This window comes from Mesocricetus auratus, unplaced genomic scaffold (genome assembly GCF_017639785.1).
Source record: "Mesocricetus auratus isolate SY011 unplaced genomic scaffold, BCM_Maur_2.0 Super-Scaffold_100676, whole genome shotgun sequence".
Lineage (NCBI taxonomy): Eukaryota > Metazoa > Chordata > Mammalia > Rodentia > Cricetidae > Mesocricetus > Mesocricetus auratus.
The window spans coordinates 114,926,070-115,052,428 of NW_024429266.1; the positions used below are offsets into that span (position 1 = coordinate 114,926,070).

At 45.3% G+C, this 126,359-nt stretch overlaps 4 protein-coding genes across 20 annotated transcripts; 3 read left to right on the forward strand and 1 right to left on the reverse strand.

Moving 5' to 3' along the window:
- Nucleotides 1-4,629: 4,629 nt before the first annotated feature.
- Nfe2l3 (nuclear factor, erythroid 2 like 3) lies at nucleotides 4,630-23,081 on the forward strand. 2 transcript variants are annotated; one of them, XM_040737816.1, is made up of 4 exons: nucleotides 4,630-5,289; nucleotides 19,628-19,804; nucleotides 21,033-21,116; nucleotides 21,559-23,081. In XM_040737816.1, the coding sequence occupies exons 1-4, from the start codon at nucleotides 4,816-4,818 to the stop codon at nucleotides 22,771-22,773; spliced, it is 1,950 nt and encodes a 649-aa protein (XP_040593750.1). In that variant the 5' UTR covers nucleotides 4,630-4,815; the 3' UTR covers nucleotides 22,774-23,081. The 2 variants fall into 2 exon arrangements, with proteins under 2 accessions (XP_040593750.1, XP_040593749.1); XM_040737815.1 differs by having other exon boundaries at nucleotides 4,631-5,319.
- Nucleotides 23,082-25,412: 2,331 nt separating this feature from the next.
- On the reverse strand, nucleotides 25,413-34,277 carry Hnrnpa2b1 (heterogeneous nuclear ribonucleoprotein A2/B1). 8 transcript variants are annotated; one of them, XR_001197468.3, is made up of 13 exons: nucleotides 34,059-34,277; nucleotides 31,613-31,648; nucleotides 31,405-31,515; nucleotides 30,839-30,985; nucleotides 30,450-30,660; nucleotides 30,239-30,340; nucleotides 30,054-30,134; nucleotides 29,447-29,509; nucleotides 28,678-28,797; nucleotides 28,336-28,458; nucleotides 27,691-27,773; nucleotides 26,266-26,338; nucleotides 25,413-25,739 (listed from the first exon to the last, which is right to left on the reverse strand). XR_001197468.3 is itself a non-coding variant. In XM_013125085.3 (12 exons), the coding sequence occupies exons 1-11, from the start codon at nucleotides 34,062-34,064 to the stop codon at nucleotides 27,712-27,714; spliced, it is 1,062 nt and encodes a 353-aa protein (XP_012980539.1). In that variant the 5' UTR covers nucleotides 34,065-34,277; the 3' UTR covers nucleotides 25,413-25,739; nucleotides 27,691-27,711. The 8 variants fall into 8 exon arrangements, 5 of the variants coding, with proteins under 5 accessions (XP_012980539.1, XP_040593751.1, XP_021078534.1 ...); XR_001197467.3 differs by having other exon boundaries at nucleotides 26,203-26,338; XR_005873865.1 differs by having other exon boundaries at nucleotides 26,203-26,852.
- Nucleotides 34,278-34,534: 257 nt separating this feature from the next.
- On the forward strand, nucleotides 34,535-48,145 carry Cbx3 (chromobox 3). 3 transcript variants are annotated; one of them, XM_040737819.1, is made up of 6 exons: nucleotides 34,536-34,913; nucleotides 36,189-36,238; nucleotides 40,009-40,151; nucleotides 42,396-42,558; nucleotides 45,982-46,076; nucleotides 46,889-48,145. In XM_040737819.1, exons 2-6 carry the CDS (start codon nucleotides 36,215-36,217, stop codon nucleotides 47,013-47,015), a joined length of 552 nt encoding a protein of 183 aa, XP_040593753.1. In that variant the 5' UTR covers nucleotides 34,536-34,913; nucleotides 36,189-36,214; the 3' UTR covers nucleotides 47,016-48,145. The 3 variants fall into 3 exon arrangements, with proteins under 3 accessions (XP_040593754.1, XP_040593753.1, XP_040593752.1); XM_040737818.1 differs by lacking the exon at nucleotides 34,536-34,913 and adding an exon at nucleotides 34,967-35,102; XM_040737820.1 differs by lacking the exon at nucleotides 36,189-36,238 and having other exon boundaries at nucleotides 34,535-34,913.
- Nucleotides 48,146-66,000: 17,855 nt separating this feature from the next.
- Snx10 (sorting nexin 10) lies at nucleotides 66,001-121,311 on the forward strand. 7 transcript variants are annotated; one of them, XM_013125089.3, is made up of 8 exons: nucleotides 66,020-66,132; nucleotides 68,010-68,151; nucleotides 92,657-92,703; nucleotides 105,796-105,882; nucleotides 110,131-110,231; nucleotides 110,581-110,679; nucleotides 118,860-119,069; nucleotides 119,523-121,311. In XM_013125089.3, the coding sequence occupies exons 3-8, from the start codon at nucleotides 92,680-92,682 to the stop codon at nucleotides 119,608-119,610; spliced, it is 609 nt and encodes a 202-aa protein (XP_012980543.1). In that variant the 5' UTR covers nucleotides 66,020-66,132; nucleotides 68,010-68,151; nucleotides 92,657-92,679; the 3' UTR covers nucleotides 119,611-121,311. The 7 variants fall into 7 exon arrangements, with proteins under 7 accessions (XP_005085941.1, XP_012980543.1, XP_012980545.1 ...); XM_013125091.3 differs by having other exon boundaries at nucleotides 68,010-68,139; XM_040737841.1 differs by having other exon boundaries at nucleotides 68,010-68,102.
- Nucleotides 121,312-126,359: the final 5,048 nt, after the last annotated feature.

Below are 126,359 nucleotides of genomic sequence, written 5' to 3' on the forward strand. Positions count from 1 at the left end.
ATCCTTCCTTCCCCTGCTCTTGGATTGGAGACTCCATATTGTGAAAATGACCATCTTACCAGGACCAATCTGAAGATTCAACCCAATCGCCACCAGACTATCAGCATCATTGCTCACAAATATATGGAAAGCCATAAAACCTCTTTAATAGCCAAAGCAACCTTGAGCAAAAGGAGCAAATGCTGGTGGTGTCCCGCATTGGCTTTCCAGTTATACCACTGACTCCCAGAAACCACAGACAGCATGGCACTGGCACATATGCAGGCTGGCAGATCATCAGGACAGAGTAGAAAACTCACACAGACACACAGTGCTGCAGCCACCTGTTTTTCTTTTTAACAAAGATGTCCAAAATACCCGTTGGAGAAAGAAAAACAAAAATCAGCACAAGTAGAAGAATAAAACTCCATCCTTAGCGCTCACAAAATCTGCTCCAAATGGAGCAAATACCTAAATGAAGTAACCGAAACTTAGAAAACGCTAGAGGAATAAGTGGGGAAAATCACTTCACAACACAGACACAGGTGAGGAGTTTTGGAAAGGGATGACAGTTTACTCAGGAAATAAGGCCAAATATTGACAAATGGGTCCTTAAAAGGTGTTTGTACAGCTAATTGAGTGAAGAGGAAGCATCTAGAATAGGAGTAAAATCTGTGCCAGCTTAATGCCTGATAAAATTAATATCTAGAACATATAAATAAAAAGTAATTTAAAACTTGGTGACAGTGAGATGGCTCAGCAGGTAAGGATACTTGCTACCAAGTCTAATGACCCAAGTCGAATTCCTGCACCCCACATGGAAGAAGGAAAGACCCAACTCCCACAAGTTGTCCCCTAATCTCCTCAGAAGCACTGTGGAACGAGAGAGAGAGAGAGAGAGAGAGAGAGAGAGAGAGAGAGAGAGAGAGAGAGAGAGAGAGAGAGAGCATTGCGGTGTGCACGTGTGCACACACAGCAAGTTAATAAACGAACAAATGCTGAGGAGCTGAACAGACCCCTCAGAAGAGGGAGCACTCTCAGGTCCGTTACCCCTCAGAAGAGGGAGCACTCTCAGGTCCGTTACCCCTCAGAAGAGGGAGCACTCTCAGGTCCGTTACCCCTCAGAAGAGGGAGCACTCTCAGGTCCGTTACCCCTCAGAAGAGGGAGCACTCTCAGGTCCGTTACCCCTCAGAAGAGGGAGCACTCTCAGGTCCGTTACCCCTCAGAAGAGGGAGCACTCTCAGCTCTGTTGCCACCTCCTTCCTTCCACAGTCAACCAGCCAAGGAGCAAACACACTTGAAATATTGTCAGCACTGAACTTGTACAGACACCCCCCTCCTTAGTCTATGACAATACAGCTGTTCACATGGATTTGCAATGCACTAGGAATTATAATGCATAGATATCTTTGGTACCCCAGAGAGGGTCTTGGAACTGATCTCTTACAGAAAGCAAAGGAGACAGTTTACTTTCTCTGGGTCAGAATGTTCTCAGAATGATACAAGTTTCAGTGAGTAGCACTGCTTTAAGGATATAAAATACGAGCAACTTTTTGAAATGCCCTTTTGCCAGGTGTAGTGGTGCACACTTTAATACCAGCTCTCAGGAGGCAGAGGCAGATGGATCTGGATCTCTCTGAGTTCAAAGCTAGCCTGGTCTACACAGTGAGTTCCAAGCCAGTTACCCTGCCTCCCCCACCCTCACCCCTGCAAGACAACATTTCCTGTCCTTACTCTTCAGATCCTCTCAACATATATCTTAAGTGTAACATCTTGAGTTCAAATGAGGAAAAACCATTTACTTTTTTTAACGTTGTTTTTTGTTTTGTTTTGTTTTCCTTTCTTAGACAAGGCATCGTGTAGCCTAGTCTAGTTTTGAACTCTCTATGAATCTGAGGATGATCTTGAATGTCTGATCCTCCTGCGTTTTCACCCTTGGTGGTAGGATTGTAGGTGAGTATCACCACACACACCTGGTTATGTGTTGCTGGGAACGAAATTCAGGGCTTGGGCTGTGGCCATGGTTCATCAGGTAGACACTTGTCACCGAATCTCTGGGACTTACATGGTAGAAGGAGAAAACTAATTCCAGCAAGTTGTCTCTGAACTCCACGTGTATGCAGTGTCATGTCTTCAACCAGGGAAGACACACACACACACACACACACACACACTCACGCTCATACTTACGATAAATTTTTTAAAATGTAGCAAACCGCCGGGCGGTGGTGGCGCACGCTTTTAATCCCAGCACTCGGGAGGCAGAGGCAGGCGGATCTCTGTGAGTTCGAGCCCAGGCTAGACCGATAGCCTCCAAAACAATACAGAGAAACCCTGTCTCGTAAAAAACCAAAAAAAAAAAAATGTAGCAAACCAGGGTTTATGCATGCTAGGCAGGTACTCCTACCAACTGAGCTACATCCCAACCCAAGGAGGAAAAGAACTGTTTTGGGTGGCACCAATTGTGTGCATGATTCTGGAAGGTGCCACCACGACTAGGGGATCATCTGTGCTCCCATTTGGTTCACAGCGTGTCCTAGAGAAGTGCTTAAGTATCCTACATCAAAATAGAATTCAAGTGCCGTCTTTGTTTCTAAGAATTTCACAAGTTTGTATAAGTCTTCCTAACAAGCTACTGAACTGAAGTATCCCATTTCGTAGCCTTCACAGTCTCCAGCAGCACACCAGGAAGTGAGTCAGTCTATAAAAAGCTGAAAGTGGCAGACATTTACTGGGCCAAGATCATCCCAAATCTGGCTGAAGGCTGTGATGGAGTTCTGTCCCAAGTCATGCTAAGTGATAAACATTCTCTTCATCTTCATCATGCTTCCTCACCCTGAATCCCTCAAGGCTTAAAGCAGAAACGCCTTCTGCCAGGGATGGCAGTACACATCATGTAATCCCAGTACTAGGGAGGCAGAGGCAGGGGATTGGAGCATTTGAGGCCAGCCAGGAATACATACTAAGATGCTGTCTCAGAAAACCAAGGACTGCATATGTAGCTCAAAACATTCCCTTCCTAGCAACCCCTAAAAAAACAACTCTGGCTTCTGCTCCTCTGACTTTTGCTGGACAAGATCTGTCACTCGATAGCTCCCAAGGAGGGGAGGGGAGAGAGATAGAGAGAGTGAGGGAGAGAGATACAGAGCCTTGCAAAATTTCTCAAGTAACTGACAAACCCTCAGTGGGGCTTCTCTGTACCAGAGTTCCCTGAAGGAAAGGAGTAAGGGTTGGTAAAACCTCCATTTGCAAAGCCCATGTTGGGTACAGTGCAGGCACAAAGGTGAACCTAACAGGTTCCTGGCCTTCAAGATTTACAACAGTCAAATCAGACTACCCCTCATCCTTGGTAAAACACAAAGCAGAATGGGCCAAGTGTTGCAGTGTTGGCAGCTGGAGACAGCACTGTGGGAGAACAGATGGGGAGATTAGTCCCATATGCTGACTATTCAGGGGTTGTAGCTTCTAAGGGAGGCCATCCCTTAGAAAATGGGGGAAAACATAACCCAGAGTACTTCCTGCCTTACAGGGGTGCCTCATGGTTTGCCTGAATCACCTGAGAGACACACAGAGAGTGATCCCAGGATCAGCCTAGGAAGCAGCGCTGGGCCAGGTGGATTTGAACACACGGACCCTGTAGAGCTCGTATTCTCAGATCTCAGGTAAGGAGCAAAGGATGCCATGGGGGAAAACTAGCAATTTGCAGAGTACGTCTGGGAATAGTGAAGGCTCTGAAGGCGTGGAATCTGTATCAATTCCTGATTTTTGTATATTTCACCTGACCTCCCCAAATCTGTATTTGAGTTGCTATTGTCCTCATTTTACCGACAAGAGAATACAGATGCAGATTATTAAGAAAGTTGTAAAACTGGCTGGTAATAAGGGTGCAATCTGAATTCGGGGCTACTCCCCCTTTTTTTTTTTGTTGTTGTTGTTTGTTTTTTGAGACAGTGTTTCTTTGTGTAACAACCCTGTCTTAAGAACTAACTTTGGTTTTTTTGTTTTGTTTTGGTTTTGTGTTTTTGGTTTTTTGTTGTTTTGGGGGGGTTGTTTTTGTTTTTGTTTTTTGTTTGTTTGGTTTTTGAGACAGGGCTTCTCTGTATTGTTTTGGAAGCTGTCCTGGAACTCACTGTGTAGACCAGGCTGGCCTCGAACTCACAGAGATTTGCCTGACTCTGCCTCCCGAACGCTGGGATTAGAAGTGTGAGCCACCACACCCGGAAAGGTTTGCTCATCTTACCCTCTATGCTGGTCAGTGGTCCCACAAGTGCTGGGTGCCTCGAAGCTGTCCAGCTACTTTCCCCCTAATTTACACATCCTGTGTCCTTCCACCCAAACTTTCCTCCACTTCTACTCCTAGTTTTTCAGCTAGAGTGGTCCAGCTCACTACCACAGGGCTGCCCGGGACATCCGGGATCCCCAAATCGCTTCCATTCCAAAATGCTTTGAAGCCACTCATTTGAAGAGGCTTGGACAAGCCCAGGACAGACGTGGGCGTGTCCTAAGGGAGATGCCAGCGGTTCGGGGCGGGGCGAAGCCTCCTGGGAGTGCGGGATTTAATTGTGGGCGTGGCCAGACAGTGGGGCGGGCCCAGAGGGCTGGGTGTTGCAGGTGCCTCCTCCTCCGCCTCTCGGGATCCCCGGCCGCGCCAGGCACTGTGCGGGCAACCGAGGGAGCGCCTTTGTGCCTGGCTAGGGTGAGGCTGCCACGGTCCCTTGTACGCCCTGGTCCATTGTCTTCCCGGCTGGTGCTGGCGGCAGGGTCCCGCACGTGCCACCGCGGCGGCTGCAGTGCCGGGCCGGGTGGGCGCCCGTGTCCCAGGCGCGCCGTGGGAGATGAAGCTCCCGAAGCCGTGGTGGGCGGGCGGCGGCCTCCTGAACCTCACGCTGCTGCTGAGCTTGGCCGGGCTCCGTGTGGACCTGGACCTCTGCCTGCCGCCACCGGGCACCTCATTTCGCGAAGAGCTGCTCCCTCTCTGTCCCACCCGCCCCGCCTCGGCTTCTAGCCCCTTCTCGGCCTCGGAAGGCTGGGGACGCTCCCCCCAGCTGCTTGCCAAGGGTCGGCTGCTGCGCGAAGTGCGCGCGCTCGGCGTCCCCTTCATTCCCCGCACCCGCGTGGACGCGTGGTTAGTGCACAGCGTGGCGACCGGGGACGCAGACGGGACCCACGGGCTGCTCGGCACCGCCGCCTCGTCTGCCGTGGAAGACGGCGGCCAGGCGGCACCCGAGGGCGGCGGGGACCCCCGAGAGGCTCACCACAGCCCTCTGGCTGTCGAGGAGGAGGACCCGGCGGCGGAACCGACGGCGCAGGTGCGAGACACAGACGGACGAGGGAGCCAGGTAACCCAAAGGGATTCGAGCGAGCGGGTGGCACGTCCAGCCAGGGCGGAAGAAATGGCTCCGAGCACCTATGGTCGCGATGGCTAGGCAGGGCCACACCCGCGTTCTCCTTCTTACTCCAGGTAGTTGTAGGTTGCGGGACAAATCTGCCTCGCCTCGCTTTGAAGGAAGAAGCTGAGTGCTGAGATTTGATTTTGGGGAAAGTGGGTGAAATCCATTTGCGTGCGGAGAACACCCTTCTTGTGTTCGATGACTGTGGTTGGTAGTTTGGTAATGGGGAAGTGAGAGGGGATGGCGCTGTCTGCTCAGTACCGGGCGAGCATTAAGATGCCTTGATGGGAGAACCTGTGCGGGACTAGAGGATCTGGAGGAGGCCCACGCACCAAACCAAGGCAGGGCTCTCGCCCCGAATTTAACCATACTGTAGCCCATTTGTGGTTGCGTGTTGTACTCCTAGAATAAGGAGCCACGGTGTTCGGTGAAGTTGACCCTCTGTGATCTAATCATCCACCCCCTTGCTAAAGAATCCTCCCTAATGGAATGAGTGAAATCCCTTTTTAACATACACAAAACACGTGGTCTTTCCCGAGACATGCAAGTTCCCTTTGGTTGCCGGCGCTCCCCTCTCCAAGATCCAAGAACTGAAACTGGAAAGACCTCTGCATCTGGAGACCTCCTGCCTCACCGGGAACTTCCTTTTAGGACCAGAGCTTGTCGTTACGAATGTGGATCCACAAGTGTTCGTAGGACTTCGTTTCTGTGAAGAGCAGTCTTATGCAAAATGGGGATTGGGGCTAAACTGGTTTGTTTGCGACTCTTCAGAATCACCCTGTTTGCGTAGGCAGTTGCCTGACGGGCTCCTCCACCCTTTCTCGGAGGGGTCATTGCGTGAGGTGCTGGTGATTCACTGTTATGCTGATCTGATCCCTTCCTCCTCCTGGGGATGGGGACTAGTGGGGTGGTGGTTGGCGCTAGTCTTGGTTGGCTTCTGTTGGTTTAGAACAAATAGGAAGCCACTCCCTATTCCACTCTACAGCTCTGAACTCCAAGAGGGAAGGGTGTCACCCGAGGACGGGCACCTGCTGCCCCCTTAACCTTTTCTGGTCCTGTAAAGTGTGGGTTTGAAATCCCAGGTAGATTCTATCCAGCTTGGTACCACACCTCTCTCGCGGCCAAAAGTCCTCCAGCTTGCTAAGTGTACAAGCCTTTTCTCTCAGAAATTACCAGTACCTGACTAATGCCTATCCAGACGCGGTGGGCTGGTCTTGGAGGAAGCTCTGATGGCCTGGGAACTGAAACAGCCGTTAAGAAACTCATGCAAGGTAACAAAACTGGCTAGCGATGGAGGGTGGCATCTGAGTCAAAGTGTCAGGCTCCTCTTACCTTTCTCTTACCCTCTGTGTCAGCCAGTGGTCCTCACAGGGAGAACCTGGGGTCCCTCCTTTTAGAGAGATGATAGAGCCCCTCCTCCTCCTGTCTCCCATCAACCCCTCAATACTAGTCTTGGCAGCGCCTTTCCTGGCCGGCCGGCATGTGCACCTGCTAGACGGTGGTAGCAGTGGTGGTTTGATTCTGCTCAATCAGGCAGTGATTGGCTGTTGAGGACTTCAGCTGTAGGAGCCAGAGCACTGATGTGGTGATGCCTCTTACATGTCCAATTTATACATAAGGAAAGGAAACCCAGGTCCGGGGACTTGGCTAAATCCACACATTAGCTAATGCAAGAAGCGGACTGTGAATCCCAGTCGTCTGTCTCCCAGTCTGTTTATAAATTAAGTTCTGTGGACTTTTCACAGATTCCCTCCATAAGAATGCATCTGGGATGGGATGAGTCAGACCCTGACTCAGCCTGTCTCAGGGCGCCAAGACAATGGCTTTCAGGTGTTGGATTTGTTTGCTTGTTATCTGTTTGATTGGGTTTTTGTGGTGGTGGTGATGGTTTTGTGATAGTGTCGTGTAGCCCAGGTTGGTATTGAACTTGCTATATAACCATGGGTAACCTTGAACTCTTGAGGCTTCCCCTTCCCTCTCTAGTGCTGAGATGACAGGTATGAGCCAACACCAGCTTTATTGAGTATTGTTAACCAGTCTGGCCTTGTTCTCTTAGTCCCGTTGTCCCAGCCTCTAGTGCTGGATTACAGGTGTGTCTCACCATACCTGACTTGGATTGTTTTGTTTTGTTTTAAAGCAGGTTCTGGGCTGGGATAGAGCTCAATGGTTAAGAGCACTGGTTGTGCTTGTAAAGAACCCAGGTTTAGGTCCTAGCACTCACATGGTGGTTTATCAACCATCTGTAACTCCAGTTTCAGAGGATCTGACGCCCTCTTCTGACCTCTGCAGGCACTGCACGTACAGAGTGCACAGAGACACAGGCAAAACACCCAAACACATTAGGTAAAAAGCGTAAATAATTATTTAAAAATAAATAAATTAGCCGGGCGGTGGTGGCACATGCCTTTAATCCCAGCACTCGGGAGGCAGAGGCAGGCGGATCTCTGTGAGTTCGAGGCCAGGCTGGACCGACAGCTTCCAAAACAATACAGAGAAACCCTGTCTCGTAAAAACCAAAAAAATTAATTAATTAATTGATTGATTGATTGATAAAAAGCAGGTTGTGCATTCATGACCACAACTCTGGGGAATATGGGCTAGAGAAATAATGCCAGTCTTTGCAATTACCTAGACCTCAGCACTTCCTCCCATGGGTTATGTGAATCGCTCCACATCCCGGTGTCTGAACGAAAGTGAGAGAGTGAAGTGTTCCTGGAGGGGTGTTGAGCCAACTAAGGGGAGAAGCTAGTATGAAGTGCCAACACAGTGCCTGGATTGCATCTGTTCTTCTCCCCTTCGTTCGAAATCTGCACTTGTCCCCATTTACCGTTTCCCTTTGAACGCGTTTGTCTCTGTACCCAGCTTGCTTCTCAGGAAGTGAATGTGTAGGACCGGTAGGAATGTAGGTGGAGAATTAGATAATTGATAGAAAATTCCAGTGACGCATGTGTGAACTGTAGAAGATTCTGGTTTTAGAGGTATATTTTTTTTCACAACTTCTATGCATATGCAAGGACATTTTAGAACAGGGGATTTTCCAAGTATCAAAACCAAGTACTGCTTTGATTTCACGTCTTAGAGGGGTTAATAATTCTGAAAACAGACTCTGGAGTTCCCCAGAGCTGACAGCTTCCTTTTATAACCATGGCCATTCACTTACAACTGATGAAGCCCATGCTTGGCAGGGGCAGTGTGGGCTTCTCAAGAAATAAAGCCCTGTGGGCTGGAGAGATGGCTCAGGGGTTAAGAGCACCGGCTGCAGCCGGGCGGTGGTGGCGCACGCCTTTAATCCCAGCGCTCGGGAGGCAGAGGCAGGCGGATCTCTGTGAGTTCGAGGCCAGGCTGGACCGACAGCCTCCAAAACAATACAGAGAAACCCTGTCTCGTAAAACCAAAAAAAAAGAGAGAGCACCGGCTGCTCTTCCAGAGGACCCGGGTTCTATTCCTAGCACCCACATGGTGGCTCACAACTATCGGCTACTCAGGGGATCTGACATCCTCTTGTGACCTCTGGCATGGACAGGGTGTGCAGACATACAGGAAGGCAAAAACGCCCATACATATAAAAGAAAATAATAAAAAAATTAAGTTTTGTGGAGTTGAATATATGCCAGCGTTTCAAAGAGCTGTTGGAAACTGAGTTGGCTTATGGTCATCTTGTGTCACCTGTCACAGCAACCCCTCAGCGGTGGGAGCAATCCTGCCAAACACCCTGACTTACATTGGGGTGGTTCCCTTAGGTCATAGAATCACATATAGTCCATGTTTAATATGAAGGATGAAGGGGAGAGAAAGGCCATTTCTGATTGCCGAAGTAAATTTTATTTCCATTTCGAAGTCAATAGCATCTCCTCATGCCCAGGCAGTCTGTCAGAGGTGGGAAACAAAGTCCAGGAAGCCTCGGTGCAGGCATAGTCTTCATTCGTGGCGGTGTGACTTCACAGTAGGGGTTTTGTTTTGCTGTTAGTGGATCTAATAGCAAAGGTCTGCTTTGGCTCCTTGAGTGAGAAAGAACGACACAGGCTATTGTGTCAGAGCACTAGGACACAGTACTCAGGCTGGGTGCTCAAACAGAAATTTACTGGAGACAAGAAGTCCCAGGCAAGGTATCAGCAGATCAATTCCTGCACATCCCCCTTTGCATAGGAAGGGCCCATCTGACTCTCTTTTTACCTAATTATGTTTACAATGACCTAATATGGCTGCATTCTTAGGTCTTAGGGGTTAGGACTTAGTGAAAATTTTAGAGGACACGGTTTAATCTGAACAAATCCCGTCACCCTTCTGTCAACTGTACAGCTTGTTTGTATTCCAGCTGTTAAACACTGAGTCAGTGCCCAGAGGTGATGGCGCACGCCTTTAATCCCAGCACTCGGGAGGCAGAGGCAGGAGGATCTCTGTGAGTGTGAAGCCAGCCTGGTCTACAGAGTGAGTTCCAGGACAGCCAGGAGTACACAGAGAAACCTGTCTCAAAAAGCCAAAAGGAAAAAGAAAGGAACTGAGCCAGTCCATTTGTGAGTTGCTGATTGTGGTGGGAGTGAGACTTCGCATACCCTGCTGAGGAAGCCGACTTTGCTGTCTTGATGTGCAGTCCTGAGAACCTTAATTCAAACCATTGTCAGGGTTAGGGTTTTGTTGTTATTTTTGTGTTTGTGTTTTGGGGGTGGGTTACAGAAAAAAAAAGTCTCCTTATCTGTTCAGTTATTCCCTGCTCTAATCTTCCTGCTTCTGAGCTCACACTGTAGGAATCCGGTATTCAGGGCCCAGGATTTGGGGCAGGCCAGCCTAGGGGTCCAGGTGCTGGCACTGCGCCAGGCCCTCGAGGTTGTCTCCCCTGCGTGTGAGATCTGCTGCACACACCTAGCGCTCTCTGAACCCAGCACCCTCTCCTCTGTGGTTGGGAAGAGTAAATGAGATGGCGCTGGTCAAGCTGAGTGGAGATGGCACGCTGCCATCCTGGTCCCTGTCTTGGAAGATTAGCTACTGTTACTCATCCTGGCAGGGTTCCAGAGAGCCCCCCCCCCCATCCTGCTTCCAGTGTAGGGCCTCCGCCCGCCTCTCATTGCCTTCCAGTTCCATGCTTTGCCATTCAGGGCTCCACAGGTGTGATCACTGTGACACCGATCTTGCTGAACTATTAGCCTGCTGATAAATTGCCTGTGACCTACTTTCCAGCCCAAACTTCCTTCCCTTGCTCTCCCCAGACAACCCCAGGATCACTTTGCCTCGCTTATCTTTGCCCAGAATACTAGCCTTTCATTCCTCGACACTGTTATATTCTCAGCCTGGCTCAACTGTCACCCATCCACAAAACGTCCCCTCTTCCCTTGAGCCAACCCTGCAACCTGGAGCCTTTTTTCTGTGACACAGCACGGACTCTCTCTGCCTTGAACTGCAGTGTCTGGGGTGTGGTGACTGAGTTCAACTTCAGTCTGCCCAGGAGCAGAGGCTGGTGTAGCATGTGGCATGTAACACCTGTGCATTACTCTGTGGGGGCTTGCAGAGATGTCGTGACTGCGACGAGTTTTGGGTCCTTCAAGGCCAGATCACCAAAGTAGGTCAGCTCTGAAATCTTGACCACTTCATGCCAGCCACTCAAGCAGACTTTCAAGGTGTCATTATAATTGACTCTGGTGGCAAGATTTGGGACTGCCTAAACCGATAGAGCAAGTTAGTGGTGAGTGTGTCTGGAATAGAACTGGTTACTGTTCCTAAGCACTGAGTAAACCACACCTCCCACTCAGAGACTTGAAAGAGAAAAACAATCCTCTCCCACTCACGGCGGCCTTGTGAGGGAATGGCTCCTCAGACAGGACTGTGAAGAATTTGTGACAATCCGTACATCTCTGAGCAGCTGGAGGTGGCAGAGGCCTGTGCCCCCGTTGTTTTAGTTGAGTAGCAGGTGGTGGCTGGCAGAAGGTGGCCATACCTTGGGAGGTCTCCAAGGGCTCGAACTGGGTTCCCATCTTATCAGCAAAGCCAGGCTTTGCCGGGAAAATGGAATGAAGAGAGTATGAATGAATAAACACACACTCAGCAAACCAAAGAGTTGGCCAACGCAGTTGTAGGAACTAGCAAATCCAGATAGTAGGACAGTGGGATGTCCTGGCAGCTCACCAGAGGCTGGGACGCTGCAGGCTCATGCTGGATTTCTGCTCCTGGAAGCCTCAGTGTTGCTCCTGAAGTCCTTCAACTGACTGGATATGGCTACTCAGTTACTGAAGTTACTTAAAGTCATAGATTCCTACAGCGCAAATATTTTGCTCTGTTGAGTCCGTGGACTCTGGATAGCTAGGCCTTGACCCTCAAGCCCCATCTCCTCCTGGGAGCTCTGCAAACCTGGCATGAGGAGAGAATAATAGTCTCTCTTCTTTTTTTTTTTTTTTTGGAACATTCTTGTGAGGAGTTAAGTGGCATGTTAAAGTCTCTGCCTGGTTCCCCTGTATTCACAGATTCCACAAGCTCCATGTCAAAGCCCCAGCAAACCTTGTCCTCTCCAGGAGATTGCTGAAGACTGCCTGACCGACCATACAGTCCACTTCAGCGTGAAAGGACTCCTTCCCTCCCTACTGAGAACTCTCACTTTGTGAACTGATCCTGACTGCCTACTCCAGCTTAGCTAGGATGAGCTTCAGGGACACACACATGACCTAGAGGGTCATTAAGAATCAGTACCACCAGGCAATGGTGACAAAGTCCTCTAATCCCAGCACTCAGGAGGCAGAGGCAGGTGGTTCTCTGTGAGACCAGCCTGGTCTACAGAGTGAGGTCCAGGACAACTACACAGAAAAACCCTGCCTCAAAGAAGAGAGAGAGAGAGTGAATGAATGAATGAATGAATACCAGGCTTCTAACTGGTTATGAAAGGAAAATGCCCATAGCCAAATGCAAATCCTGTCACTCACTACTGTGTGACAGAAGGTTACTTGTCTTAACTTCTGCACCTCAGATTCCTCCCCTGTGAAAGGAGTGTTAGCAGTACACTCCTTGCCAGGACGCTGAGCAGCTTAAATGAGGAAATAGCGGTGTAGCCCACAGTGAGACCTCAGGAGACATGAGCTGTAATTATTGTAAACTGCTATTAAAAATCACCCAGGCCAAGCAGGACACAGGCAGTCTTTATCTGGCTCCTTGGTTCTCTTAGGCCAGGTGACTCCGGGTTGCCTGCAGCCTAGAGACAGGGCTCAGGATTCTCAGCTCCCTTTGATGTCATCCCACTCACAGACAGTGCTCTGTTCTTTGTCTTTGAAAGTTCACCGAACCCTGAAAGTCAAAGCAGGTCTCCTCACTCCTCCCCCAGGTGAGACAAAGAAAGGGCCAGTTAGGCCAGCTGCAACTGCTCACTGAGGGAATGGCAGGAGTAAGGGCTCCACCCATGCCTCAGGACCCAGGACCGTGGAAGTAGTTCAAGCTGCCAGCGGACGGGGTCTTCCAAGAGTTTACAAGAGAAAAGAAAAAAGAGGGGGACAAACAAAAGCCCCCCAAAGACGAGTCCAGCTTTGCTCCTTCCCCTCACACCGCCTCCCCAAACTGGATTTCTCTGGGTGGCTTTGGAGGCTGTCCTGGAACTCCCTCTGTAGACCAGGCTGACCTCGAACTCACAGAGATCCGCCTGCCTCTGCCTCCCGAGTGCTGGGATTAAAGGCGTGCGCCACCAACATCCAGCACAGTTCTCTTTACTGATAAAGAAAACCTTCACTCCCAGGCTGCTCCTTTCCTGGGAGACAGATGAACAGGTCACAAGAGCTTGTAGCCTACTAGGGGAGAGAAGGCCCAAATAAAATGGGCAAGGTGCTATTATAAGAGAAAAATCATGACATTTTGGGGACAGTCTGGTCTGAAGGTCCAAACTGAGGTTTCCGGTCATTCCTTGTACAGAATGGGAGTAGAATATGGTGGGGCAGGCCCTCAAGCACCAACACTGAAAATCACATAAAGGGACACACACACACACACACACACACACTCATCCAGCTTCCTGGGACACGTAGAACCTTTTTTATTTTTTTGGTTGTAGCCCACCAGGGTAAAACTTACCTACGCACAAATAAAAGTAACTTACTGACAAATTTAACTTGCCTGTGTTTTAAAAGCATGGGCCACAGGCTCAGGGGTTAAGAGCATTGACTACCCTTCCAGAGGTCCTGAGTTCAATTCCCAGCAACCACATGGTGGCTCACAACTATCTATAATGAGATCTAATCCCCTCTTCTGGTATGCAGACAGAACACTGTATGAGAGAGACAGAGAGAGACAGACAGAGAGAGAGAGAGAGAGAGAGAGAGAGAGAGAGAGAGAGAGAGAGAGAGAGAGAGAGAGAACACACATGTACCATAGATCCCAGACATGTAAAAGACAACCCTGTATCTCGGCTGCAAGCCAGAAAGTTGAGAGAAGCTGGGAAGGAGGGAACAGAGGTCCTAACGCCACCCATGACAGGCTGGGTTTTGTGTACACACTTGGGACCTAAAGGCAAAAGGATCATGAGTTTAAGTCTTGCTTAGGCTGCATAGTGAGATCAGTGAGTTTTATTTATTTATTCGGGTGTTTTGGAAGTTTTTTTCAAGCTCCTTTTAAAGGATTTGCTTTATTTTTAATTTATTTATTATGTATACAGAGTTCTACATGTATGTCTGCTGGCCAGAAGAGAGCACCAGGTCTCATTACAGATGGTTGTGAGCCACCATGTGGTTGCTGGGAATTGAACTTGGGACCTCTGGAAGTCAGTGCTCTTAACCTCTGAGCCATCTCTCCAGCCCCAAGATTTGCTTTATTTTTTAATTTACATGTATGAGTGTTTTGCCTGTATGTATGTGTGTGCACCATGTGTGTGCCTGGTGCCCTTTGGAGGCTAGAAAAGGGGTATCAGATCCCTGAGAGCCGGAGTTACAGATGGTTGTGAGCCACTCTGTAGGTGCTAAGGATCAAATCAGAGTCTTCTGTAAGAACTGCCAGAGCTGAGGCATCTCTTCAGCCCCTTTTGTTTTCCTGTAGAGTTTCTTTGTTTCTGCTTTTTACTGGTAATGGTTTTGACAACAGGTCTCAGGATGAACTTCAGGCTGGCCAGGAATTTGTGTCAATCCTCCTGCCTCTGCCCTATCATCTCTTATCTTCAGAACAAAAAGCACTGTCTTGACCCATGTCTCCATTCCTTCCCAAAACCGAATCTTGACAGGACGGTCTATCCACTGGTGTAGTTATTAGTTGTCACCTCTCATTTACTCTTCACAAATGCCATTTGGCTTCTACCCTAAAGAAATATTGAAGGCCACCAACCTATTGTTCGACTCAATTCACCTTGAAGGATCATTGTGACAGATCTGTCACCTCCTCCCAAAACACTCTCTTGGATTCCAGGACACTGTTATGAAAGCAGGGTTCTGCTGGGCCAACCCTTTGCCAAAGTCATTTGCTCTATAGAGATTTTTAGGGTGATTCTTTTTGGAAGTTTTTTTCAAGACAGGATTTCCCTGTGTAGCCCTGGCTGTCCTGGAAATTGTTTTATAGACCAGGCTGGCCTCAAACTCAGAGATTTGCCTGCCTCTGCCTTCTGAGTGCTGGAATTAAAGGCATGCACCACTAACACTCAGCTAAACTTAGGGTAATTCTTTACCCCAAAATATAATACAGATGTAAATAAATAAATAAACAAATATGATTTCAAATTTTAAAAAAATGCAAGAGTGGGTGTGATGTTATGTTCCTTTAAACCCCAGCCTCAGGAGGCAGAGTCAGGCGGATCTCTGTGAGTTCCAGGCCAGCCAGACATGCACATAGTGAGACCCTGTCCCAAAAAATGGGTGGTGCTGATCGTGGTGAGAGATGGCTCAGTGGTTAAGAGCACAGGCTGCTCTTGCACAGGGTCAATCTCCAGCTCCCACATGGCAGCTCACAACCAGTCCCAGGTTACCCTCTTCTGGCCCCTGTGAGCATTGAGCACATGTGGCGCACAGACATACATGTAGATAACATACAAAAACACATGAAATAAAAACCTCAAAAAAATTTAAGCAAGAATATTGAATAATGTCCTGTCCCCAGATTTTCCATTCTCCCATTTGATTTATATTAATAGCCATCCATAGTATAAATACATAATTCTTTTTTGTTATGACATATTTAAAACCATTGCTTCGATTAATATTGGATACGTTTGTGTGTTTCCTAGAATGGTGGGTTTTTGTTTGTTCATTTGTAGCCAATTACCAAAGTAAGGAAATTTATTATGAGTCTATAATCCTTGTTTTATCTGTCTGTATTCAGAGTTCCCATTAGCATCTAACCAGCCACACACTGTCAGTCACCTTATTCTGGAAGGATTTTTGACAGAAAATCCATATTGTAAGTATTATTCCTTCATAACAGGGTACATACTTATCCTCTCCAGACTATGACGGTAGACTTGGCCATTGAGACTTCTCCTGTAGTGTTGTTTTTTGTAATTAACAAGCAAACTATAGAATGACTGTCTAAGTGTCTTTTCTCTTTCTTTTTTCTTTTGTTTTTTGTTTTGTTTTGTTTTGAGACAGGGTTTCTCTGTATTGTTTTGGAGGCTGTCCTGGAACAAGCTCTTGTAGACCAGGCTGGTCTCGAACTCACAGAGATCTGCCTGCCTTTGCCTCTGCCTCCCGAGTGCTGGGATTAAAGGTGTGCGCCACCACTGCCCGGCAAGAAAGGTCTTAACTTTAACATAGTCAAATTATATATAACAGAACAGTTATCAAGTAAGAACACAGTTACAATATTTTGTCTATCAACATTTAGCAAGATTTTAAGAAAATATCATCCTTCCCATCCTTGCAAGTCCAAAGTTCTGTATATAGCTTATCTTTTATCGTAACTAAGGAAAATTATAATTATCTGTCTTCAACTCCATCAGAGACCACAGAAGGATAATATGTAAATACTAGAACTGACAGAGACACTCGCTTCCTGGACAGTCACCCGAAGTTCCTCTGTAATGTTGGGGCATCCATCTTTAGCCCATAGGCCACAGTGTGTCTGGAACACTTCTCAGCACAGCAGTCCATGCATTGGCAGTCTGTCAGTCATTTTTCTGTGTCCTGCAGAAAGTCTCGTAGACTCTTCCATGAAGCAGGAACCCTGAAGGACTATTTGAGTTCAGCAGTCACTTTCCTGTGGGTCCTACATGTCCAGTTTATACAGCAACAGTCAAGGAGTCCAGACAAGAGTAGTTTCTTGCCCAAATGGCTAATCTTGCCATGTCAGAAAGCAAACTCCATAACAAGTCTCTTCGATGCCCATCTTCCTCTCAGACATAATTGGTGTGCCAGAAGCAGACATTTCTCATTATCAAGAAAAACCCTAAACCATTTTAAATGCCGTTTTCTGAAGGTCTTTGAAAGCTTTGAAGACTATCTCAAATATATTTCTGTATATCTAGATAACCTAACTTACCTAACTATAAGTTCTGACTATTATAAGTAACTATCTATAATCTGTATTTAATTATGTATTATGTTTTAAAAGATTAGTGTAAGCACAATACTTAATCAAGAGGAGAAATATACACATCACAAAATTCACCTTGAATTTGTCTCAATAAATGAAAATGCCATACCAATACAAAGTACTCATTTCCATACCATAATCCCTTTTTTCCTTTAAAAAGAGATTGGTTGTGATCATTAACCAATTATAAGCAACCCCATTTAAATGAAAACAAAGATTTATAAACAAGATTTATAAACAATTAGGACATCGCTCATTCCAAACTGCTTCGTGCTGGAAGGGGGTGTTGTTTATACCATGGGGATCATGACAAAACTCAGAAACCTGTATAAGTCCTTATTTTCAGGGTCTGTAAAGCTCCATCGTCTTAGCTGTTTCAGTTGTTGGAACACTTGGTCCACTGCTTCCGGGGGGGGGGGGGTCTTGGTTCATGAAACCACAGAAGCCTGGAAGGAATCCTCAGCTTTTCATTTTCTGTGGAAACATAAACTAAAACTCTTTTCCAAAGTAACATCCTTATACTTAAATTTTGAAGTCAAGGCATTTTTAAAAGATATAAGTTGAATGAATTCAGCAGCGTTTATAATTAAGTGTACTTTAGCAGTTGTTCCTTTCTTAGCAATCAAAAAACTGAAAAACATAATAGCATGTAATATCCAGACTTTCTGTGTATTTTTCATGTTTATGTGGCTTATTTATCTATTATTATATTTCTTGCTACAGTAAGAGAAATACTTAGATTAACAATTATGGGATAATTACTTAAGTCACAGCTAGCCAGTAAGAAACAAGCAAGGCCAACAGCTTCATAATTAATATAGCCTCCTGTGTGTTTATTTGGGACTGATGCGTCTCTGGAACCAGGCTGGCGGGAAGGCTTCTCTTTTCAATATTCCATGTTCATGTAGAGCCCTGGGAGGTCAGAATCGGCAGTTGGTTCCTTTGGGATGGTTGTGGGTCTCCATGTGGATGTTAAGAATGGAACTCCTGTCCCCTGAAAGTATACACTGCTCCTCACTGTGGAGCCATCTCTGTAGCCCCAACTTTTAACCAACCATGGCTTTTTCAGTGCTATTTGGTCATATAGAATGCATGTAGCTTAAGTTCTTCCCCAAGTTTTCCAGAATGTCTTACATACATTTGTCACCAGCCTGTCACCCCCCTCTCTCTCTCTCTCTCTCTCTCTCACACACACACACACACACACACACACACACACACACCTCTCCCAGACTTCTGTTCACCTGATCAGTTTCCTTGTGGGCTTGATCTAGCCTGTAGGTGTTGTGTGTGACGTCACAGGTGTGGCCTTGCGTTTGCATATTTGTGTGGGTGTTTTTGTATATTGAGTTGCCTCACACATTACAGATTTTAGAAGTTCTGTCCAACCACAGCGGTTTTATAAACAAAATTAGCTTTGTTGAGAATCCAGTATTTGGGGTTAACAAAAGAAACCTTGCCTGGACAAAAGATGGGCAGTAACAAAATGATGATCAGTAACTTTTTCCTCCCATCCCCCCTTCCCAATTTAGAGAAGTCAGCACTGTGATTACAGGAAGGAACAGTCTAGAAGGATTCCTGACAAAGTTCTAAGAATGTTGTGCCTAAAATTTGACTTCAATAGATATTTGCTAAAGAGCAATAAATGACAGGCTCTGGAGTAAATAGAAGGCATACAGAGTCCCTGCCTTCAAGAAAATACTGCTTTGTGCTAGGCTTAGGAATGCACACTTTGCATACCAGCACTGGGGAGGCAGAGGCAGGTGGATCTCTATGAGTTCAAGGCCAGCCTATGCTACATAGTGAGTTCCAGGACAGCCAGAGCTATGTACAGAAGAGACCCTTGTCTCTAATGAATGAAGGAGTGAGTGAGTGAGTGAGTGAGTGAGTGAGTGAGTGAGTGAGTGAGTGAGTGAACATAAAATAATTTAAAAAAGAAACTACCATTTTGGGAGATGAGAAAGACAGCTCAGTGAGTAAGAAGAGTGCTTGTCCTGCAAACAGGAATACCTAAATTCAAATTCCCATATAAAAATCTGGGCCCAGCCACTGATCACCTGTAACTCTAGTGCTGTGGGGAGCAGAGACAGTGGAATTCTGGGAATTAATGGATGCCAGCCTGGTTCCAGGTTCAGGTTCAGGTTCAGGTTCAGGAGGGAATAAAGAAGAAAGTGATATGGAGCAAGAGCAAGACACCCAATGCCTTCCTCTGGCTTCCTGGCTTCTGTGTACATGGGCTTGTGTACACATGTGCAGGCAGGCAGGCAGGGAGAGAGGGAGGGAGGGAGGGGGGGAGGAAGGGAGGGAGGGAGAGAGAGGGGGGGGAGAGAGATTTGATGTCCAAACTTAAGACAATTTGTTAATGGTTTCAATTCAGGGCTTTATAAATATATGCAATTTAGGTTATGCAGATTGGACTGTCTTTAGGGACACATACAAAGGGCAGGGCATAAGACTGGCCTTTGTGTAAGGATTAAAAATGGTGAAATGAGGCCGGGCGTTGGTGGCGCACGCCTTTAATCCCAGCACTCGGGAGGCAGAGGCAGGCGGATCTCTGTGAGTTCGAGACCATCCTGGACTACCAAGTGAGTTTTAGGATAGCCTCCAAAGTCACAGAGAAACCCTGTCTCGAAAAAACAAAAACAAAAAACAAAAAATGGTGAAATGATAAAGCACCAGCCTCAGATGATGACAGTGTAGCTTTTAAAGAGTTGTCCTGTTTGTCGACAATGGTTTTCTGCTTAGCAGAATTTTGGGTTTTTTTGTTTGTTTGTTTTTTTAACAGGAGAATGACATACTAAAAGAAAAGAGTGAAGCCGTGGATCACACTTCCCAGCATGAGGAAGATGAGGAAGGGGTACCAGCCCACCTGAAATCACTACAACCAAGTCAGAAAGATGAAAACAAAATGATAGATGCCCTTGACTGGGAAGCAGAGGTGATCACAGAGTCCAGAAATGAGGTAAGTGTGGTAAAAACTTCCAGGCTTTCCATTTGTCTGTCATGAAGAGTTTGTGTTGGTAAGGAGTTCTGTGTGTAAGTATGCACTGTCTTTAGCAAATCTGGCATACGAAAGTAACATTTAAAAGTGTATGTGTATATTAGCTGTACTCAAAAAGCAAATAACCCATTTTTTCTGGTTAACAAATTTAAGCAGTTTTGTTATTTGTGTTTGTCCAGACAAGGGATAAAAGACAGCTGGCAGCCGGGCGGTGGTGGCACACGCCTTTAATCCCAGCACTTCGGAGGCAGATGCAGTCAAATCACTGAGTTCTGGGACAGCCTGGGCTACAGAGAAATCCCACCTCAACCCCCCCCCAAGTCCATCTTCACATTTCCCAGCAACGTAAAATGAACTGAAAGTATACTTTCAGTGTTTTCAGAAATAGCTCGTTGACTCATTCATCCTAGACACTAAACCACCATAGAGCTAAGTTTATGACTTTTTCTCCCCTCTAGACAGGGTCTCAGGTAGCCCAAGCTGGCCTCAAATTTGCTTGTATATGTAGCCAAGGATAATCTTGAACGTTTAATTTTGTTTAAGACAGGGTTTCTCCGTGTAGCCCTGGTTGTCCTAGAACTCACAAGCGCTGGGATTAAAGGCATGGGACACCATTGCCCAGCAACCATGAACATCTAGATTCTAATTATACTCCCCACATGGTGGGATTTAATCCAGGCTTTCTGTATACTAGGCAAGCACTTTTACTGAGCTGTATTGCCAGTCAACAGTTCCTTTTTCTGTAGTTTAAGACAGGGCCTTGCTATTTGTACCCTGGGAATGGCCTTAAATTTACAATCTTTCTGCCTCTACCTCCCAAGTGGTGAGATTGCAGGAAAGCACTACTATGTCTGGCTTTATGTAACAGGAACAGATAGCCAAGTTCTATGGAACCAAATGTCTCAAAACTATAGATTTGAGTGTCTTTTTTGTTTTTTGAGACAGGGTTTCTCTGTGGCTTTAGAAGCTGTCCTGGAACTAGCTCTTGTAGACCAGGCTGGTCTCTCGAACTTGGAGATCCATCTGCCCCAGCCTCCCAAGTGCTGGGGTTAAAGGCATGTGTCAGTTTGAGTTTGAGGCCAGCCTTGCTTACATACAGAAACTAACTCCAGCACTTAGGAGGCAGGGGGGAAAAGCCTAGAACTAGGATTTGTCTTTCTCTGATGGCATCCATTTTGTTTATATACAGAGCCACCTACATTGGTCTGATACATCTTTCTCTCTGGAAGATTTATTTCAACTGCTCTCATCACAGCCTGAACATTCCCTGGAGGTAAAAGGAATCTTGACTTGTATTTAAAAAAAAAAAACTTGAATGACAGATCTGTGAATTAATGTACTCTCCTATTGGAATGGCATAACAATTGTGTTAAGTATGATCACTTTGGAGAATTTAAACATACACTATTATCAGACTTAAGATCATTCATATTGGCTTTGTTTTCCTAGTAGCATCTATGAGTCTCTCCTAGCCAGACAGCTCATGAGATTATCCTTGACCCAAAAGCATAAGCTACAATTTAATGGTAATCAGTTTAATTCCCTGATTATTCAGTAGACCCCCTGCCCCCAGATTAATCAGCATATTCCGATTTGAGATATATTATATTCCAAGTAAGTTGTTCATAACCAGTAGTATGTCCACATCAGGAAACAGAAATTAGATAAAAGGAATGATATATTAATGGAACTCCTTTTGAAATATTGTTCTTCAGGGCATCTCACTGGAAGACATTCCACCTTTTCTGAGCAGTGTCGATGAAAGTGTGAATTCCTCAGCACATAACATAAATTTAAGCCATGCTATTAGCCATGATGTCAATCTGCATGAAGCCATGCTGTTGTGTCCCAACAACACATTTAGAAGAGAGCTGGCAAGGACTTCACAGGCACAAGAACCATTTCTGCAGTTAAATTCTCATGTCAATCCTGAGCAAGCCATTCCTTCAATGTCCTTCCCACCAGCTGACAATCAAATGAGGAATCTAACAAGCCAAGATCTCCTGTATGACCTTGACGCAAATATATTTGATGGAATAAACCTAATGTCATTGGCCACAGGTTTCAGTCCACTGGAAGTTTCTCAGCTTTTTGAAGAGCCAGACTCTGATTCTGGGCTCTCATTAAATTCAAGTTACACCACCACCACCAAGTCTAATTCTCACTGCACGTGTGATGATGCTGTAGGTTACAATAGTGGCCTTCAGTCTCTTTGTCATGATTTAGGTGCTGTAGGAGGCTGCTACCCAGAACCCCGTAAACATTGTTATATGGACCATAGGACTCTGTCTGCCTTCCACCAGGATCTCAAATGTCAAATATTTCATGACCACACTTACCACGTACAGCCAGGTGTACTAGAGCCCAAGTCTGAATCTTTTACATGGTCTGAGAAGTCAAAGAAAATCAGTGGGTGCCATGATGACCTAGAGAGAAACTTGAGCCGTGATGAACAGCGTGCTAAAGAGCTGCATATTCCTTTTTCTGTAGATGAAATTGTCCAAATGCCTGTTGACTCTTTCAACAGCATGCTAAGCAGACACTACCTGACAGATTTACAAGTTTCTCTTATCCGGGACATCAGACGAAGAGGAAAAAATAAAGTTGCTGCTCAGAACTGTCGTAAACGTAAACTAAACATCATTCTAAGTCTAGAAGATGATATCTGTAACTTGCAAACAAAGAAGGAAGCCCTTAAGAGAGAGCAAGCTCAATGTAACAAAGCTATTGGCATAATGAAACAGAAACTGCATGACCTCTACCAAGATGTTTTTAGTAGGTTAAGAGATGACCAAGGTAGGCCAGTCAATCCAAGCCACTATGCACTTCAGTACAGCCATAATGGAACTGTTTTGATTGTACCCAAAGAATTGGTCCTATCAGGCAACAAAAAGGTAGCAGCAAAGGGAAAGAGAGAAAGAACTAAATAGGCTCCGGTGGTTTTAAAAGTACTGCTACTTGAATCATTCAGTTAAAAGTACATGCTGAAGTATATTGACTAATGTATAAGACACTTGGTTATGCTTCTATGAAGTTGGGAGAACCACACCATTTTCGTGGACCACTCCTGCACTAAAATTCTAAATACCTGTTTAAGAATCAAGAACTTCCCACCTTATAGTAAGGTGGCCACTTGAAAAAGCTTACAAAAAGATACAAAATGGAAATGGCCTGTAGTATCTTCTGAAGGTATCTTTTAATATCTAACTTTGAAAATAAAATTTTGTATTTCAATTTATAATTTTATCAGAAGTTAAGTTTGCCTTATTCATCCTTATAAAAAACCACTCCAACCCTTACAAAGTTTAATATGCCACTTTAACAAGAGATGCCTCCAAGTTTAGACATCAAGCTTCAGAGCAAAGTACCCCAACTTTGAGAATGCAGTCACAGGCTATATCAAGATACAATGCAAATGCTGGTCCTGAGGAAAAAATACACGGGAGCAGTACTAGTCTGTGATGACTTCACAACCTAAAACATTCCGAACTTTCAGGGTTCACATGTTTAACAGTTAAAATGTACATGAGCCAAAGTTAAGATTGTAACAGAAAAACAGCCTGTCATCAAATTTAGGTAAGTTTTTTTTGGGGGGGGGGGGGGGTAGACAGGGTTTCTCTGTGGCTTTGGAGGCTGTCCTGGAACTAGCTCTGTAGACCAGGCTGGCCTCGAACTCACAGAGATCTGCCTGCCTCTGCCTCCCGAGTGCTGGGATTAAAGGCGTGCGCCACCAAGGCCCGGCAAGATTTTTAATAGTGTACTAACATCCTAGTTCCAAAGAAACAATATTGCCCAGTGGTCCACCATTACAGTGAGTCAATTTTTCCTGTTGTCACAAAAAGTGTAGTGTTAAAACTCAATGTGGAATATATGAACCAAGACTTCCTACATTCACATTAGGCATAGCTTCTTAGTATATGAAAGCTAAGTAAAAAAAAAAACCAAAGGTGGGGGGGAGAGTAAACAAGGACTCAGATGGATTCCCAACATACACCACTGCTCTCAATGACATTGCACACAGTAGCCATACACGCAATAAACCCAATACACATCTTGTACTTAGTGCAGTTGAGGTTTGCACTATCTTATCCTTCAGGTGACCAGCCAGTCAATCAGCTAGTATGATCACAGCTGAGATTAGACACACATTTACAAAACCATTTATTTGGGGACCTGCTCTTTGATAGGTTCAGCCTTCATCTCCAGATTTGACTGTGCCCAGTAAAAAGTGAGGATGGCATGGGGCTTTCATTGCCCCCACCATACTACTTTGAAATCTTATGAATGCAAATCAAAGTTCCTGCCTAGGCGCTAATGAATCCTAACCATACCAAACTTGATGAGGTGATGAGTGTCTTACATTGTCCCTCTGTAATACACATATAACTCTTGGGCCAATCCTACAGCCACATGTGGATAGAAAACACACCCAAGATTGCCTCCCACTTGTGTAGCCTTTCATAAATGCTGTTACCAGTAAAGGGTTGTGGGTGAATAAATGCCTTTTTCTAGAGCAAAAGGACCTTTGGTGGCCAGAATGCTGAACTGACTGGTTTAGGTTGCCCTCAAACAGTCCACAGGATTTAAAATCTTAGCTATCAAGGTGTTCCAAGTCCCAAGTTCAGCTCCTGGAGGAACAGCTACAACAGGCAACTCCAGCTCCACAGTATCCAAAAGTCATATGCACAACACTCATGATTGCAAAGAGTAGACACTTTTTAATCATGTCAACACTCCCAATACTTTCACACTAGTCATTTTTTTAAGAAACCTCACACACGGTAAATACATTGTTAGTCCCATACCTTCCACAAGCCACCACCATGCATTACTTTTGTTTTATGGCATTGCCTTTTACTGCTTTAGCAATGTTTTCCTTATATTTGCATAGTATAAATTTTGAGGTCCCAACTTTTTAATAAAGCAATCTCTTAAGTCAAAGTTTTTAGGGTATGGAGGGAGATGAACCCTTAGATTTATCAACTTCAACTTCCCCAAGGGGTGGGATCAAGAGCACATACATCACATCCTAGCTACTTCTGGTTGTTAGCTCGAAGCCATGTGTTTGGATATTGCTCATGAATGTGCTAGTCCACAAGACATACTAGCTCACATACTGGCCACTGACTTACCTGTATCATTGCTTCATTAACAAAACCAGTTTAAATAAACTGCTTACGTTGGACATTATCCCCGTAGTTTAAACCACAACACTGAGTTTAACCACTTTCTATTAAAGTGTAAACAAATATGCATTCTTGGCAAGATTTCTGATGCACATACAAATTAGTATCAAACCCTACCTGGTTCAAGTCCATGGTTTCAACCATTAATGCCACTATTAATGTTCAACATAAGTTGTAGTGATGTAGATTTCATAAGGAGTTTTTTAATAGGGACAGCAGATAATGCGTATTAGTGCTTTTCTTATTTGTCTAGTAATTTTGAAAAACTGTAAATGTGTGTTTTGTGCACAACTAATTTTAAATTTAAAGGGTTGGCGATCTTGTAGACAACTGGTGTCGATAGAACAAGATTCACACTTGTGTGTAAGCATTACACCACGTTATTTGGATACAAAAGTATTTATTTTATAAAACTTGTACTCAAAATAACTCATCTGTCTACTCACAAATCCTATTTTAAAACATAATACATTATCCTTAGCTAATTTGATGTTAACTCTTTACAAACAGTACTCATTTCACTTTGTAATTTTATCAAGAACCTGTACTAAATCAAGATTTTAATCAGAAAACATTCCCTTTTATCTTTAAAGTGCTTCTTAAATGAAGGCACCAACAAGAACTACTTTCAGATGGTACAGAATTTCTTATTTCTTGCAGACTCTGTGGTTGACCACTTCTTCATTAGTTACCTGCAGCAAGACACCTTCCTGCCAAAGGAAAAAAAAAGTATCTGAAGAAGTTTATCATGTTTGTCCAAAGAACCTAAATAACTTCAGTGGTGGTTTTAGGATTAAAGCAGACTCACTGATGTGTATAAGCCCTGAATATCACATTTCTGGAAAGGCAATAAAGCCTAGATGGCAGAGGGCAGTTTTATGAAATGAATTTCAGTAGCCAACCTACAGCAGTTTTGGGTAGTACAATGGGCAAAATTACCACATTTTAACCCAACTATGTAGAGTACAGGGTATACAAAAGGGTTTTGTTTTTGTTGTTGCACAATATCCTGTCAGTCTCACCCTGATAAGCATGTAAAAGTAGAGCCATAAAGTAATAAACACAATGCCTAGTTGAATCAAACTGCTTGATCCAGGACAGGTGAATAAATACACAAGGGTGGAATGATAGGTAAATCTCATTTATTGAACTTGCAGCCTAACTTTTACCTACCATTTTACTACCAACACCACTGAAGGAAGCAAGAAAAGCTTTATTAATGATCACTTGGCTTGCCTCAGCTGTTGAAATGAAGCACTTTACAGTCTTTGTGGCAGCAGAATATACTTGTCCATGGTTCATATCAATGCTAAAATTCCAGCAGGGAAAAAAATGATATGTTAAGCACCTGAATCTTCATGGAAAGGGAGGGGGTGAGAAAGAAGGAAAAAAAGGGAAAACAACCAAAATGATATAAGTAAATGACAGATTGGAAAACAGGGTTTATAAAATTATCTTGAGTTTATTATGTTAAACTCAATTTATATAGCTATGTTAAACTACATAAGAACCACTATACTGAAAAGACCATTGAAGAGTTTATTAGTTTATCTTTTAGGGAGGAAAATTAAGAAAGAAAAAGTAAATAAGATCTTACCTAAAGAAGTTTAACTGAAGCTTAGAACTACTTTGCTCTACACCCTCAGCTTTCGTTGGCATCCTTATCAACTACTGTAGTTTAAGCTTTGTAGATACAGCACAGTTTCTTAAGACTGGCTGAGCTTAGTCGTCAAGAGTTCTCTTGTACTAGACCTGTGTCCCTGAAGAGTACCTCGCTGGGGTTATTTCCTTTCCTTGCATTGAAGAAGCAGCATCTAAAAGATCTAAAAAGGTGTTTCTCCTTGCAGAGATATCCCTTAAGTTAACTAGGTAATTTAATCCTGATGAATTGCAGACAACACACTTAAAACTGACCAGCATTTATCTTACACAAATACAACAACAGCTTTGCAATGGACCTTAATTATACTACCCACTCCTTAACTTATTTAAAATAAAAAGTCTATAATTACACAATTTCCTTTAGAATTATTTTATTAAATCATAAATGTACAACAGCTTCTTAACTCTACACACGCACTTAAATTTTTAAAGGAAAAACGTTGTCTTATTACACCATGATCCTGGCTAATAGCTTTTCAAAACTTTTGAGAAAAATCTTAAAAAAGGTTTCACATGTCACCTGAAACTTACAAATTTAACATTATCAAAGAAGGAATGCTTCTACACTCTTACAAAGACCACTAGAAAGAAACAACAATTAAAAAGCTAAGAAACTGTCTCAAAGGCATTTTTTTACAATCCTTCCTCCACAGTAAGGTAATGTTATTAAATAATCCAATCCATTCACAAAATGGCTCTCTGCATCTGCTCTGGTGTCTTCTGCCATATCACTGCATATTTATGCATGACTGAGATAAGAGTTTCCTTAACATTGTTATTTCGATAACCTGAAGCTGTTCTGTTACCTCTGGGCTCTCATCCTCTCCTATTTATACAGTGAAGCCTGTTTCAACAGAAGTAAAGAGTAAAAAAAAATAGGTTATGAAATTATCCATCTAACCAGACTTTAAGGAAAGATAACATGATCCTAAAATGCTTTAACTCCTGCAGCTAGTTCTCCCAAGATACTAACAACTGTAAAACTCAAAAACTACTTACCCATGGTAAGTAGGAAGAAGCTCAGTATCGGCTCCTTCCACCATAGCCACCACTTCCACCACTTCCTCCAGGACCATAGTTTCCTACAATGAAATAAGAAAGCAAGCTTAGTTGTATAAATTTCAAGGTTTTATGACAGAGGGTCTTCTACATAAAGCTTGCCTCAATTCAAGAGATCCTACTCCTTGTCAGGGCTGGGATTAAAGCCATCTGAAAGGTGTGACAGAACATCTACCATCTTCTAAGATTATTTGTAAGCACAAGCAGCTTTTAAAATTTGGACCTTATCACAAAGCAAAGCAAAACAAAACAAACAAACCCCTGTTCCTCAACAAGCTAAATGGCAAGGTATTGTACTTGAGACATAGTTTGGTGTTTAGGACAATAAAGACCCTGAGAAACTTATCCTCCTGCCTCCATTTCCCCCCTTGCCACATAGAGGCAGGTGGATCTATGTAGCATCAGGTCAGCCTGGACTACATAGATCCTGTCTCAACATCATCATCCCTGCCATCCCAATCACCTAACTTTACACTTGAGATGTACTTTAACAATTTTATGGGCAGCAAAATCAACTCCTGTACCTCTCAAAAATTGTTCAACTTCTATACCTCAACTACCTAGAGGTATTTCAAGTCTTATTACCTCCACCATATGGTCCTCCCATGTTCCTGCTACCACCAAAGTTTCCACTCTTCATTGGGCCATAGTTAGAAGGTTGCTGATTATAATTTCCAAAATCATTGTAATTTCCACTTCCATAATTTCCTATGAAAGAATTAAGAGTATCAGCTAACAGACCTCTGAACTATTACAGAAGCACAACTATAATTGAGGTTTAACTTTTACAATAAACTTTCTACAAAAATCAAATGATATAGTACCTATCTATAATCCTACAATTTAAAGCATCTAGGTGACAATGAAAATAAGTTTCATCAATTCTAATCCAAATTCCAACATAAAAGTTGTATATGAATTTATTACCTCCTCCATAGTTGTCATAACCACCTCCGTAGCCCCCACCCTGGTTGCCATATCCAGGTCCTCCACCACCATATCCTCCTCTTCCTCCTCCATAACCAGGGCTACCTCCAAAATTGCCACCTATTGTAAAATAAGCCTTTAAGTAATTGCTTAAATTTTTCAATTCCATTTGAATTGTCTTCATTACACTCAATTCTGGTTTTTGAAAACACAACTTTTTATATGGTTATTTTAGTCTATTCTAGCCTATTTACTCAAAGGTTAAATAAATACCTATTCTTTAGCAAACATTTCAGGGTCACAAACCACCATTTAAAAAACCTAAAATAAACTATAATACCAATACTATACTTTGAACCAGGAAATATTTGCAATTCTTATGCTCTGTAGTTTGTGGAAGAAACATGGAGACAGCATACTGGCATGATTTAAACTCTGGCAGGCTGATCTGAATTTGGTATCAACCTGGTCTACATAGAGATCATCTCAAGGAAAAAAAATTTGTAGGCTATCTAAGGGGATCCACCAGTACTCTTTATATTCCCCTGTAACATACAGACCTCAGATTCCAACATTCTAGCTTTTATACAACGTGCAATACCCATCTAGCTAGCTACAGGCATGCTTTGCTTGGTTACAAAACTCTGCATTTTAAAAAGCCAAATAACAATTATACCCAAGTACTGACAAGACAAAATAAAGTGATACACTTAATAAAGCACCAAATGCACTATTATTAAGTATATTAAGATAAATAAAGGAAACTAACCTCCAGGTCCTCCTCCATACCCATTATAGCCATCCCCAAATCCACGTCCACTTCCATATCCATCTGTTTAGAAAAAGTAAAGTTACACTTATTTTATTTTTCTGTTTTCTATTAGTGTCTCAGAATGAGGATGGTTGGAAATCTTACCAGTTTATTCATTGCGGGGGGAAGTATGTTAATTACAACTTATTACTAATGCAACCCACTTTTTAAAATCCCCACAAATGTAGAAAAATTATCCCCTTAATATTAAGGAGTTAAGTGTATAGTATCAAAACTTCTAAGTCACAACATTCATATAACTGAAACCTAAAAAGAAATCTACAGTTTTTGGGGTGAACAGAGACTTATGAAACAGCCTAGGGCTTATATTGAATTCAATATATGTGCGTGAATGGCTGAGGAAGACTTGTAACTTCTAGACCCCTGCCTCCTGTTCCCATACTGAAACTAAGGTGCTAGGGATTCAACTTTAGGCTAGCAGCATGCTAGGCACCATACATGCTCAACATGTTTTATCATCACACGGCTGAGGATATCCTAAATCCCATTAAACCATCCTCTTCAAAGTCATGCTCTTTAAAAAAAAAAAAAAAAAATCACTTACCAGAACCTCCCCTGAAGTTGCTTCCGGGTCCTGGTCCAAAATTGCCACCACCACCACGAGAATCCCCAAAACCAAAGTTTCCTAGGACATATGTTTTGATTAGTAGCAAGCATTCAAGACAACCCATCAAATATATGTAGCTATATATAAAGCACACAAATTTAAAAATACATATAACTTCTTACCTCCTCGTCCACTCCTAGAACTTTGGACTTCCTGCATTTCTTGTCTAGACAATGCCTTTCTAACTTCTGCATTGTGGCCATTGATGGTGTGGTATTTTTGCACTGAAACAATGAATTATTAATTATTTTAATAAGCAATCCTAAAAGTTTTAACAGCTGTTAATAACCCAACATTTTATATACAAACCACTTTTTATGCCTAGACACTTACATACAATTTTATCCACAGGATCATGGTCATCAAAAGTAACAAAGCCAAAGCCTCTTTTCTTCCCAGACTGCCTATCAGTAATTATTTCAATAGTATCAATTTTCCCATATTCTTCAAAATAATCTCTAAGGTGGTGTTCCTCAGTATCCTCTTTAATTCCACCAACAAACAGTTTCTTCACAGTCACATGGGCTCCTGGTTTTCCAGACTCCTACAACAGACAGCAAGAAAGTTATCCTGACATAAAAAACAAATATACAAATTAAACTACCTTGAGACCATGACAAATTCCTTCAGATAAAGCAATAGAGTATAAGAGGTTAGTTTTGGAAAGTCATGTACAAAAAGCTAGTACAATTCAAGAAAAACATTGAACATATTTTGCTCACCTCTCTTGCTACAGCACGTTTTGGCTCAACCACCCTGCCATCAATGGAATGAGGCCTTGCAGCCATGGCAGCATCAACCTCAGCCATGGATGAGAATGTTACAAATCCAAATCCCCTTGATCTTTTGCTTGCAGGATCTCTCATAACCTTTAAAACCAAAAGATACCATTAATTTCAACATATTCATCAACTAACACCAATTAGTTTTTTGCAGGGTGTCATAACACACGCGATCACTGAGTTCAGGGCCAGTCGGGTCTCCAGCACAGCCAGGTCACAGAGAAATGTTTCAATTACCCCTAAAGTCCTTTTTATATACTAGTTTTCTATAAGACTCAACCCTCCCCCCCAAAATTTTGTTTTGTTTTGTTTTTTCAGACAGGATTTCTCTGTGGCTTGAGGCTGTCCTGGAATTAGCTCTTGTAGATCATGTGGGTTTCAAACTCAAGAGATCCGCCTGCCTCTACCTCCCAAGTGCTGGGATTAAAGGCGTGTACCACCACCCAAAATTAATGCAGGCTCAACAATATTAGAACCTATAGCCAGGACTTTCACAATTAACGTACCACACAGTCTGTGAGCTTTCCCCATTGCTCATAGTAGTTTCTCAAACTTTCTTCTGTAGTTTCAAAGCTTAAGCCACCAATAAAGAGTTTACGAAACTGTTCCTTTTCTCTCTGTAAAGAAAAATACCATTTCAATTTTTATTTACATTTTCTCTTTGTATGCAGGAAATAAAATTCTTAAATATGAGGTGACCTGCTGGCAGAGTACCTTTTTCCTCTCCAAAGGAACAGTTTCTAAAGTTTTCTGGGGGGGAAAAAAAAAACTTACATCAAATTTAAACCATATGTTAAACTGCATATTAGTTGTGTTACACCAAAAATTGTCTCAGCTGAACTATGCAAGTTTTAAAGTCACTAATATTTTATCTAACTTCGATTCACATAAATTACCTGAACTTATAGACTTGCTTAAAAATCTGAGATAAACCATACCCAACTCTGTGATTTAAGGGGTGTTAAAGAATTCTTGAGAAAGTCTATATTAAATCCTACAATTCAAGCACAGAACTTCACTCAAAATTTTTATTGGAAAAACTAGTAAAATTTCCATATCCATTGCTTACTTCAGGATTCATTTTTAGAGTAGTAGATCGGCCTCTCCTTAAACTGCCCCCCCCCCCGTGTTAGACTTAGCATGGGGGGGGGAGATCCTGCAACTCTTAAGCTCCATGAAGTTGAAAGCACAGGATACACACAATACCTTAAACTTGGAAAAGTTTATTCCTAAAGCCATCACCATCTAATTTAAATATTGGGGTTTTGGGAGGCACTCCTTGTCTGGTAGCCAAGCTGTAGAAGTTAAAAAGCACATTTATCGAGTTACCATTGCCCTAAATTTATTCAATTATTTTCAGTAATTGGTGGCCTTCTGACAAATCACTCAAAAATTTCCAGTAGAAAAAGCCTGAAGTAAATATTAACTGATGTGTTATTACTGAATTATAAAAAAAGGAAGCTTAAAAACCAAGACGCTTATATACTAGGTCATACTATCCAGAACCTGTCTTGATTGCGTAACTGGAAAGGCAAAATTCATTATAAAAAATTCCACAATTTATTACAACTCAGATCTATTAAGGTTCTCTTCAAAAAATAAGTCTCTAAAAATTGTTTGCTGCCCTATTTCAGGTTCTGAAATTTGGAGAAATCGAAACGACAAAATAGGTTAAAGATTAAAATACGACATTTTAAATATTTTAATTACTTAACATGACTGGAAATAAGTTTCTACGGTTGTTCTACATACATGCCCATACGCTTCTTTAAATTCAAATTGTTAAGTACACAATATACCATTTTTAATATCACTAACAAGAAGCAAAAGCTTATTACTTACCTCATAGGTTTTTCCAAACTTACCCGACGTCCACTATCGATTATAAACAAGGTTATTTTATACACGGACTTAGGGTCAAAGAAAATAACCCAGTAGACCCCCTTCAAATTGAAACCTTACCCCTATCAATGTTAACCATGATTTGTAAACATAAATCAGAAAAGCAAACGACAAAGTTCAAATACATTGTGTCCCTACTAAAAGTTTTTCTATAGCGTAGGTTCCTGGGTTCATGTTTACCGATCCACGCTGTCAGCAAAGGGAACTACGAAAAAGTTATTTCACTTCCCTAACGTGGCCATCACGTGTAAAGATCTGTTGTTCAAGCAACAAGCTTCCCTTTAAAATGCTCACAATCTCCATTATTCCAAACAACAGGCTCCTTCGGGAAACTAAACATACGCTGTAATAAAAAAATTAATATCCCTCCGCCCAAGATAACCTTGCAACTACAACTGAGCGCTCTGAACTTCCTTTACAAGTGGCAGACTCATAAATCCCCCAATTAATGGAGTCAGAAGCCAGCTAGGAAGAATAAAATGGTTTCGGCCGCAGGCTGAGGCCCTGACCGCACCGCACTCTCTCGGCCCGCGCCAGCCAGCCTCGAGGAGCGCCTCCACCCCCACCCGCGCCTCTGTGTGGCTCCTGCGCGCAATGGCGCCATTTCGTCGAGGGGAAGGCAGGGCGCCTGCAACGAGGCGCGCAGGACGCCAAAGCCCAGGCTCAAAATGCTCGAAACCCACCTCGGGACGGCTTGGAAACACGCCGCACACGGGGGGAACTTACTAATCACCCCCTACGCGGTGGCCAGGGGGCCAAACCAGGCGGCCTGGGAAGCGGTGAACGCAAAAACCGCTGCGAGGCAGGAGACGGGAAAATGGCGGACGCCAAATCCGGTTCCCGGGAGGGGGGGAAGGGAGGCCCCGCAGACTAGGCTCCGGGGACCCGGAGGGGCGCCGAAACGCTCCGCCGCCAGCACACCGGGGCCCCCAGGCCCCAGCACCTCGAGAGGGGACGACGACGGCCCGCTCCCGCGCCCCCTGAGCGGCCAGACCCCCTCGCCGCGGCCGGGCCCCATCCCCCACCCCGGCGAAGGAAATGGCGCCGGGCGGCTGAGGGCGGGGAAGGCGTTCGGACAATCGGGCCTCGGCCAACGACCCCTCAAGAAGTCCCCCGGGGCCAACCGCCACTCGAGCGGCCGCTCCCCCTCCTCCCGCCCGCCCGGCCGCACCGGCGGCGGCGGCTGGCCGGCTTCCGCCGCGGCACCTTCGGCCTCGCCGTGCCCTTTCCAATAACTCATTGATTTCAAACCCGTTACCTCCATCGCGGACTCAGTCGCTTCAGCCCGATTTCCCGCAGCCGAGCGAGAAGAGAAAGACCTCCGCGGACGCACACGCACGGGACTCGTCCTGACGCTGTGGGGGGGGAGAGCAGCCGCTGCTCGAGAAACCGCGCCGCTGGGAACACCTGCACACAGGACCCGGCGCCGCTGCTACTGCCGCTGGAGCCGGGACCGCCGCTTTTCTAGAACCTTCCCCCCACTAACGCGTCCTCGCTTACGTCAGGCCGTTACGTAAACGTCCTAACCGCCGCCAATGGCGGGAAGGGCCTAGCCCCGCCTTTGCGCCGAGTGCGCGCGCCCTCCCCCTTCGCGGATAGCGAGGCCGCGTTACGTCACTTGCGCAGCCGGGTTTAGTGAATTGCGGAAGGCTCGCGCGCCCAACGTGTTACTACGTCCGGAATTAGGTCCGGCCCCCACCTCCGCGCAAGGAGCCGAGAAACGGTCGCGCAGTTTGAAATCAACGCTGCCGGGCGGGGCTTCAGCCGCCGCTCAGGCGTGAGGAGGCCCTCGCCGCCCGGGCGTGCTCCCTGCGGCGACGCCTTCGCCGCCGATCCCCGCTGCGGGTGCTCGAGCCGCACTAGTCTTCGTACCTGTCCCCCCCACAAGGGGCGCCGGTCCCTCCCCAGAGGACGTGTAGTCCGGTCGCAGCAACCCGGGAGAAGTGGTGCTTAAGGAACCCCGCCACTGAGCTCCCCAGCCCTCGGGCCCGGGGCGAGGAGGTGGGCGGAGCCCGGCTTTGGCGCGCTGGACGACGCAGAGAGGCCTCGGCGCGTCCCGCCTGCCTCCCCCCAACCCCCCTCAGGAGACCCCCAAGGCGCCACGCCGCGGACGGTGAGTGGCGCGCACGCCGCCCCCCGCAGGACGCGTTCCCGGCGGGCCCCGCGCGGCCTGGGCGTGGGCGGCGCCTCCCCTCCCCCCCGGCCGAGCTGCCCGCGCCCCCTCCCCTCGGATGTGGCTGAGCTGAGGCGCGCAGCCGGGAGACTCTGCAGGATCCGAGCCCCGGAGCATCTGAGCGGTGAAGTCGGTGGCTTGCTTTCTGTGTCGCGCGTGGCGGCGGGGGAGGGTGTTAGGATGCTCTGTGCTCCCGGACTTGCGGGAAGGCTGCGGGCCCCGCGCTCCCCCGTGGGCCCCGGGCTGCGGGGCGGCCGGCGGGGCCTGGCTGAGGCGCCGCCGCCGCTGCGCGGGGGAGATGGCCCAGGGGTGGGAGAGCGATGACAGCTGCGGAGACGCCAGACAAAGCGCGGGCTTCCCCTCCCCCAGCCGCGCCGCCGGCCCGCGGCCCGAGCGTTAGCGGCTTTGCCGCCGCGAGGCCCGGGGCCCCGCGCTTGGGCGCGCTCGCCGCTACGTGGCCGCCGCCGCCGCAGGGGGAGGCGTGGGCTGGTGGCGCAGTGCCCTTGAGCCCCTGCCGTCGCCTTTGTTTCTCCCCGCGGAGGCGCTGACCACGAGGCCCGCGCTCCCGAGTGGGGGGGGCGGGCTCCCAGCCTTGGCCTGTGGAGCAGGGAAGGGTGGCGGGCACGGAGGAGGGCAATCCCTTCCAGCTTTATCAGTACTTGGCAGGATGGAGGCAGGAGTATTGCCTGGGTGAAAGCCCACACTGGACTATGGAGAGCGGTACTCTTCCCTCTTTTAAAAAAAAGGAAAAAAAAAGGCCAGGAAATAGGACCGAGACATCCTAGTGTTTTCCTTTTCGTGATTGATGAGGGCCCAGGGCTTCTGAAAAAGGCAGGTTGGAATTATATAGGAGCACCTGCGACTATGCACAAATCTAGAGAAAAAAATTTTAACGATAATTTACAGATAAAAAGTAATGATGCCCGATTTTGAAACAGAATATTGCCTTTATACAAAATAAACACTGACTTTGTTACAAACAAGATTATCGCCAAGTAAAGTTGTCTGAGGTACCAGCGTCCTTCCTAAGGTTATCTCTACTAACTCTGTTAAAGCACTAACATGCTCAAGTATGTAACACTAATATCACAGAAACTCAGAATTGTTTACCTGCGTTTTTATCTAAAATGTGCAGGTTGAAATCCACACAAAACTTGTAGTTGTTTTTTGTGTGTCATGAAATTTTAACTGTCATGCATTTTTTTCTTGTAATAGCTCTTCAAGTCTTCGATTTAAAAAAAATGGCCTCCAATAAAACTACATTGGTAAGTTTGTGAAACCCCAAACATGTAAGGATCTTAGAGAATTTTTGTTCTTTGAAAATTAAAACTAAGAAGCCTATAAGTGCTTCTTATAGGCTAAGAAGCACCTTTAATCTCAGCACCCTAAAGGCAAGAGGCAGGTGGATCTCTTGAGCTGGAGACCAACCTGGTATGTAGAGAGAGTTCCAGGACAGCCAGGGCTACACAGAGAAACCCTGTCTCGGAGCAAAAAGAATTACTAGTCAATCAGGACATCGCTATGCATGACTTTAGTCTCAGCAGGGCCAGGTGAATTGTTTTGAGTTTGAAACCCAACTACCTACATCCAGCCATGTACTTCCCAGCAGTCCGAAGAGAAACTGAGTTGGTAATTTTGAAATATTCTTACTGGCTTTCCTTGAGGGCCACAATGCATCTTTTAAAAGCTAATCTTAGGACTACACAGTACGTCTTAGCTGAGTGTTCTTATTTTGAGATAAGGATGCATGTCTGGGGCTGGTGAGATGGCTCAGTCCTCCACCCAAGGAAAGGAAGAAGGGGAGAGAACAGAATCTACAAGATTGTTCCCTGATCTCCATGCAGGTGCTTCCCACTATTCCATCTTAACATTTTTAATGTGAAAAGAATGCTACGGGGAAATCTCTAAATTCGTAGTTGATTGGTATGATTGTCATTAAATCTGTGCTGAAGTTTTAGAGGCACTAAGTCTTCATTAAATGCAGAATTTTAGAATTTTAGAAAAGTCACTGCACAGTGCATTGAATTGCCATGAGCAAGAATTACAAACTGTGTCTAGGAATGAAAGAACAATAGACCGATTCTGTATCTTTTGAAGAATTTCCTGACTGTTGCCAAACTCCATGTTTGTACTCTTGGGTTTTCTAGCAAGTTAAACAAAAATTATAGACATTTGTTTTTGTCAAGTTACAGCAAAAAAAAAAAAAAAGTAAGGTTAAAACTGGATCTGCTGGACAGTGGTAGCACAATCCTGTAATTCCAGAGCTCCAGAGATAGAGGCAGGTGGATCTGAGTTGGAGGTGAGCCTGGTCTACAGAGTTGAGTTCCAAGATAGCCAGGGCAGTTACACAGAGAACCCTTTGGGGTTGTACTGGGTTTGATGGTGTATATTCGGAATCCCAGTGTGTTGGGAATCTAAAGCTAGCAGGTTGCTGTGAGTTTAAGGCTATTAGCCTGGACCCTAAAATACTAAGTTAGGACTGTATGGCCAAACTCTGTCTGGAATCAGAGATACATATAAAAATTGAAATTTGCCGGGCGTTGGTAGCGCACGCCTTTAATCCCATCACTTGGGAGGCAGAGGCAGGCGGATCTCTGTGAGTTCGAGACCAGCCTGGACTACCAAGAGAGTTCCAGGACAGCCTCCAAAGCCACAGAGAAACCCTGTCTCGAAAAACCAAAAAAAAAAACCAAAAATTGAAATTTACTATTCTTATATTCTAATGCATTGGTCACAAGCATATGAAGGCAGGTATTAACACCTAAGTAAAACAAAACTTGCTTTTGGGGCGGGGGAGGAGGAGAGGGAGCTGGAATTGATATGTGAAATAAGCTCGTATCTAATTTAAGTTATAAAAAAACACTTGCTTTTGATCTGCATAGTTTCATCCTTGAGTTTCTCACCAAAAGGGGCAAGATGGTGATTTTTAATTTGTGCTGTCGTCATACTGTACTGACCTGTATACTCTGCAGAACCAACTAGATCTGTTTGGTCACTCTTGATAAATGACCAAATATAGGTTAAAACCTTAGTTATAAAAAGACTGAGTCATTGGGCTCAGTATGGTGGTAGATGCCTTTAATCAGAAAGCAGAGGCAGGTAGATCTCCATGAGTTGAGGCCAGCCTGGTCTACAAACTGAGTTCCTGGACAGCCAATACTGTTTCACAGAGAAATCCTATCTGGAAAGAAGCATGGCTCATTTGGTGAATTCCATAGGATGTTTGTATAGGTATGCCCCTATATGCTAATAGATTTAAATATCTTGGTGGTTTTGGGGTGCTGCTCCCCTCTCGGATCCTTCATTTGGTAGATGGTTTTAGTGACTAGGCATTTGGGGGGTTCGTTTTGATTTGGTTTGATTGGTTTAATTTTTTAAGTAGCACCTGTGCATACCTATAATGCTAGCACTGGGAGAGGCTAAGTCAGGAGGATCACAGCAAGTTAAAGGCTAAACTGGGCTACTGTCTCAAAATTTTAAAGGGTAAATAGCACCATTGTCGAGAACTGTATTGGGTTACTGTGGTACTCCATAAGGGCTTGTAATGAACTATCTCAAGGTTTTAAACACCTGGTTACACTCCTTTAGCAAAGATGCTTATGTGCTGAGAAAACACTCACTAATGTTAGACACATCCATCCTCTAGATAGAAAAAAAAGTTGTTTTTGAGACATGGTTTTCCTCTAACCCAGGTTGACCGTGAACTCATCAGCCTATTTCAACTGCCTAGGTGCTTGTTAGTAAGCTCATCGTGTCTACCTCATTCCACATCAGCTATCAGTTAAGATTCTAGGTTGAAATCCAGGAAGTAATTTTCTTCCCATTTAAGGAAGAAATCCACTATTTTGGACTATTACAGTGATAGTATTAGATGTGAGTGGTTAGGGAAATTATGGACGTGCAATTATGGAAAAGGATCTTGTCCTTTTTAGTTTATTTATGGTCTCCATGGTTGAGCCTAAATTAAGATTAAAACTTTTCAGTTTGCAGTTTTATCTTTGGGACAATTTTAAATTGATACTGTCATTGGGAAAGGGATGTCTTAGAGCTGCAGTTTTAACAGGTCTACTCTGCTGCACTTAGAATGACCTACATTTAGTGGGGTGTGTGGTGCACACCTATAAACCCAGTACTTGGGATGTAGGAGCTGAAGGATTGGGAATTTAGGGTCTTCCTTGGCTACATAGTGAACTGGAGGCCACCCTAGTCTATATGTGTGACCTTGCCTTGAGTATTTGTTTTTTTGTTTCTTTTCTTTTTTACTATCACACTTCATTCTTAGTTGCTCTTTATTGCTGTGATAAGACACTGTCACCAAGGCCACTTATAGAAGAGTTTATTGAGGTTTACGGCTTAAGAGGATCAGTCCATGACCACCCTGGTAGGAGGATGGCACTGAAGCAGTAGCTGAGAGATTGAGTTTGATGTAGAAACACGGGGCAAAGAGAGTGAGCTAAATGGGAGTAGCATTGGCTGTTGAAACCTCCAAGCCTGCATGACATACCCTCCCACACCCCACATACCTCTTCCAACAAGGCCACACAATCCTCCAACAGTTCTATCACCTGGGGACCAAGCATCCAAATACATGAGCCTGTAGAACCATTCTCATTCAGACCACAACTACTAATGTTTGCTTCATTCTCTGTCGATGGCTAATGCTTTTTTGGTTATTTGTTGAGATTAAAATGGGTGTCAATTCTGGTAAAAATGGTCTTGTAGAATGTTGGAAATAAAACTGGGAAAGGATAAGGTTATTTCGCAGATGGTTTTTGTTTTTTAATTCTGTCATTCTGGTGAAGGGTATCGGGTTATAAGTATAAATCTGTGGAGCAAAGCTTTTGCTTTATTGTCTGTTGACTTTCTAGGAGGTACCTGCCCTGGGTCACAGAAGTTTTAAAAGGGGTATTCTTTTTGTTGTTGGTTTTTGTTTTTCCCAAAAAGTAAAAAATTGTGTCAGATGAATAAACAATTTGGCCTTAAAATGTACTCAAGTTTTTTTTTTTTAATTTTCTTAATTTCTCTTTTGTTTTAGCAAAAAATGGGAAAGAAACAGAATGGAAAGAGTAAAAAAGTTGAAGAGGCAGAGCCTGAAGAATTTGTGGTAGAAAAAGTACTGGACCGGCGTGTAGTGAATGGGAAGGTGGAGTATTTCCTCAAGTGGAAGGGGTTCACAGAGTAAGAAACTTCTTATGGTTTTGTTTTAAGCCAGGGTATCTCCTGTAGCACAGACTAGCCTTGCACTCCATTCCTTCTACCAAGTGCTGAAGTATAGGTGTTCATCATACCTCATCTATTTACTTGTTTTTTTGTTCTGTTGAGACAGGGTCTCATGAATCCCGAGCTGCTCTTGAACTTGCTATATGGCCAAGAATAATCTTAAACTCTGATCTTCCTGGGGTTCCACCTCCCCAGTGCACAAGCATGAGCCACCACTTCTAGTTTGTGTGAACCTAAAGATTAAACCCAGGTTTTCATGCATGCTGGACCAGCACTCTTTATCAAGTACACCCTTTGTACCTGTAATTGTACTTAGAAAAGACTTAAGTTTTATTTTTAGTTTAAATATTTTACCAGTTTGCCCAAAGATCTGTTTGAAGTCAGTTTTAATTCCAGAATTATCTTGTTTGAGTTTTAATTAAGGCTTAGGGGGTCTGAAGAGGTTAACTTTGTTCAATGCCTAGCACCCATGGTAGCTCCTATATCATCCATAACTCAAGTTCCAGGGTATCCAGTACCACTTTCTGATGTCTCCACACACCAAGCACACATATAATGCACATGCATGCATACATGCTGGGGGCAGGGGACACAAAAAATAAATTTAGCAACAGTTGAAACCTACTATATTAGAGTTTAATTTATTGCTGTCAAGCCAAACATAAAAAATTAAAGCTCACTAAAGCATAATTTTTAAACTGTCATGCAAAGGACATGCAGAGCATATTGTAATGGATTCTCGTTCCCTCTCATCTCTTCCACCTCCAACCCCAGTCTCTTTGCATCTTTGTCCCAATGTGTTTTTTCACTTTAATGTTGTGTTAAAGTTTGCACTAATTTGAATATTTATGACCAAGAGCCTAACATTTACAGTATATTGTATTTATAATATGGAAGACAATACTGAAGGTAATGATAAATTTGAAACATCAGCCCTCCCAAAATTAAGCTTTGCACATGTTACAGGCTTAAGATCATCAGCTGACCAAGTTATTGAGTATCAGATGTTAATAGCACAAAATATTACTGAAATCACTCATTTCATTTAGTACTATAAAGACATTTGTGGCCAGAGTCTATCCATTGGTACATGTCACAACTCTTGTGAAACACACATGGAACTGGTTACTTCAGCCTTGTGCTGAGGCAGGAATTGGCGCTCTCTTCTACCAAAGCATCTATATGTGGTTGTTGTAGGTTTTGTGGGCCATAAGCAGCATAAAAGCAGCAGTAATTAGTACATTAAATGGGCATGACTCTTCCAGTGATAGTTTAAGAACCCTGTCTGAAATTAATTTCATTTCTTCCCATCCTTAAAAAGAAAAAATTTTAAGGGAAAAATTGAGCTGCACATGGTGGTACAGAAGTGAACTCCCAGCACTATGGAAGCTGGGACAAGATTAGAAGTTGGAAGCCATCTTTTTTTAAAGGGAGGAAGATTTGTTTTGAACCTTCATGAACCATATAGCAGTCTAGATTTGCTTTTTTTTTCCTCTCCAGCCCTTGTTTTATATCATTTTCCAAAATTGAGAACCCACCAAAAGTTGAAAACATTTCACATGAGAATATGTCAGAATCTTTATTTCCAAACATCATTGGAGATTTCCAAACTTAAGTAAGGAATTAGGAATCACTGTTTTTAAAAATTCTTCTATAATCCCAGCCAGCCTATGGTCCCCTGTCCCCTGACCCTGTCCCCACTCCCCCTTAAAATATCATTTTTGCAAACTCAAGGGGCTGGGATGTAGCTCAATTGTAGAGTGCTTGCCTGACATTCACAAAGCCTTGGCTGTGATCCCCAGCACCAGATAAACTGAGTATGAAAAGAGTACTTGGGAGGTGGGAGGTGGGAACAGGAGAATGAAGACTGGATTACATTACATTAGTTTGGAGGCCAGCCAGGGTAACATGAAGTAAGTTGCATATGGAGCAGAAAAATATTAGTATTGATTGCCTTAGAGTCAGGTTCAACTACCTTTGGGTTAAAATTCCATATTGCTCACTTAGGGATGCGGAGAGGGCCATGAAAGGAAACGAGAATTTTTACAATAGAGGGAATAGAAAGGCATTTCTTTCTAGTATTGTTATTCTACTAGTATTTGTCATATAGGAACTTTTTTTTTCTCCAGATAGCTATGAACAGGTCCAGGTAATGGCAATGTTTAATTGAATCAATTTTTTGTTTTCTTTAACTGAACACAGTGCTGATAATACTTGGGAACCAGAAGAAAATTTAGATTGTCCAGAATTAATTGAAGCATTTCTTAATTCTCAAAAAGCTGGTAAAGAAAAAGATGGTACAAAAAGGAAATCTTTATCTGACAGTGAATCTGATGATAGCAAATCGAAGAAGAAGAGAGATGCTGTAAGTATAAAGTATTGCCCATTAGACTGGGTCTTATCAAAAGTTAATGGCTTGAGTTTTGATTACTTTGAATCTTTTTTTCCCCAGCTAGGATTTTTTTACTTAGTTCATATTTTATTTTTTAAATTAGCTTCCAAAGTGATGGGTTTTGTTATGTTATTTTCATACATAGTTATCATTATACTTTGTGCTAATTCATCTCCCTATCCCTCCTCCTTTCTGGTTAGATTCCTTTTGAGGGTTGGGTTAGAGGCAGAATCACATATCATAGACAATGGCTTTGAACCACTCATCCTCTTACCTCTGACCTGACACTGCAATTACAGGTGTTCACACACGGTGCCTGCTTAAAACTAGAATAGATTAGATGATTTGAAGACAGGGTGACTGTCATTGTGTAGTTCTGCCTGGCTTCAGAGTCACAGGAATCTGCCTGCCTTTGCCTCCTGAGTACTACAATTAAAGGCATGCACCACCATGCTCAGCTAAAGCTAGAATACTTTTTCCGCCCCCCCCCCCCCACATGTATGGTATTTTGCCTGCCTCTGTGTGTGTGTGTTCGTGTACCACATGCATTCTTGGTGTTCTCAGGAACCAGTATCAAACCCCTTGGAACTGAAAGAGTAGCAAATGCTCTAACTGCTCGAAGCCCTAGAATACTTTTTTAAACTCCAGTTAAGAAAGAAACGTTCTAGTGACTTTCATGGCACAAATAAGGTAATCTCTATCCTTACCTTTAAAAACAGATTGAATTTACTCAGTTTATTGACCTACTGTGATAATTAAAGGAAAAGTCTTGATGCTGACTTAGCCTTGAGCTCCAAGCATGCAGTACACGTTAAATTAGTAAAGGACTGTAAGCTTCAAATGTGGTCATTTGAACTAGGTATCAAGAATTTTGCATATAGGTCATTAATCTTAATACCAAGCCTGTTAAGTCTAGGTAGTGACCCAGTTGGTTGTATAGATGAGAAAACAAGATTATTACAGTGTATACGGAGGGGAAGCAGAACTTTGGTAGTAATGCTTAAGCTATATTGAACTAGCAGTGTTCTAAACAGCTTAATTCATATTGATACACTCCCAAAAACCTGATACAGGGACTGGTTGTTTTTCATAGATAATTAACTTACCCAAACCCACAGATCTTCAAAGAGGTACACTTGTTATTCTAACCCAGTCTGACTCCAGAGCCTAGTTAAGCTGATGTGAAACTTAAATAGTTTTAATGTCATTGGTTCTTAAATACACTCCAAAGTTATGTAGGCTCTAATTACCAACATTTGTTTTTGTTGTTTTAGCAATTGAAAAATAGCCAACTGGGGGTGTGGCTTTAGTTTCCCTAGTACTTAGGAAGCAGAGGCAGACCTATCTCTCCCAGACCAGCCTACTCTACATAGTGAGACCCTGTGGGATCAGGGACAGTTTTAGGGCTGGAGAACTGGCTGAATGGTTAAGGACACTTGCTATTCTTACAGAGGACCCATTTGGTGACTAACAGCAATCTGTAACTCCTAATTCCAGTGCACCCAACACCCACTTCTGACTTCCATGGCACCAGACACATACATGGCATTACACAGTCATACATGCAGGTAATGCACTCAAGTGTATAAATCTTTTTTCTTATCTTTTTTTTCCAAAGATAACAGTTTTAAATACTAGTAATTAAAAAGCACAGAAATACTCTAGTAGAAACTCCTAAGTTGAGTTCCTTCCACCTATATGGGTACTCAGAATTGCCTGTAACTGCAGCTCCAGAAGATCCAACACCCTGTCTAGCCTCCAAGAGCACCCATACTTACAGGTACACAGAAAAAAATACATGCAGTTTTTAAAAATAAACAATACCAAAAGAAAAAAACTAAACAAGAGTGATGGTTTAAGGCTAGAACTGATTGAAAACGGGGCATGATGGCATTCGCCTATAATTGCAACACTTGAGAGGTAAATTCAAGGTCAGCAGATACATAGCAAAATTACATACAACCATGCATATAATACATATTGGGATTTAAACATGTGAAAGAATATTTTGGTATCTAAAAAAAGACAGGTCTGGGCATGACGATTCATACCTACAATTGTAGCATCTGAGGTAATAGAATTGTTTCAAGGCTTTGAAGTTAGTTCAGGCGTCAGAGACTTTGTCTCCAAAATAAGGTAAGACAGTCTCATATAGCCCAGGCTGGCCTTTAAACCCTTGATTGTTCAGCTTGAATCTAAATGCTGGAATAATCTCAGGGCTTCATCCTACCAGTCTTGGCTTACTGTGATTATAGAATGTAAAGACAGTCCCAAATCAGATAACTCAAAATAGGAGACTTTACACATGTGTGTCTTTAGTGTCTATGTGTCTTAAAATAAGCGGAATAATTTAGACTGAATTCCTAGGAGTTCATTGAGTTTTACTGTTGTTTGGAATTGACTTAGTAACTAATTTGCTCTAGGTTTTTTGTTGTTTTGTTTTTGTGTTGTGTGTGTTGGGGTGTGTTTTGTTTTGTTTTGAGGCAGGGTCTCTACATACCAGAACTGTCCTAGAACTTACTGTGTAGAACAGACTGGCCTTAAACTCAGAGATCCGCCTACTTCTGCCCCCCAAGTGCTGGGATTAGAAGTTTGCATTGCAGTGCCCAGCATTAACATTATATTAGAAATGTTAATATTCAAATATATATGCACCACATGTGTACAGCTACCACAGATGTTAGAAAAGGAAGTTAAGTCCCCTAGAACTGAAGTTAGAGGTGGTGGTGAACCATCAAGTGGGTGCCGGGAACTGAGCCGAGGTTCTTCACAAGATGAAGTACTCTTAACCACTGAGCCATCTCGCTAGCTCTTTGGGGGTTTCTTATATGTATTTATTTTAGGCCACAGTCTTGCTATGTAGTGCAGGGTGTACTTATGATCTTCCTTAATACTGAGATTATAGGCTTGTGCTGTATATTTACTTGTTTTTGTTTTCATTGGGGAATGGTTATTGGTCAAGTTTCACTAACTAGCCCAGGCCAGCCTTGAGCTCTACCTCTAAAGTGCTAGCTTTATTGGCATTTGAAATTTAATTTCTGGAGTGTATACTTTTCTCAGTGTGTTGTTGCATGCTTGTAGTTCTACAGTCAAGGATTGAAAGTTTAGGACTAATCTAGGCTACAAAGGTCTAGTAGCTCAAGCTTATCTTAATTCCTGATCCTCCTGCCTCCAGCTACCAAGTGCTGGACCAATCCCAGCCCCAAGCATGTTTTTCTAACTTGGGTTCTTTTTTTTGTTTTTGTTTCTCTTTGTAACCCTGTAACTTGGGTTCTTACTGTAGTTGTTCCTTTCTCATTGTTGAGAGTTCTGATAAAGTTGTATTTCATAAGAATTCTTTATTTTATTTGTTGTATGGAAATATTTATGCAGACTATTACTTAACCCTCTAAACAGGCTGACAAACCAAGGGGTTTTGCCAGAGGTCTTGATCCTGAACGAATAATTGGTGCCACAGACAGCAGCGGAGAATTAATGTTTCTCATGAAATGGTAAGTGTACAGGGCAGTTGTTTTTAGAGTGATTTGGGTTTTTTAACTGTGTGTGTGCATGCATAATAGTGAGTACAGTACGTGTATCACAATACATATTAGAGAACAGCTTTGAGGAGTCAATTTCCACAGGGATGTGGATTCATGAGTTCAAACTTAGGTTGCCAGACTTGTGTGCCATGCATCTTAACCTGCTAAGTCATCTTACTGGTCCTCAAAGTAAAGATAAAAGGTTAGAAAGATACATTGGTTAGGTTTTTTTTTGTGTGTGTGTTTTGGAGTTTGGGGGGAGGGAAGGGCTTAAGCAGGGTCTCACTATGTAGCTCTGGCTGGTGTGGAATTCTCCATGTAGACCAAACTGGCCTCAACTCCAGAGTTCTGCCTGGCAATACAAGAATTGGTCCTAAGGGTTTCGCAGGGTAGAAGAGAGTCAAGACAGGATCCCTGTAACAGCCCTAGCTGTCCTGGAGCTTACTCTGCAGTCCAGGCTGACCTGCCCCTGCCTCCTGAGTGCTGGGATGGATTAAAGACGTTTCTGAAGCAGTTCCTACGATAAAATGGAAAAGTAACTAGCTGTGCATAGTGGTTCAAGCCTATAACCCCAGCACTCAAGAGACTGAGGTAGGATTGCCACAAGTGACGGTTAAGAAACAAATGTATAGCCTCTTTTGAGAAATGAAGTTTATTAAAATGTAACCACACTACCATGCAACCCCCTAATAGCACTAACATTCATTTTTATTCAATTATTTATCAAATAGAGCTCAGATGACATGCATTTTAAATGTTTAACCTCTTTTTTCTCTCAACAGGAAGGACTCAGATGAAGCAGACTTGGTTCTGGCAAAGGAGGCAAATATGAAGTGTCCTCAGATTGTCATTGCCTTTTATGAGGAGAGGCTGACTTGGCATTCTTGTCCCGAAGATGAGGCCCAATAATTGTTTGCATTTTTATATATATTTATATATATATAAAATCTGGATCTTGGGTTTTGAATTACTAGTGTAGAAAAAAATAGCGTTCTAATGAAAATCGAGTTTGATATGCTGGTTTTGAAAGTATTGATAGTAGCCTGGGATATTTTTGGTTTTTGTTCTGCCTCAAAAGGCACTGATTCCTTTGGGCAAATAAAAGCTTTCTGTAGTTGCTTCCTTTCACAATAGAATATTTGATACCATGTTGTATTTCCTTGGCTTTGAAGAACGGCTTTTCTTAAACGCTGAGGAGATCTTACAGTCGTTAGTGAACCAGAACTTATTTTTAACTAAGACACAGAAGGACCATTCTGGGACATTCTGGGTTTTTTGTTTGTATTCGTGTGTTGCATAAGACACGTAACTTTCATTTTGTCTTGTTTTTTAATACTCAAAAACCGTAGATGAAAACGTATTGACAAGGTTCCATCATTGTGAACATCTTCCTGAAACCATAACCTTTCAGATTATAAGTAGGTGATTCTGTAATTTATTGGATAGTTTTACAGCAAGCATATCAGAATTTATGTATTATCACATACAGTAGTTTATTTACAAAATTTTGTCGTTACTAACTCCCCCTTCAGAAAATGGAATTAGACAAAGTTGTAGTATGATTTAATAACAAGACTTAAGCTGGGTGTGGTTGTGCATGCCTTTAATCCCAACACTCTGAAGGCAGATCTCTGATTTAGAATCCCTGTGTCAAAAAAACCAAACAAAAATACCTAAGTGGGCATGTAAAGGTTCCTCTAGTGAACCATTCCTTTGTAGAAAAGTTGAAAATCTACTAACAGGTTATGATTCATGGAATATCTGTTTGCTGGGATATGGAATACAGTTAGAGATGACGTTGGCAATCTCAGACCGGCCAACATAAATGAACAAAATCTGGTAATATAAATTAGTGACTTGCATGCTTTTCCTTTATCTGACTCATTCCTGACTGGTAGGATCAATCTTTTCAGTATTTGGGTTCTGGTTCAATGAGCCAGAAAAGTAACTTTGTAGTATCAGAATGTCATCCAACTGTATATTTACTTTATTGTAAATAATGGTGAACAGTGGTCAATAAATAGTTTTATATTCCTTTATGTGATGACTTTGTCATTGTCCGATTTGCTCTGTATGTAATGAGAGTGGAAACACCTTTACTGTTTCTGAGACACCTGTGAGCTCTCCTTGAACAGGCATCCTCTCAGCCTGTACTTCTGATTTGTTATTTTTGAGACTTAAATCTTCTACCTCATGAATTCTGGGGATCACAGGCATATATCACCACACATTTATGTGCACATGTACTTATATGCAGTCAGTATGGCCTGGGTAGTCCTAACATTGACTGTTTGCACAATGGACAGGCTAACATTCCTTTACTTTCATGAAGCTGAAAGCCTCAGCTTAGCCATCCCAGCCTAGTGCTGAAGGGAGTCAATTCAGTACTATTGGGCATCCAAGGACATACAATACTGCTTTTTCCTTGGACCTCTTAAGATTCTATGGGACCATGAGTGCCAGTGCTTTTGGAGGACAGGCCTAGTATCCTCTGGAATTGTAGGCAATTCTGAGCTGCCTACAGTAGATGCTGGGAACAGCTCTGGCTCTCTGGAGAAACAGGAAGTTGCTTACTCCTGATCCCTCTCTCCAGTCTGCCTTGGATCGCTGGGTCACTGTTGGAAAGGCTGCCCACTCTAGGGAGAGTCTTCACCCTCAGTTAATCCTTTGTACAAATGCCCACATAAACCTTTTGGCAATCTCTGCTGCTGTCCTCCTCCGTCCCCCCGCCCCCCCCCCGGAGTTGCTTTGCTCTTTAGTAAACCTGGTCTTATTTGGCTCAATTTGGCTTATTGAGTTGGCAGAAACCCACAACGGTTGACTTAAAAATACTTAGTCAACACCCACACAGAAACATCTATTGATTCCAATCCCTCTTCATCTTTTCAGGGTCTTAACTAAGCAGTGCTTGTTGAAACTTGTCAGGGGAGTAGATTTTAATGGTCATTCCCCCGCCTTTTTGACACACCTCAGTTTTGTTTTACTTGTCTTAAATATACCACTCAGTTCTTTAGCCAAAAAACTTACGAGAAGACATTTTACTTAATTTTTCTGTGTCATCAAGGTGTTACTGGGGGGGGTTGTATGCATACCTACTACTTGTGTACTCCCTGTTGCTGGGATTAATAGCATGTATAAGCACGACTTCCATGGTATGGTTAAGGGGAAATTTTTTGGGGGGGGGTGTTTCGAGGCAGGGTTTCTCTGTACTGTTTTGGAGGCTGTCCTGAACTAGCTCTTGTAGACCAGGCTGGCCTTGAACTCACAGATTCGACTGCCTCTGTCTCCCGAGTGCTGGGATTAAAGGCATGCGCCATCAACGCCCAGCTAAAGGGAAGATTTTTTTTTTTTTTTTTTTTTTTGGTTTTTCGAGGCAGGGTTTCTCTGTATTGTTTTGGAGGCTGTCCTGGAACTAGCTCTTGTAGACCAGGCTGGCCTCAAACTCCCAAGGGCTAGGATTAAAGGCATGCTCCATCAACGCCCGGTAAGGGGAAGATTTTTTTTTAAAAAGATTTATTTGTTAATACAACATCCTTCCTCGATGTATGTCTGCACATACCTGAAGAGGGCACCAGATCTCATTACAGATGGTTATGAGCCACCATGTGGTTGCTGGGAATTGAACTCGGGACCTCTGGAAGAACAGTCAGTGCTCTTAACCTCTGAGCCATTTCTCCAGCCCAAGGAGAAGATTCTTAACGTAGATGGGAGAGCATAGCCAGAGACATCCGGAAGAGTCCAGAGAAGAGAAAGACTGAACACGGCCAGCACACTAGACCAGGTCTATGAGAGGGAGAATAGCAGAGAAAGCAGCCAGAATGGTGGGGCTATAAGGAGAATGAGCAGCTGGGAGAAGGAAGCCCTTGAACTGAAGGGAGTTTAGGGTGTGGTAGGAGGTAAGAAGGACCAAGATGCTTAGCATGGACTTCGGTTTTGTTTTGTTTTTTTGGTTTTTCGAGCCAGGGACAGGGTTTCTCCGTGACTTTGGAGATTGTCCTGGAACTAGCTGTCTTGTAGACCAGGCTGGTCTCGAACTCAGAGATCCGCCTGCCTCTGCCTCTGCCTCTGGGATTAAGGGCATGGGCCACCACCGCCCTGCGCTTAGTGTGGACTTTGTAACAGGTACTTGGAGGCCATTTGATATGCTGACATACACTACCAGGTAGCTATTTGTCCCTTCTGTCGAAGGTAAGGGGAAATGACTGGGTAGAAAGGAACCAGCTTAACAAGCTCCTGAGGAATGCTGGCTTTTGTCTAAACTACCAGAAATCCTCATAGTCTAAGTTGAGCCCATTTTTGAATGTTTGTTCTGCTTTTTTGAGTCTGGGAAAATGGAGCTTCCTTTGGCTAAGACTGTGGGTATCACCATGTCTGATTAAATAATGTTATTTTTAAAAGGAAAATAATTTAGTTCTAAGTGTGACCATATCAAGTTATATTAGAGTCAAGTTATATATACACGACAAAAGTATCATAGTATGAAAACAGAAATGTGGGTAAATGGGGTAAAAATATCCAGATACAAACGTTTGCAGCTGCAACCACCTGGTGATTGACAAAGATGCCAAAATTCCGGAGAATGTTAGAACCCAGATGCTCCAGGTACAATCTCAGTCCTCTCCCAACTGCTTTCACAAATATCCACGTACCCCTGTGCCTCACCCCCATTCCCGGGAATGGCCCCTTTTGGATAGCAAAGCCATAAACAGGAGAACTACAGGCAGGACAAGAGCCCTGTTACACCTAACTAGGCCCATTGTTCTTCCTGATGCCCCTTATCCCGAAATGTACTTGAGATCTTCAAACACTTGCCTCAGCCAGAAATACAGAAAACAAAACGTCTTAGCCTAATTAGATGATGTCACCCAACCTTGGCCCCATTTTCTGTAGCACAACACATGCCCTTCCCCTTTCCCTCAGAGGACCTTAAAAGAACAGATTCTGTTATCCTAGGCAGGCTAAAGCTTTTTGCTGAGGGTAGGGAATTTTTCCTTCCTATAAAACATGCTAATTACAGGCAGCTGTTTTCCAAGGTAGTTGTAAGTAACCATTTCCCCAGGTGATCTCTGAAGTTCTGTTTTCTCCCTTCATTTTATTTTAACTTTGTTTCCCCTTCACCACTATATGGTCGATATACTTGAGGAATAGTCCAACCATGGCTATTTCATTGGTGGGTGGGGTCCCCTTTTTCCTCAAAGCCTGTTGGTCACAAGGGCCAGGGGCAGAAGTGGAGGAAAGAGCTTTGTAGAGGAAAAGTCAGCCCTCCAGGAGATTGCTTCAGGGCATCTGCTCAGCTTTATTCTAGAGTACAGGGAATATAGGACTGGGGGAAATCACCTGATTTGCATTAAGTAGCATATGCTCCTATCGTAAAACTTCGGGTACAAGTTTTAGTTATCATCTGTGGAAACATGGTCCTATAGTAATGTGCCCATCACAAAGTCTAATTACCATATGGGCAACAGGGGGAAAGCTTCTGCAGGGAACTTCATCAAGGGTCACACTAGAGATAAGTCATGCATCTGGGCATAGAGACAGTCTCCAAATAGAGGTAGAGAACAGGACACATTCCTCCAGGGATGGTGTAGTGTCTTCCATGTTGCTGGCCATGGCCATGGTAGGCTGCAACCGCCAACCACCAGGGCCTCTCAGTAATTTCACATGGGAGAGGCCGAGAGTCACTCAATTTATAACAAGCTTGTGTGACACTACAATCCCAATTTGACACCAAAGGCCTAGAGAATTCCTGGAGAGCCACAAGTCTTTGGTTCACGTTGGAAGCCAGAAGCTGTTTGTATCAGTGACAATGAAGGACCCAGACCCTCACCCATCCCCCTGCTTTGGCAGCCATGACAGGCTACAGAAATAAAAAAAAGAAACACAGCAAGATGCAGGCACCTGACTCAGCAGGGTGTGCTGACCGCCCCGCCCATGTGACAAGGAACCAATCAGAAGTTAGCTGTTGACTTTGGATATGCTAACTGATAATAGTGGAATGCAGTAGGTAGCAATGGCCTTTGGATGGCCTCCAGGCATAGCATCGGTCTTTTGTAGCTGCAGCTGAGCAATCAACTCAGGACAGGTTCCCCCACCCTGAAGTTGCACCAATACTGAGACTGTTACTAGTAGACACCCCCCTTGCTCTACCTTCAATAGATTCCCTGCCCCCATTGTGGCTCAGGGCCCCTCCTACTGTGTCGGATGGGCAGACTCTTTGCTTTTACATCGATCTGGTCTCTTGGTGGTTTGGGGGGTTCAGAGTCTGGACACAACAAAAGAATCAGCAGCAGTAACAGCAACAGAACAAATGAGTTCACCAGCAAGAACGAAGGCCAAGAGAACAAAAATATGCCAAAGCATCTCTTCTTGCGGGCCTTTTTATCTGGGATGCCACAAGGCACACCCACATTTAGGGTGGGTCTTCCCGTAACAATAAGGTAGTCAAGACAGCCTCCCTCCCAGACACTCCCAAAGATAAGCTCAGCGAGGACAATCCTTCACAAAGGATCACCTCAGCGAGGACAATCCTCCATTGAGACTCCTTCCCCAGGTCATTCTGGGTTGTGCCAATTAAAGCTGTCTTTCACAGTCACCAAAGGTGTCTTAGTTGACATACTATTGCTGCTAAGAGACACGATGGCCAGCCGGGTGGTGGTGCACACCTTTAATCCCAGCACTCGGGACGCAGAGGCAGGTGGATCTCTGTGAGTTCGAGGCCAGCCTGGTCTACAGAGTGAGTTCCAGGACGGCCTCCAAAACAATTCAGAGAAACCCTGTCTTAAAAAAAAGAAAGAAAGAAAAGAAAAGAAGAGACACCATGACCAAGGCAACTCTTTGCAGAGTGCTCACAGGTAAGCACTAGAGAAACCAGGAATGTTAATCGCACAAGGTTGTCTCATAAAGGATATGTATACCGGCTTTCCATCCAGAGGACTGGAAGGGGATGTTGTAAACAACCTGGAGACCTTTGCTATCTGCAGGGTTGGGCCACATCCAAATCCCCGGAAAGTTTACCCCAGACTCTCCCTCCCTAGACCTTATCTTTAGCGTTGTTTCTCAGGCAATAGAACCCATTCGTGGGGGAGATGTCACTTGTACTTTACAGCCCGCTGACCTCTATGCTATCTTAAAGACCACATCAGGTCCTAGGGCCCTTTAATAATTAATCTTCTTAATGCAGATCACATGTACTTATCGAACAAGCTGATGTGGTCACGAGCTTTATTGTGGATGTGGGACTGGGATAAATGTTACCAGAAACCTTTTCCCAAGATTGTACTGAACTCAAATGTGTCTAAGGTAAATGGTCCTGGTGTCAGCCTCCAGAAGCTTGAACCAGCACCTGACAACTAAGTCATGCCGAGCTCAGTTTCCTTCTTACCTTCGTTGCATCATCCCCCTACCAGCTATGATGCCTACAGGGACCCCCCCAAACTCTTATGAAAAAAAGCATTTAACTGGGGGCTTGCTTACTGTTTCAGATGTGTAGTCCATTATCATCATGGCTGGGAGCACCGTGGCGTGCAGACAGGCACTGGAGCAGGAGTTTAGAAATAAACTTGAAGCATTCACAGATAAGGAGAGAGAGAGAGAGAGAGAGAACTGGGCCTGGCGTGGGCTTTTAAAACCTCAAAGCCGACAGCCACTTCCCATCCCCAACACTTCCTCCAACTAGGCCACACCTCCTAATTCTTCTCGAATAATACCCCCTCTCTGATGACTAAGCACTAGAATACAAGAGCCTATGGTGGCCATCCTTATTCAAACCACCACAGAGGGTTAGGAAAGAACGTAAGAGCAGAAGAACCAGGGCCAGGAGAGATGACTCGGCTGCTAAGAGCACTTACTGCTCTTCAGAAGGACCTGAGCTGGCTCCAGCACCCAGGTCCTTCTGAAGAGCAACAAGGGCCGGCTCACAGTCGCCTGCAACTCCAGCTCAGGGCACCTGCGTTCAGAAGCTCCCTCCCTGCCTCCCTCCCTCCACACATATGTAATTCCAAAGAATGTTAATAACAAAGACTTGAGGAAGGGGTGGAGTGTTTTGTAATGTTGTCCTCTGGCCATGAGGAGGCTGCTTCATTCACCAACTATAAGAGCTGTAAATACTTGTATGAGACCTGCACAGGGGTGGGATGCAGGTGTGCCAGGGCTATTGCTTTTCCCGGGAGGAGCTTCCTGGGGGAAAGTCTAATTCCTGAGGTCCTTTCTTTCAATAGTCTGATAGCACAAGTGTCCTTTTAGCATATACTCATTCCCACCAGCTTGGGCACTTACAATATCACTAAAAATAGCAAAGTAGAGAACCTAATAGTAAATTGAATAAAATATATGCAAGGAATTGAAAAAAAACAAATGAATGCAGAGAGAGCTTTGACCTTAGAAAAGACATTCGTATCTGAGAAATATGGCTTAAGAGAGTAAACTCTGTGTCTGGGGATATAGCTAAGGGGGCATGCAGAGTGCTTGTCTATCACTCATGGAGTCTTCAGTTCAATCTCCAATACTGCATAAATAGAGGATGGTGATGTATTGCTGTAATCTCAGCACTTGAAACGTGGAGAGGAGGACTAGAAATCCAAGGATGGGGCTGGAGAGATGGCTCAGCAGTTAAATAGCACTGAATATCCTTCCTAGAGAAACCAGCTTCAGCCGGGTGTTGGTGGCACACACCTTTAATCCCAGCACTCGGGAGGCAGAGGCAGGCAGATCTCTGTGAGTTCGAGGCCAGCCTGGTCTACAAAGCTAGTTCCAGGACAGCCTCCAAAACAATACAGAGAAACCCTGTCTCGAAAAACCAAAAAAAAAAAAAAAAAAAAAAAAAAAAAGAAAGAAAGAAAGAAAGAAAGAAAGAAATCCAAGTTAGTTTCTCTTCTATATAATAGTGAATTTGAGGCCAGCCTGGCCTATGGAAGACCTTGATCACAAAAATAAGTGAGTAAATTTATGAAGGAATAAATAAACTTACTCTCAAGCCAGATTGCCTTTGCTCTGCCACTTACAGGTGTGTGACCACCGGAAAATTAACTGATTTCAGTTTCTTTATCTGTAAGACGGATATTAAAATAGCAGTTACTAGGTGTAGTGGTGCACATCTTTAATCCCACCACTTGGGAGGCAGAGACAGACAGAGACCAGCCTGGTCTACAGAGTGAGTTCTAGAACAGCCAGAGCTACCTAGTGAGACTTGTTTTGAAAACAATAACAGGGATGGAGAGATGGCTCAGAGGTTAAGAGCACTGGCTGCTCTTCCAGAGGGCCTGAGTTCAATTCCCAGCAACCACATAGTGGCTCACAACCATCCATAGTGGGGTCTGATGTCCTCTTCTGTCATCAAGGCACACATGCAAATATTTATGCCCATATACACACGTAAATAAATCTTTAAAAACCAACAACAACAAAACAGCAGTTGCTTTTGGGGACTGCTGTGAATATCACACCAGACAGTGCCACCCGAGAGGGCTCTGCAAAACAGTGCCTGTCTCTGTGCAGGGATTTGTTGATTAGTGAGTAGCAGAATATATGTCAGCTTTTCTGTTACTGTTACAAATATCTGACATGGCCGGGCGTTGGTGGCGCACGCCTTTAATCCCAGCACTCGGGACACAGAGGCAGGCGGATCTCTGTGAGTTCGAGGCCAGCCTGGTCTACAGAGCTAGTTCCAGGACAGCCTCCAAAACAGTACAGAGAAACCCTGTCTCGAAAACCAAAACAAACAAACAACAAAAAACAAAAACAAAAAGCAAATATGTGACACAGCTCAAGCTATAAAAAAGAGAAAGGTTTATTTTAACTCACAGTTGGGGGCAGGGGTTGGTCCTTGATTTGGGCCCACTGGGGAGCACATGATGCCAGGGTAGGGCAATGCCCTTCTCCTCACAGCCTGGGCATGAAAGATGAAAAGGAAGAGGATGGAGGCCTGGAGAACTGGAGAGCTGACTCAGTGGTTAAGACCACCCACTGCGACTGCTGCTCCTAAGTGTCTCTTTGGGTTGGGTGGCAAAATAGGATTCCCACAAGATGACAGTTGACTTTGCTCAGCCATCCTAGAAAGGACTGTCTGTTGGGACAGTGGATCTCACCTGACCTTGGGTAAACAACTTCAGGAAGGGAACGCTGCAACAATTTCTTCATTCCTAAGCCCCACCCCTATAAAAGACCAAAGGCATATCCCGCCCCCCCCAACTTCCTGGCAGGAGAGAGCCTACCCCATAGGTTTGCGCTAATAAACACAGTCCCATCTGCTAATGTCAGACTTCTGTCTCTGTCTCCTTTTGGTTTCTTTATGCTGTCTCAGAAATCTAGCACAAATGACCCAGGTTTGATTCTTAACACCCACATGTTAACCCACAACCATCTGTAAATCTGGTTCCAGGTGATCTGATGCCCTCTTCTGGTCTCTATGAGCACCAGGCACACATGTGCTACAATATGGATATATTTGTAGGCATGAAAATTCATATACATAAAATGAAAATAAAATGTTGGCTTGGCATGGTGGCTTATACCTTTAATCCCAGCATTTGGGAGGCAGAGGCAGGTGGATCTCTGAGTTGGAGCCCAGAATAATCTACACAGCAAGTTCCGGGCCAGCCAAGGCCACACACATAGTGAGACACTGTGTAGTAGTAGCAGTAATAGCAATAATGATAATAATTTAGAACAACAGCTCTTGCCGGGCGTTGGTGGCGCATGCCTTTCATCCCAGCACTTGGGAGGCAGAGGCAGGTGGATCTCTGTGAGTTCGAGACCAGCCTGGTCTACAAGCCTAGTTCCAGGAGAGCCTCCAAAGCCACAAAGAAAAAAAAAAAAAGAAAGAAAGAAGGGTTGGGAGATTGACTGACTGTCCTTTTAAGGCACACCTCCAATGATCTTAAGAACCCATCTCTCATGGATTCTGTTACCCGCCATTGAGCCCAGGTTACACGTTTCTGGGCTCACCATAAGATGGTGAATAAGAAGTTATCCTATAAGGTTACTTACTTGAAGGGTACAGTGTCATCTTATGGGGCATGTACTCCAAACCAGTTCAGGATAGGTCAGCCCTTCTGTTCTTTTTACCAGGATATACTGGGAATTACATTTGAATAGCAACTGCATAAATTTGATTGTAACCAGGGATGGAGAACCTTATACTAATATTCAGAGATCTGTACTATAAATAGCCTGGTAAAAGTAGGGGTACAAGCTGTTTCTGATGTTGCAAGGTGTGTTGTCTGCAGAGTGATGTGTGCATACTTTGTGGAGGTGAAGGTATTAGACTATGCTACAACATGCATTATTACAGGGGTAGGTGGCACATAACCCAAAACAAAACGAGGTTCTTGGGGTACTAAACTATCTCCCATGCTTGTCTGTCTCAGTTCCAAGCCCTTCTAGAGCCTGCAAGTTAGAGACAAAACCTTCCACATGGATATGTGGAGGATATTTAAAATCCAAACTATAACACATTAAGCAACAGCATGAAAGCCTGATCTCCTGACCAACTCTACAGTGACCATGTAAGGGAGGCATGAAGTGAGACCGCTCACCTGGACCACTCCATGGTAGAGAGTGTTTACTGGGGGAACAAATTGTTGGGCTGCCTGTGAGAATACAGGATTGTAGCCAGACTTTCTTTGGACCACCAGCTCCCAAATAATAACACGGAGACTTCTTAGTAAGTATGAAAGCTTAGTTGTATGTTAGTCTTGTTCCCAACTAGCTCTTATAACTTAAACTAACTCATTTATACTAATCTATGTTTTGCCATATGGCTCGTTACTTCTCAGTACAGTATGTCAAATGTCCTGTGTCTCACTGGTGAACCTCTGCCTCTCTCACTCCTTCCCAAAGTTCCTGTCTCCACCCAGAAGTTCCGCCTATCCTCTCCTGCCTAGCTATTGGCAGTTCAGCTCTTTATTAAACCAATCAGAAGTTGCCTTGGCAGACACACAATGTACAAAAAGATTATCCCACAGCATACGACTCCAGCTTGTTGGGAATGCAAGCAGATTTTATATGGCAGTCATCAGGGTGAGGTGTTTGAGCTGATACAAGCTATCCAGATTAATCTAGAACTAGATGCCCCTTGTCAATAGGTAGTTGACCTCTGTGGGTAGGAAGGGGAGGTGATGGTTTTCTTGGTACACAGAAACCTGACTTTCAAGATTCCTGAGGAATGCTGAATTTAGGCTTCTGTTAATTCAATGGCAACCCTTTTGCTTCTCAGTCAGAGTCCTTCTGTTTAGGATATTGTCACCAGTACTGCCATCTTTGGGATCCGCTTCGGACTTGCTAGAGCAACTCCCAGGCATTTTTATTTGTTTTGTATATGTGTGTGCACTTCATCTATATTTTAATAAAAATTTAGCTATACCATGCATAAGTCTGTCATGTTTTAAACTTAGTATATATATTTCTATGTTAGTCAATATATTATTATAAAGAAGTGTTTCTTTTGTTGTGGTTTGTGTGTGTTTATGTGGGCACAGTGAGGGTATCAGCACTTGTGAAAGTATGTACACATTATTGTGGAGGACAGGGATTAGTCTCACAGGCCTCTCCATCCTGTGTGTGTGTGTGTGTGTGTGTGAGTGCGTGTGTGTGTGTGTGTGTGTGTGTGTGTGTGTGTGTGTGTGTGTGTGTGTGTGTGTGTGTGTAGGCCAGAGGAGGGCACTGGATTCCCGGGACTGGAGTTACAGATGGTTGTGAGCTGCCATGTGGGTGCTGGGAATCAAGCCTGGGTCCTCTGGAAGAGCAGCCAGTGCTCTCAACCACCAAGCCATCTCTCCAGTCCATTGCTTTGTTTTTGAGACAGGATCTCTCATTAACCTGGAACTTTCCAAGTAGGTTAAGCTGCTGGCCAGGGAGCCCTGGGAATCCCCTGCCTCCATCTCTCTGAAGCTGGGACTCTTTTTTTTTTTTTCCAAGACAGGGTTTCTCTGTGTAGCTTTGGAGCCTGTCCTGGAGCTGGCTGTGTAGAGCAGGCTGTGGATGTCATCCACCTGCTTCTGCTTCTGCCCTTCTGAGTACCAGGATTAAAGGTGTGTGTCACCCCCACCCGGATTCTTGACTTCACCACAGGGAAGAATTTCTACAGAACCCAATAGGAAGCAGTTGCCATTTTCTGATCTACAGGGAAGGGATTACAGCAGATAAGGCAAAACTCTAGGAAACAAGGACTGCAGGGTTAGATTTAGAGACTTATTTATTTATTTTGGTAAATGACCCAGTAGTCTTGTTTTTGAGATTCACAGAAAGTGTCTTGGAAAGCGGTGTGACCTGAGCAGGGTTCATGACTAATCTAGCATTGTTTTGTTTTGGTTTGGTTTGGTTTGGTTTTTTCGAGACAGGGTTTTTCTGTAGCTTTGGAGGCTGTCCTGGAACTCACTTTGTAGACCAGGCTGGCCTCGAACTCACAGAGATCTGCCTGCCTCTGCCTCCCGAGTGCTGGGATTAAAGGCGTGCGCTACCAACGCCGGGCGTTAATCTTTTTTTATTCTCCAACTCAGCAGGGACCTGAAGAGGATGGGAATGGAATTTTTCAGGTTCCTACACTGTCTTAGCTCCATTGTTTGGCTCTGTGTATATGTTTTTTTTAATTTTTTTTCTGTGTATATTTTTTATATGTGAAGTATGCATGTAAGTATTTATTTATTTATTACATATACACCAGATTGAATTGTAGATGGTTGTGAGCCACCATGTGGTTGCTGGGAATTGAACTCAAGACCTCTGGAAGAGCAGTCAGTGCTCTTAACCTCTGAGCTGTCTCTCTAGCCCCCTGTGTATATGTTTTTAATGTACTCTATTACATTTGAATGATTCAAAAAGATAAGGAATGAAAAGTAACTTCTTTTTTTGGTTTGTTTTTGTTGTTTTGAGACAGGGTTTCTATGTATTGCTTTGGAGCCTGTCCTGGAAGGCAGGGCCACCAACTCCCGGCTGTAATTTCCTTTATTAGTTTCCTATTGCCATGACCAGACACCATGACCAAGGCAACTTTGAGGGAACATTATTGGGGTTCAGGGTTCCAGAGTCAGCATGGTGGAAGAATGGCAGCAGACAGGCAGGCATGGGGCAGCAACTAAGAATTTACTTCCTAATCTGCAAACCGGAGGTGCAGCGGTGGGGTGAGGGGGTGGGGTGAGGGGCTAACTGGAAATGGCCTAGGTTTTGAAATTTCCCAAACAGTTCTACCAATTGGGGACCAATTATTCAGACATAAGAGCCTATAGGGGCCATTCACACCTAAACCACCTCCTGTCACCCCTGCCTCTCTATCTTCTCTTTATCAAGTGTAACATTCCAGAGACATCTGGCATCTTCACATGGCACTGTCACAGCACTGACGCTGTATGAATAAGTAAGGCATGCCCCCTTCTTCAGGAGCTGCTACATTGTGACATTCAGTTCTTCTGCAGTCGTTATTTCAGTAAAGATGAGATGCGCGTGAAACACGCACTGTCTGCGTGCACTATGTAGGAAGCTCTTTCTTTCTTTTCCCTCAATATATGTTTTTATTTAAATTAGAAGAATGCTTGCTTCGCATGTCAATCCCAGCTCCCTCTCCCACCCCTCCTCCCTTTTCCCTCCACCAGCTCCACCAGCTCCCCCAGCCCCCCACCCAATCCCCACATCATTCCCCAGGGAGGTGAGGCCCTCCTTGGGGGGATCTCTAAAGTCTGTCATTTCATCCAGGGCAGGACCTAGGTCCATATGTCCAGGCTGAGAGAGCATCCCTCCATGTGGAATGGGCTCCCAAAGATCATTCATGCCGGGCGGTGGTGGCGCATGCCTTTAATCCCAGCACTTGGGAGGCAGAGGCAGGCGGATCTCTGTGAGTTCAAGGCCAGCCTGGTCTACAAGAGCTAGTTCCAGGACAGCCTCCAAAGCCACAGAGAAACCCTGTCTCGAAAAACCAAAAAACAAAACAAAAAAAAATTGGCTGGGTGGTGGTGGCACACACCTTTAATCCCAGCACTCCAGACGCAGAGGCAGGCAGATCTCTGTGAGTTCGAGACCAGCTTTGTCTACAGAGTGAGTTCCAGGACAGCCTCCAAAGCTACAGAGAAATCTTGTTTCAGAAAAACAAAAACAAAAACATGAGCTGAGATGGCTCAGCAGCTGAAAGTGCCTGCCACCAAATCTGAGGGCCTGAGACAGATTCCCAGGACCCACATTGCAGAAGGAAAGACCTGCCTCGTGCAGCTGTCCTCTGGAGTCCCACATGCATATTAAATACATGTCTACGTATGTAAATGTTGTAAGCATACAAATATACATATACATACATACATGCACAACATACACACACACATATATATGTATTTGGTTTTTCAAGATAGGGTTTCTCTGTGTAGCCCTAGCTGTTGTAGAACTAGTTTTGTAGACTAGGCTGGCCTTGAACTCACAGAAATCCATCTGCCTCTGCTCCTAAATGCAGGGATTAGAGATGTGTGCCACCACTGCCCACCTATAAAAATATTTTTAAAAAAGAAGACACAAAGTTGAGTGGGTGTGAGAAGGATCTAGGAAGAACTCAAAATTTACAAAACAAAACATAAAAAACTGTGTCTGTATAGAGCACATGGCAGTGATGCTGGTTAAAATTGTGTTGTAAGAAACCTGGAGATGAGCCGGGTATTGGTGGTGCACGCCTTTAATCCCAGCACTCGGGAGGCAGAGGCAGGTGGATCTCTGTGAGTTCGAGGCCAGCCTGGTCTACAAAGCGAGTTCCAGGACAGCCTCCAAAGCCACAGAGAAACCCTGTCTCGAAAAACCAAAAAAAAAAAAAAAAAGAAACCTGGAGATGAGCCAGGCAGTGGTGGCTCACACCTTTAATCCTAGCACTCCAGAGGAAGGTGGATCTGTGAATTCGAGGCTTTTTTTTTTTAAGATTTATTGATCTACTTTATGTATATGAGTACTCTATCTGCATATGCAACTTTATGTGAGAAAGGGCCACCATGTGGTTGCTGGGAATTGAACTCAGAACATGTGGAAGAGCAACCAGTGCTCTTAACCTCTGAGCCATCTCTCCATCCCCCTGGGGATGAGGCTTTTGTTAATTTGTTTGAGATAGGGTCTCACTATGTAGCTTTGGGTGGTCTAAAGCTCACTGTGTAGACCAGGCTGGCCTTGAACTCATAGAGATCTGCTTGCCTCTGCCTCCCCAGTAGTAGCATTAAAGGCGTCCACTATCATATCAGGCCAATTTTCATTTTTGCTTCCCTGAGGATTTTGCAATTCTTCAGAGACAGAAAAAACGCCCAGTGAGAGGCAGATTGAAGATCCCTTTTGTTATGCATCCCAGTACAATTAGCAAGGAGATGTAAGAGGTTAGAGGATAAAATTATACTAAGCCGGGCGTTGGTGGCGCACGCCTTTAATCCCAGCACTCGGGAGGCAGAGGCAGGCAGATCTCTGTGAGTTCGAAACCAGCCTGGACTACCAAGTGAGTTCCAGGACAGCCTCCAAAGCCACAGAGAAACCCCCCCCCCAAAAAAATTATACTAACAGACAGAACAACCTGAGCTTGGTGGTGACATTTCCTTGAATTCAGATCATAAATTATGATTCTTTTGTGGGGGGGTTACCTTAATGCCAAATTAGACCAAACAAACTTTTATTAATTTTAAGATTTGTTTATTTTGCTGGGCAGTTGTGGCGCACACCTCTAATCCCAGCACTCTGGAGGCAGAGGCAGGCAGATCGCTGTATGTTTGAGACCAGCCTACATGAGCTAGACTACATGAGCTAGTTCTAGGACTGTCTCCAAAGACACAGAGAAACCCTGTGGGAAAAACAAGATTTGTTTATTTTATGTGTATGAATATTTTACATGCACATATGTATATGTACTGCGTTTGCATTGCTGCCTAAAATGGCTGTGAGTCACCTGATGTGTGTGCTGGGACTGAATCTGGGTCCTCTACCACACAGCTAAGTGCTCTTTTTTTTTTTGGTTTTTCGAGACAGGGTTTCTCTGTATTGTTTTGGAGGCTATCGGTCCAGCCCAGCCTTGAACTCACAGAGATCCGCCTGCCTCTGCCTCCCGAGTGCTGGGATTAAAGGCATGCGCCACCACCGCCTCTAAGTGCTCTTATCAGTTAGGTGACAAATGTTTGTAATTATACCACTCAGCACACGGGAGGCAGATGTGTGGTAAGTTCAAGGCCTTACTGGGCTATATTGTGAAGACCTATCTCAAGGAGGAAAAAAATAAAATAAGCAAAGAAAACCTGAGTGTAGTGGTGTGAATTTGAAGAAATCTCAGCATTTAGAATTATAGGCAAGTACCATTATGCCTTGTCAATTGTAGCTTCTTTCTATTTTGCATTATTTTCATATTCTTCCTTTCTCTGGGCCATGACTCTAACAGTAGATACTGGAAAGGTTGCTTTTGGCTCTGTTCAGAGTTGAAAAGTCAGGCTTGGGGCTGGAGAGATGGCTCAGTGGTTAAGAGCACTGGATGCTCTTCCAGAGGTCCTGCATTCAATTCCAGCACCACAGGTTGGCTCACAGCCATCTGTAATGAAATCTGGTGCCCTCTTTGGCATGCAGGCACACACACAGGCAGAATGTGTAGTGACCAGTCCCCCATTTTAGCAGCCATTACAGGCTAACATGTGCTTGTATGACCTTGCTGCTCCTGTCCTGGTCACTAAGGTCAGATGCCCTCCTCGTGGCAAGGAACCAATCAGAAGTTAGCTGGCAGGGCTGTGCTTTACGGCTCTGGGTGTGCTTTATGGACAGTGCACAATAGTGACGTGCAGAACATAGCAACCGCCCTGGGAGGACCAATGGGCCATAACAACCAGTTGACCAATCAACACAGGGCGGGTCACCCAAACCTGGAAGTGCACCAATCCTGAGACTGTTTCATACCCCTAGACACTCCCCTTACGCTGCTCTTTAAGGTCCCTGCCTCAAGGTTGCTTGGGGTCTTTCTCCAGCCATTTGCCTTGGTGGTGGAATGAAGAGCCCGAGCTAATGGGGTTAGCTCGTTAAACATCTACAATAAGACTCTTTGCTTTTGCATGGAAATGGGCCTCTTGGTGATTTTGGGGTTCAGAATTTGGGCACAACAAATGCTGTATACACATTAAATAAATAAATCTTAAAAAAAAAGTCAGACTCAGCTGGGCGTTGGTGGCGCACGCCTTTAATCCCAGCACTTGGGAGGCAGAGGCAGGCGGATCTCTGTGAGTTCGAGGCCAGGCTAGACCGACAGCCTCCAAAACAATACAGAGAATCCCTGTCTCGTAAAAAACCAAAAAAAAAAAAAAAAGTCAGACTCTTAGATGTTGTGTTTTTTTGTTTTTGTTTTTTTCTGAGCCAGGGTTTCTCTGTATTGCTTTGGAGGTTGTCCTGGAACTTTGTAGACCAGGTTGGTCTCGAACTCACAGAGATCTGCCTGCCTCTGCTTCCCGAGCGCTGGGATTAAAGGTGTGTACCACCAATGCCAAGCTAGATGTTGTGTCCTGGAGAACATCTGTACTTGTAATCCCAGTACTTGGGGGGAAAGGCTGGATGATTGCAGTGTGCCCCAGGCCAGCCTTGTCTACACAGTGAGCTCCAGCAAACTTGGAAGTCAGAAGTCAGGTTCTTGACTAGTCTGGACACTCAGATCTTAGACATGCTGCATTTTGTTTTTTAGGTAGTGGATGTTACTCAGACAAGGATTTGAAGGTTAAACAAACAAAAATTGAAAAAAAATTGATGGTCACATATTATCTTAGTGTTTCTATTGCTGTGAAGAGACATCACGACCATAACAATTCTTATCAAGAAAACATTTAATGGGGGTGGCTTACATTTCAGAGGTTCAGGCAATTATCATCATGGTGGGAAGGAAGTAAGAGAGCGTTCAGGCAGATGTGGTGCTGGAGAAGGAGCTGAGGTTTCTTACATTTTGACCTGAAAGCAACAGGAAGTGGTCTGAGACGCTCGGCAGTATCTTGAGCATATATGAGACCTCAAAGCCTGCCTCCACGGTGACACTTTTCCTCCAACAAGATCACACCTACTCCAACAAAGTAACATTTCCTAACAGTGTGGCTGCCTTTCGGGGCCATTTTCTTTGGAACAACCACACATACATCACAGCTTGGTTGCAATTTAGATCATCAAATACCAAGGATTCAGGACTCAGATACAAGATCAAGATAAGACACTGCATTTTGATAAGTTTTGTTGAGAATGTCAGTGTAACTGTGGAATACAGAAACAGACAACATTTCCAGGAAGATCCTGGGTGGTCCCAGATTCAAAGGATGCACTAACACTTTCATCACCGAGTTTTTCTGTCTTTAGATTTATTCATGTTATTTTATGAGTATTTTGTCGGCTTGTACGTGTGTCTGTGCACCACCACGTGGTGACTGGACAGAAGAGGGTGGTGAAATGGAGTTACAGGCAGTTGTGAGCTGCCGTGTGTGTGTGTGTGTGTGTGTGTGTGCATGCGTGTGTGTGTGTGTGTGTGTGTGTGTTTATTGGGAACGAGGTTCTCTGAAAGGGCAAAAAGTGCTCTTAAACCTGGGCCACCTTCCCAGTCCGAACCATTTAGGTGTTCCATGCACACAGGTGGGTGAGATCCAGCTCAAGATGGTATTTAGGAAATGTGCGCGTACCTTTGGCAGGTTGCATAGCTTTCTCCTCATAGTTCATGAAAAAGAAGAAATTAAAAAAGAAAAGAAATTACAGAGAAGTTAAAAGTATTTTTATAGCAAACAGCCACACGCCCTCCATGGAGATCCCGCGGTAACACCGAGTCATGCTGTTCCCGGCCTCCCCCATCCCTCACTGCTGGGTGGAGAGAAAGACCCTCGGGCTGGGTGGCCGCTCCCACGTTGCCGTAGGAGGCTGACAGCGGCGCGGGGCGGGGGCAGCGGGCGCGCAGGGCGGGGCGGGCTCTGCGTGCGCCGGACGCGGGGCTGCGCTCCTCGGGTGCGCTCCTGGGCGCTCGCCGCCGCCGCCGCCGCGCCTTGAGTCAGCAAACTCCGTGGTGTTCCCGGCCCCGCGCCGCCGCCCAGGACTGCGCGTGAGTAAGCGGTGCCCCGGGGAGGGAGCTGGGTGGCGGGTGCCGCGGCCGCCCCAGCACCTGCTCGGCCTGGCCGGGGACGCGGGAGATGCTGGCGGTCGGTCCCCCCCCCCACCGCAACCCCCTTGAATGGAAGGCCAGACACCTTTGAGTTTAGAGGCTGGGAGGGGCATGGAAGGTCTTTTTTTTTTTTTTTTTTTCTCTTTCTTCCTTCTTCATGGGATTGTGGGATTGATGGAAAAGGCCGCGGAGGAACCCACGTTGATGATCGGGTTTAATGACACTGGGAAGCAACAGCCTGCTTATCGGTTCTGGACACCTCACACTTTGCTAAAAATTACCAGGATCGGTAAGGGGATGGTCACGGGATGTCTGTTTCCCAAAGGCACGAGCTCGTGGAGAGCGAAGGATTAGAAATTGAGAGCAGAGGGGGGTTTGACGTGATCTCCATCAACCATTTCCATTTGCGACAGGTGAAACCAAGGTCTGTCATAGGGGAGCAGAAGGCACCCGGTGGAGGGGTGCATGAAAATCTCTCTTCTCCTGCGAGTGGACTTGTGGGAGTGGCCGGAGGGGGCTGGGGGCCCTAGGAGACTCCTCCAGCTACTGGCCGGGCTTTGAGGGGCTTTCTAGGAGGTGGAGGCTAAGTGTCCTGGCTACAATATCTCAAGTGAGGTTGAGGAGTCTGCATGACTTCGCGTGATTGTGATTCCTGCCCCTAAGGCTAGGATACAACCGGAGGGACAGTCATCTCGGTCTCACCCAACCTCTAGGTGTCTTCCTTCTGGTCCTGGGGATGGAGCACGTTAGCAAGCGCCTTACCATGGAGCTGCACCCCAGCCCCCGTTTATTTGTTTTTTAAAGGGGTAGTAGAGTTGAGATTGACTGACAGACGGTTTTGAATAATGCTATAAATGTCGATATATTTACAAGTGATTATGTGGAGATGCAAAAGACCTCATTAGCAGCCACTTCTAGTTCACTGACCATCCATCCGGGTTTCCTCTGTCAGTGCATTCTTACAGAAACAGGACTGGCTGGAACTGCCCTCAGGGAGGTGTGCCCATGGTGGCGATGGGGTGGGGTTGCTATCTTATGGCCATCATGCTTCATTCTCCTCTGCTCTGGACTCCTTTTATTTCACGTGCGGAATACCTTGAGAGGTTGTCGTCTTTAAAGGAGAAATAGGCACCGTCGTTCCTTGCTACATGTTTGAAGAGTTGCCGCTGCAGCGGTTCCCCTACTTGAGAGCACGCTTGACCTCCGTTTTCAGCCCTGGCATGGCACGCCTTTCGTTTTGAGTTAAGCCATTGGGGGAACTGGTTTCTTTTTCCTCTTTTAGTTCAGGGCTGTGGTGTAACAACCACTTGTGAAAGGCTGAGAGCTGCCTGAGAACAGGGTCCAGCCTGCAAGGACTTTTATTTTGAAGAATAGCAGAGAAGGATGTTGGCTAGGATGATGGTGGACTCCTGGAAAGTCCCCCAGATTTTAGGGCTGTTATCACCAAAGGTCTTTTTCATAGTTAACAGTTAGGCTCTCTAGACCTTGTCGCACCTAGAGGCACTATAGTAGTGTGCATTGGCCACAGCTTCTGGTTTCAGTTCCTTCTGAGTTGAAATCTTGGTACACTTGTTTGCTAGTCAAGTTATTGTAGGCAGAGTCAGGCATGGTGGTGCACATCTGTAATCCCAACACTTGGGAGGTGGTCATCCTTAACCTCGAGTCCTTGTCTCAAAAATAACAGCTGACCTGGTACTCAATAGGTAGATCAGGCTGACCTTGAACTCAGAGATCTGCCTGCCTCAGCTTCCCAAGTCTTGAGATTAAAGGCGTCACCGTGATTGGCCCTGTTTTTATTATACATTAATATTTTTTAGGCGGTGTCGCATGTAACCCAGGGTGGTCTCTGACCTGCAGTGTGGCAGAGGATGACCTTGAGCTCCAGACCCTCCAAGGTGCTGCGATCACAGGCATGTGTCCTAGAGGATGGCCTTGACCTCTTGAGCGGTGAGATTACAGGTGTGAGCCACCACGTCTGGCACTGTTATCAATTAATTAATTAGTTGTGAGGAAGAGTCTCCTGTGGCTCAGGGCTGGCTTTAAACACAGTATGTAGCTGAGGCTTTGAAGGCTTGACCCTGCAACACCTACTTTCCAGATGCTGGGACCACAGGTAGGCGCCTGGCATCCTGAATCTTTTCTTTTCGAAAAGATTTTTTTTTTTTTTTTTTTTTTTTTGGTTTTTCGAGGCAGGGTTTCTCTGTATTGTTTTGGAGGCTTTCCTGGAACTCACTTTGTAGACCAGGCTGGTCTCGAACTCACAGAGATCCGCCTGCCTCTGCCTCCCAAGTGCTGGGATTCAAGGCGTGCACCACCACCCGGCTTCTCAGTTACTTTTTGGTGTCCTGTCTGCCATGTGCTGTCTTTATTTTGTGTATGCTCCATGCACTTGGAGACCTTCAGCAGAACACACCGAGCGCCTGCAGAACGGCACACCAAATGCGTCTCTTTAAACTGTGGAGGTACTGGGCCATAACTGTTAAGTTACAAATGAAAATGCACCGATTTACAATGAAAGAAAGAATGTCTGGCTGGGCGGTGGTGGCGCACGCCTTTAATCCCAGCACTCAGGAGGCAGAGGCAGGTGGATCTCTGTGAGTTCAAGGCCAGCCTGGTCTATAGAGCTAGTTCCAGGACAGGCTCCAAAGCTGCACAGAGAAAAGCTGCCTCGAAAAACAAAATACCCACCCTCCAAAAAAAAAAAAAAAAGGACATCTGGAGTCCTTTTTGATTAGGGGATGGAAAGAGGGAAGAAGGGGGTGGGAGGAGCCAAAGGGGGCACACAGAGGAGACGGAGACAGACCCCTCAAGTTGGTACTAGCAAGGGGAGCACATGTAAGGACACCCCAGGCTGCTGAGAAACAACTGCCTGGAGCTTGACATTCAGGCACACAGCCCCTGTCTCCCCCGGGCTACCAGGCTCCCGGGTCCCTTCTCTTTGGGGATTCTCCGTTTGCATGCGCCTCCCCTGGCTGGCCTGGCGCTGACCTCGCTTGATTCCTTCTCAGTGCTTGCCATGCTCTCGTGCTTTCTCATCTTGACACCAGGCTCCTCGGCCATTCTCTCCAACTCTGGCTTCGTTCCGGCCTCAGCTTCAGCTTCCCTCAGACCCTTCCAGTGCATCTTCTTGTCGACACTGACTCTCTGGATCTGTGGTTTTCTTTTCTTTTTTTCTTTTTTTGGTTTTTATGAGACAGGGCTTCTCTGTATTGTTTTTGAGGCTGTTGGTCCAGCCCGGCCTCGAACTCAGAGATCCGCCTGCCTCTGCCTCCCGAGTGCTGGGATTAAAGGCTGATCTGTGGTTTTCAAACATTAAAAATAGTAATAATAAGCCGGGCGTTGGTGGCGCACACCTTTAATCCCAGCACTTGGGAGGCAGAGGCAGGCGGATCTCTGTGAGTTCAAGGCCAGCCTGGTCTACAGAGCGAGTTCCAGGACAGTCTCCAAAACAATACAGAGAAACCCTGTCTCAAAAAACCAAAACAACAACAACAACAACAACAAAAATAATAATAAAGAACATTTATTTATTTGCGTGTGTGTCTGTGCGTGTTTATGTTGTGTGCGATGTGCTTGCGTGCTATGGCATGCAGCTGTGGATGTCAGAGAACAGCTTGTTGAGGTTGGTTCTCTTTTGATGTGGGTCCCAGAGATTGAATTCAGGTCTTTGGGCTGGGTGGCAAGTGACGTTGTCTGCTATGCTATCTTGTTGGCTCTTTGGACATCTTATCCATAAAAATCGTGTGGGTAGAAGCAGATTTCTGGGCCTCAGGGCTCAGTAGCTTGTTCCTCCTTCTCCAAGGTTGGTACAGAGACTGTACAAGTGGGGTTTGTTCTCTTCCATGGCTTCACAAATCATTGGTAAGCCAGAAACTTCCCTTCTGTGCTGGGGATGGATCAAGGGCGGCCAGGAGCCTGCTGGGCAAATGATGTGGTTCGGAGCTGCATCCCCAGTTCTCAGTTCTGAGTTCTTGTTTCACAGACTTGGCCCCTGCCTCACTGATGGAGAAACCCAACCCTGCTCTAGGGTTTGTCAGTCAGCTGACTCTACCAGGTTAAAGGAGAAGCCACCCGTGTACCTCTGGGTCTCTCCTTCCTGTTCCCCTGTGCTCCAGAACCTTTGTTCTGTTACTGTGGACAGCACCCAGTTGCTCTCTCATTGTCTTTAGCTTTATTTCCTTCTTTGTTGTGTGTATGTAAAGGCATGTGGTGGTTTGAATGAGAATGGCCCCTCCAGGCTCCTGTATTTGAATAGTTGATCGTGGGTTGGTGGAACTGTTTTGGAAGGATTAGGAGGTGTGGCTTTGTAGGAGGTGGGCTTGGAGGTTTCTAAAGACTCTTATGATTCCCAGTGCTCTTTCTCTCTGCCTGGTGGTTGTGAGCTCTCCAATATTCCTTTGCTCTGTCATCATGGACTGTAAACCTCTGAAACCATAAACCAGATTAAGTGCTTATTTGTTTTTGTTGTTGTTGTTTTTTTTTTTTTTTTTTTTGGTTTTACGAGACAGGGTTTCTTTGCTTTGGAGGCTGTCGGTCCAGCCTGGCCTCGAACTCACAGAGATCCGCCTGCCTCAGCCTCCCGAGTGCTGGGATTAAAGGCGTGCGCCACCAACGCCCGGCTGTTTTTGTTGTTTTTTAAAAAGGATTTATTTACTTTTGTTTTCTATGTGTGTTGGTGTCTTGTCTGCAAGTATATCAGCCCACCACATGTGTGCCTGGAGACCAGAAGAAAGGGTTGGATCCACTGAAACTGGAGTTACAGACAGTTGTGAGCCACTGTGTGGGTGCTGGCAAGCTGGTAATTGAACCGGGTCCCCTGGATGAACAAGTGCTCTTAACCACCCGAGACCTCTCTCCAACCTCTAAGCACTGCTTTTATAAATTGCCTTGGTCAGTAGAAATGTAACTAAGACGTGGCACGCGTGCCATGCTATGTGTGCACTTATATGTGTGTTCGTGTGTGCCTTGGCAGGCAAGCGATAGGGTCAGGAGTCACAGACACAGACGCACCAGGAGTTCTGCAATGGGATTCAGTAATGGTTTCTTCGTGGCAGAGCAGGTAGAAGGATGGCATTGGGGGGCAGGCATGCTGATCCTGCTGGTGCGAAGGCTGGGGGTCTGCTTGGGCTGGAAGGCTGGAATGTGGGTCTCAGAGGGAATAACGAACTTGTAGCCTCTTCATCTGTTTGCCTGGCAGTGATCAGACCTTTATCTAAACCCACAACCACGGCCGGGCGTTGGTGGCGCACCACTTTAATCCTAGCATTCGGGAGGCAGAGGCAGGCGGATCTCTGTGAGTTCGAGGCCAGCATGGTCTACAAGAGCTAGTTCCAGGACAGCCTCCAAAGCCACAGAGAAACCCTGTCTCGAAAAAAACCAAAAAAAAAAAAAAAAAAAAACCAAAAAAAAAAAACCACAACCACGTTCTGTACGCTGGGAAATCAGTGTTCAGATTTGAATCAGGGTGCAGGCCATCACTCTCTTTATATTCAGTTCAGTTCTCTGAAGGTTGAGCAACAGTGGAAAACTGAAAATCTGTGACCTGTTTTGAGATTTGGCGGAGCTGCGTCTGTGGACAGACACGTATCAGATGCCCTTGAGTTACTTCAGTGTTTCTGCCAGAAATGGAGTTAGGAATAATAACTTTGGCATTTCACCTCCTTCTAGAAGGACTTTCGGCGTGTCTTACCTTCGGCTTCTTGGCCTTGGCTGTCTAAGAGTTAGTGATCTGACTCTCAGAGGTGATGGCCACAATGTGTGCATTACACTTGCAGGTGAACTACAGAACACATATATTGAAAACATTTTGCTGGGCAGTGGTGACTCATACCTGTAATGCCAGCACTCGGGTGGCAGAGACAGGTGGGTCTCAGTGAGTTTGAGGCTAGCTTGGTCTACAAAGTGAGTTCCAGGACAGTCAGGACTATTACACAGAGAAACCCTGCCTCGAAACAAACAAGCAAAAAGCCCAGAAAAAGTTTTGTTCCCTAAACATTGTTATCTGCCATGGAGGATACTTGAAGGAAAATTGTTTTTAAAGGATTAAGTGACATGTCAGGCGTTGGTAGCGTACACCTGTAATCTCAGCACTCAGGAGGCAGAGGCAGGCAGATCTCTGTGAGTTCTAGGCCAGCCTGGTCTACAGTGAGAATTCCAGGACAGCCTCCAAAGCCACAGAGAAACACTGTCTTTGAAAAAAAAAAAAAAAAAAAGACCAAGTGACAGGAACTGTCATAGTACCAGGCACCAGCCTCCACATTTTCTCATTGGTTCTTTCTAGCATATCCATGGAATGCACAGCTGGCCCATTTTATAGGTAAGGAAACTGAGGCACAGAGGTATTAAACGATTTCCCTTGGCCAAGGGCAGACAGTGAACACCTTCGCCATTGCCGTGTCCTTGGTTGAGTGTGGAGGTTCCTTGCTTGTCAGTTCTTCACGCTTGGAGCGGTATCCTGTTGGGTAGTTTGAATCTGATGAAGTAGGTCACATGTAATTCCCAGTTGTTCTTGGTCCCGCAGGCGACTAAAACTCCACCCAGTGCCAGTTCTTGGCGTCTGTGGCCGGTGAAAAAGGTGGTGATTGCCCATGTGTTGCAATACTTCTATTTTTTGTTTCCATCTCGTGACTTTGAAGCAGAGTCTCCATCAGTAGCACAGGATATCCTGGAACTCACTCTGTTATCCAAGCCACCCTTGACTTTGAGGAAACCTTCCTCAGCTTTCCAAGAGTTGCTTTGAGCCTTACAGAGATGGTCTCAGTGCAAAGGCAGAACTTTCGTGGAGTTTTCTCTAACCCCCACACCTGTACCCTTCCTAGTCTTAGCCCCAAACAGGAATGGCAGATGTTCTATGTTGTGCTAGCTTGTTCTTGAGCTCAGAGTCTTTCTCACTCTCTCTGCAGTATCCTCATCCTGCCTGTGACACACCCTTCTTCCAGTCACTGGTCCGTGAGTCATCTGACTCCCTTTTCCATCGTTTCCTCTGTCCAAGTTTTTCCTGTTGCTTAGTGTCCTTTATGTCCTTTTGTGAACTTATTTTTTTTTTTTTTTTGGTTTTTTGAGACAGGGTTTCTCTGTATTCTTTTGGAGGCTGTCCTGGAACTAGCTCTTGTAGACCAGGCTGGCCTCGAACTCACAGAGATCCGCCTGCCTCTGCCTCCCGAGTGCTGGGATTAAAGGCGTGCGCCACCAACGCCCGGCTTCCCACTAACTCTTATAACTTAAATTAACCCATTTATATTAATCTAAGTTTTGCCTCTCTTCCATCTTGCACCTCCTGTTTCCTCTTCAAGTCCTCTGGCATCTCTTCTGCATCTAGATTCATCTCCTCTCCCTCTCTCTGCCCAGACCCGCCTACCCTCTTCCTGCCTAGCTATTGGCCATGTAGTTCAGTATTAAACCAATCAGAAGGCGCCCTGACAAACACGTCTTTACAGTGTACAAAAAGATTATTCCACAACAGCTCGCCTGGACTCAAACTCAAAAAACAAAACAACAACAAACCAGCTGGGAGTCAGTTATAGAGGAGTGTGTGTGTGTGTGTGTGTGTGTGTGTGTGTGTGTATGTGTGTGTATGTGTGTGTGTGTGTGTGTGTGTGTGTGTGTGTGTGTGTGTGTGCAGGCGTCGGAGGGTTATGTAAGGGAGGAAGCGTTGAATTTGGGTGTGGCGGTGTCAAACCTGGAGCCCCTGCCTTGTGACAGGATAAAATAAAACTCCAGTGTCTTCCAGTGTCATGGGTTGGAACAACTGTGGAGTCTGTTGTCTCCTTCCACCCGTATCTAGTTCTGGACTGAACTCAGGTCACTGGGCTTGCATGGCAAGTGTCTTTACTCTCCAGTCCATCTAGATACCAGCTGCCTCGTGCCTGAAGCACGTACCAGGCTGGTCCTGTTTTTCCTGCTTGTCTTCTTCCAGTATCAAGACTTAGTTAATTGGCTCATGCCTTTTCTTTTCTCCCTCGTTTTCTTTTCTTTCTTTTGAAGCAGGGTCCCTTGACTGTGCAGACCTGGCTGTGTAACCATGCTGGCCTTGAACTCACAGAGATCCATGTACCTGTGTCTCCTGAGTTCTGGGATTAAATGTGGGTGCTACCTGACTCCGGCCTTCTCTTGGAATCCGCTCCCGTCCAACTCCTCCTTCCTATAGCTCTATCACCAGAGCTGCGTGTTTGGTACAATGAGCTTCACAAGTGACCCGTTTTTATCAGTGCCTTAGCATCTTTAGGTCTTAGACTAGGCAGTGTCACTTACCGGGAACAAATCTCAGTGATTATCTAGTGGGTTGACTTTTCCTCAAGTTATCCTTGAGAGCATTCATAGCTAATGACTCTGAACAGGTCACATTCAGATGCTGGCTTTTCCAGGTTCACATATGGACAGAACTTGGCCTACCTCATATCCTGAAGAATGTGAATACTTGGTAATAACCCAGTGTTTGGGTTGGCATTTTCTATTCCCAGCTGTCTGTCTGTCTGTCTGTCTGTCTGTCTGTCTGTCTGTCTCTCTCTCTCTCTCTCTCTCTCTCTCTCTCTCTCTCTCGGTTTTTCAAGACAGAGTTTCTCTGTGTAGTCTTGGCTGTGCTGGAACTCACTATGTAGACCAGGCTGGCCTGGAACTCACAGAGATCCCCCTGTGTCTGCCTCCCAAGTGCACCACTGCTGCCTAGCTTTTCTTGTCTTTTTTTTTAAGTAGAAAAGCTTAATTAAAAATTATTTTATAGCCAGGCGGTGCTGGGGAAGTGCTTTACCCTGATCTGCAGGTAGCAGGGAGGGAGGGGAAGAGAGAGGCAGGCTGCAGCAGGGTGAGGGTGGGGCGGCAGGGAGGGAGGAGAGCCTGGGTTTGACTTGGGCCTCTGAAACCTCACAGCCCATCCTTAGTGACACACCTCCCCCAACAAGGCCATACCTACTCCACGGCTACACCTCCTAACCCTTCCTAACAGCTCTGGGAACAAAGTATACAAATCTGAGCCTAGGGGGCCGTTCTCATTCAAACCTCCACACCCTTCAATCACTGACTGCCTCTAAATCCCCAGGGAAAGGCCGGGCCTCAGCCCTTCCCTTTGAATTGTTAGTGACAAAAATGTTAACATGAGTATCTCCCACCCCATCCTCTATAGTCCAGTGAAAGCAATGTGCTCTTTAGCACATTGGCTGTGGCCGGTCCTGGGGAAAAGCTTGCTTTCCTCAGGAGATGAAGGGTTAACTATGGTGGGGGGAAGGGGGCTGGCGTGAGAGGTCACTGTTCTTACCTTCCCATCCCAGGTGGGTTGGGCTTATCCAAAACTTGATGATGCAGAAATGGAGAGAATTTTCTGGAACTCATTCAGTCAAGCTCAATGTGCCCAGTATTTATTGAGTACTGACTCTCTGCCAGGCACTGTGCTAAGTGAATGTGGGGTTTTAAAGCATAAATGGTTTGGACAAGGCCCCTGCCCTCTGGGGACTTTTGAGATGACAGATAATAAACACAGAAATAAATGAATGGTTAAAACAATACCAACTACAATAAAGGTAAGTTTTTTTTTTAATGGAGCACTGCCTCTCTGAGGAGGTGGAGAGGCCTGCCTGAAGGGTAGGAAGGAAGGAGCCGTTGTGGTGACTAGGGTAAGGGAGATGAGAAGGGGATATCAGGGGCATAGGAAGCACGAAGGCTTTTGGTAGGGGAACGAGGTGGGCAGTAGAAATGGCCTGTTGCATGTGCAGAAGCGTTAAGAGGTAGATACAGTTGGGGACTCTGAGGGGTGTGGCTTGCAGGGCTCACACGGGGAAGACCTATGGGGTTTCCCAGCACAGATGCACCTGAGAGGCTTGAGGTGCCCAGGTGGGACTGTTGCAGTTAGGGCGTTGTGTGTTTGTAATTTGGATGCCTCTTACCCCCAACCCCCCCCCCGTAGTTCAGTGCTTTGGGGGTGCTGTGTGTTTGGTAAGAGAGGCCATCTGCAACCAGGCGCTTGGGGCTTTTGTGTGCACCACACCCCTTTAACAACAGACACACAAGCCTTGCACAGACTGCTTGAATAGCTGCCTACATTCTCTGTGAAGTGTAGTGGCTCCTCTCCATACAGAATGTCTGAGAGCTACCGTTCCCGGCCATGGTGGGGCATCATTGTTCCTGCCTGGGTTCTCTCTAGGAAACTTGAAGGGAACCAGTCTTGTAAATTTAGGACAGAAATGGTCTTTCTGTGTATGGTGGGCACCATAGGGAACAGAATGATAAATAAAACTCATCACTTAAATTAAAAAAAAAAAAAGCACAGCAAACCCCCAGAGCTGACCAAACCTGACAAGCCAGAAAAATGTCTTTGTAATTCATGTTGTTGATTAAGGGTCAGTTTTCCTAAAAACAACAAAAAACCAAAAACCAACCAAAAAAAAAACAAAAAACAAAAAACAAAACCCAACTGGAGGGGCTGAGGCAGGAGGACCAAGAGTTCAAGCCCATCCTGTCTCAAAAATACGAACAATTCATGCACTTAAATAGAGCTGACTCAGCAGGTAAAGGTGCTTACCACCAAACCTGGTAACCCGAGATCAGTCTCTGGGAGCCACATGATGGAAGGAGAGACCTGACTCTCATAAATTGTCTTCTGACCTCCATACACTAGCCTTGGCATGGTGTGCGAGCACACATGCAAATAAATGTAATTAAACCAAGTCACTTTGGCAGACCTGTTTTACTCTCCTGGAAAAATGTGGCACCTTATCATATGAAGAAAGGCTTGGGAAAGGACTCACTTGACCGTGAATTCTCTGCAGAGGGTACATATCTGCCATAGTTAATAGTTCACCTGACCTTATGAACTGAGAAATTCCGCTTGTAGACATTTATTTCTCAGTGGTACTCACCGAGGTTTTCACTGTTGGTAACAGCACAAGAGTGTGTGTGAGTAGGTGGCTGGGGAGATGAGTAACGGGACATCTTCTTGGCGGAGCCGGGTGTGGTTGCAAAGAAGGAGATTGTTCTGAGGATAGCTGGGTGCAGGCTGTGTGGTTAAATATTCAGAATGCGGCATAGGGAGAAGTGTGAGTTGGTACCATTTGCAGGAAAGAAGGGCATGAAGTAAATGTATGTATGCTTGAATATCCATAAAGGGCCTCAAGAAGAATGCTGAAAGGGTCGGACGGCTGGGGTGGGGGGAGTTTTCATCTTGTAGTCATATTCTTCACATTTCCAACTGTGTTAAATTAAAAATATTATTTTTATTTTTATTTTATTTTATTTTTTTGGTTTTACGAGACAGGGTTTCTCTGTATTGTTTTGGAGGCTATCGGTCTAGCCTGGCCTCGAACTCACAGAGATCCACCTGCCTCTGCCTCCCGAGTGCTGGGATTAAAGGCATGCGCCACCACCGCCCGGCTATTATTTTTTTAAATGTGGGCTGGAGAAATGGCTCAGAGGTTAAAAGCACTGACTTCTTCTCTTCCAGAGGACCTTGAGTTCAATTCCCAGCAACCTCATGGTGGCTCATAACCATCTGTAATGAGATCTGGTGCCGTCTTTGTACGGTATACATAATAAAAAAAATAAATCTTTAAAAAAATGTGTGTGTGGAAGCCAGCTAGGGTGTTCACTTGCAGTTCTTGCAGAGGATGGTTTCAGTCCCAAACACTCACATGCAGACGCATAGCTGTCCATAACTCCAGTTCCAGAGGATCTGATGCTTTCTGACCTCTGCAGGTATTGGACATTCGTGTGGTGCGTGGACACATACCTAGGCAAAACACTCATACATTAAGTAAATGAATCTTTGCAGAATCTATTTTGAAAAGCACATGTGTATGTGTGCACATGTGAGCATGCACATGCATGTGTGTGTGTGTGTGGGTGCCTACTAAGAGCATCAGGTCTCCCTTGAATCTGGTGTTAAAGGCAGTTGTGAGTTGCTCTACATGGGAGCTGGGAGTTGAACTCAGGTCCTCTGCAAGAGCAGCAGCCTGTGAGTCTAACGGCTGAGCATCTTAGCATCCCCTGTGGTGGTATATTGTTTAATTTATTAAAGCCACTGGAGATCAAAATAGCAAAGCATCCACACTAGTTATAGAAGTTAAGCAGTTGCCGGGCTGTGGAGGATTACGCCTTTAATCCCAGCACTCAGGACACTAAGGCAGGTGGATTTCTGTGAGTTCGAGGCCAGCCTGGCAAGTTCCAAGACACCCTCTAAAACAATACAATACAAACAATACAGAGAAACCCTGTGGTGAAAAACCAAAAAAAAAAAAAAAAAAAAAAAAAAAGGAAAAAAAAAGAAAAAAAAAGAAAGAAAGAAAAGAAGTTAGGTGGTGATGGTACACACCTTTAATCCCAGGACTCAGGATTAAGAGTTAGATGGATTTCTCTTAGTTCAAAATTGATCCAGTCCTAAGAAAACCCCAGCTCATTGATCTCAGCACCTGGGATCATATGCCTTTAATCCCAGCATTAGGGAGGAAGAGATGGGAGTAAGAAGAGGAGACATACCCGGGCGTTGGTGGCGCACGCCTTTAATCCCAGCACTCGGGAGGCAGAGGCAGGCGGACCTCTGTGAGTTCGAGGCCAGCCTGGTCTACAAGAGCTAGTTCCAGGACAGCCTCCAAAAGCCTCAGAGAAACCCGGCCTCAAAAAAAAAAAAAAAAAAAAAAAGGAGACAGGAACTGAGAGCCTTTTGCCTTTTTGCCTCTGAGGCTTGGTGAGAAAGCTCGTGGAGACAGACAGGATCAGCAACGTCAGCCTGAGGTAGAGGTAAGAGCTCCTGGCTTGGCTGCTTTGCTTTTCTGATTTTCAATTTGAAGCTTGAATCCCAACGTCTGTCTCTGGGTCTTCTATGTATTGTGCTACAGTCCCCTAGATGCGTTAAAATTGAAAAGCTGTAGCTAAGAGAGCGAAGAGTAGTTGGGATGGACAGACGGCTGCTTTACCCGCATTGTGTTGTCCCTGGTGTCCAGTGTGTCTCCTTGTGGCCTTGAACTTCGTAGCCAATGATGGCCTTGAACTCCAGCACTTCTCAACTCCCCATCTCACGTTCTGGGATGACGAGCATGCACCACCCTGCCCAAATCTGGACTACTAATTTTTGAAACATGCTTCACTATGTAGACCAAGCTGGCCCTGAGTCCACAGAGATGTGCTTGCCTCTGCTGGGGTTGAAGGCTCAGCCCTGACCTTTTTTTTTTTAATGTGGAAGAACACTTAACGTGAGATTATCTTCTTAAGATTTTTAGCCTTGGGCATGATATTGTGGACTGTGAAGAAGTGTGCTTGATGCCGTCAGAATCTCTGACCTGATGTGTGTCCCCCGCCCCCCAGGCCATTGCTCCCCTTTGCCTGCAACACTTTCTGGGTCAGGCATTTGCTTCCTCTCACTTTGTGAGGTGGTTTAGCCTGTGCAGGAGAGAGCCTCTGATGCCCTGCGGTGGTGTGAGCAGAACCGACGGTCAGAGGAACAAGATACTTGCCAACAAAGAGTTAAACCGTTAGTCATCAGGCAAATGAAACCTGTGTGCCCAGGCCCAATGGTGTTTTTTGTTTTTGCCTAATCATTTGTGTAACAAGCCCTAACACCCACCTCCCTGTCTCCACCTTCTTCCTCTTAAGGCTCTGCGGGTTCGATTTGTAAGAACAAAATACCCAGGGATGTCCAGTCTGTCATCAGACTGGTGAGCAAACCCAGAGCCCCTAAGAATTCCTGAGAGGTAGAAATGCAATTTTCTTCCTTGAACTCTATTCCCTTTTGCTCTGTTTGACAGAAGTGGCTAGTTTCCTGGGATGCATTTTCGAAGCCCGTCTTTTTAACAGGTTGGTGCCTGACTTGTTCAGTGGTTTTGGTTTATGATTGAGTGATTGTGTGGTGATCCTGTGAGGCTTGTTTAAAATCAACTGGTCTGAAATCTTGGGCTACTTCCTTGACATGTTCACCTTTGTGAGCTAGTGCTGAGGCTTCCCAGTGGTTAAAAGGAAAGGATTTGTTTTACTTTTAGTCGTCTGTGTGGGTGCCGGCACAAGACTGCAGGCACCCTCAGAACATCCTTGCAGCTGGAACTACAAGCAGTTGTGAGCTACTGGTGTGGGCGCTGGGAGCCAAACTCAGGTCTTCTAGAAGAGCCTCACGTGCTCTTAACCACTGAGCCATCTCTCTCGCCCAACAGTATACATCTCCTTCTCTCTCTCTCTCTCTCTCTCTCTCTCTCTCTCTCTCTCTCTCTCTCTCTCTCTCTCTTTCTCTCTTTCTTTCTTTCTTTCTTTGGTTTTTCGAGACAGGGTGTCTCTGTGGCTTTGGAGGCTGTCCTGGAACTCGCTCTGTAGACCAGGCTGGCCTCGAACTCACAGAGATCCACCTGCCTCAGCCTCCCGAGTGCTGGGATCAAAGGCATGCGCCACCACCGCCCGGCTCCTTCTTTCTTTTTTAAAGTTTTGTATTTCATTTTATTTTTTGTGACAGGGTGTCTCTGTGTAGTCCTGGCACCTACTTTTTAGACCAGGTTGGCCCAGAACTCACAGAGATCCACCTGCCTCTGCTTTCCTGGTGCTGGGATTAAAGGTGTGCACCACTACCATCTGGCTAAAGATTTGATATATATATATATATATATATCTTTGTGTTTCTGTGTGAGTGTGTGCCTCATGTGTGGCAGTGCCTGTGGAGGCCAGAAGACAGTATCTCCTCCCCTTGAAGCTGTAGTCACAGTGTAGTTAGCCACTGGGTGTGCGTGTGGGGAATTTAGACCCTGGAAGGGAAAAATTAGGGTTTTCTTTTGCTCTGAAGTTTCCCCATTAGTTCCAGTCGCTTTCACTTTCACAGCCTACTGTCAGAGGCAAAGCCCGTGGGGTGCTTTTGCTTCTGCTGAAAGCATTTTTTTTTTTTTTTTTTTTTTGGAGACAGGGTTTCTCTGTGGCTTTGGAGGCCGTCCTGGAACTCGCTTGGTAGTCCAGGCTGGTCTCGAACTCACAGAGATCCGCCTGCCTCTGCCTCCCGAGTGCTGGGATCAAAGGCGTGCGCCACCACCGCCCGGCTTGCTGAAAGCATTTTAAGAAGAAAGATGATGGTGTGTGTGTGTGTGGGGGGGGGGTGGCAGTGGAGGGTATCAGATTGAAATAGCAGGGGAAACAGCCACATTTTAAGAATCCATATATGATGGAAAGAGTTGACCACAACAGATCAGAAGAGCACTTGGAAGAAAAGTGTTCATTGGGTGTGTAAGTGAAGCGTGTATATGGGTGTGTAAGGGCAGAAAGAACTCTGGTGTTGTATGGGAATATCTGGATTCAGGAGCCTAGCCTGAAGCCAGGCATGAGAGCTCATGCTTGTAACCCAGCAGCTGGGAGGCAGAGGCAGGAGGATCAGTACAAGTTTGAGGCTAGCCTGGGCTACATGTCAAGTTACAGGCCTGCTAGGACTACATAGAATGATTGTGTAGGTCTGCATGTGTGAGTTCCTGAGGAGGCCAGAGGCCAGACTCTGGGAGCTGGAGTTCAGGCCACTGTTGTGAGGCAGCCAGTGTGGGTGCTGGGAATGGATGGGGCCTCTGTAAGAGCAGTGTGTGCTCTTACCCACACACCGAGCAGTCGGCCGCTCCAACTCCTTTTGATAACTTTTTTTCTTTCTTTCTTTTCTTTTTTTGTTTTGTTTTTCGAGACTGGGCTTCTATGTGTAGCCTTTCTTGGAGCCTGTCCTGGCACTCACTCTGTAGGCCAGGCTGGCCTTGAACTCACATAGTTCTGCCTGCCTCTGCTTCCTGAGAGTGCTGGGATTAGAGGCGTTCCTCCCTACCACCCGGCTCCTTTTGATAACTCTTTTTCCTGGGGGGTTGTGAGACAGGGTTTCTCTGTGGCTTTGGAGGCTGTCCTGGAACTCACTCTTGTAGACCAGACTGGTCTCGAATTCACAGAGATCCACCTGCCTCTGCTTGGAGTGCTAGGATTAAAGGTGTGCGCCACCATTGCCCGCCCGGCTCTTGATAACTTTTTAAAAGCACAAAATACTTGACCATATTTAATGTCACAATAGCTAGTAGGGATAACCAATCAAGAGTTTTTGTTTTTCTGTTAGGAAATCAGCTATAAAAGGGATGTTTTCTCTTGCATGTGTGGACTTGAAGTTGCCAAGTTTGAGATTTTGATATTTATATCAATATGTTGAGCCCTGTACTTTGGGTAAACAAAGTGAACCTGTTCCTTGATCAGGAGATAGCTGGAACTCCTGACTAAGGTAAGGAAATTGACCTGGAAGTCACATGTCTTACGAACACAAAGTAACCCAGAATCGTCCAGAATCCCAGTGCTACTGCTGGGAAGCAGGATTCAATGGTGCAATTACATCATCTTTTAAACGATAGTCTGTATGAAGTGACCAGAGGAGAAGCAAACCCTTACAGCGTGTGGTTTCACGTTTTTTAAAGCCTAATAGCAGCCATTAGCAGCAGTAAGTGTATGGGCGTCTTTATAGCAAGACTTCAGTCTCAGGTGTTCTCCTTTCATTAATTTGTTTATTGGTCAGTAACTATAGAAGCAGGCTCTACTGTCAGCTCTCATTTTATAGGTAAAGCTACCAGGAAAGTAGAGGTGAAGCGGGTGGGCCAAGACCACTTAGCAGGAGTCCTGTGTGACAGGAGGCAGTGGTTGACCACAGACTTTCCAGTTCACCGTCAGAAGTGCTGTCCGGCCGGCCCACCGCTGTGCGGGAGTATACTCTGAGATCCGGCTTGGTAGTACCAACCTGTGGGTGAACACTGGGCACCCTATGCTTTGTTAGTGTGGTGCCCTAAGAACACCCTTGGGTGACTTCTGGGCATTATTTTTTCACTACCATCTTGTCAGTGGAATGTGACAGGGAATCCAGTGTATGCTATTAAGGTTGAGACCAGAGATCCCAGATAAACAAGGGTGGAGAGGAGCTGTGCAGTCCTGACTGTCCTGGAACTCACTCTGTAGGCCAGGCTGGCCTCAAACTCACAGAGATCCCCCTGCCTCTGCCTTGCAAGTGCTGGGATTAAAGATGTGTGCCATCACATTTCATTTATTCTTGGTCAAGAGTAGAAGTACGCCGGGCGGTGGTGGCGCACGCCTTTAATCCCAGCACTCGGGAGGCAGAGGCAGGCGGATCTCTGTGAGTTCGAGGCCACGCTGGACCGACAGCCTCCAAAACAATACAGAGAAACCCTGTCTCGTAAAACCAAAAAAAAAAAAAAAAAAAAAAAAGAGTAGGAGAAGTGGCTAAAAACTCATACATCAGCCTTACCACCTTTGGTGGGCCATGAGGAATTGGGAAACAAAGGGGAGGAATATCATTGCTTTTCTGGGGAATGGGTGGAGATTTTCTGGAACTTTGGGATCCCCATCCTCCTTGCGTTCATTTCATGGTTCTCTGCAGCTGTTGTCACGGCCCTTGCCGGCTGTCATAGCGCTGTCTGTCATTTAGCAGGCACGGGGCTATAAGGAAGTGAGAGATGGTCACTCTGCCAGCCATCCAACAAATACTGGTCAGCCTATGTGACGAGGACTTCTGGCCCACAGGCAGCCTGTCTGTCCTCAGAGATAAATAAGACTGGAGCAGGGTAGCAATGCAGCCCGTGCAGCTGGGCAGCGTGCAGGGTGGTTACACGTGTGCACTGACACAGAGGGTTACACTCTGCAGGGGTGGGTGCCCCGCCCTGGCTCAGCATCGGCACCGTGGAGCTCCAGGGTTTACCGCAGATTCTTTACATTGTCATTTCCTCACTCGTGAGCGTTTCAGCTGTCTCAGCTTTTAGGTTATAAACATGAATAGGTGGGCATGGAGCCCAGGGGTAGAGTACTCGCCTAGCTCGTACAAGGCCCCGGGTTAAAACTCACTGCCTCTAAAACAAAACAAAACAAAACAAAAAACACAGAGCAACAGCAACAGTAACAAACCAAGGCTGCAGTGAGCCTCCCCGGGAGCAGCTTTGTACCCGGGCTGGCCTCTGAAGGACTATCGCCTAGACGGCTGATTTTGGTCAGGGTTGTTGAGCCCTGGCCTGGAGTCAGTGATCCTACCTTTCCAGAAGGTGGCCCATCTGGGGTGACGACTGCATCTTCTGCGTTAGCCCACAGCTCTGACCCATCATCCTTTACCTCTTCAGGTATGTGAAGGTGACTATTCTTGGTTGTCAACCTGACCACATCTGGAATTAACTGAAACCCAACAGGCTGGGCTCACCTGTGAGAATTTTTTTTTCTCTTAATTAAATCATGTGAGCTGGGAAGATACATTTTTAATCTGGATTTTTTAGAAGTGGGACGGTCCCTCTCTCTCTCTCTCTCTCTCTCTCTCTCTCTCTCTCTCTCTCTCTCTCTCTCTCTCTCTCTCTCTCAAAACCAAAAAAAAAAAACCAAAAAAACAAAACAAAACAAAAAAAATAGTTTAGTACTAAAGTCAACAAAACCCACTTAATGCATGTTTCCCCTTTCCCATCTTGCTGTGGTCTCTCAGACACTGAGTTGTTGGGCCAGAGAGATTGCCAGTCATAAAGGCACCTGCAGCCAAGCCTGTGAACCTGAGTCCAAAGCCTGAGACCTACTTGATGCAAGGAGAGAGCCTCCTCCTGCAAGTTGTCGTCTGATCTCCACACGTGCACTGAGGCACATGCCAGGTGCATACGCACATGCTTGCACACACAATAAACAGAATTTAATTTGAAAAACCCGAGTTACGGACCTGCGTGCCAGCTAGGGTAGCTTATTCTAATTCAGGTGTGGTGGCTGGAGGGGGGCTCCTGAGTAGGGGGAGGGGTGCTGCTGTCTCCTGGACCTCAGATTAGGCACGAACCACACCCAAACATCCGTCTTCACAGAGAGCCTTTATTAAGTAGGGAAGAAAAGTTAAAGTGGCTGCTTTCTGACTCGGGCAGAAAACCAGCAGCAAATGACCTCGCAGGTGTCATTCTTAAGAGGAGAAAAGGGGGAGGTCTGTGCTATGATGGACTAGGATGTGTGGTAAAGGGATAGGGGGAAGGGGACAGGGGAAGGGGGCAGGGATATTTGTCCTAAAGAGACAAAGGACTGCCTCTGGACAGAGAGGAGACAGACGTGGCCCATAGGCAAATGGCAGTTTGTAAAGGAAAAAGGGGAAACCCTGGGTTAGGATGGGGTGTTTAACTGGGCATGCTAATTAGGTGAGCCAAAGGGGGCTTTTGGTGGTGGATTTCAATACTTTCATAGCTGGGCCTTGGTAGTTTGCTCTGGGGAGGAGGAAATGGTCAAATAAGGGGATAGGCCTTGGTGTCTAGCTTTAGGAATGTAGTCAGCAGTTTTTATAGCAAGGCAGAGGGCAGGGGGAGAAAGGCGAGGCCTGCCAGAGCCACGTGCTCACCATGCTCCCATGTTGAGCTGGCCAGAGTCCCTTCAGTGACCCAAACCTATAATCCCATCCCTGGAGAGCAGATATCCTGCGCTGCATAGGAATTTGACCGTAAGCTATAGAGATCCGTGTCTCAAAGCAAAGACAAGTTGTTTTCTGCCCCCCTTTCTTTGTTTTGGTGTCTTGAAAAACAGAGGAGACACTGGCCCCAGAAGATGAGAAGCACCTCCTCCCTGCCGCAGTGGTATGAGCTCCCATTCCATGGTGGTGCTCCCATGACTGGTAAGATTAGGTCCCAGCATGTTCAAGGTGCTCAGAGTCATTTAGATGACCTCACAGGCCTGTAACCTTCCTCTTTCCCCAAAGTACTGTTAAAGGCTACCCTCTAGTTCTCTCTTTTGACTTACACTCCTTACTAAAATTTGCTGAATACAGGTTTATATCTGACTTGTCCATAGCTTGCTACTAGTGAGACATCTAAAGGATACATATGGGTTATGTGTGAAATAAAGTCTGTGCGTGTGTGTGTGTGTGTGTGTGTGTGTGTGTGTGTGTGTGTGTGTGTGTGCGCGCGCGCGCGTGCATGTGATTAGGATTAGGGGCTCCTGAGATGGCTTAGGGTGCTTACTGTCAAGTGGGACTATCTGCATTAAATCTCTAGGTACCACGTGGTGGAAGGGAGGAACCGGCTTCTGGAACTTGTCCTCTGATGCCCACACATGGACTGTGGTGCACACATATGCTCGCATACCCGATAAGTGAAAAATATATTAGAGAATAATTGCATTGTTAGAAATATGACTAGTCTTTTAAAACTGAAACTATTTAAAGTGCGTGCCCTGGGGTGAGGAGTCCGGGATGTCTATCCCACAGTCTGTGGAGGAGGTTGTAGACTCAGTTGATGGTGAGAGTCCCTCAGAGTGGCTGTGGCAGGCACTGAGGGATTCCTGGGGTTGGATGACTCACAGGATTGGGGAAGGAAGGATTTACAGCATTTCAGGATTCTTGCTTGTATCACTGTAACCCTTTACAGAGTTGGGATTGTAGGTCTTGTAAGAAGTCCCTGTATTTTCTTTTGGTGTGGATTCTATTGGCAGTGTTTCATACATTAGGAAAATAGCCCTCAGCTTGATCCCAACCCTTCCTACCAGTTCAGGGGAAATTGCACACCAGGTGGGTGTGTGGAAGATTGTAAGAGCTATCCAGAGGGTACACTGGATTTACCTGATTCCTTCAACTTCTGTGTCTTGACTGACAACAGAGTGCCTTGACTATTCTAACCAGCCAACTGTAGGATTGAATGGAAGGCTTTGAACACTCCATAAACTGATAAGGGTATCTAGGTTGTCTAAAACACTGAAAAAAAAATGGCTACCCAAGCCCAAATTCCACATACCCTCATATAAAGCCCACACTGCCACCCGTGGCCATGGTCATACCTCAGGAGAACGTCCCTCTGACTAGCAAAGGGGTACACATCCATTCTGTAACACATTTTCCTGGAAATGCTGTGCACTGATCCTGGGTCTAGTGACACTTGCTTGGAACTCCAACAGATCTCATCTAGGGAGGGTCGGTGTTCCATCCCCCTTGTGCGCCTACCCCCCCCCCCGCCCCCACTTGAGGGACTTTTTCTATAGCCGCTTTGAGGACAACTACAGCTGTGGGTTTGACAGGACAAAACTGAGACAGAGTGTTACCAGGGGAGGGGGAAATCAGAGGCTGGCCTAGACAAAGCCCAGAGGGCTGGGTATGTAGGTGCTTGGCTTCAGAGAGAGTTCTGGAGATAGGAAAAGGGGTGTAGGGGAAAGATGTGGCCGGGTCTAGACCCGGAGAAGAGAACCCCAGGGGGTCATGGTTCCATTGAGGCCATCCACTGTGACTTGAGAGTTGGGGGGGGTGAGGGGGGCAAAGGTGTGGATACCAGGACCATGTATGCAATGGGTCATGCTCTTGGCTTTCAGATAGCAGTTTTGGAAACAGCTTTATTGAGCTAGGTTTCAGAAAGCGCATCTATTCAAGGCATATATAATTCAGTGAATGGTCTTTAGTTTATTCACAGTAATGGGTGGCTGTTGACATAGTCAATTTTGGAATAGCTTCATTACCTAAAAAAAAAATCCCTGTGCCTTTCAACTGTCACTTCCTGTTCCTTTAGGGGCTCCTTCCCCTCTCTGCCAGCCCTAAGCACCTGGTGCACATTACATCCTATCTCTGTAAATACCTCCGTTCTGGAAGGAATTTAGAATAGTCATAATTCCACTACCTAGAAGTGACCATCACTTATTTGGTCACATAAGACCCAGTTTTAAGTAAATAAGTAAAGTAATAAACACATACCTTGAAAAAGGCACTAATAGTGCTGCCTGGTTGGTCTACACATTCTATGGTTTTTTTTGTTTTTTTTTGTTTTTTTTTGGTTTTTCGAGACAGGGTTTCTCTGTGGCTTTGGAGGCTGTCCTGGAACTAGCTCTTGTAGACCAGGCTGGTCTCGAACTCATAAAGATCTGCCTGCCTCTGCCTCCTGAGTGTTGGTATTAAAGGCGTGTGCCACCACTTCCCAGCAACATGCTAGGTTTGATATTCTCATATTCTCTTCTTTTTTTTTTTTTTTGTGGTAATAGTGATTGAGCCTACGGTAGCCTTTCATTTATGTTAGGCAAATGCTACACCACTGGGCTACATCTTCATTAAATGTGTGTGTGTGTGTGTGTGTGTGTGTGTGTGTGTGTGTGTGTGTGGTGTGTGTTGATCATGGGATTACTTGGAGGAGTTGGTTCTCTTCTACCATGTGGGCCCAAGTGATTGAATTTAGCTTGTCATATTCCACAGTGAGCACCTTTACCTGTTAAGTCATCTTTCTCATCCCTGTATTTATTTTTGATTTTAAAAGATATATCTGTTTTATTTTGTGTGTATGAACGTTTTGCCTGTGTGCATGTATGTGCACTATGTACATGTCTTGTGCACCCAGGCCAGAAGATGGCATTGGATCCACTGGAACAGGATTTATATAGATGATTGTGAGCCGCCAGGTGGGTGCTGGGAATAGAACCATCACTGAGCCATTTCTCCAACCCCAATTTGTTTGTTTTTGAGTTAGGGTCCCACTGTGTATCCTTTGTTGGTCTGGAACTTGCTATGTAGACCAGACTGACTTTGAACTCAGAGGTCTTCCTGCTTCTGCCTTCTTGATGCTGGCATTAAAGGTGTGTGCCACCATGCCTGGTTGTTTAGTTTTTTGAGATAGGATCTCACCTTGAAACAGGCTGGCCTTGAACTTGAGTCCTTCTTCCTGCTATGGCTTCCCCAGTGTTAGGATGTACCACTTAAGGCAAACCACACTGGGGATGTCTGTTGGTATGCATATACTGTGCACAAATTATTTTCTTCTCCTTTTTTTTCTTGGCTTTTTTTTTCTCGAGACAGGGTTTCTCTGTGGCTTTGGAGGCTGTCCTGGAACTAGCTCTTGTAGACCAGGCTGGTCTCGAACTCACAAAGATCCACCTGTCTCTGCCTCCCGAGTGCTGGGATTAAAGGCATGCGCCACCAATGCCTGGCCTGTGCACAAATTGTATTGAGCTGTTTAGGTTGAATTTTCTGAGTTAAGGAATGTAAACAATTTACAAATACTCTTGAAATATAAGGTTGAATTATCTTTTTAGAATTCAAATCTTTAAAGGGACAACTATGGTATCTGGTGTCTTTAAGCTTCTGCTAATAGAAAAGGCTAAGTGTTTAAATGTACTTTAGAGTTTTTAAAAAATGTAAGTCTTGACTCTGATAGGAAACATGACGTGAAACTCATCCTCTTACCCATTTAATGCACAGCTCAGTCATGTGTCACGCACACATGTCATGTGCCACACCTCTCTAGCTCATTTTGTGTCTGGCAGAACTGAAACTGTCCACTGAAGAAGAGTGTGCTATCTCCTCCTTGCTCCCTAGCCCCTGCCTACTTCCTGAATGAATTTGACTAGGTTAAAAGCCTCACAGGAGGGTGTGGGCAATAGCTCATCTGGTAAGGTCCTCACTGTGCAAGCATGAGGACCTGAGTTTGCCCCCCCCCCCATGTAATAAGCCTGACGTGCTGACATGTGTTTGTGACTCCACTGCAGGGTGGGTGTGGAGACAGCAGGATCGTTGGAGCCTCCTGGCTATTCTGTCTAGCCAGTTGGTGAGCACTGGATTCAGGGAGGGGCTCTGTCTCTAAAAATGTGATAGAGGAATTGAGAAAGGTATTTGACATCAACCTCTGGTCTCCATTTGCACGCATGTGCACCTACTTGCACTTAGGCACTTACACACACATCACACACGCAACCTCATATGAGTGGAGTCATCAAGGATTTGTCTTTTGTACTGTTTGCATTTAGCCTAATGTCTGAAAAGTTCATCTATGTCAGTGGTTCTCAACCTTCCCAATGCTGTGACTCTTTAATACAGTTCCTCATGTTGTGGTGACTCTCCCAACCATAACATTATTTTTGTTGCTACTTCATAACTAATTTTTGCTACCATTATGAATCATAATATAAATATTTGTGTTCCCCCCCAAGGGGCCATAAGTCACAGGTTGAGAACCACTGATCTGTGTGGTAGCATATGCTAATTACATTCCACATTTTGCTTATTGTTTCATCTGTCTATGGATACTTGAATTGTTTCCTCTGTCTTAGTCTTGTGGACAATTCTACTATGAACACAATGTATGAATATCCCTTTGAGATTTTACTTTCAGTTTTTTTTTTGTTTTTTTACGAGACAGAGTTGGAGGCTGTCGGTCCAGCCCAGCCTCGAACTCACAGAGATCCGCCTGCCTCTGCCTCCCGAGTGCTGGGATTAAAGGCGTGTGCCAACACTGCCCGGCTTACTTTCAGTTTTTAAAAAAAATAAATACCCAGGGCCTGGAGAGTTGGATTAGTAGTTAGGAGCACTGGCTGTTCTTCTCAGAGGACACAGGTTTGATTCCCTGCACCCACATCATGGATCATAACCATCTGTAACTCCAGCTCCAAAGGACCTGACACTTTTTTTTAACCTCTGAGGGTAGTAAGCGGGCATGTAGCACATAGACATAAATGCAGACAAAACCCATATGCATAAAATAAAATTTTATATATATGTATGTATATTCACTCAGAAGTGAAATTGCTATGTGTGGGAATTCTATTTTCAGAATATTTATTATTTTAATTTTTCAAGACAGGGTTTCTCTGTGTAGCCTTTGCTGTACTGGATCTTGCCCTGTAGACCAGGCTTGGCCTTGAACTCACAAAGATCCGCCTGCCTCTGCCTCCTAAGGGCTGGGATTAAAGGTGTGCACCACCATCACTGGGCCTTAGGATAATGCTGCTGCTGCTGCAGAACCAGGGAGTGCATTATTTAAAGATTAGATGAGGGATGGGGACATAGCTCAGTTAGTAGAACACCTGCCTAGCATGTGTAGGATCCTGAATGCTGCTGCTGAAGAACCAGGGAGTGCATTATTTAAAGATTAGATGAGGGATGGGGACATAGCTCAGTTAGTAGAACACCTGCCTAGCATGTGTAGGTCCCGAGTTTGGTTCCTTGTGCCACACACAACTAACATGACCAGATGATGAGCTCTGGTGAGCAGAGCAGAGGCTGGCAAGCTCCGCTGAAGGGCTGAAGGAAGAGACATGTTGCAAGAGATAGGAACAAGGAAGAAGAGTGGATCGATCGCTTCCTTGTTGGACTAAAGCAGAATGGCCTTGCTCATCCTACCTCCTATGTAAAGAGCCCTGTGGCTCATTGGTATGAACTTCAAGGTTCATTGATTGCTTGGCACCTGATCGGAGACCGCATTCTGGTTTGATCGGTCTGTTGAGCCTAGTGTGAGACTCAGGCCAAATCAAAGGCTTTCTGTAATTTTTATCTAAATACCTTTTCGGTTTTAGTTTTATGGGCTGATTGCTGAAAACCTTTGCTCGCCTTTTTACAGAAATATTCTTTGGGAGACTTGCAAGAGCATTTCCATGAATTGATCTGTTCGTATTTTGTCACATATGTTATAAATAGTTTTGAGTTGTGACTTGTCTATTTTAAATTCTTGTAAATTTACTTGTGTGTGTGAGTGTGTGTGTGTGTGTGTGTGTGTGTGTGTGTGTGTGTGTGTGTGTGTGTGTGTGTGTGTGCATCAGTGTCTGCAGAAGCCGGAAGGTGTATCTAATCTCTGCAATTGTAGTTACAGGTGGCTGTGAGCTACTTGGCGTGGGTGCTGGGAACTGACTATTCCCTTGAACTAATCCTGTCTCACAAAGATCTACCACTTCCAGAGAGCCCGTAGACTTGGCGCTGGGCCTTGAATTCATGGGCCCTTGGCAGGTAGTTAAGATCTAGACTATAGCAATGACCTTTCTGCAGGCTTTGGAGGCTGTCCTGAAACTAGCTCTTGTAGACCAGTCTGGTCTCAAACTCAAACTCACAGAGATCCACCTGCCTCTGGCCCCCCCCCCAGTCCTGGGACTAAAGGCGTGCGCCACCACTGCCCAGCCAAACTCTGCTCTTGTTGAATGAGTGCTTGGACAGAACTTCATTCCCAGTTCTAGCTCACCCCGCACAGGTCTCCTCTGTTCTAGTATTCTATATTACCACATACTTGGTCCTTCAAACCATAGAAATGTATCCTTACACAATTCTGGAGGCTGGAAGTCCCGACCTGAGGATGCTGCTCCCTCTAGAAGTTTAGGAAAGGGTCCTCCTCCTTCTGTAGCTCAGGCTGGTCTAGAACTCATGACCATCCTAATGCTTTAGCTTCCTAAGTACTGGGACTACAGGCATGGGCCACCACACCTGGCCCTCTTCTTTCTCTTAGGAGGACACTTGTCATTAGGTATGGTGGTGGACACTTAAATCCGGCACTAGGACAGTAGAGGCAGGAGGACCAGGAGCTACATAGTGAATTTAAAGCCTGCTTAGGATATGTGAGATCCTGTCCGCCAAGTCAAAAACGAGCCACAAACTCTCCCCTCTGAGGATTCTGTGCATCTGGACCGTATATCACATCTTAACCATCTGTTTTCACAGGGCTGCAGGGAGGGGAATGGGAAGTTATGAAGTTCCCCAGGTTGAAGAGTTTGGGGGACTCTGGGGGGTCCTCTAGAGTGGAAGTTTGATGTCACTAGTATTGATGATACCTTGTTTTTTCAGGTTGACCGTGTCCTGAGCTGAAGATGTTTCCTGAGCAACAGAAAGAGGTGAGACATTACCCGTTCATTTGTGTAAAGTCTGGGCTGAAAACTTGAAAATACATAACCCACGAATTTTGGCTCATCACAGATTGGTCCAAGTAGTAACTGGAAACTGGTGACATCTCAAAAGGGGCTGAAGGAAGACAGACATTGCGTGTCCCCACTGTAGCCATGTCCGTGGCATTCCTTCTCTGGCCTGTGACTGGCTGTGGTGCACTCGCCAGCTACCCATCGGTCTAAACACTGCCTCCCAGACCCAGAATTCTCCAGGTTCTGCCTCCCGCTCTTTGCCTGAGCATCTCTTTCATCTGCTTGCTTGGTTTTCTGCTCTGCTGACTCATCCCTGGGTACTCCCAGCTTTGAGTAGGTACCCACGAAAGCGTCTGCCGTTAGTTTCGGTCTGACCTTTTTGCTGTCTTTTAGAACTCCCTGTTTGTTGATGTTTTGTTTTTGTTTGTTTCCCACACAACTCAAGCAAGACTGTCATTTATTTATTTATTTGAGACAAGGTCTCACTATAGCCCTAGCTCTCATAGAATTCTCTGTGTAAACCAGGCTGACCTGGAACTCACAAACTCTGCCTTCTAAATACTGGAACTAAAGGTGTGTACTACCATACCTTGTGTGAGTGTGTGTGCAGTTATGAGTGAGTGTACGTGTGGACATGGAGGCCAGGGGTCAGTCTCAGGTGCTATCCTTATGTACCTTCTACCTAGCTTTATGAGACAAGGTCTCTCACTTGGCTTGGGACTTGCCAATTAGCATAGACTGACTGGCTGATGCGCCACGGGGATTCGTTGTCTCTTCCCCTAGTGCTGAGATTACAGGTTTGTGTCACCATGTCCTTGTCACCATGACCACCAAGCACTAATCAAGGGATCAAACGCCATGTCCTTCCTTATGCTTGCACAACAAACAAACACTGCCGGTTCAGCCATCTCCCCTAACCCAATTTGTTCAACTTTGTTCCTTTTATGCAGCCCAGGACCCACGCTTAGGGAATGGTGATACCCATGTTTAGGTTGAGAACTCCTATCCCAACTAACCTAGTCAAGATAATCCCTCATAGGCATATCTGGTAAATCCAGATCCTGCCAAGTTAATTAATATTAGCCACCACACCAACTATAGAAAGATAACTCCCTGGTGGTTCACACCTTTAATCCCAGCACTTGGGAGGCAAAGGCAGGTGGATCTCTGAGTTTGAGGCCAGGCTGGTCTATATAGAGCGAGTTCCAGGACACACTTCAAAGCTTGTTCTTGAAACAAACAAACAAACAAACAAACAAACAAATAAATGCATCAGTGATCTTGAAAATGTCCTCTCTGGTAACAATATTATGTCATTAATGAATTTAAAAATGGCAATTCCTTCAATGGAAAAGGGAAAAGATATGCAAATGGATGGAGGATACAGTGTTTAAAAAGTCTAGTTTAATTTTGTCAGTAAGAAATAATTATAGAGAAGTGAGATCCAGGGTGTACTGTAGTATAACATCTGGCTGCTCATCAGCTGGCTGTCCATTCTCCACGGAACCCAGAGTGCTGAGCTGTTAGCCGTTAGAGCCGGCCAGAGTCCTGCACGTGGCTTCTAGGTACCTGCAGGCCCAAAGTCTTTCTCCAGACTTCTTACTTCTCCCCAGCTCCGGGGCACCTCTTGCTCCGTTTCCGGGCTTATTTTGGAGCATTGTCTGCCCCGTGCCTTCTTGTCCCCTGGGCCGTTTCTAGCATTGCCCTCCTGCTTCCCTTGCTTTCATGCATTGCTGAAGGCCCTGCTGTCTTCTCTTCCTTCAGGCCTCAGCTGGGGATCAAAAAGAGACTTCCGGCAGCCCCATTTTCAAAAGGGGGTTTCATCTTGAGTACTCTGCACTCAAGGCCAGCTAGAGGGCTCCGGGCCTGTAGAGCCTAGCTACTGGTTGTCTTTTAGTTAGTCAAAATCCCCCCAGCCACACATGGAAGGGTCAGATGCAGTACCACTGATGTTCTAGAAGCTAGACTAGTGTTTGTATAAGCACTTTCCAGGTGGTGCCTATAGATAGCAGCCATTACTAATTAATCATCAGATTGGCACGTGGATGCAGATGGCCAGGCGTGACATGCCAGCTCTCCAGAGCTGGTGGTGCCAGCCTCGAGGTTTAGTCATTTTTTTTTTTTTTTTTAAAGATTTGGGAAATGTCGTCTCTCTTGTCGAAGCAGCTTTATTACCATAATAAATCTAGCAAGAGGAGAGATGGGATGGAGAGTCTCCCTGTTAGTTAAATGTGTTCCATTTGCACATTGGCTTGAATTCCCAGGGGAGCAGTACCTCAACTGATTGATTGTCCCTATAAAAAGGCCTTGGCATTGGGCCACTGTAAAATTAAAATGAATTCAGACTCATTCATGCATGCAACTTTAATTTACAATTAAAATATTATGGTTACATATTTTAATAAGAATAATTAGATGGACCCAACTGAATCAACCCTTGTGTTTAATGAGACAGAACCCAGAATTCAAATGGAAAGGCAGGTGGGTGTGACAGACAGGGGACACATTTCAGGCAGTATCTTTTGTGGAGTCAGGCATTTTTGCCCTTCTGATACTCTGATGCCCGGGAAGAACAACTTGATTTCTCTGCAATACTGAGGACCAGGTCCCCTGCCTCAGGAAGCTTCCTGAAGGGGTAAAGACGCTGCGCCCCCTTGCAGGACACAGACTGTTTGCTAGAGAGTCACATCCTGGCCTTGACCCTCGGGCTGCTGCTCTCCCAGGAAGGTGCTGGGCTTCTTCCTCAGCTGCTGGTGTAACTGCACCCTAAGAGGGGTGAGACTTGTCTTTGTGCGCCTGTGCATATGTATACACCTGGGCATCTCCCTACTTCCTGGAACATGGTAACTGTATTCTCCCTTTAGGGCAGGGATTCTCAACCTGTGGGTCATGGGTTGAGACCCCATTGGGGTCGAATATCAGGTACCCTACATATCGGGTATTTACATTATGACTCGTAACTATTGGAAGCCTTTATCATTTATTACAGAAGTAGCAATTAATATTCTAGGTGCCAACTCCAGAATTTGGCTGTATATAGAATATATACTGGGGGCTCTGTATTCTCAAATAGGTCCCAGAGAAAGGTGTCAGTGGTAAGAGCGGCAGCCTACAGATCTCACACTACATAGCCTTAGTTTTCCCTTTCATATAGCACTGAGAAGTCCCCTTTCATCAGTTAACAAGTCCCCTCCCCCCAGACTCAAGCTTGCCAGAGAGTTGTTAAATGTGCCTGTGGATATAAAAACTAGAAGCCTTGTGGGATAAAGGGACCTCAGGAGAGCTTTTGGAAGAAGGAACTTTTGGAGATTTTTTAGAAAGAACTTTAGAGAATTTTTAAGAGCTTTTAGAGAGAAATCTTAAAGAGAGCTTTTGGGAGAGAACTTTTTTGGGAAGCCTCCATCTTTGAAGAATAAAGAACCATGAGAGGAATGAGTGTGTGATTTGGCTTATTTCCTTCTGGCCCTCAGATCAGAACTTTTTAACAAACCTCTATCTGCCTGCTGTAAATCTCCTCTCTGAACCCTTGTTACGTCACGGTAGCAACTAAATAATTTTATGGTTGGGGGTCACCACAGCATGAGGAACTGTATTAAAAATCACAGTATTAGGGAGGTTGAGAACCACTTCTCTAGAGACTTATACTTTAAGGATAAGGAATTTTCAAAGGGTGGTGGTGGCGCACGCCTTTAACCCCAGCACTCAGGAGGCAGAGGCAGGGGATCTCTGAGTTTAAGGCCAGCCTGGTCTACAGAGTGAGTTCCAGGACAGCCAGGGCTGTTACAGAGAGAAACCTTGTCTCAAAAAACAAACAAACAAACAAAAAAGGAATTTTCTTCTTCAAAGTGTCCGTACTTCATATTGGGGAACAACAGCAGCTCTCAAGCAACCACCGGTTATTGACACTTGAGTGTGAGATATGTGTGTGTATGTGTATGTGTGTGTGTATGTATATATATATATGTGTGTGTGTGTGTGTATGTGTGTGTGTATGTATGTATGTATGTATGTGTGTGTATGTATATATATGTGTGTGTGTATGTGTGTATGTATGTGTGTGTATGTGTGTATGTGAGTGTGTGTGTGTGTATATGTGAGTGTGTGTGTATGTATGTATGTATACATACATACATATATATATATATATATTTGGTTTTACAAAACAAGAGTTTCTCTGTATTGCTTTGGAGGTAGTCCTGGAACTAACTCTGTAGACTTGGCTGACCTTGAACTCACAGAGATCTGCCTGCCTCTGTGTCCCGAGTGCTTGGATTAAAGGCATGAGCCAGTAACGCCTGGCAATGAGCATTCTATATTTTTATTCTTTTGTTTTTTTGAGATGGGGTTTTAACTACATAGTCCTTGCTGGCCTAGAACTCACTGTGTAGTCCAGGTTAGCCTTGAGCTCAAAGAGGTCTTCCTGCCTCTGCCTCCTAGTGCTGGGGTTAAAGGCTTGAGTGTTTTTGGCAGGGAGTACCCAGAATAGAGCAAGTCTAAGTGTCCTAAGAGTTCCACCAGGATCCCACCACTGAGTGTCTTAGTCAGGGTTTCTGTTGCTGCGATGAAACACCATGACCAAAAAAACAAGTTGGGGAGGAGAGGGTTTATTTGGTTTACACTTCAGCATTGCTGTTCCTGAAGGAAGTCAGGACAGGAACTCAAACAGGGCAGGAGCTGATGCAGAGGCCGTGGAGGGGTGCTGCTTACTGGCTTGCTCCTCCTGACTTGCTCAGCCTGCTTCCTTACAGAACCTAGGACCACCAACCTGGGGATGGCACCACCCACCATGGGCTAGGCCTTCCTGCATTTGTCACTAAGTGAGAAAATGCCTTACAGCTGGATCTCATGGAGGCATTTCCTCAGCTGAGGCTCCTTCCTCTCTGATGACTCTTGTGTCAGGTTGACACCTAAAACTCTCCGGTGCACTGAGGGAGGAAAGAGTACTTCAGGGATGGGAAGGAGTTGTTGCTAATTTGGATTTGTGCTGGGATCAAAGGCGTGGGCCACCACGGCCCAGCACATCCTAATACATTTTGAGAACTGCTTTGCCGGCTGCAGCTAAATTAGAAGTGACTGGAAAAAAAGCAGCATAAATTTATCTTCAGTTATTAACAGTTAGGAAACTACGGTGGGGGAAGACCTGTCAGTCACTGCCTCAGCCAGGTGATCAGAGTAAACAGCGGTGAAGAAATCCCAGGGAGTGCAGGTGCCCTAGAGACGTGATGAAGGATGGACCTTTATCTCTCTGGTTTTTCCGCTCCAGACACCCAGAACCCCAGTCTGGTCCTGAGACAAACACAAGATAAACCCTAACCGAGGAACATCTACCAAATAGGTCCTCAGAACCATCAAGGTCATCAAAAACAATGCAAGCGCCTCGGGCCAAAGGGGCCAAGGAGACACCCTGACCAAACTCTGCATCCTGGGTGGGGCAACAGCTGCAGGAGAGCCAGCACTTACGTAATGGCAGAAACCCCACTTGAAGAGAGCTCAGTGGCAGGAATCACACTGCTGCTAAGGGAACCACTGGGGTCCAGGCTTTGGACAAGGGGCAGTTGGAGTTATAAGTGCAGCCCGGCCGTCTGGTCATCTGACTTCTAGGCCAGTTGCTTAAGCTTCTCTTATCTGTAGAGTTGGGGTAATATTACCAAGCTGTAAGGGAAGAGGCCACAAGTTGGACAGATAAGGCTGAACCTGGGGCAGGGGTCAGGGGGAAACAGGGGCCGTGGAAATCACAGAGTACCCGGTGGCTGGATTTTCACAGACCTCCTGGCCTGTTTTCTCACGAAGTGCAGGTAGGATCAGCTACTTTAAGTTTTTAATTCTACTTCTCCTGGCGTTGCCTTTCATAGTAGATGCAGTCATTAGATCCAAGAAGTCATTAAAGTGTTTAATAAGGTTATTAAACTGACTAACAGCAGCTTTGGAAGCCATTTCCATAGGAAATCCATGTGATTCCAGGTACGGGGACATAGGGCTATCCTATGTGGCTGACAGCCTGTCAGCATCCCCGTGAAAGATGGTGGGCAGGTCGTGAGGGATGTGCCTAATTAAGACATTATGGGTGAACCTCGGCTGTCTGGGCATGCTGTTCGTGGCTGGAAGTGTGTTGAAACTTCACTAATTCCTACTAATTGCAGGGTGGGGGAGGAGAGACCCATCTGAATTACGGAATATTTTAAAATAAATGCGCTTCTATTATATATGAGGACATATTTTAACTCCAACTAGGCTAACAAATTGTTGCCTGGCACAAGTCTTAGGGGACGGAGTTACTGAGGTCACCAGGATGGTTTTCAATTATTTCTATGTAAATAGGCATTTCTGAAGTTCTTTAGGGTGCTCGGGGACAGTGCTCTCATGGATCTCCAGCCTTGCGTCAGTCCCCTTCTGCTGTTAATTGGCACACCCTTGGAGGATGGGATTGGTAAATTAAGATAAACTTGAGGCCATCTATGAAATACCTTACCAAATGATAAGTGGTGTCCAGGAGGCCGGGTGGGAGGGGTTTTTAATCAGCTGAGGTTGACTTTTAGTCCACCCCCCCAAGGCGATTTGCAGGCACTCACGGATTGGTTGACTGTCAGTGGGTACCCAGGAGTGACAGACATTCATGTCTCGAAGCCAGCCCAAGTTGCTGATCCAGGAGAGGAGGCCCATGGGTTAGTGCTGCACTGCCCTGAGAGCCAGGGAGAAAGTGGTCCTTTCAGAACAGTCAGATAAATCTCACCGGGAGAACCTGAGCTGGGTTTGAAAAATGATTGGATGGGGGAGCAAAAAGAGAGGAGGAAAAAGGAAATGGCCTAGCTTTAGTAAACAAGAAGACCAGCTTGTTCAAGGACGGGGATGACGGACGGCACACATCGCTGCAACGTGGGGAGGGTATAGGTACACAGGAGAAAGTTCTTGGAAGGTTTGCCTGACAGAGTGGACAGTGTGTGCTGGAGCACTGGCCAATCAGAGAAGTCTGGGGGTGAGCACTGAGACCGGCAGGGACTGGTGGGATGCTGTGTATTGAGCTGAGGGACAGAATGGCATGGGAAACATGGGCATTTGGTACTCATGGGTTTCTGGTGGATCAGGCTGGAGGCTTGGTGTAATGCAAAGATGCCTGGACTGGAATGAAATGCTAGGAATCACCAACCCATGTGGGTAATTGTGGTGTGTGTGTGTGTGTGTGTGTGTGTGTGTGTGTGTGTGTGTGTGTGTGTGTAAGTCACTGTAGACCCGAAATAAAGTCTGTTAGGAACAGCAGCCTGATGTGGCTTGCAGAGGCACAGCAGCGTAGCAGGGAGCAGAGAGGGGGCGCGAGCTTACCACCCACAAAGAGCAGCGCTGCTTAGCACCCCAGCTGCTCGAGTTTGGGTTTCGTTGCTGTGATAAAACAAACAAACAAAAAATAAAAACACTGACCAAAACAGCTTAGGGAGAAAGGGATTTATATTATCACAACTCCTAGATCACAGTCCATCACTACAGGAAGTTGAGGCAGGAGCTGAAACGGAAGCCACGGAGGAACCGTGCACTGGCTTGTTCCCTTGTGCTTCCTGGGTTGCCTTTTTTAGTCAGCCTAGGTCCCCCTGCCCAGGGGTGGTGTCGGCCACAGTAGACTGGGCCTCCCACATCAGTCAATCAAGAAAATGTCCCCAGACATGTGTATAGGCCAGTCTCATGTGGGCAGTTCCATCATTAAGGTTCCCTCTCCCTGTTTATGGCGTCGATTAAAAACCAGCCAGCGAACATATCAGCCAGGCTAGAGACTTTCAGTGTTGAAAAAGCAATGCAGAGGTTTAGTGCTGCAGTGAACTATGGGTGGTCATTTAAGATGTGTTTCTGATGGCCGGGGCACCGGGGCACCGGGGCGGTGGTGGCCCACATCTCTAATCCCAGCACTCGGGAGGAAGTGGTGGGTCGATATCTGTGAGTTCAAGGCCAGCCTGGTCTACACAGTGTCGTCGTTCCAGGACAACCAGATCTACACAGAGAAACCCTGTCTCAAAAAGCAAACAAAACTGTTGCTGGAGGCTTTCTTGTCCCACCAGGTCCTGTTCCCCTTCTCAGCCCCAAATAAACACACAGACACTATATTAATTATGAAACTGTTGGCCAATGGCTAGGGCTTCTTATTGGCTAGCTCTGTCTTAATTATTAACCTATTTCTACTAATCTATGTATTTCCATGTGGTCTTGGCTTACCAGAGAAGGGTCTGGATCTGCTACTCCTTTGGTGGCTACATGGTGACTCCTCTTGGCAGGCTCCCTCTGCCTACCTTTCCCAGAATTCTCCTTGTCTCCTCGCCCCACCTATCTTCCTGTCTCTATTCACCAAAGGATGTTTTATTCATCAACCAATAAGAGAAATGTATATTCAGAAGGACATCCCCCATCACACAAAAACAAGAAATGCATTTCTGTATTCTGGCATGGCCTTAGAATGTTCACATGCCCATCTCTAGGCAGAGATTAGGCTCCAGCCTGCTGGGAAGAGAGGCTTTCCCATAGCTTACCACTGTGCCGTGTCTCCCTTTGCACATTGGACAAGTGCAGTTCAGCCCGTAGGTCACTCTTTGCTGAATAATTATACTATTAGGGTGTTTGTTAATAAGTTTCTAAATCAACTTCTTTTTTTATTAAAAAAGGTGTGTTGTGGGGAGTGTGAGTCGGATTTAGAGTTCAAAGCTAGTCTGGGTTACATAGTGAGATCCTGACTTGGAAGGAAGGAGGGGCCATTGATGACGGTGATGATAATTTGAGACAAATCTCACTATGTAGCCCTGACTGACTTGGACTCACTAAAGTAGACCAGGTTAGCCTAGCATTTGAGGCGACCTGCTGCTTCTTCCGACTGAGTGCTGGGATTATGAATGTGTATCACTAGGCCTGGATTGACTTTCCTATTTCTTTTCTTTACCCCTTTTATTGAAAATTGATTCTGTTCTCATATCATATATCCTGTTTTAATTTTCCCTTTTCTCACTCACAAGGCCTGGATTAGATTTTCTTATTTCATAATGCTCCATGCTCTCTCTGAGTTGATAAGCCTTCCCCATGTGTGTGATTTGCTTTATATCTGTTTAGTTTTAATGGAGCATTCCCTGGTGTTTCCAGTAGTGTTTTGTTATTTGATCTACCTAACAGCTGATACAGGTTGGACAGATATTCTTCCCATTTCCAGAGGCAGAAAGTGAGGCTTGGTGAATTAATTTTAGGAGGTGGGTGAGCCAGGATTTATTTGTAGCTTTGCGACTGGAAATTCTGTCCAACGTTGGCATGCCAGCGACAGGGCAACAGCAAGTGAGCAGGGTGAGAAAAGATTGTATGTGTTGACTTTAGAACCACTTACCTGGGTTACCGGAGTGGATTACTAATATGTGGTATGGTTGGGTGAATGTGGCATTGTAGTAACAGGGGGCCTTAACAGTTCAGACATTCCATGCTTTTGCCCCAGATCACACATGTGTGCTATGTTGACACAGGTGTCCGCCCTCTTCCTTCCCACGCTTTGGCTGTGGGTTTGTTTTTGAGTCTCGTCTTGTAGACCTGACTGGTTGGGACCTCAGTGTTTGGCCCATGGGCTTTGAACTCATGGCATTGCTGTCTCTGCCTCCTGAGTGCTGGGATCACAGGCGTGAGCCACCATGCCCAGCTTCCCCTTTGCCTTCTGTGTGAAGACCTCCTTTTCAACAGCAGGCCCATGCTTTCCTCCTGCTGCTCACGTGTGACACTGAGTGGCTGGAAATTGTTGCCTTCTGTCTGACTCATCTGAGGACACCTTCCTCTTCCATGGAAAACTGATTCTGCCGACACCTTCTGTGGGAATGTGGCTTCCACGGGACGTGGTGACTCGGAGCCTTCCCTCAGTCCTCCGTTAGGCACAGTCAGTGCCAAGGATAGTGCTACTTTTGAGGGCCAGTGAAACTTTTAATTTCTTTTAAAATTAGAAGAGTGAACTTTTAGGTCAAAGGAAGGCTTTGAAACAGTCATCTCTATACCAGCATAGCTAAATATGAGTGTGTGTGTGTATGTATGTATGTATGTATGTATGTATGCATGCAACATATGCATATATACATTATGTAACATATGATGTATATAATTAAGTGTGTGTGTATGTGTGTGTGTGTGTGTGTAGGAAAGACCCATGGAAGTCAGAATGGAGCCTTGGACAGGGTTCAGTCTTCTGCAGACTGTGGTCTTTTCTTCTCATCCCAACCTACATCCGCGTGGTACAGCTGTGAACCCTATTTTTCCTCTCTCCTTCTCTCCCTCCTTTCCTGCTGGCCAGGCACACGGATTTGTTAAGGAGAAGTAGGAAAGAGCTCCAGAGAGCAGGAGAGTTCCACAGGAGAACGTGCCCATAACCTATTTACCTTCCCGGCCATTGATTCACTAAGGATTGGCTGTTTGCAAAAATCGTGTGGGAGCCCGAGGGATGGTGCAGTGATTAAAAGTGCGTACCATTACTACTGTTTTTTTCTTTTTGGTTTTTCAAGACAAGATTTCTCTGTGTAGTCCTGGCTGTCTCAGAACTCACTCTGTAGACCAGGCTGGTCTTGAACTCAGAGATCCACCCACCTCTGCCTCCCAAGTGCTGGGATTAAAGGTGTGCGCCTCCACTGCCTGCCTGGTAGTGCATACCATTCTTGCCAGAGGACCTGAGTGCAGTTCTCAAGCTGCTCAAAACTGTTGGGATAAAGCTCGAGGGGGACCCTGGCGGATTCCATGGCAGTTGAGGGCGACCGAGGCGAGGGACAAACATGCCGGACAGACAGAGCTGAGTGAGAAGTTTTATTAGAAAGGGGAGGGAAGGGGGAGGAAAGAGAAAAGAGGTAAAGAGACACAGAGAGAGGACGGAAAGAGAGAGCAGGAAAGAGAAGGTGGAGCCTTTCTTTTAAAGAGCCAGGGAACATATACCTGCCCTGAGCAGGTGGGTGACAGGCAGGGCTGGGCTGGGCTTGCCTGGATTACAACAGAAGCTGCCTGTAACACTGTCTCTAGGGGATCTGATGCCTTCTGACCTCCAAGGGCACTGCACTCTCCTTCACATACCCACCCCAACACATAATTAGAAACAAAGTAAATTAAAAAAAATCCCCAAGCTTTGTATATGTGAAAAGCACCACAGGAAAGAATTTAACACATATAACACAGATTAAAACAAATATTATGGCCAGAATGTGTAGTGCTTTCCTATATTGTTACCTGATTTTTATTGTCTCTGAATGATTTTTTTTAAATGAGATATAGAAGCAGGAAAATCATGAGTTGGAGGCCAGCCTGGATCACATGACATGTCACGACTAGTCTCAGGAAGACCAAAGGAAGCAGGGTGTGGTGGTTCAGCCCGCTGTGAGTTCAAGGCTAACTTGGGTTACATAGTTCCGGGTCAGCCTGGCCTGAAGCATGAGACTGTGTCCCAAACAGTGAAAACATTTAAAAATGAGTCTGTCTGGGACATGCACTCACAGCCCCTAGATCCTGAGGGCACCCAGTGAGACAGGGTGTCAAATGCAGGGTCAGAGGGTGTGCTACCTTGTAAGACAAGACTCGCTGGCTTTGAACTCCCAGAGATCTGCCTGCCTGTGCCTCCCGAGTGCTGGCACTAAAGTCATACACCACCACGCCTGGCTCTTATACGGGGAAACATTTAATTAAGGCGGCAGTTTACAGTGTCAGTGGTTTAGTTCTTTATTATCATGGCGGGCCATGGCAGCATGCAGGCGGACATGGAGCTGGAGAAGCAGCTGAGAACTCTCCATCTTGTAGGCAATGGGAAGGGAACACTGGGTGTGGCTTGAATAAATCTCTATATGTATCTTTGTCTGTCTGTCTGTCTGTCTGTCTGTCTGTCTGTCTGTCTGCGTGCCTACCTCAAAGCCCGCCTCCATAGTGACACACTTCCTCCAACAAGGCCACACCTACTCCAACAAAGCCACACCTCCTAATAGTGCCACTCCCTTTGGGAACTTTTTTCTTTTTCTTTTTCTTTTTTCCCCGAGACAGGGTTTCTTTGTGGCTTTGGAGGCTGTCCTGGAACTAGCTCTTGTAGACCAGGCTGGCCTCCAAATCATAGAGATCCTCCTGCCTCTGCCTCCCGAATGCTGAGAATAAAGGCATGTGCCACCAACGCCCGGCTGGGAACCATTTTCTTTAAAACTCCACATGTGTTTTCCTACTTGTCTGTGCACTACATGTGTGCAGTGCCCAGGAAAGCCAGAAGAGGGCGGCATATTCCAATAGGAACTGGAGTTACCATGTGGGTGCTGGGAATTGAACCCTGGTCCTTGTTCTTTCACTCTTACTGTCTTAAAAAAAAAAAAGCAGCAAAACTAACCACTGTGTGTGTGTGTGTGTGTGTGTGTTACTAATTTATCGTGTTGTTTTTGACCCAGACTTTAGCTAAGCCCGGCCTGGAATTTATGGCTCTCACTCCTCCCCACACCCCTGCCTCCCAAGGGCTGGGATTACAGGCGTGCTCCATTGTGCATGTTTTTAAAAGGCTTTTCTTTTACTCATCACACAAAGATGACGGTGAAATGGTTTGCTGTAAAGAGAAAAATATTAAAGAATAGCAAATCTTAGTGGGAAGGAAGGTGAGTGTCTAACTGTAAAGTCACCGTGGCTCATTCTCTCGGGGTTGGGCTGGGCAGTTGTAGGTCCCCGGGGTTTGGCTTTTCATGTGACCTTTGTTACTCTTTCTTATTTGTGACCTAGAAAATGATTTGCTAGACAGGCCCTATAGATATTTGAGAGGACATAAGTAACCGCTGCATTGAAAAGCTGAGCCAAATGGGAACTTAGCTGTCGTGATTGGGTATCGAGAGTCCGTTTTGGACTCCATCTTGACTCTTTGGATACCCGCAGCCCTGCCCCCAAGCGCCCAGCTGCCTTTGTGCATTATTTAAAGTTTCCGATTGTGAGACGTGTTTTGTGGACTCTGGTGACACCTGACTCATGCTCTTTGCTTCTTGTTTTCTGAGGGACAGCGGGCACACTGGCTGGCACTCCAGCTCCTTCCAGCCCTTCCCATAATCCCGACACTGTTCTCTGTTCACCATGCCCTTACAGGAGTTCGTAAGTGTCTGGGTCCGAGACCCCAGGATCCAGAAGGAGGACTTTTGGCACTCCTATATCGACTATGAGATCTGTATCCATGTAAGTACACAGGCAGAAGGAAACGGGGTTTTAGGTGGTGGATGTTTTATGTCATATAATGATGCTGAAAACAAAACAAAACAAACCCTTAATTCAAAGAACTGAATTGGGATGATTCCAGGTAAGCTTGTGTTACAAATGAAGCGGTAAGATGATTCTTGCAGTTGAAGAATTGCTTTTGGAAGCTCATATTGTACTTGTTTTTTCTTTTAAAAGAAAAAAAAAACTACTGATATTTTAATGTTTATGAACTTTACCTATAGAGATGTGAATATTTAAAAAATTAATCGTTAAAAAGTGTAACTCATCAATAGTATTTCTTTCTGATTTTGTATCTCAAGATAAGATATTGTTTAGTACATCTTAAGTTTTTAGGGGACATAGAATTTTGGGGAAAAGAGAGACAAAGTATTAACCATTTTTAAATAAATTCAAGGTGTTGGTTTTCATTGTAGCATTTTTGCTCATATGCGCCTTTACATTTTGTTCTATTTTATATATAGAATCAAGAAATTTGAAAGTCAATATGTGCAGTTAGTTTGCCTTAGTCTAGATTTTGAGCCATTAGTGCAAAGAATAATCAGCTAGCAGTGACCTTCCCCTGAGTGAATAATACTTAGCTGTAAGCTTCTGAGATGTCTGTGTGGTGTGGAATCTGCAGCTCATCTTGAACAAGGTCAGCACACATGTCTTCCATGGTGCCACGTGGAGAATGTCCGATGTCATCTGTGCCACCGCCACTGCTGCTGCGGTGGGTCACGAGCAGCATAGACAGGGCGTAAATGAAGCCCGTGATTGTGTCCCCCCCCCGTGATCTTGTCCCCATGATAACCGCGGGAAAAGACGGGAGGTGACACCTTTTTGTCTAGAAAATAAGCTAGGCAGAAGCTCTGAGCGCCTCTTTCCCCCTTTTCTCTTTTTTGATTTTCCTAAGCCATTGCTGTATAAGTTGTTTGCTTTTGTTGTTGCTCTTTGTTTGTTTTTTGAGACAGGGTTTCTCTGTGTAGCCTTGTCTGTCCTGGAAGTTGCTTTGTAGACTGCGCTGGCCTCCAGCTCAGAGACCTACCTGCCTCTGCCTCTGCCTCCCGAGTGCTGGGGTTAAAGGCGGGTGCTACCACTGCCCGGCACTGTGTAAGTTATTTTGCTTTTGTTTTTATTCAAAAGCTCACACCAAGGATCCATTCTCTGGAAAATTATGGACATCTAAGAGTGGGCATTTGGGCTGGAGAGATGACTCAGCAGTTACAGTCACTCGGTGCTTTTGGGAGTCCGGGTCCCAGCACTCATTAGAGCTCCCTGCAGTTGTAACTCAGTTTCAGGGGATCCAGCCCCTCCACCAACATCCTCAGGCTCCCGCATGCACGGAGTGCACAGACTTACACCCAGCGCTCGCTCGCTCGCTCTCTCTCTCTCTCTCTCTCTCTCTCTCTCTCTCTCTCTCTCTCTCTCTCTCTCTCTCTCTCTCTCTGTCTCTCTCTCTCTGTCTCTCTCTCTCTGTCTGTCTCTCTCACACACACAAATTAAATGACTAAGATTTTAAAAAGGACTAGGCCTTTGAATCAGATGTATCACACCTATGATCCCAGCTTGTGAGAGGTAGAGGCAGAGGATCAGTTCAAGAGGGAGCCTCAGCTATGTAGTGAATTCAGGGCCAACCTGGTCTACCTGAGAACCTGTCTCAGTCCCTCACCTCTCCCCTCCAAAAAGAAGGAATGTGAAGAAAAAAAAAAGAATAAGCATTTGAAGCAAAATTAGATTAAATTGCTGTTTAACTGCCTCTAAATGTGTGTGATACTTTAGGGTGTCATGAAATTTGATTCTTTTCTTTTTTTTTCCGAGACAGGGTTTCTCTGTATTGTGTTTTTTGGACCATGTCCTGGAACTCGCTCGGTAGACCAGGCTGGTCTCGAACTCACAGAGATCCGCCTGCCTCTGCCTCCCGAGTGCTGAGATTAAAGGCGTGCGCCACACCGCCCGGCGAAATTTGATTATTTTCAGGAGATACTGAAATCTAGATTATCCTGTGCTAATAGATTGTGGGATATGATTCAGAATCTACCTGGTGGTGCTCTGGTGTTCTTCTGAAGTGTTCCTTAGTTGACAATGACTGAGTCTTCTTGTCTTGGTGGAGGGCAGAGACAAGCATGTGGATTTAGAGGAGCCGAGTCAGTTAGTGATCTCAGTGTGGACGTACTCCTGTGGTCCACAGGTTCAAAGCCTGTAGATGGGTGAGACTTTTGGCTAGCCTCCGTTAGCTCTGCAGGCATCAGCTGGGACTCCGTTCACTCAAATGAGATAATGCCAGCGGACTCTGGAATGTCCATCTTTACTTGGGTTGTAAATCGGTAGATGACAGAGCTGCCTGCCCCGTGGTTGACTGACTCACACCCTGTGGACCTTATTCTGGTATTAGTATCCTGTGAATTTTTGTTACTGACTATGAGCTGGGAGATGGGATTTAAATGGGCCCAGTGTCAGAAGTCCCTGCAGTAGCCTGGAACTCTCTGAGGAGAGCACCGAGAAGATGTCTGCTTGGGTCTTGTTAGGGCCCTAATTCTGGTACAATAAAACCTTGGTCCCCAAGGAGCGCGTTAGAGTCAGGCTGTGTTTTGAAGTTGTCCTGAAGGTTTCGTTTCTATAACAGCGGAAGTGGCTAGATGTTGTGTGGCCTTTGCAGGTGAGTCTTAACCTCCAGGAATCCAGGAACTTTGCCCTGTGTTTCATGGGGGACAGCCTATGGGCAAACGCATACAGTCATTTAAATTTCCAACGATGAGGTTGGGCTTCATTGGCAGGATAGTTTTTGAAAATAATACAGGTCTTAGTAGCAAAAAACTAGTCTCTCATTTAGCAATGTAATGATTATGAACTTCATTTAAAGTGATTATATAAAACTGAGCCGGGTGGCACACTCCTGTAATCCCAGCACACGGGAGGCAGAGGCGGCCAGATCTCTGAGGAGGCCAATCTGGTCTACAGAGGAAGTTTCAGAACAGCCAGAGCTAGGAGGTCTTACTTTATTTTTTTACTTAAGGATGGTGGTTGAGATTTTAGGCAGGATCTTACTCCGTAGCCCAGACTGCTTGGATTCACTTTTAAGCCCAAGCTGGACCCTGTCAGGTGGTGATGTTGCTGCCATGGCTTCTCGAGTCCTTGGCTTCCAAGTGTGAGTCGTGACACTGACTGAGCTGACCATGTGTTTTGAAGTCACAGATGTTTGTCAGCTTTTCATTTTACCCCAAGGAGGCTGTTTACTCGTCTGTGTTTACCCAAAGGAGTGAGTAGCTTAGGCTGGGGACTCTGGACCTGTTTTTCCCCCGAGCCTGTCTCAGGGCCCCTGCAGGAAAACAGGCGGTGGTAACTAACAGCGTTGACTGTACTAACAGTGTTGACTGTACTAACAGCGTTGACTGTACTTGCCTGGTGCATTTTGTCCATCTTCATGCCTGCCCTGTTTTCCCACCCAGGAAACTAGAGCTGGTACCATTTTCCTGGACTAGAACCAGGGCTGACGCTTATGTCCACCTGTTATGGGTACTGATGCTGAATGGGCTCTGCTGCTTTCCTGACTCAAACCACCCACCCCTCCCATTGTCTAGAGGGTCAGGAAATGTTGTTTAGGGACTTGAGGATCCCCAGTGCCCAGTGGCATCCATGTTGAGATACAGATGTCTGCGATGCTTTGTGAAGGACTGTGGGAGGTCAATTTTTATCTACAGAAGCTTCAGGATGCTGTTAAAAATGCAGTGGGTGCCCCTAAGCATTTATCGTGTTAGGGCTTTGTGTGTGTGTGTGTGTGTGTGTGTGTGTGTGTGTGAGAGAGAGAGAGAGAGAGAGAGAGAGAGAGAGAGAGAGAGAGAGAGACAGGGTCTCACTGTGTAGCCCAGGGTGGATTTGAACTCCTGGCCCTCCTGCCTCAGCCCCTTGAGTCTGAGATGACAGTGTGGGCTACCATGCCTACCAGAATTCATTTCTTAATCTTTGGAAACGATGTTTATGGTCGTAGAGCACAGGTTTCCTTCAGGATTCCCGTCAGGGCATGGCCCTGCCAGCCCAGAGATAACACAGCTCATTCATGTCATTGTCACCTCCAGGCCTGAGACTGGTGAGTTACACTTAAGATTTCACAGTGCCCACTTAAATGGAAATAATGTTTCATGGTATGCACCAATCACATTATGAGTTACGTGTGTAATAAGAAACTGTTTTTCTCTTAGGTGAGGCTCATATTTTTCTGTTTCTGCGCAGACTAATAGCATGTGTTTTACCATGAAAACATCTTGTGTACGAAGAAGGTACCGAGAATTCGTGTGGCTGAGGCAAAGGCTCCAAAGCAACGCGTTGCTGGTGTAAGTGGCTGATGGGTTAGATTACGGAGGTCTGTCTGTGATAGTCTAGAACTGAAAGTTGGTAGTGTTAAGACGCATGAGGTAAGGGTAGGTCACAGACTTGCTTCCTCTGCTCGGTTCTGTGCCTTCTGCATCCGTGTTTAAAATCCGTTGTGTGACTTCACCGGCCTTTATGGGTATTGATCACGAATGGTCCCAGAAGTAAGACATTTCCCTTTAAGTTTGTATTATACAATAATTATGCGATGTCATGTGATAATTATTACCATGCACGATGTGCCTTCACTTTGAGGGATTTCTGTAGCCCAGTCAGTCACCTTGATTTGCTGATTGATTTCTTTCTCATCAGACAATTACCAGAACTTCCATCTAAAAATCTATTTTTCAACATGAACAATCGCCAGCATGTTGACCAGCGCCGTCAGGGCTTGGAAGATTTCCTTAGAAAGTAAGTAAGGGTCTGTAGCCAGGCTGGGGGCGGGGGCAGAGAGAACCTGTGTGGGAGATTACTTCTCTGAGATGCAGCTGGATGCGGCTGGACGGTAGCCCACACATAGTCATGTCCTGTATTAGAGCGCCATCTTGTGGCCTACATTGAATGGTGCCGATGTGAACCAAGCCTTCCAGAAACAATGGACGACTGAATCATAGAATAAACACGGTCTCCTAAGACTTAAGTAGATACAGTGGCAGCTTACACTTCTAATGGAAGCACCCATGAGGTTGAGGCAGGAGGATTTCTGTGAATTTGAGGCCAATCCAGGTTTTGCAGTAAGTTCCGGGCCACTCCTTGTCAAGCAAATACTCCCCTGCCCTAAAACAACGGTAATACCAGCAACAAACCCAAGGCAAACAGCAGCAGAAGGGAAGCAGATGCAGGTTCCTCGGCAGTCTGGCTGACAGAAGTAACACTCTGAGGGAATAAGTGTGCCTTATTATTTAAAACAAACGCTTCCTTAAGACTGGCTTTGTGTGCAGCCGCTAGCATCGAGAGGCCTAGTCGTCTGCACCACAGCCCTGGAGGCCCTTCTCCCACTGAATGGCTTTGTTCTTCCTTGCAGAGGATGGTTTGTCAGTGCTGCCCTGGGTTTCTGTGACGGGGCACAGGTCTGCCTGAGTTCTCGCCTGGAGGCTCTCCCTTGTCTCACTCCTTCTCTAGGTTGCCGGTACAGGACACTCGTCCCACACTGGTTGGCACACAGACTCTGAAGCTAGGCTCCTGGGGTTCAAATCCTGGATCTGCCACTTCACTCTCTGGGAGTTAGGCAGGCCTTTTCCTATCTCTGTGCCTCTGTTGTCCCACCTGTGAAATGGGGACAATGATGGTCCTTCCCCCATAAGGACTGAGACAGTTGAGTAGGCTAGGGACTGCAGGGCACGGACGACGGTGCCTGGCTGCCTACTTTTCAAGTGTTGGCCGTTATTACTATTATTTTAGCTCACACAGGGATGAAATAGCTGTGAGCTTGTTTGTTTCACACTCTAGATAGGGAGGTAGGCGGAGTCAGGTGAGTACCCGTCAGAGGCAGGGGCCTCGAGTGTCCTGTTCTCATCTAGTGGCTTTGGGGTCTGAAATTATCTCCTTTCGAGTTCACTAAGTAGGACCCTGAGCTAGTCTGAAACGATACACTGCTTTCCCATATGCCTCACTTATAAAGGGCCTGGGTATTAAGTATGCGCATGAATATTAATACTTACTTCTATTAGATTGACACAGTGCCTTTGCTTCCAAGAGGTCACTGGGGCACGCGGAAAGCTGGAAGCTTGTGCAGTGTGTAAGGGCAGAGGAAAGACAGACGCCTGAGCCATTCCTGCGAAAAGAGCTCCGAGGGGCCCGTTGGCTGAGTTGAGTCCTCTGAAAGCATTGCAGAGGGGCCCTGTGTGGTGTCACAGAACAAAGAGCTGGTCAGGACTTTCTCACTTCCCCCCTTCTCTTAATTGTCTCTAAGGTGCCCAGGTGGCCGATGGTTTCTCCCTTAAGATGTAGAGCAGCCTCATCTCAGATGCTCCCCCAGGGACGCCTGCAGCCTGGCTACCACCTGGTTAGCCTAGGCAGGAGCAGACAAACAGCCCTAGCTAGCACTGCGGAGCTGGTGGGCTGTTGCAGGTTCAGGGACAGCAAGCATCTTTGTGTTTATGTCACTAGGTAAATGCAGGGCACTGGCCATTCCTCTGTCGCTGGTCTTTGAAACAGGGTCTCATGTAGGCTAGACTGGCCTCAAACCCTCTATGTACTCGACTTTGACGTTGAACTCTCGATCCCGGCCCAGTGCTGGGACCTCAGGCGCAGGGTCTCATGTAGGCTAGACTGGCCTCAAACCCTCTATGTACTCGACTTTGACGTTGAACTCTCGATCCCGGCCCAGTGCTGGGACCTCAGGCGCGGGCTGCCACGCCCAGCGTCTGCTGTTTGCTCCCTGTGCTGTTTTTTTTTTTTTTAAAAGATTTATTTATTACAAATACAGTGTTCTGTCTACATGCCAGAATAGGATACCAGATTGAATTGAATGTGGTTGCTGGGAATTGAACTCAGGACACCTGGAAGAACAGTCAGTGCTCTTAACCTCTGAGCCATCTCTCCAGCCCCCCCCTGTGCTGTTTTTAAGCACTGTACCTTCACAGTTGGCCTCCCGGCCTCTGCTCCCACGGGATTGTGCTATGGCCGAGGTGCTTTGTACTGGGTATTGTTAGGGCTGTTCACCGGCTTTGTTGACACACACGTCACAGTGACGAGCACCCTGCTTCAAGAGCTCGGGGAACTTGGCCTTAAGTCTCCCATCATTCCTGGCTCTTGGCGTTTTCCGGGCTGTGAAACCCGGATGCTTTTGAGTCCCTTAGTTGCTCTGGTTGTGGAGTGGAGCAGTAGAGCTAGCGCACTGCTGTCCTTGCTGGTCGTTGTGTTGTTCCGGTAACTAACTGCTTGGAGGGGACTCTGAGAAGTCCACGCTGACCCCTCGTCCACAGCCGGTGCCAACGCTGCCGGCCCTGCACAGACACAGAACAGGAACGGACGGAGTGCAGACGAGTTGTTATTCCCCAGATGCTTCCACCCGGGAGCTGGAGGGCTGGTTCAGTAGTTAAGAGCATGCACTGATCTTCCAGAGGTTCTGGGTTCAGTTCCAGCACCGATACGGCGGCCACCACCCTCTGAAACTCTAGTTCCAAGAGATTCAAAGCCCACTTCCGACCTCCTTGGGCACCGGGTATACACATGTGCACCTCTGTGGTGCACATATATACATACATACATACATACATACATACATGCCAAACGCGCATATACATGAAACAAAAATAAGTCTGACATTTAAGAAAACAGGTATGGATAGTAGTCATCTGATGATCAAATCACGCAGCTGATGCTTTCCTGGGGTACCGTTTGCTCCATGTGAACATTTGCTTCTAATGAGTTAGTTTCACATGGAAAATGAAACGGGAGGGGGCTAGAGAGTCAGTCAGCGGTGAAGAGCACTTGTTCACTATTGCAGAGGGCCCACGGATGGTTGCTAGGAAACAAACACTGGGCCCTCTGCAATAGTGAACAAGTGCTCTAACCCTAACCCTAACACTAACACTAACCCTAACCCTAACCCTAACCCTAACCTAACCCTGACCCTAACCCTAACCTAACCCTAACCCTGACCCTGACCCTAACCCTAACCTAACCCTAACCCTAACCCTAACCCTAACCCTAACCCTAACCCGGGGCTCTGCTATGGATCTTCTGAGCTCCATGAGTACCAAGCAGGTACGGTGCCCATACATACATGCATGCATACATACATACATACATACATGCATGCATACATACATACAGGCAACACACACACACAAAATCAGCGGGATAAATCTAATGTAAAAGTGAAAAACAAAATAAAAGTGGGCAAAGGTACTTGCACCCAAGCCAGACAGCCTGAGTCTGGTCCCCAGAACCCAGAGGTGAGGGAGAGAACAGACCCCTGCAAGCTGTCCTCTGAACTACGTGCTGCGTCCTGCACTCATGCCCCCACGGCGCATGGGGTAAATAATTAACAGTTTCCAGTTGGCTTTGGGCTGAGCCCAGTGACTGAGCTCTGCGTCACGCTCCTCTACACAGTTCTCCTGTTTGGTCCAGCTTGGGCGTGGGTAGCAGCCACGCATGTCTTCACCCCTGGCGCCCCTCCTGCATTCAGCTCTCGGCCACTTAGGGCAGCTGGGAGAGATGCGCGCTTCAGAACTGTACCTGAGCACCCCGTGGTGTCTGTCCTCTGAGGCATCACTAGTCCCCCATTGAGTAGGGCCGTCCATCTGAAGCTGATCCCTGGTTTGGCGGAAGGCCTCTAGAACCAACAGCATTAAAACGTGACATGTGCTAGTTACAGACTCTAGCATATGTTTAAAGTGTTTGACATTTATATACATTTTGAAATTATTAAAATTGCATGAAGACCAAGGCATTTCTGCATATGTGTGTGTATATAATGTAAAATGAAATTTTCGTTTTAAGGTTATTTGCGTAATAATATATAGTCAATCACAATACATTCTGGCGGACGCTCATGGAGGAATTGGAAATTGTTTGGTCGTTAGGGAAGATTATGCGTTGATCTTGTACATGCTGGACATTGTAGGTGCTTTGTTTCGGTACTTACTAAGTCTTGGAAGGTGGGGATTGTCTCACCTGTACAAATTAGCCAAGTGTACGAAAGACAGGGTCCTGTGTTCAGGGAACTGCTGTGTTTATGATCAGCAGAGCAGCCACTGTAAGCTGAACTGCTCAGTGTGATTGCGAGGTTTACAAAACATTCGTTTTCCCTTGTGACTAATTTCCCTTTTGTGTTCTTTCTTCTCGTTCTGTGCTGTAAGAGTGCCAGAGCCTTCTAGAGTTGTAAAGTCTGTGTGAGTCTCCAAATGAGTCGACTCTTGCTTACAGAGTGCATTCTGGTGACAGCACACACTCCACAGTTCAGACTTCCCATTGTGCTTTTACTTTTCTATTCATTTTGTTGTTGTTTTTGGGCAGCCCAGGCTGACCTTGAGCTGGCTATGGAATGGAGGACGACTATAGTGACAAAGGTGTCTTTTTAAAAACAAAAGACACATACACACAGAGACACACATTCCACATAAACACACACACAGGTACACAGTTTTTGTTTTCAAATAAATCCTCATGTTCAATAGAGGGCACCACAGCATAGATTATGAATATCTTTCAATGAATATTTATTTATAGGTTTAAATTATTTCTTTCATGGTAAATAAAGAGGCTGATTTAGCTTTTTTTTTTGTCCAACATCAAACTCATACACAATAGGCCTGTGTAGGGAGCATCATATTGAGTTCAGAATATCCAGGCCATCTGTAGAATTAAGTGATTTTTGTGTACCATATTATTCTTCAACTGAACCAGTGTATAATATGCTTAGTAAAATCACATTAGGGAAAACCAGACTTTACTGTATCCAATGAAGGAGAAAAGCAGGCCTTGTCTTGTTTACTATTGTTAGGGTGGAGGGCGTGGCCTTGTCTTGTTTACTATTGTTAGGGTGGAGGGCGTGGGGGAGAAGCAACTTTTGACTTACATTGTAAATATATTTCCAGACATTCCCTTAAAATTCTGTAGGCTGCCTTGGGAAACTCCCACTGTTAGAGCTTGAAAATAATATACATTCATTTTATTTGTTTATTTTTTGGGGGGAGGGTAATGGTCTCAATATGTAGGCTTGGTTGTCCTAGAACTTAATCTGTAGATCAGGCTGGCCTTGAACTCACAGAGCTCTGCCTGCCTCTGCCTCCTCAGAACTGAGATTAAAAGTTAGGTGTCACCACAACGACTTATACACTTATTTTTATGGAGGCTTCTAGCAATTATGTTTTATTGATTGTTTTGCAAAGTCCTCTTTGTAGGAGGCTTGATTCATTTTCTTTTTATTTCTTTATTTTTTATTTCATGTGCATTGGTGGTTTTTTCCCCCATGTATGTCTGTGTGAGGGTGTCAGAACTCCTGTAACTGGAGTTACAGTTGTGAGCTGCCCGTGTGGGTGCTGGGAATCGAACCCGACTCCTCTGGAAGAGCAGCCAGTGCTCTTAACTTCTGAGCCATCTCTCCAGCCCTTGAAATTGATTTTTATCTTTAGATTTGTTTTTGGAAAATGTGGTGCAAATAGGACTAAAGAAAACAAAAGGGTTTTCTGCTCAGATACTCGTAGGCACAACACTCAGATAGGAAAACTGTCACTCAGAAGAGGGACGCGTGACCTCCCATCCTCCCGAAGGTTACATCTTTTAAATTAAAAAAAAAAACTTTAAATGTATTATTACTTGAGATGGTCTCACAGTGCTGCTCTGGCTAGTCTGGAACTCTTTGATTCTCCTGTCTCAGCCTCCTCATCCTAAATCTGGGATTATAGGTGAGTACCACCACTCCGGACTCTTAAGATTTGTGTTTTAAATTTTACAATGGAGACTATCTGACCACAAAGCGAAAACATGAATACATACACATACGTAGTTTTTTTGTGTGTGTGTTTCAGATTCATACCTGTATAGTCCTGGCGGCCTAAACCTAGCCATCAAGACACAAAGGTTAAAAAATAAAACCAAACTTAGCAGGCGCCCAGTGAGTGTGATTATTCAGGGGTGTGACTGGTCTCACTTTGACGGCCCCTCTTCCTATCTATTGACCTGGGTTGTCTGTTCTCTCGCTTTTACCCTTGCGTCCTCCAGGTGGCAGTATGCAGCAGAAAAACTGGGAACTAAGGAGACTAATGCACAGTCAAATTGGAAATTGAATTATAGCAGAAGGGACAGTAGCCTTGAGGTCTCCATCAGCCTGCACCCTGATCACTTTTGTTTGCGGTACCCATGTGTTAGGTGCCCAGCAAGTTAATAACTGCACGTGAGCAGTTCAAGGCTCAGTAGAATTGCTTTAGACATGAAATAAAGCTAAAATGAATTTGTGTCCAATATCGTTGCCATTAGTGCACATTACTTCTGTGCTGTAATGCCTCAAACCATCTAAAATCAATTGTAAAGATCACCCTTATTTTATAGAGAAAATAAAACACATTTCCAACAGAAACAAAGCCGTGTGTACACTCCTATGAAGAGCCACTTGTCCTGTGGCTGGTGGGAAGCTGCCATCAGGAGGCCACAGGAAAAACGCACGGTTCAGACTTCACAGCGGGCCCAAGTTCCTATCGGGCTTGTTCCCGTGAAACTCTTTCCTAATCCGAATTATTCAGGACAGGAATAGGAAGCATTTGTAAACGAGGAAGATAGATTTTAGTGCAGTCAAAAGGTTTTGCTGCTTGACAAACGAACCTTTGTCATGGGATATGGCCATCTTCAGGGAGGACCAGGGCAGAGGACACGAGCACTTAGACTCTTGGAGAAGCACGATAGTCTTGATAGTCTTGCTTTTGCTTTTAGTTAAGAGTGGCCCCCCCCCCGTTATAAGTCTGTTAAGGCAAAGGGGTGACTGGATTCATGCATTTGTAGACATTCGCCTTCTTCAAGAAATAATTGTGTTATCTGGGAGCAAAGGATGTGGTGTTGTGGTGCCTTTGGTATTTAACAAAATTGATATTAATGGCCAGAAAAGAATCATTTATCTAATTACTTGTTTAAAAATATAAGACATAAAGAGAGTTCATTTCACCTGAAATATATGATCTAGTTTTCACAGTCTCCGTATGAGAAAATCCCATGTTAGGCAAAATGACTCATGGGTTGTAGTGTCTACCTTAACTCTTGTATGCTGGTCCCAGTATCTCCGGTAATATACCACTACTGAACAATTAATAGAGACTCAGTTATCACACATCAGAAATATTTGCTAACAAACTAGTTTTTAGTTAAGTGAGGAGACACTGCCATGGTTTCTATTCTGCAATAGCCCAGAGAAGCACATACTGACTGAGGTTAAGAATGTGACCGTGCTGGATTCTTGCTGCAGGGCCAGGTTTTAACCCTCCATCTGGTTCTGCTCAGCTTTGAACTGTTTTTGTAATACGTTTCAGCCTGTCCTGTTGGACTACTAGTATGTACTTAGCACCAAATTATCCCACTTGGGGAAAAAGGCTTGGATCAAAATTACATGGTTACTTCTTTTGACAAGAGATGCACTGTTGCTGAAGATTCTTCAGCAGTTTCTGGTTAACTTTAGGTATTAGAAAAGCCACCTCAAAGGAGCCCTTGTAAACGTGTGCTTGTGTACACCAATAAAGTTTTCAATTGTAGATTATGCTGAGGAGTATACTGGATTTTTATATAATTTTAATGGTAGCTGAAAGTTTCACGACGGCTTGTCCAATAAAGACTGTGGCACTGACGTGCCTCGGGCCACGCATTTTCGAAAGCAGACTAAATTTCTATAACCACATAAGCAAGATATTTCCATAGTTAATCTATGTGGTCTTAACAGATGGTAGAGTTGAAGAAATGTCCTTGAAGTTATTCTTTTAGCAGATGCCCTCAGCCATTAGCTCCATGTTTTTACCCACCTAAGATTCCAAATAATTGAGCATCGGGGCAAAGTCCTCAGAGCAGAGAGACTGTGGCACAGGCATGCTTTTGCAAGGGCCTCGCTACCTTCCACCCGCTCTCTGCCCGCTTATCAGTTGCCTCCTTTCCCCCTTTCCTAGAGTCCTGCAGAACGCCCTGCTGCTCTCAGACAGCAGCCTCCACCTCTTCCTGCAGAGCCACCTCAACTCCGAGGACATTGAAGCATGCGTCTCTGGGCAGACCAGGTACTCCGTGGAAGAAGCGATTCGCAAGTTTGCCTTGATGAATAGACGGTTCCCCGAAGAAGACGAAGGAAAAAAGGACAACGATGTAGATTATGATTCAGAGAGGTATTTCTTTTCCTGCACTTTGATTTAACAGACGTGTTTATATAACACACAGTGTCCGTGTGCATGCACATAGATACGTACACATTTTGCTTTTTGTTGATGTAATACTAAGATAATGAGAAAATTAATTGACTGAGATTTTATTGAGCTGTGACAGCTCATCATAGCGGTCTTCACACACACCTCCACACTGAATTAATGAATGCAGCAGAAATTCAATTATCTGCATTCTGATTATGTGACTTTCATTTAGTCAGACTTGAATTATTCGCGTTTAAATTATCTAGCTAAAAAAATATCCAACTGCACTCCAAATGGCTAATTAAAAGTCCAAATTTCCTGTCTCTCTTTGTGACTGGAGATAATTAAAGTTCTCCTCTGTTACTCAGGCTTTGAGTGTGTTGTGAAAACCAATTTCCTCTTTTTATTATTTTCCCCTCTCTTCTTTTCCAGTTCATCCTGTGGACTTGGACACAGTAGTGATGACAGCAGTTCCCATGGATGTAAAACAAGCCCAAGCCCGGCCCTGCAGGAGTCCTGAGAAGGAATCCTGGGGCCACCACCTTAGGCACAGAATCACGCCCAGCCGGAGAGAACGCTTGCTCACAATAGATCCTTATCTAATGCCACTGTTGCTGTCTTAGGTAGTTAAACACTTACAGTGGTGGGTTCTTAGTGGTAGTGTTTTTACGTTGTCTAATTTTAGCCAGGCTTCTGTATAAAGCCGTGAGGTCTGTGAATGCCATACAACCCTCTATTGCTATATAATACGTGTAAATACAATCCTGCTCTCAAGTGAGGTGAGTTACATGCTGTATATATAAAAATGAAGTCCAGCTGGTCTAACTGAATTTTAAAGAGCTAGGTGTATCAGTAGCATTTCAAGCCAGACGGAGCCTCCCTGCAGTGTCAACAGTAAACAGAGAGTGACTGGAGTCACGGCACGTCACACCGCCTCTTTGACACGCGGCTCTTGTTTTGTGGAGAATCCCACTACTCTGGAAAATGCTTTGCTTTTGGGTGTTTGATTGACATATTTAAGAGTATTTAAGCTTTCCAGTATACTATTTCACATGTAAATGGAAAATATGTCTTACAAATAAAGACGTATTAAAATGATGTTTACATCTTAGAGGGAAGAAATAGAAAATATGCCCGTGATTTTGCTTAAATTTGCCATCCGTGGATTTAGAAATACATTCTCACTGTCCAAAAATGAGCTTAAACATGGCTTCTGGCAACAAGTCATTTTACCATTGTGTAGTTAGAATCATAGCTTATGGTTTATTTTCTGATATTAAAAAAATGTGCATTAAAAAAATCACCTGGTAACTTTGGTCAGTGGTGGCTCCTCACAACGTATCTTAAAGTTAGAAGAAGGTATTTATAAGATTTAAGTTAATTTTACCCGTAAATACTTCAATAACTTTGGAGTGGAAGACAGGTTGCTAATGTCAGAGCTCATATTGTTTTAGAAGTCCTTTCTTTTAAGGTATCTACCTGAAGATTGGCTTAATTTGAATAAAATAGTTTCTCTCTCTCTTTGTGGCCTGAAGATAAGATGTCTTGGGTCACTGTGGGCTTCCAGTTTCAGATGGGGCAGCATTTTCCTGGGATAATTAGCCGAGTCCTTCCCGTTAGTGATGCAGAGCATCTTCGGTAGCTGAAAGAAGGTATTTTCACCCATGTGGGATAACTTGTTGCTTTCAATGAATGGCTCCTGCTCCCATTGGGTGCAAAAGCTACTGCAAAAACACTTGGGTGTTTAGTCATTATTGTGATTAATAAAAAGTTACTGGATTGTCCTTTGTCACACTTGTTTCAAAGAATTGGTAAAAAAAGAAACAGAAACATTACATTTAGAGTAAGGGTGATTATTTTAATTTCTCCTTTTTAAAAAATTCTGTCTGAAACATATATGAAACATCTGTAAGTGTTCTGATTTAGTGTCTTGGATCTTGTCCTCAAATATGAATTTCCTGCCGGAAGAAAAGGGTTTGGCAGCTGCTTCTCTGGCTGCATGGAAAGTTTTAATGCAGTTCCCACTCCTCAGTAGTAGACACGAATTCACAACGTTTATGTTCTACAGCATCTTTGAAAAGCATATATTGTGTCACCAGTTATCCAGCTGCTTCTTGATGAGATAATAATGTAACCATTGAAGTTAATATATTGACGCTTAATATTTGCTCTGTAAACTTCACGAGGTTATTGTTTTCACATTAAACATAAAAAACTGGCAGTGTTGGATCACTTATTTTACTTCTGACTCAGACTAAACTAAGTTATTTTTAAAATTACTGATGTTTTTTTTTTACCGAGGAACTTCACTAAGACTTGCTTGACATTTGCAGCAGTCCTGTCTGCTCTGCTCTAGCTATTGTGACATCCAAGCACTTGCTTTTTCAAACTGGCTTCTGGGGGCCTAGATATTTAGATGAACTTCAGTTTCCAATGGTCACTTGCTTTGTGTTTTACCTTTATGTCTGGAGAACAAAGTAGCTACACATGTAACTAAATAGACGGACATTTGGTACTGTTTTTTTTTTTAATGTGAATTATGCTTTAGGGTTCTAATTCTGGAAGCCTTATGATTTACATTCATCAAAAATCTTGTTTTCCTGGCTAATTCTGCAAGGGTAGATCTCATACATGGAAGGTCATAGTCCTTATAGGTAGCTAAAGGTGTCAACAATGAAAGCCAACAACCTGGTACTTAAAGATTTCAAGTCTCATTTTCTAACAAGTGATTTTAATTCTAGTTTAAAAATTTCAGTTAAAAAAAAAAAAAACCACCGGGGGAAATCACAGGTGTGTCTTGAATCACTCGTCATTCCTTAAGATACTAAATGCATATTGCCAGAGCTGTTTAAGTCTACTTCATGTGCTATTTAACAGTTAAATACAAACAAGTCATATGCAACATTACAAGTCAAAGCATAGAATGTCTTGTATGACATAAGAGTTTTAGCAAATTTATTCATCTTAGTCGTGTTACATCCAATAGCGGTAGCTGGATGTTGTTTTGAACTCAGCTTAATTTTGGTGCTTTATCATCGAGTTAAGTGTGTACAGTAAGGTTTTAAGGATTGAGACTTTGCCTCGGGTTTTTCTTTTTTGGTGCAAAAATTAGGAAGGCTTATTCTGTTTCTAAATTGTCTTCCTCTTAATATTTAAATCAGTTAGTTGCTACCTTATGAATACAGAGCAGCATCTTCACAGAGGAAACATTTTATTTCAAAACAGTTTTATTTAGGAAGAAAACTGTTTCTTAATTTGCTATAGACACATGTCCAAATATAAAATGTCTGAACTTGGTTGTGGCAACTTGACATTCATTAAAGGAGTAGACACAGTTTTTGCAAGTCTATGCAAGAAACGCAGACATTTTAATAGAATGGAGCAAAAAAAAAAAAAAAACCCAAAAATCTAGTATGTAAAGAAAACAATAACTTTGGATTTTGATGTGTTTACAGAGGATTTGGGGCTTTGTTCCTAGCCATAGGCATCACGTCACCATTGTCCCCTTAAGTCAAACACAATTGCTCTTCCCTGTTGCAGGAAACTTCTAAGTCCTTATTAAGAACAGTGCGTTGGACACTATTTTAGCTACACAAACTCTGGTAGTTCATGACCCTTTTTCTTCAAAATTCCAAAGACTTCTTTTCAGAAGATAGAGCAGAAAAGAGGGAGAGAAGAAAACTAAGCAACAAAAATTTCTGCAGAATCCTCCGTGCTTTAAGCTAAAGAGAAGGGTGGATGCTGCCGAAGCCGGCAGGCTCTGCGTGGCATAACGCGTGGATTCGCGGCTCTTACCTGGGCTTTCTTTATAGCTCAGCCCCCACCCCCGTGGGCCTCGGCTCAGCAGCCCGCACGCTCCCGCCATCCCACGCACGCTCCCGCTTCCTCGGTCCGGTAACCCATGGCAACCGCCCTGGTAACCCATAGCAACTGCTCTGCGGAACCAGGTGGGGCGGGGGAGCCATTTGGAGTGGGCGGGTGGAGAGCGATTTACCACTGCCCACCTGCCTCGGGCACCGCCAGCGTCCCGCACCGGACAGTGAGGACCAAACAAAGCCTCCCGCACACGAGCCAGCGCGGGTGGGGGAGGCACGTGGGCCTTTGTTCTTCAGACGCCGCCCGCCGAGAGCGTGCACATGGCTGCACCCGCGCCAGCCTTAGCTGACCCCACACTGTGCTGTGCGCGTATCCCCCAGGAACCTGGAACCTTCCAGACCCAGACCCGAGCTCAATATGCTAACGCGTCCATCTCTCCTTTGGACCCGGCGCCAAGTCCGGGTGGCAGAACTGGGTCGCTGGGGAAGGAGCGCATGCTCCTGGGTGAGGCCGGTGTGTCACGGATGGGGAGATGTAGGTCCCCAAGCTGCTGCGCCAGGCCACTTGAGGATGGCCGGCGGTGCGAGGCCATGGGTGGACGGACGGGGTCGCTGTCGGGCAGCTTGGCGCAGCTGGTACCCTGCGGGCTCTGCCCAAAGCATCATCTGCTCCCTAGTGCTCTCCAGACCCCACGGCTGCAGTGAAATGGTTCAGGAAACGTGTCTCTGCATCCGGCCATAAAGCCGGATGCAGGGTGAAGGAGAGACAGCGCTGAGAGTCCAGAGGTTTCAGATCACGCTCCACCTAACTGTGGCTCCAAGCTCATTTGGACGGTTTTACATTTTTTTTTTTCAAAAAACAAAACGTTTGGCCGGGATGACTTCGTGGCCCTCGGAGTCCTCGATTCTACCCTCTATATGTGCCCATCACTTACAAATCCAAATAGCAAAGCCGCTAGGAGCATCCTTTTTGGCGGCAAGAACTATACATGTGCTGTGTACACTTGTATAATGTGCCTTCCTTTTCAGCTTAACTAGGTTCACCATGGGTTACACATTTAATTGTACTTTGCCTGCCTGACAAGAGAAGCTGGAGTCAGATCTTAATCCCTTCATAAAAAAAAGAGCATCTTCAACTGTTTATATTTGCCACAACTGATCTTAGGGGAACTGGGTTTATTCTTACAAACACAACCTCTGGGAGGTATAGAGAAGTCTATGAATTGTAGGGGTTGGAGCACAGGTACTGACCATGCATACTGGTGCTCAGAACAATTCCAGCCCTCAGCACGGTGGGTGGTGTGTTAGGAGGCCCGTACTTTAATTTTTTTTTTAACAAAAGCAATTACAGAAAAGTGCACATTTAACGTGTGACATTTAACATTTTGCGGTGGCAGGCAGCCTCCACTTAAATGGGGCCTTTCTTCGGAACAACAGGAGCCAAAAGGCCTTGTGTCATGGAGTAATGTAAGACACAATCTGGGCTGCAAACGCACAATGAATCGGGAAGGATTTATGTAATTAATTGACCAGTCTTAACCTGTTATCGTGATGTAAGGAATTTGGAACTCATTAATTTGGGCTCTGACAGATTTCATATTAGAGCTGGCAAATATGGATTGAGCCTCTTATTCTTGTAGCAGCTGGAATTTCCATGACAGTGAGGGTTACCGGAGAAGACCTATTGCAGAGTCAAACTGCTCTTTTGTAATCAGTAGCCCTGCTTTGCATTAAAGGGATAATGAAAAAAAAAATTACCTGGCTTGGCAAGTGGAAGGGCCTGAGTTCACCCTGCTGCTCTATGTGGTGAGTGTGAGCATTCCCAGCTGAGAGAAAACAACTAATTCCAACCTTAAAGTTGGGTGGCTTCTCAAGTGCCCTGAGATAGAAGCCCGAAGAGTCTTGGAGTCAAGGTTCTCTTTGCTGTCAAAGTTAAGAAGGAATTAAAAGACGGGAGTCTTGGAATCTCTTCTACGTGGACAGGGACTGCGTGATAAAGGACTTGCCAGGGACAGCCGGGAGTTCTGTTAGTGCCTGCCCACAGATGAGCAATTCAGAGCCCCCGGCTCTCTCAAGACCCACTTCCTGCCTCCTGGTCAGAGCCCCTTAGCATAATTTAATCTGGATTCCCTTCCCACTGATGTTTAGTGAGTCACCCATTTGAAAACATCAGCTTCTTTGTGATTTTACAAAAACCTAGTAAAAGCCCGACTTTCATTTTTTACTCTGCTTGACAGTCAGAAAATTGCTAGGTTAGAAAAAGGTCCCTGAGATTAAACGGAATGTTTTTCCCCTTTCTCGCACATTAGGCCTCCCTTATTGCTGTGCTGTGTGATAAGGTTAATACAACAACTGCCATAAGGATCATTAATACAGGAAGATAAGCAAAGTTGCACATTTAAAACGTTTGCTGGGATCATTTGCCTCCTTCTGCCGATAAGGAAGACTTTGCTAACAAATCTAGAGCAGAGGCCCAGAATACTTAGACCAAAAGTCCCATTGACCTTTCCTAATGCGTTATTATTCATAAATGCTCTTCAAAGTTGAGTATTGACTGCTCTTGAGCTTTATTTGTAATTGTCACCTTAAAAACTTTCTGCCATTATAACAACTTATGTTTTAATAGGACAAACATGGTTAATAAATCTTGGGAGGAAATGAACCGATTTCCATTCCTTTCCCTCCGTGATTCCAACCAATGCCACAGTAAAGAATTTTAGTTAGGGCTAATAGGATTTGATCTATCAAAGTACTCGGTGAGAAATTTGTTTGGGATGGCCTCGTTAAGGAGTGATTTCTTTGGCTTTGGCTCCATTGAAATGAATGTGCAATGATGAACACTCGACATTTGCATCAATATATTAGCGTTATCCTTCACGCTGAGCAAGAAGAGCTGGTAGCTGTGATTGTATTATTATTTCAGTGGCATGGCGAAGAAGATGAGCAACTGATAGCCAGGCTTGGGTAACTGGCACAACCCTGACAGGCCATTAATAGTGTAGGTGAGCACACTCCAAGTTTATTCACGCAATCACAGGCTTCGTATAGGGGTTTCTTTTCTTTTTTAACAATTGTGACACTATCGGCTCTGTGTATACTCTTTATGTAAAGCACGCGTATAGAACAGACAGACTGAAGTGCGGCTAACTAGAGACAATGTTGATCTGGAAGTCTGGTAAACCAGATTCCGGCTCAGTTTCCAGATTGTCCCCAAGGGCAGTTCCCAACTCCTCCATTTCCACACCAGTATCACAAGAAATCTGGGTACAGAGTGTCCTGCGGATATTCCCTAGAGCACTGGGTGGAATCTGAGAGACCCAAGTAAACATTCCTAAGATAAAAGGGATGGAGGTTTTAATGGCCCACAGTGCTCCAGACCCATTGGAACAAGTTAGGTTAGCATTAACCCTGTGCAGGACTTCTCAGTGCCTTTGTGTGTTGCTGTGGCCTGTGA

Coding starts and splice junctions, on each gene's coding strand:
- Nfe2l3 (XM_040737815.1), top strand. CDS start 4,816: ATGAAGCTCCCGAAGCCGTGGTGGGCGGGCGGCGGCCTCCTGAACCTC. Junction 5,320..19,627: donor CAGACGGACGAGGGAGCCAG/GTAACCCAAAGG, acceptor TTTTTTTAACAG/GAGAATGACATACTAAAAGA. Junction 19,805..21,032: donor TCACAGAGTCCAGAAATGAG/GTAAGTGTGGTA, acceptor GTTTATATACAG/AGCCACCTACATTGGTCTGA.
- Hnrnpa2b1 (XM_013125085.3), bottom strand. Junction 30,341..30,449: donor TCCTGTGGATAAAATTGTAT/GTAAGTGTCTAG, acceptor TCATTGTTTCAG/TGCAAAAATACCACACCATC. Junction 30,135..30,238: donor TTCTAGGAGTGGACGAGGAG/GTAAGAAGTTAT, acceptor CATATGTCCTAG/GAAACTTTGGTTTTGGGGAT.
- Cbx3 (XM_040737819.1), top strand. CDS start 36,215: ATGGCCTCCAATAAAACTACATTG. Junction 40,152..42,395: donor AAGTGGAAGGGGTTCACAGA/GTAAGAAACTTC, acceptor AACTGAACACAG/TGCTGATAATACTTGGGAAC. Junction 46,077..46,888: donor TTAATGTTTCTCATGAAATG/GTAAGTGTACAG, acceptor TTCTCTCAACAG/GAAGGACTCAGATGAAGCAG.
- Snx10 (XM_005085884.4), top strand. CDS start 92,680: ATGTTTCCTGAGCAACAGAAAGAG. Junction 92,704..105,795: donor TTCCTGAGCAACAGAAAGAG/GTGAGACATTAC, acceptor ATGCCCTTACAG/GAGTTCGTAAGTGTCTGGGT. Junction 110,232..110,580: donor CAAAGCAACGCGTTGCTGGT/GTAAGTGGCTGA, acceptor CTTTCTCATCAG/ACAATTACCAGAACTTCCAT.